The sequence below is a fragment of the Pseudophryne corroboree genome, chromosome 5 (assembly GCF_028390025.1).
Source record: "Pseudophryne corroboree isolate aPseCor3 chromosome 5, aPseCor3.hap2, whole genome shotgun sequence".
NCBI lineage: Eukaryota > Metazoa > Chordata > Amphibia > Anura > Myobatrachidae > Pseudophryne > Pseudophryne corroboree.
This window is the reverse complement of record NC_086448.1, coordinates 686,363,109-686,507,287: the sequence shown is the minus strand read 5'-3', so window position 1 is coordinate 686,507,287 and position 144,179 is coordinate 686,363,109. Positions and strand designations below refer to the sequence as shown.

General features: G+C 45.4%; 1 protein-coding gene across 1 annotated transcript; it reads left to right on the top strand.

The window, feature by feature from the left end:
• Positions 1–44,239: 44,239 nt before the first annotated feature.
• Positions 44,240–100,910, top strand: GGH (gamma-glutamyl hydrolase). The gene is made up of 9 exons (XM_063923782.1): positions 44,240–44,577; positions 53,587–53,701; positions 69,707–69,757; positions 93,101–93,185; positions 95,129–95,267; positions 96,133–96,239; positions 97,521–97,611; positions 99,075–99,212; positions 100,433–100,910. The coding sequence occupies exons 1-9, from the start codon at positions 44,283–44,285 to the stop codon at positions 100,549–100,551; spliced, it is 1,140 nt and encodes a 379-aa protein (XP_063779852.1). The 5' UTR covers positions 44,240–44,282; the 3' UTR covers positions 100,552–100,910.
• The last annotated feature ends 43,269 nt before the right edge of the window (positions 100,911–144,179 follow it).

Genomic DNA, 144,179 nt, shown 5'->3' with positions numbered 1-144,179 from the left:
GGCCGTGTTTTGGATTCGGACGCGTTTTGGCAAAACCTCCCTGAAAATTTTTTGTCGGATTCGGGTGTGTTTTGGATTCGGGTGTTTTTCACAAAAAACCCTCAAAAACAGCTTAAATCATAGAATTTGGGGGTCATTTTGATCCCATAGTATTATTAACCTCAATAACCATAATTTCCACTCATTTCCAGTCTATTCTGAACACCTCACACCTCACAATATTATTTTTAGTCCTAAAATTTGCACCGAGGTCGTTGGATGACTAAGCTAAGCGACCCAAGTGGCCGACACAAACACCTGGCCCATCTAGGAACGGGACCGCAGTGTCAGACAGGATGGTCGATTTAAAAAATAGTCCCCAAACAGCACATGATGCAAAGAAAAAAAAGAGGTGCACTGTGGTCGCTGGATGGCTAAGCTAAGCGACACAAGTGGCCGACACAAACACCTGGCCCATCTAGGAGTGGCACTGCTGTGTCAGGCAGGATGGCACTTCAAAAAAATAGTCCCCAAACAGCACATGATGCAAATAAAAATGAAAGAAAAAAGAGGTGCAAGATGGAATTGTCCTTGGGCCCTCCCACCCACCCTTATGTTGTATAAATAGGACATGCACACTTTAACAAACCTATCATTTCAGCGACAGGGTCTGCCACACAACTGTGACTGAATGACTGGTTGGTTTGGGCCCCCACCAAAAAAGAAGCAATCAATCTCTCCTTGCACAAATTGGCTCTACAGAGGCAAGATGTCCACCTCCTCCTCATCGTCCGATTCCTCACCCCTTTCACTGTGTACATCCCCCTCCTCACAGATTATTAATTCGTCCCCACTGGAATCCACCATCTCAGGTCCCTGTGTACTTTCTGGAGGCAATTGCTGGTGAATGTCTCCACGGAGGAATTGATTATAATTCATTTTGATGAACATCATCTTCTCCACATTTTCTGTAAGTAACCTTGTACGCCGATTGCTGACAAGGTGAGTGGCTGCACTAAACACTCTTTCGGAGTACACACTGGAGGGGGGGCAACTTAGGTAAAATAAAGCCAGTTTCTGCAAGGGCCTCCAAATTGCCTCTTTTTCCTGCCAGTATACGTACGGACTGTCTGACGTGCCTACTTGGATGCGGTCACTCATATAATCCTCCACCATTCTTTCAATGGTGAGAGAATCATATGCAGTGACAGTAGACATGTCAGTAATCGTTGGCAGGTCCTTCAGTCCGGACCAGATGTCAGCACTCGCTCCAGACTGCCCTGCATCACCGCCAGCGGGTGGGCTCGGAATTCTTAGCCTTTTCCTCGCACCCCCAGTTGCGGGAGAATGTGAAGGAGCAGCTGTTGACGGGTCACGTTCCACTTGACTTGACAATTTTCTCACCAGCAGGTCTTTGAACCTCTGCAGACTTGTGTCTGCCGGAAAGAGAGATACAACGTAGGTTTTAAATCTAGGATCGAGCACGGTGGCCAAAATGTAGTGCTCTGATTTCAACAGATTGACCACCCGTGAATCCTGGTTAAGCGAATTAAGGGCTCCATCCACAAGTCCCACATGCCTAGCGGAATCGCTCTGCTTTAGCTCCTCCTTCAATGTCTCCAGCTTCTTCTGCAAAAGCCTGATGAGGGGAATGACCTGACTCAGGCTGGCAGTGTCTGAACTGACTTCACGTGTGGCAAGTTCAAAGGGTTGCAGAACCTTGCACAACGTTGAAATCATTCTCCACTGCACTTGAGTCAGGTGCATTCCCCGTCCTTTGCCTATATCGTAGGCAGATGTATAGGCTTGAATGGCCTTTTGCTGCTCCTCCATCCTCTGAAGCATATAGAGGGTTGAATTCCACCTCGTTACCACCTCTTGCTTCAGATGATGACAGGGCAGGTTCAGGACTGTTTGCTGGTGCTCCAGTCTTCGGCACGCGGTGGCTGAATGCCGAAAGTGGCCCGCAATTCTTCGGGCCACCGACAGCATCTCTTGCACGCCCCTGTCATTTTTTAAATAATTCTGCACCACCAAATTCAATGTATGTGCAAAACATGGGACGTGCTGGAATTTGCCCAGATGTAATGCACGCACAATATTGCTGGCGTTGTCCGATGTCACAAATCCCCAGGAGAGTCCATTTGGGGTAAGCCATTCTGCGATGATGTTCCTCAGTTTCCGTAAGAGGTTGTCAGCTGTGTGCCTCTTCTGGGAAGCGGTGATACAAAGCGTAGCCTGCCTAGGAACGAGTTGGCATTTGCGAGATGCTGCTACTGGTGCCGCCGCTGCTGTTCTTGCTGCGGGAGGCAATACATCTACCAGTGGGCTGTCACAGTCATATAGTCCTGAGTCTGCCCTGCTCCACTTGTCCACATGTCCGTGGTGAAGTGGACATTGGGTACAACTGCATTTTTTAGGACACTGGTGACTCTTTTTCTGAGGTCTGTGTACATTTTCTGTATCGCCTGCCTAGAGAAATGGAACCTAGATGGTATTTGGTACCGGGGACACAGTACCTCAATCAAGTCTGTAGTTGCCTGTGAATTAACGGTGGATAACGGAAACACGTTTCTCACCGCCCAGGCTGCCAAGGCCTGAGTTATCCGCTTTACAGCAGGATGACTGCTGTGATATTTCATCTTCCTCGCAAAGGACTGTTGGACAGTCAATTGCTTACTGGAAGTAGTACAAGTGGTCTTCCGACTTCCCCTCTGGGATGACGATCGACTCCCAGCAGCAACAACAGCAGCGCCAGCAGCAGTAGGCGTTACACTCAAGGATGCATCGGAGGAATCCCAGGCAGGAGAGGACTCGTCAGACTTGTCAGTGAGATGGCCTGCAGGACTATTGGCTTTCCTGTGTAAGGAGGAAATTGACACTGAGGGAGTTAGTGGTGTGGTTTGCAGGACCTTGGTTACAAAAGGAAGGGATTTAGTGGTCAGTGGACTGCTTCCGCTGTCATCCAAAGTTTTTGAACTTGTCACTGACTTATGATGAATGCCCTGCAGGTGACGTATAAGGGAGGATGTTCCGAGGTGGTTAACGTCCTTACCCCTACTTATTACAGCTTGACAAAGGCAACACACGGCTTGACACCTGTTGTCCGCATTTGTGTTAAAATAAGTCCACATTGATTTTTTTTGTAATTTGACCAGGCATGTCAATGGCCATATTCGTCCCACGGACAACAGGTGTCTCCCCGGGTGCCTGACTTAAACAAACCACCTCACCATCAGAATCCTCCTTGTCAATTTCCTCCTCAGCGCCAGCAACACCCATATCCTCATCCCGGTGTACTTCAACAGTGACATCTTCTATTTGACTATCAGGAACTGGACTGCGGGTGCTCCTTCCAGCACTTGCAGGGGGCGTGCAAATGGTGGAAGGCGCAACCTCTTCCCGTCCAGTGTTGGGAAGGTCAGGCATCGCAGCCGACACAATTGGACTCTCCTTGGGGATTTGTGATTTAGACGAACGCACAGTTCTTTGCTGTGCTTTTGCCAGCTTAAGTCTTTTCATTTTTCTAGCGAGAGGATGAGTGCTTCCATCCTCATGTGAAGCTGAACCACTAGCCATGAACATAGGCCAGGGCCTCAGCCGTTCCTTGCCACTCCGTGTCGTAAATGGCATATTGGCAAGTTTACGCTTCTCCTCAGACGCTTTTAATTTTGATTTTTGGGTCATTTTACTGAACTTTTGTTTTTTGGATTTTACATGCTCTCTACTATGACATTGGGCATCGGCCTTGGCAGATGACGTTGATGGCATTTCATCGTCTCGGCCATGACTAGTGGCAGCAGCTTCATCACGAGGTGGAAGTGGATCTTGATCGTTCCCTATTTTACCCTCCACATTTTTGTTCTCCATTTTTAATGTGTGGAATTATATGCCAGTATCAATAGCAATGGCCTACTACTATATATACTGCGCACAACTGAAATGCACCACAGGTATGGATGGATAGTATACTTGACGACACAGAGGTAGGTAGAGCAGTGGCCTACTGTACCGTACTGCTATATATTATATACTGGTGGTCAGCAAACTGTGCAAAACTGAAATGCACCACAGGTATGGATGGATAGTCTACTTGACGACACAGAGGTAGGTAGAGCAGTGGCCTACTGTCCCGTACTGCTATATATTATATACTGGTGGTCAGCAAACTGTGCAAAACTGAAATGCACCACAGGTATGGGTGGATAGTATACTTGACGACACAGAGGTAGGTAGAGCAGTGGCCTACTGTACCGTACTGCTATATATTATATACTGGTGGTCAGCAAACTGTGCAAAACTGAAATGCACCACAGGTATGGATGGATAGTATACTTGACGACACAGAGGTAGGTAGAGCAGTGGCCTACTGTCCTGTACTGCTATATATTATATACTGGTGGTCAGCTAACTGTGCAAAACTGAAATGCACCACAGGTATGGATGGATAGTATACTTGACGACACAGAGGTAGGTAGAGCAGTGGCCTACTGTACCGTACTGCTATATATTATATACTGGTGGTCAGCAAACTGTGCAAAACTGAAATGCACCACAGGTATGGATGAATAGTATACTTGACGACACAGAGGTAGGTAGAGCAGTGGCCTACTGTACCGTACTGCTATATATTATATACTGGTGGTCAGCAAAATTATGCACTGTACTCCTACTATATACTACAATGCAGCACAGATATGGAGCGTTTTTCAGGCAGAGAACATATAATACTGGTGGTCACTGGTCAGCAAAACTCTGCACTGTACTCCTCCTATATAATACTGCTGGTCCCCAGTCCCCACAATAAAGCAGTGTGAGCACAGATATATGCAGCACACTGAGCACAGATATGGAGTGTTTTTCAGGCAGAGAACGTATAATACTGGTGGTCACTGGTCAGCAAAACTCTGCACTGTACTCCTCCTATATATAATACTGCTGGTTCCCAGTCCCCACAATAAAGCAGTGTGAGCACAGATATATGCAGCACACTGAGCACAGATATGGAGCATTTTTCAGGCAGAGAACGTATAATACTGGTGGTCACTGGTCAGCAAAACTCAGCACTGTACTCCTCCTATATAATACTGCTGGTCCCCAGTCCCCACAATAAAGCAGTGTGAGCACAGATATGTGCAGCACACTGAGCACAGATATGGAGCGTTTTTCAGGCAGAGAACGTATAATACTGGTGGTTACTGGTCAGCAAAACTCTGCACTGTACTCCTCCTATAATACTGCTGGTCCCCAGAATAAAGATATTTGCAGCCCCCTGAAACAAAGTGAGAAGACGCCAGCCACGTCCTCTCACTATCATTTCCAATGCACGAGTGAAAAATGGCAGCGACGGGCGGCTCCTTATATAGAATCCGAATCTCGCGAGAATCCGAAAGCGGGATGATGACGTTCGGGCGCGCTCGGGTTAACCGAGCCATACGGGAGAATCCGAGTCTGCCTCGGACTCGTGTAAAATGGGTAAAGTTCGGGGGGGTTCGGATTCCGAGGAACCGAACCCGCTCATCACTAATGAATATCAGTATATAGGGCAGGCGGCAGCGGCGAAAGGAATGAATTCCACATATAAAGTCCTGGAATGGAATATTTTGCACAAACAATGGTTCTCCACCAACACAAGTGTATTGTCTATACGAGTAAATAAGGTACTGTACCTACCTATGGGCCTAATTCCAAGTTGATCGCAGCAGGATTTTTGTTAGCAGTTGGGCAAAACATGTGCAGAGAGAGTTAGATTTGGGTGTGGTGTGTTCAATCTGCAATCTAATTTGCAGTGTAAAAATAAAGCAGCCAGTATTTACCCTGCACAGAAATAAAATAACCCACCCAAATCTAACTCTTTCTGCACATGTTATATCTGCCTCCCCTGCAGTGCACATGGTTTTGCCCAACTGTAAAAAAAAATTTCCTGCTGCGATCAACTTGGAATTACCCCCTATGTGTGGTAAGGAATATTTATATAGGCCACCAAGTTAGTTGTGAAAAAAGGATATTGCAACAAATTGGGATTTTCTGAATACCTATTGGTTCCACATAAACACAGGTGTACTATCTGAGGGGTGAAGAAGGTATCATACTTAGCTATCCAGAAATGTGGTATGAAATATTCATATAATCCACCAGAAAAATTATGAGAGAGAGATATAGTGACAGATTGAACCTGCTGTCAATGTTAGACCAGAGTTTCCCTATATCTCCGCCTACTAAACCGAGTATTCCCGGGTGGTCTCCCACAAGGTACTGACACGGCCCTATGCTGTATAGCTTCCAAGATCAGACGAGGTTGGGCACATGCAGTATGGTATGATAGTAGGTAAAGGGAGTCCTGTTTGCCTCCTCTCCAGAATCATTTATGAGAGTTCGTGAAAAGATGGAGTAAAGGAGAATAGGGGCGGGATCAGCTGTTGGTGTTAGGCAGTATAATAGGCCTACCAGTTGAAAAACTGCCGTAGGTAGTAATGAATCACCAATGAGAGTCCCTGAAAAGGAGATGAAGGTTTGCCTGTTTAGAAGTTACCAGACGCACAGTAGCGGATCTTGCCACGGGCAAGCAGGACTTTTGCCCGGGGCGCCGCCTTCCGGAGGGCGCAGGGCGCCATCCGGAGGGCGCCGCACCAGGGCAAGATCCGCTGCTGCTGTGTGCTGCCCGCTGCCTCCCTGCTGCCGCTGGCCGCTGGGAAGGGAAACTAGACGCGTACGCTTCGTGGAGAGGTCCTTTTCTGTGCGGTGCGCGATGACGTCATCGCACACCGCACAGCAAAGGTCCTCTCCACGAAGGGAACTAGACGCTACGCGTCTAGTTTCCCTTCGTGGAGAGGACCTTTGCTGTGCGGTGCGTGATGACGTCATCGCGCACCGCACATCATTTTAGTCTGTACAGTGGGCGTAAATGACCACGCCCCCTGTACAAAGCCACGCCCCCTAATGCCGCTCGGGGCGCCAGAAGCCCCGGAACCGGCCCTGCATACGCATCCTGTCTGCTGGTTGGCACTGATACCAGTTGAGCAGGATCCTAAACCGGATAAGTACACCTATGATTAGTGAATCATAGATAAACAGATGATACTGGTGCAAAAATAATCCTGGTGAGATACTTGGGATGAGCACTGGATATGTGATCACAGGGGAATAAAATCCCAATGGGACAAGCCTGGACATGTGTTGATTTATATCACAGGTAAATAATTCAACATGTACCCAATGCCAAAATCATACAGGAGAGAAATGTCTTGGCGAAGATCTGTGAATTACACGGAAGACAATAACTGGGGTGCCCACTGAGTCAAACGGCACTCCATTTAGAGCAAACAGTAATGGCTGAAAACCGCCACGGAATAAATTGATACCAAGTACAATTACAGTGTATACGTAATATGTTACACCTTGTTGAAAAAAACACTGAAAATAGTGCCTTACCAGAATATACGGAAGAGCGCACAAGAACCTTGTTTACACAGAATTATGTGCTAGGAGCAGGTTTCCTTATTTGAATCTAGTTGCTATATATTGTTCTGTACCTGCCAATGCCCAGTTAGCCAAGAGGATTACTTTGCAAGCACATAAGTACTGTTCTAAAAGGGATATTTTCATTTCTGTGCATATTCTGCCTTGATATCATTCTAGTGTGTTGGTGAAATAGGGACAGGGACGGATTGGGAACAAAAAGTGGCCCTGGAAAAATTTGTACTAGTGGCCCCACTTGGGCAGTACCAGAGGTGTAAGGTCTAGCCATGGGCCATGGCAGCAGCACCCTCCCCCCAAGACTTTCCAGATAGTGGGCTTGTTTAGCATCAAGCGGGAAGTTAAAAAGAAATAAAATTAAATACTATGAGCACATTATATGATACATCTTCAGAATTTAGGAAACTATATAATTCTTTAGAAAGATATATTTTCTTGCTTATTACACCAACCGTATCCCAATCACTATTCACTCAATCTTATATGTCAGCCAAGCAGGCAGACAGAGAAGACACTAGATCATCTGCAATCACAGGCTAAGTGGCAAAGTCATTTTCATATATGCAAATTATCTTGCATCTTATTCATTATGTCTATAAAAAGGACCACATGTCCTCAAACAAAACAGGCCCCACTGGTGCGTCGGCCCACCGGGAATCTTCCCTGTGAACCCTATGGCCAATCCGCCTCTGAATAGGGACAATATTTTGTTCATATATTGACAGCACATTTGTTTATAATTTATTTAACACGCAAACACTGTTCAAATAAGGACACCTTTTATGTCCACATGCATATTCTGCCTAAACATTATGTCAGCATAGCTTTGCAATAGGGAATACACTTAGGGGTATATTTACTAAAATTCGTATTAGTCCCGATTTTGAGGGAGATTCATCACGAATGACATCAAATGTGTGTATTTGCAACTTTTTGAAATTTTTACGCCTCATTTACTAAGCTGTCGTATTTGTATTTTTCGTGTTTTACGATGTCGATGGCATTCGTGGTTTTGTAAGGTAGAATGCGGCCAATTTAGTGGTTTTGCGGCCGTGTTATGAGGTTTTTTTACGACTGAGTCACATTTTGGTCACGGCAGTGTTTGTCCGTTCACGGACGCGTTTTTTTCCCCAAGTTTCGTTTTTGTCACTCGTCCGTGATTGGTTTGATTCGTGATGGAGGAGTGTCTGTGCACATTACTATAAAAACGCCCCAAACCGTCCGAACCTCGTGGGTTTAGCTAGTGGAGAGGTGAGAGGAAGGTGTGTTAGGAGTTGGTGAGTTGTTTGGAGTTTTTGGCGGTTTTGAGGAGGTTCTTTGTGATTGTTGAGTGCTGTACTGTGTGTGTAAGTAGTCTTGTCATACTTGTTGTGTAGTTATTTAAAAGTCTGTCTAGTTTTTTGTCATTGTTTTTTATTTCACGTCTATTGTCATTGTTTGTGAGTGTGTGTGTGTGTGTGTGTGTGTGTGTGTGTGTTTGGTGTGTAGTGGTAGTGGAGGAGTGTGTTTACTGTTTTTTTTTCTCAGTGTTATTTGTTGTTTGTCCTGATTATGTCCCAGTCAGAGGTGAGTGTGGTGGAGGAGGTGAGTGTGGTGGAGGAGGTGAGTGAGAGGGAGGAGGTGAGTGAGGTGGAGGAGGTGAGTGAGGAGGAGGAGGTGAGTGAGAGGGAGGAGGTTAGTGAGGTGGAGGAGGTTAGTGAGGAGGAGGGGGAGGTTGTTGCTGCGGCCTCCAGTGATAGTGATGGTGTTGTGGCTCTGCAGCCACGCACCACTACAAAGACTGGCCGCAATGTAAAATTCAGCTACGCTGAAAATATGGCTTTGGTGCGGGAGCTGATGAGGCATCATCGGCAGTTGTTTGGCCATGATGCTGCAAAGGTGTCGTCACGCAGGAAGAGTGTTCTGTGGGGGAAGGTAGTTGCGGCTGTGAATAGTGAGGGTGTGGTGAGGCGGACCGAGGACACGTGTCGTAAGCGTTTCTACAGCATAAAGCGCCGTGTCAAGGCGAAGATGGCCAAGGAGGCTAAATCAGCCCGCCAAACCGGGGGTGGACACCCCTTCCGTGCATCTTACCGTGATTGGGAGGAGCCTGTGCGTGCACTCATTCCGCCAGAAGTGGTTGGTGCCACTTATGTCCGGGATTCGGATCGGCCAAGGCAGGATGGTGAGTTTTTTTTGTTGTTGTTGTTTTTTTAAATAAACATCTGTGCTTTGTCCTTAGTTATCTGAAATGTCTTCTAGCTAATTGTGGTTGTCAGTTTGTTCATTGGCCCTCATTCCGAGTTGTTCGCAGAGATTCATCGCATCGCAAACGGCAAGAAATCAACTAACTGCGCATGCGCAAAAGCGTAAATACGCATGCGCGAGCACAACGATACGACACTTGTGCAGAAATACTAAAAAGAAAACCTCACGTTACTCAGAAACGAAAACGGGGAGTGGCGGAGGCGTGGCAGAGGCGTGGCAGAGGCGAGACTTCGCAATGGTCCGACATGGGCGTGAAAGTGGGCGTACAGTGTGGGAGTATGCAACTAGCAATAGGCGTGTTTTTCGAAAAAAAACATTGTCGCTGTTAAACCTAACATAGGAATCCGTTGCAATCTTCACGCAGCAGCCGAGTAGGTCTGCAGTTACTCTGCATTTGCGAAGTAGTGTTACAAGTGTGTATGCACTAATTAGCAGTTAATTGGAGAGCACATTCACCTGTTGGCCAATTACTTGTTAAATACTGCTCAGATGAAAGTCAGCAAACAGCAATTGTCTGAACCCACATTACATGTTTGGCCCTCATTCCGAGTTGATCGCTCGCAAGGCGATTTTAGCAGAGTTACACACGCTAAGCCGCCGCCTACTGGGAGTGAATCTTAGCTTCTTAAAATTGCGACCGATGTATTCGCAATATTGCGATTACAAACTACTTAGCAGTTTCAGAGTAGCTTCAGACTTACTCGGCATCTGCGATCAGTTCAGTGCTTGTCGTTCCTGGTTTGACGTCATAAACACACCCAGCGTTCGCCCAGACACTCCTCCGTTTCTCCGGCCACTCCTGCGTTTTTTCCGGAAACGGTAGCGTTTTTAACCACACGCCCCTGAAACGCCGTGTTTCCGCCCAGTAACACCCATTTCCTGTCAATCACATTACGATCGCCGGAGCGAAGAAAAAGCCGTGAGTAAAAATACTATCTTCATTGTTAAATTACTTGGCGCAGTCGCAGTGCGAATATTGCGCATGCGTACTAAGCGGAATTTCACTGCGATGCGATGAAATATACCGAGCGAACGACTCGGAATGAGGGCCTTTATTCTAATCACATATAAATCTGTCACACTGCCAAATAAGGTTGTTATTTGTGTTCAAGTTTGTGTGTAAACTTTTTTGTAAAGGGCAGGTTTTAATGTGTGTAAGACTACCAAATGCAAACAAGTGAAATTAACCAAAATGTAATTAAAAAGCTGCAACATTTAACCTAAATAAACTGTGCCGTTTGTATATTCTAAATTTCCAGACCAACACAATGCAGCATACACTTAATTTTGTGCATAAATGATACTTTAATCTTTGTTTTTAATATCTGTCAATGTTTTAAATGATGTCCTGTTGCCCATAGAAAATAAAAAAAAGAGTTGTGTCATTTTAATTAATATGGACATTAAAGTGTGGTGCAAGGCATACCTGTAGGATTTTTAAAGATGCAATTGTTTTTAAAATTTGCAGATTGTTCCCTTGTTCCCCAAGTTTCTATATGCTTACCTAATCTTTCTGGAACTAAGATTTACCTAATGCATTACCTTGAATAAAGTACACCAATGTTTTTTGGTATTATTTTTTTATTACTGTAATAATATATTTTGTGATCAAAACAACATGGCTACAGGTGAGTATCACAGGCAGAGATGGACCAAGCAGCAAGCAGATGCCACTGACACAAATGATATAGCAGAACTCAGTACTGGGAAAAATCCAGCTTCTGACCAAATGATAATTTGATGTCCAAAAAATAATATTAAACACCCTGCCAGACAAATATATTGGGCCAACTGAGACAGAATTAGGATCCACCACACAAACACATCAATACATAGCACACTAGTAAGAGGAAGATGGCTCTGGTGTTTCAGAAAAAAAGCTCACAGGCTACAATACCTCCAAACATTATTAATACATTTCACTAAGAGGGAGTTAGCCATTCTGGCCACACAAGGCAACTCCAAAATAACATAGAGACAACATGAAAAACATGGGTGCTGCCCATCTGGAGAGACATCACTTTCTTTTTTTTCTCCCCGCCTGAGGCTGTTCTTCTTGGCTTGGTCTGCGGAGCGACCTTCATGGGCCCTGCCCAGTGGGCTGTTCTTCCTGGGCAGGGGCAGGGGAGGGAGCCGATGTGGGTGGCTCTCTGCCACTGTGGGCAAGGGAGACAGCGATGGCCTGGAGCCCTTGCAAGATGTTAGTTGCAAGGCTTTGGAATGAGGAGGCAAGTTGTTCTTGTCCCTGCCTGATCTCTGCCAGACCTTGGCAGAGTTGAGCAACACCTTGCTCAACACTGGTTCGGTGCTCAGTGAGCCGGACAGCTATCTGGCTTACCTCCCGGATGACCCCGTCTTGAAAAGCATTTAGGCTCTCACCATACCTAGCTATTTCAAGCAGGATCTCCGGGATAGCAGAGGGTTGGGTGGGGGGGCCAGTTGGAACCTGCAGAGGTGGGATTTGTCGGCCCACACTGCCAGACCCACTAGGTCCCTCCACCTCAGCCTCAACCACATAACCCTCCTGTGACTCAAACTGCTCACCCCCCTGTGCTGTGTTATGTGGCAAGCAAATAGAAGAATGTGTGGGAAAAGAGTACAATAAAGAATTATTTATTGTTTTTGTAATACAGTTTAAATACCAGACAAATAAGTGTGTAAACTTACCTGGCAAGTCATGTTCCGTCAGGATCTCAGGCAGGTCCGTGTCCATATGAGACACCCCTTGGCCCTCCTCATAACTCACACAGTCCATCGCCATCTCCTCCAAGTCTGTAAACTCCACAGCGACAGCTGGTCCTCCACCTGTAGCCCTTGAGGCATTCCACTCCGCAGACCTCTTGCCCTTCAGGCGGGATTTGAAGTCGGCCCAACTACATATGTTTGGTAAAATAGGGGCAAGGTAGAGTATTATTATTTAAGGTAATAAATATATAGGACACATGTTCTGCTTTTGTTTGCTATACACAACATCACATGTAACTACATTTTTAAGACTACTTAGCACAGAGAATGGACTGCCAAGATGCACTTACCGTCGTCTAACTTCCTGTGATGTTCTGACGATAGAGCCGACTTCATTCACAGAATGTGTGATGTCCCTCCAGATGCGATCTTTCGTAGCAGCACCCATGTTTTTCGGTCCTCTATGTATTTTGGACATGGCCTGCGTGACCAAAACACGCAACTCCCTCTTAGTGACTGCTGGCTGTCTTTTTTTTCGTCTGGAGGTAGCCTGTGAGCTTTGCTCCTGTTGCTCCTCACCATCTTCCTCGTCACTAGCAGCTTCTGTATGTTGTGCTTGTGTGGCTAATTATGATTCTCCCTCAGTTTGCCCAGTATGTGTGTCTGCCAGGGTATCCCCACTTAATTGTTGGGGCTCAGAAGCTGGAATTTCCTGAGTACTGGGTCCTGCCTCTTCCGAATCCGCAGAGGCGGATTCCAGCATTCGTCTCTGGCATTCTATGCGTTTTTTTGCCAATGCTATCTGCTGCTGCGTAATGCGGTCCATCTCTGCAGCGAAATCCTCACGAGTAGCCATGTTGGAGATGACGTCTGTACGCCCAGGTGTGTGGTTATTTATACCTACGTGCGCCGCATTAATTCACACAGGTGTACAGTATGCTAATAGAGTTACTGATTGTAATGCTTATTTAAGGGCCTGGTTTGCACGCTGTGAGTGTGTGTGTGATGAAAGGAGTTGCTGTGTTTGGTGTGAGAAGGTGGTCTTTTGTACTTTGCAGAGTGAGTAATTTTAGCATTGTCAAGCATACAGTTTTCCGTTTATTAGCTTATAGCATGTACAGCGTAGTGCGTTTGTTTAGCGAAGTTTCGTTTGTGAGTATTCCTGCATTCTTTTTTTTTTTAGGCAAGTATGTTTGTTGGTGCAATGCAGGTGTGTTTCAGTATTTGGTAGGATATCTGTTTCTAATTGATTTATTTTTATTATTTTGTATTGTTTTTTGGCTAACCTGTACTTTAGTGTTTATGTCATATTTGTTTGTTTTGTTATTGTTGCTCTTAGCCTCCTTGTGTGTCTATTGTAGGTATTTCTTTTTGGAGACTTGATCCGATTTTCTTTTGTTGGCAAATTAGCCTGATTTATTTGGCCCTGCCTAAGAAGAAATTCTCTTCTGTATTATTGAGCAGGTAAGTACCCTAGGCCTGTGTTTGTGTCTCTTTGTGGTAATTGTCTATATGTGCTCTTAGCCTCCTTGTGTGTCTCTTGTAGGTATTTCTTTTTGGAGACTTGATCCGATTTTCTTTTGTTGGCAAATTAGCCTGATTTATTTGGCCCTGCCTAAGAAGAAATTCTCTTCTGTATTATTGAGTAGGTAAGTACCCTAGGCCTGTGTTTGTGTCTCTTTGTGGTAATTGTCTATATGTGCTCTTAGCCTCCTTGTGTGTCTCTTGTAGGTATTTCTTTTTGGAGACTTGATCCGATTTTTTTTTGTTGGCAAATTAGCCTGATTTATTTGGCCCTGCCTAAGAAATAAATCACTGGTGCTTTCTTGAGCAGGTAAGTACCCTAGGCCTGTGTTTGTGTCTCTTTGTGGTAATTGTCTATATGTGCTCTTAGCCTCCTTGTGTGTCTCTTGTAGGTATTTCTTTTTGGAGACTTGATCCGATTTTCTTTTGGTGGCAAATTAGCCTGATTTATTTGGCCCTGCCTAAGAAATAAATCACTGGTGCTTTCTTGAGCAGGTAAGTACCCTAGGCCTGTATGTTGTGGAGTATGTGTGTGTTCAAAGTGATTTTATTATGTTTGTAATCACAATTTGATTTCTTTTTTTTCTTTTTTTTTGGCTCAAAGTAGGGCTGTTCTTGCCTGTAATAGCTACTAAAGGGATCCATTTTGTCTAGAATGTTGTTTACACTTTTAACATATTTTTCATTATTTATACTTAGTTGTTTGAATATATATTGTTGTTCTTATTATATGTGTATGTTTGGCTTGTTTACAAATTGTGAATTTGTTTGGTTAACCTATGTTTGAAACAAAAATCTAATTTGTGCTTTCACTTTTGTTTCAAAATGTATACTTGGTCCGTAATTGATTCCAGAAGAAATGTCGTATGCTCCTGCAGTAAGTTAACACCCAGACACTTTTACTTTGATTATGGATGTCAATGTGTGTTTTTAAATTGTCTTATTCTCAATATTCTTACCTTTATTTTAAGTTGGTGATGTCGGTATTTGTGGCTGCTGAAGCCCTCCCACCCCAACCCACGGAAGCACTCCCACCCCAACTGCCAGGCCGCCAACCGCAACCGGCTCCTCATCAACCAAGGCAACGGAGGCGTGCTAGGCCACCAATTTTCCGCACCCGTGTCCTCCTTTTTGGGATGCCAGATGATGTGGTTTTGCGAAGATACAGGCTGCCACCTCATCTAATCCTAGACACTCTCTCCATAATAGAGAGTGATCTGGAGTCTTCAATTCGGTATCCTACAGCAATACCACCATTGACACAATTCCTTGCTGTGTTACATTTTGTTGCCACTGGTTCATTCCAACATGTTGTGGGAGACCTGGTTGGCATGTCGCAGGGCCAGTTCAGTAAGGTCCTGCGGCGTGTCAGCCAGGCTTTCATAAAGCGTGTGAAGCAATTTATTGCTATGCCTTTGGATGATGGGGCCCTAGATGTGGTGAAGCGGCAATTTGAGGAAGGTGGTAGTCACTTCCCACATGTTATTGGGGTTGTGGATGGCACACATGTAGCTATTGTGCCACCAAGACATAATGAAGAAATTTATAGAAACAGGAAACTGTTTCATTCTCTGAATGTAATGGTTGTTTGTGGGCCATCCCTCCAGATCCTTTCCCTGAATGCCAAGTTTCCAGGAAACTCACATGATGCCTATGTCATTAGACAATCAGGGATATGGCAGAGATTAAGATCAAGTCAACAACAAGACATGTGGTTATTGGGTGAGTTTTTTAACATATTTTAATGCAATATTTTTAAAATTAAAGAATATTCTCATTCTAATTTGATCTTCTCATCAAACAGGAGACCGTGGATATCCTTGCACCCCCTGGCGCATGACTCCTTACCGTAAGCCCAGGCCAGGACCACAGACGGCATTTAACTCCGCGCTTACTGCCTCTAGACAGCTGGTGGAGCGCACAATTGGGGTCCTTAAAGGACGTTTTCGTGTGCTCCACCGCACTGGTGGCGACATCATGTATTCGCCGGAGATGGCAAGTAAAATAGTGGTCCTGTGCGCTATACTCCATAACATCGCGGTAAGGAGTCGCGTTGAGCTTCCTCACACAGAGGAATTGCCAGATGAGGAGCCAGGGGTTGGCCGGAGAATCAGTGGGGGGAGTGTTTCCCGGAGGGGAAGTGAAGTAAGGGCAAGCATTGTGCAAGAATATTTCAGGTATAGTGTATTTTGATCAACTTTTAGAAATTACTAAAAAACACTGTCTGCTTATGCTCATTTTGCTCTGATGTCATTTAGGTAGCTATTGTAAGGTCATTGTGTAATTTTTAGGGTGTATGTGAATATATTAATATGTGTTTTTGTAAAAAAACAAACATGTTAAGCTTACAATGTTATTTTTTTAAATGTAATCATGTGACGTTGCTAAATAGTGTCCTTTTTATTATTTTGTTTTCTAATCCTGTTTTATTTTTAATTAACCAACAACATATGTTACTAAATATTGGACACTTTGTGACTGTGCAGCTGATTTATCACACAAAATGTGGTGAGTACACAGATTTATGTGTTAATTTAATCCAAAGTGTGTGTGTGTGTGTGTGTGTGTGTGTGTGTGTGTGTGTGTGTGTGTGTGTGTGTGTGTGTTTGTTTGTTTGTTTGGGTGTTTGTGTTTGGGGTTTTGTGAGAATAGTTTCGATTTTTATCATGCTCTTCCGCGACTGCGTATTTCCGCTCTAGCGAACTAACCACTCTGCTCTTCACAGCATTGCAGACATCAATAAAGTTTATTGTAATGACAGCATAGATTTTAGACCAATCACATGCTAACACACACTATAAATATATGCCCAAATAAGGAAAACGCCATTGCCATGATGCGTGCAGCACCCTTCACCCGGCGGGAGCTCCACGTGCTGGTGGCTGTGATGGACCGACGCGTAGGCCGCGTAGGGCGATTTGTCCCAAATAGGGTAAAATGCGAGGCCTACGCGGAGGTCCGCCGCCTGCTAAGGAGCCGCATCCGCAGCCGCAGGACGATCATCCAATTGGAGAGGCGCTGGAGCGACCTGCGGAGGCGCACGCCAGACCTGTTGGCGGAGCTACGCCAACAGATCCGGACCCTACGTGTCCGCAGTAAGTTACATTTCGTGCCATGACGGGTTTTACGCATAACCTTTGCAAACTTTCATTAAGTGTGAGTGCAAAAATTTGCACACCTACAATTAGCATGAGTGTGTGTAGGTAGGTTAAGCAGTGATGCATACCTCCCAACATGACCTTTTGCAGGAGGAACAGAATACTCTGCTTAGGGATTTGTCACTTAATTTTTATTATCAAGTTTTCTCTGCACAAGTGATGGCAATCATACATTAAGAGTGAAGTGACGGAGCAGAACATTCTGTCCCTCCTGGAGAGACTCATGTTGGGAGGTATGGTACTGACTGTATGTTGTTGTGCATAATTACTACACAGGCAGAAAACTGAACAAAATAACCTGCTCAGTGGTTTTTTGTTAAAAAAAAAATGTGGGTGTTTTTTTGAACTGGGGATGTTGTTTAGAATTAAAAATGTGAATCTAGTTATTATTGGATAGAAGGTATTTAATAAAGTTTAGTTAGAATAGGATTGTTTGATAAGGACAACATCACCATAAAATATATTTTACTAACTTAGTAATGTTACCCCTGTCTCTTTAACATGGTACAGAACAGAGTAATAGGAATATGCTGTGCTTCAAAATGAATATGTTTTTAAATAAATTTAACATATGTCATTATAGGGCGAGCACAACGGCAAGGTGCTGGTGCTGGGAGGCAACCCCAGCAACATTCTCCATCCCCATCCCCTTCACGATCACCCTCCCCCTCTCCTGCCCAATCCCCCTCTCCGGCCCAATCCCCCTCTCCAGCCCACACCCCCTATCCTGCCCAATCCCCCTCTCCTGCCCAAGCCCACTCTCTTTCCCAGTCCCCCTCACCAGCCCACGCACACTCTCTTTCACAATCCCCCTCTCCACACCACACCCCCTCTCCTGCCCAAGCACCCTCTCCTGCCCAATCCCCCTCTCCAGCCCAATCCCCCTCTCCAGCCACCTCAGCCTCTCCTGCCCAATCCCCCTCTCCAGCCACCTCAGCCTCTCCTGCCCAATCCCCTGTCAAAGTCAGAAAAATATCACGATGCACACTGCCATATTTGCACCTCATATGTGTCCTTGCTGCGCGTGCGTGCGCTCTCCCGTGCGTGCGCATACTCGCTGTTGCGGGCACCCGCAGGCGCACGGTATGCGCATTTACGGTAGAGATTGTATGCGTCTAGCGGGCGACTCTTTCGTTACATATTTTCACCATATAATGTATTTTGTAGATTATGGTCCCTTTGATAGAATCTGAAAGTTTGGTTAATGTAGAATGTTCATGGACAGAGAAATCCCTCTTTGTTTGATACGAAGGGTCAGACAGGAGTAATACAGTGGTGTTTAGTATCCATCGGAAGAGTATTTAATTAGCAATATTCCGGTGTTGGTTTGAAGCGAATTAATCGCTCGTGCGAATAGTTATGGACATAAGAAGTTTATGTCCATTTAATATTATTTGCACTTACTTATCCATGCGGCGGGAAACCTAGTTTCCCACCCACCTGAGCAGTTGGAAATTGTCACAGCCCACCTGTATGAATCAACCTATGACCTTTTGTTATAATGCGAGGAGGAATTCCTGTGTCCAATGAACAATGAGATTGTAGGGACCATTGAATTGTATTGTGTGTGGGGCATAAATAGACAAGCCGATCACATCCAGCTCTCACTCTTCAACGGTTCTCATTGCTGAGAATCGGGAGCTGGATGTCCAGAGGCGCATGCGATCGTTCCCCTTTGTGCGTAAGTTTTTCTCCGCAATCATATTGTATTTCTTGTTATTGTGGGCCATTTCTCTCTCTCTCTCTTCTCCCCTTTCTCTCTTAATTTTCCTGCAAACGTAATTATATTATATTGTATTTCCTGTGTAGTTATCTGGTTAGTTAGTCTATGTTATATTGTAGTGTGTGACTTGTATTGTATTATTCTTTTTGCAAGTAATAACATTCATATAAGGCGTTAGACCCTAAGCACGGTATCTGTGTATTTCTTATAGTGTTAAGTATTCTCAGAGCGTCGGTGATGCTCGAACAGCTTTTAAGTTAATAAGGTTACACTGTGTTGCATCTACACCCTATCTCTACACTAAGGTTTTACTGCATATTACATTGTTTATGGTTTAGATATAAAGGTTTAACATTGTGAGCGTCTGCGCCGCTGGTGATCTCCTCGTGGTCCCGAGCGTCCGCTACGCTATAGCGAACCATTACGTTAGTCAGCAGACAATAGCGTGCCTGCCTGTGATCTCTTGGCCGTGAGCGAACGTGACGCTTGAGCGTCTCGACCACGGCTAAGCGATTGTTACGCAACGTGCGTACCCTTACGGTACTCCATACGTGAATAGCGTACAGTGTTCTTAGGCCTCATAAAGGGTGTTATATAAGATAAATATTTAGCTTTATCAATTGGCGGCTCGTCCTGTCCTTCACATATCTCTGCTAGGTAATTTCAGCAGACATTATCCATCAGCAAAGGGCGGGAGATCATATTCTTCGCAGTGCTGACGGGATAAGCGTCTGCTTCGCTTAGTAAAGGGTGCTGAGGGAATCCGGAACCGGAGGTAAGAACAACACGCTAGTGTCTTTTAAAACTGTTTATTTCTGTCTTGCGTACGCACGCACGCACGCACATATCTGCATCTCTTTTTCATTCGTGTATTTTCATATATCACTTTCCTGTTTGCCATTTTATAAATTGATAAAACGTGCTAAGAGAGATTTGTCGCTATTTCATAGTAAGTGTAAAAGTAATATATTAAGGGATAAAGTGTAAAGCACACACGCAGCTCTACCTAAAGGTACAAGGAGAGATTGGTGTGGGGTTCAGTAGAGGATCGAGGATCATCTACATTGATAAACGTGTACATTGTGTTACGGTGGACATTGGTTTTGTGTACACGTGTCTCTAACAAAGGGCTGAGACTCGCGTACGCAAAGGCCGACGCACGCAGCGTAAATTACGCAACGGAGCGTCTGGGTACGCCCACGTAACTCAAGTCACATGATAGTGTTGATTTTTAACAAGCGAAAAGGTGGCAACGCGATAAATAGCGCAACAGGCGATAAGTTGCGCAACAGGCGATAAATAGCGCAAGTTTATTTTAGTATTCAAAATTTAAATTAACAGATCCTTCTCCAAATTTACAACACATCTGGTCTAAAGAAAATTTCTGCGCAGAAATAGAAATAGAAACAAAAGTGTATATGTGGTGAGTGAGTGTTTGTTTTTACAATTTTGGGGATTGAACCACAGAAATCATCGAGTTCTCGTGAAGGTACATACATGTAAGTGACATGCACGATGGCTAGGGAGGCATCTCTGGTTAAACATAAAATTTGAGCATTAGAGTGTAGCGGACCAGGAGGTATAGCAGACCAGGAGGTCAGACCAGGAGGTCGTATAACAGACCAGGAGGTCTAGGTACAAAGAAGTCCGCTATAGAGACAAGGCACAACACCAAGAAGGGTTGGTGCAACACCCATATAGGCCAATAAAGCTCAGGCTGAAGGAATTCGCAGCTGCCGAATGTCGATTCCACTGGTCGCTCCGTACATAAGATTAGTTGCTTATGTACTGAACGATTGTACCGCACGTAATTGTGTGCATTAGTTAGTAACCTGACCAGTACCATTTGTGTACAAACCCGGTCATAAACGCTATTTGTACATTCTAACGTGATTTGTGTCATTTTTTATTTTTTCAAAAAGGGAAGTTCGCTGGTCACTCAGGAATTATCCGACAACCCCACCTTTACTGGAAAGGGTTAATGCTCTTCGGATCACACTCACATGTTCCAGTAAACTAAGGTTAATAGGGGCCCTGGGTCGAGTACGCCAGCACTATATCAGTGTGTGGGCATATTGGTCGGCGTGGGCGAGTGAGTGAGGTGCTCGGTAAACTTCACCGTCAACCTATCTTTGAATATTTTGGTTTTTTGTAAGGGTTCGCTGAACACCCTGATATAAAGGTCAGAGGTAGAGCAAGCAACACCTGCAAATTATGGGGGCCAGTTGTTCAGGAAGGGGGCGATCAACCTCGGTTCGGGTTGATTCTGTAAACCGACCAGTCGGGTCGGCAAGGTATGTAATGTGTGAAAAATACGGAAGACACACAGAAATTTTATGTGATGAATGGGAGAAAATGACTGTACATGACGGGGAGAAATTCCCAAGAATAGGTAGCTTTAGCCCAGAAGTGTTACTAAATCTAAGGAGAAGGATATGTCTCATTAAATCAGCAAAGAGACGAGTTAAACATTATGATTATTTGCAGTTATGGCAACAGGAAAGTGAATTGCAAAGAGAGTTAACTGACATATCTGACTCTTATCTTGGGAGGAGAGATATGGCAATGGAGAGGATTATGGTTGCGGAGAAAGGCACAATGTTGAACAATAAAAACGCACTTAGCAACTGTAGTATAGATGATAAGAATAAGTGTAATAAACATAACAATGATAATTGTAATGCTGTTAAATGTACAACTATTAACCTATGCAAGTTGCACCCCATGTCAAACTTCCCTCAGGAATACAAACAAGAAAGTGAGCCCAGAACGATGTCTGCACCTCTTCCAGAAGCCATCCTACAAGACATCCAGGTGGACGCGACCAAATCGGTAAAGGCAATAATCAAACCCCCTAACGGAAGGTCAGGTGAGGTCGTGTCCACAGGTACGTACAATGTTTTATATCACGCACAAACAAATGTACCCCATATTGTAAGACCAAAACAAGGTGATGTAATTGAGTTTAGTCCTGTCAGGGTGATCACAGTCCCCAATGGGAAGACTGACGATCAGGGAACCATTCCCGTCCAGGACAGTGCAATGCGCTGTCCCTGGTCCCGGACCGAATTGAGATCAATTATGTCTGAATTTCCTGATCCTAGGAAAAACCTAGTAGCATGTCAAAGGTTTGTTAAAGAACTAGGAAACTCCACAGAACCCACCAACAAAGAGTGGCGTACAGTGCTGAGGGCATGTTTGCCCTCCAGTGTTGACCCTGCGAAATTTATTACTGATTGCCAATTAGACACAGAAGTACCTCAAACGGAGGAACACAATCAGGAATGTATTAAGCAGATAAACCAACAGTTGGGAGTATATTTCCCTGCCGTTGTCAAGTGGAATGAAATCTTCTCCATAAGACAAAACGAAAGGGAAAGTATTTCCAATTATTTCAATCGAGCACTGCAAGTAATGGCTAGGAACACTGGGATCACAGACATCAAAACATGCGCACAGCATAGAGAAATAGCGGTTAAGGTATTAATGAATGGTTTAAAGGAAGTGTTGAGAACAAGGATACAGATCACCAATCCATACTGGAGAGATAAATCAGTAATTGCATTAAGGGACCCTGCTGTTGGGCATGAGCAAACCAGCATCAAGCAAAGGGAAACAAAGGAGCCTCAGATCCCTGTGGGTAAGTCCAAGGTGATAAGGTGTTATAATTGCCAGAAGGAAGGCCATTATGCAAGAGATTGTAGATAATTTACAGAAGGTATATAAACCCCCTAGACAACAACATAACCATGATATCCAAGGAAGCAGGGAAGTACAGGGAAAACGGTTGATGGTGATGAGCATCCAAGCGTTTGAGGAGGCATCAAATCAACCAAGGCCCCATTTCACTGACACTTGGAGGAAGCCCAGGGTTTGTTATCGTTGTAAAAGAGAAGGGCATTATGCCAGTAACTGTAACATCCCACGTAAGGCCAGACTCCCTAGACAATGAAAATGACACACCAAATTACAATCAGGGATCATATAGGAAGAATTTTGAGCCACACCCATGATATGTAGTCAGGAAAGGTGATCATTAGGACTGATGGTAAGCCTGAGGTAACAGTTAATAAATTGGGAGGTCATTCCCTGAAGACACAGGAATGACCGGGTGAAACGTTGTAAATGTATCTGTGAAATGTTTCTTTTTCTCTCTCCCCATCTCTGACGATTATTGGTAGGATTCAAACATTGCATATATACTTGGTCTTTGCAGAAGTCTACCAAACCCCAGCATGACCTATCCGCATCAATGTATTCTGGCCAGATACAGACAGTGGAATATGGAGGTGCTGGTGGGAGGGACTGCGCAAGAAAACCATTGGACATGTAGATATGACAGCCTGATGATCTGACAATGTTTTAAAAATGTTTGAAAAATGTTTTTTCCCCTGTTGTTGTTCACTGTTGATTTATGTGATATATACATATATGAATTGTTCTCTCTCTCTTTTGTTTTTTTTGTTTTCTCTCTTCTTTCTATGTTTTAAAGATGGTATGTCACACCTCAGTTAGACAAATGGTAATGCAAGATTTTTGCTCCTTACAGAAAGATCGCTGGTTTGGAAGGAATATTGCATCATCGGAATGTTCGTTTGGAAGACTGAGAGACAGCACCTTTGAGATGACAACAGAACAGGAAGAACGACAAAGACTAGAGAACTTAATTATCGTAACAAGTTTCTCTCCCCCTCAAACTGATTTTCTGTACCCCCATTACAAATTTCTTCTTTTCTCCTCCTGTAAGATGGACTTGCCCAAAGAGACTGTGATATGGATTTTCCTGTTGACCATGATGTTGACCAGAGCAGTCTGTTCCGGCGAGAGTACCATGGAGGTCGAGAAAGGATCCAGAAAGGTTTCTGATGACAAAGATGGAGGCGTAGTTTTCCAAGAGCAACCTAATCAACAAGTAAAGGCGAGTATCAGAAAATGATCCGATAACATTGACAATAGAAGGAATTGTGAAGGATTGTTAGCTGAAGAAAACTGTATCTATAGGCTCTGTGACAATGTAGTTGAGGATGGGTGCATTAAGAAATGCCAATCCAGTTTTAATATCCACATGGACCGGCACCCCTTGAGTGACTATCACTCCTTAGTGGGTAGTGTGTTAAATCAGACAGATTGGCCCTCATTCCGAGTTGATCGCTCGGTATTTTTCATCGCATCGCAGTGAAATTCCGCTTAGTACGCATGCGCAATATTCGCACTGCGACTGCGCCAAGTAATTTTACAATGGAGATAGTATTTTTACTCACGGCTTTTTCATCGCTCCGGCGATCGTAATGTGATTGACAGGAAATGGGTGTTACTGGGCGGAAACAGGCCGTTTTATGGGCGTGCGGGAAAAAACGCTACCGTTTCCGGAAAAAACGCAGGAGTGGCCGGGGAAACGGGGGAGTGTCTGGGCGAACGCTGGGTGTGTTTGTGACGTCAAAACAGGAACGACAAGCACTGAACTGATCGCACAGGCAGAGTAAGTCTGAAGCTACTCTGAAACTGCTAAGTAGTTAGTAATCGCAATATTGCGAATACATCGGTCGCAATTTTAAGAAGCTAAGATTCACTCCCAGTAGGCGGCGGCTTAGCGTGTGTAACTCTGCTAAAATCGCCTTGCGAGCGATCAACTCGGAATGAGGGCCATTGTTGGGTATGCTCTCAAGTACCTCAAGGTCATAGCAAATCAGGACTAGTACCATTTCCTTTAACGATAGGGGAGGTACTTGAGCTAAAGGGTGGGAGACCGGTGGACAGGAGGTTTAATATCTCCAGTCCTCCTAGTTTGAAGCTCCACCAATATCATGTGGATAGATCCCTAATATGTTTTAACATTACCAATCCCCGAAAGCCGGGAAGTTGGGAAGTGTCATGGAGCAACCAAACCATGACCTTTTCATATAGAGCAGATAGAATGCCTACAGATACAGAGCTTATACGCCACATAGCCAGTAGAGAAAAATCTTTCCGGTATAGGTATACCCTAGGAAGTAGGATTACGAGAGTTGGAGAGGTATCACCAGGATACTGCGCACATATCGTACAAACTGATACGTGTACTAAACAGATGGGAGCATTAGGGTTAGGAGATTTCACATGGAAGATGTGTAATATGGTTATGTCCTACTCCGTCCCATATGTTCTCCCCGATGATGCATATTTCATATGCGGGAGGAAGGCGTATAAGTGGCTTGCCCCAAACTCTGAAGGATTGTGTTATATTGGAAAAGTACTGCCTGAGGTAATGACTGTATCACATGCCAAAATGAAAGATATTCACCGTGTTGCCCAAGCTCCTTATACTCACACCCACTACGAGCACGTAGTTAAACGGCACCTGATAGAAAGAACAGAGCATCCGGCCTCTGACATGATCCATGAATCCACCGGGATTCAGTTTCTAATCGCGTTAGACATCACTCGCACCGCCAGAGGAGTGTTGAATTATAAATACATATCTGCGCTTGCAAATTTGTTAGACAATATCACAGAAATGTATGATGACACGTTTAGGTATACTGGAAGAGAACTTCAAGCTTTTAAAACAGAACTGGTCCAGCATAGAATGGTTCTTAATTATCTCACAGCAGTGACAGGCGGATATTGCGTCACACTGGCAACGCAGTACGGCGTGAAATGCTGCACATATATAACGAATAGTACCGAGGACCCGGTCGAGGTCATAGACCAAAAGATGGACGATATTCTCCAATTGAAGTGGGAATTTCGCAGGAGACACAATCTCACTCTTGCTGCTGTAGGTAATAAGCTGACTGGTTGGGTGTCATGGTTGAACCCGCGAAATTGGTTCTCTGGTTTAGGAGAATGGGCTCAAGGAGTCATAATGGATGTTGGGAAGTTTCTTCTATGTATCTTAGGTGTTGTCATATCCATTGGCTTGATATTTAGATGCGGTCAGGCTTTAATGAAGTGCAAACGTCGTACCAGGGTAATGAGTTTAAGGAGTGAGGAAATTGTAATTCCAATGGATTTGATTTATGACCCAAATGTAGAAACAATGATGTGATGAAAATGCGATTTCTACGGTCCGTTTCTTTCACCTGTTTTTTCTGTTTTTTCCAAGGTAAAAAGACCTACGTTTGACGAGGAATTTGATGATCCGGTATACAGACAACTGATGGATTAAAGAAGAAGTTTTGACAACCTTATACACAGATATTTGATGAACTATGCCATAGACCCCCAGTTTCCCTAGAAATTTTAAAATTACGCTAGCCCAACACTTTTGTAAGCCTATGGACATTGACCAAGCTTTTTGCCCACACGCCTTTTGGCAAAAGCACAAAGAAGACTGCATTCAACAGACACCGAACAAGACTTCAACCGACAAATGTTCATTAACCTGACATAGAATACCACTGCATTTACCGTAATTATGTCTTTTCTTCATCTCTACAACCTTCAGGTAATTACACACATAGTCGATAGGGAATACAGGCACAGATATCAGCAATCACATATTCCCCCATTCATGTATCATCAACTAAAATGTGCTCCCCATTTTGTTGCAACCAAAATCCGAAAAGAGCTCGGTAAAGTTTGACAGCCCATCCACAGACCCGTACCACGGGATAAGAAGGAATTCAAATGTATACTTCGCAATACCTCGAAGCTTGATTTAAAACACGTACGGCACGATGATACCTGACCCCCAAACACGGATTCATACACACATGCTTCTGCTATCTCACTAGGTCATTCCCTCTTCACACCTTCTCCTCTCTCCTCCCTTACCCAACCATGGAAATGTATTAACCCCTGACATATATTTTTCTCGTTTTGAAATGTTTTAGGAAGTGGCAGTTATTGTTGACTGCCAAAGGGTGGACTGTCAAAGTCAGAAAAATATCACGATGCACACTGCCATATTTGCACCTCATATGTGTCCCTGCTGCGCATGCGTGCGCTCTCCCGTGCGTGCGCATACTCGCTGTTGCGGGCACCCGCAGGCGCACGGTATGCGCATTTACGGTAGAGATTGTATGCGTCTAGCGGGCGACTCTTTCGTTACATATTTTCACCATATAATGTATTTTGTAGATTATGGTCCCTTTGATAGAATCTGAAAGTTTGGTTAATGTAGAATGTTCATGGACAGAGAAATCCCTCTTTGTTTGATACGAAGGGTCAGACAGGAGTAATACAGTGGTGTTTAGTATCCATTGGAAGAGTATTTAATTAGCAATATTCCGGTGTTGGTTTGAAGCGAATTAATCGCTCGTGCGAATAGTTATGGACATAAGAAGTTTATGTCCATTTACTATTATTTGCACTTACTTATCCATGCGGCGGGAAACCTAGTTTCCCACCCACCTGAGCAGTTGGAAATTGTCACAGCCCACCTGTATGAATCAACCTATGACCTTTTGTTATAATGCGAGGAGGAATTCCTGTGTCCAATGAACAATGAGATTGTAGGGACCATTGAATTGTATTGTGTGTGGGGCATAAATAGACAAGCCGATCACATCCAGCTCTCACTCTTCAACGGTTCTCATTGCTGAGAATCGGGAGCTGGATGTCCAGAGGCGCATGCGATCGTTCCCCTTTGTGCGTAAGTTTTTCTCCGCAATCATATTGTATTTCTTGTTATTGTGGGCCATTTCTCTCTCTCTCTCTCTTCTCCCCTTTCTCTCTTAATTTTCCTGCAAACGTAATTATATTATATTGTATTTCCTGTGTAGTTATCTGGTTAGTTAAAACTTGTATCTTACACCAGAACAAAAAAAGACTTTCACAGCGCTGTTCTTAAAACCAGTCTCTGAAGGATACCAGGATTTCGAAATCAATATAAATTATTCATATATCTGATCCAAAAAAAGGGCAATTATACTCTGGTATATTTGAATGGTATTATTTCTCCAGTGTATACCAGGTTGTTCAAATAATAATCTGTTATATGTCCACTTAAAAGTGAATGATTTTCCAATATGATGTCAGGGAAAGTTAAAAAGACACGCTTTATTTTTTAAAAAATCCACCATTAAAAATCCACCATTAAAAATCAATCCGTACTTTCATTATCCAGTACATGAATATATATCTTCTTTCTCGTACACAGCAGCAATCAGAAACATTGGGTTTGGCAGTTAAGTTCTGGGATGGATGGATATTCCCAGGTGGGAGCTCACCAAATCCGCTGGACGCAGATGTCTAATGCGGGGGCTTTCTATTCGGGAATTGCGTTACCCGTGAATCGTAACCGTTCCCTCCGCTGGCTGTCCTCCGGCTAGGCGGCAGCAGGCGGACGTGGTCACTATCCGGGAGACAGCAGAAAGCATTCCGTAACGGGAGGAGAGCAGAGCGGTCGAAGGCGCGTGCAGCGCCGGGAGGTTCACAGCCGGAGGACAGCCAGTGGAGGGAACGGTTACGATTCACGGGTAACGCAATTCCCGAATAGAAAGCCCCCGCATTAGACATCGGCGTCCAGCGGATTTGGTGAGCTCCCACCTGGGAATATCCATCCATCCCAGAACTTAACTGCCAAACCCAATGTTTCTGATTGCTGCTGTGTACGAGAAAGAAGATATATATTCATGTACTGGATAATGAAAGTACGGATTGATTTTTAATGGTGGATTTTTAATGGTGGATTTTTTTAAAAATAAAGCGTGTCTTTTTAACTTTCCCTGACATCATATTGGAAAATCATTCACTTTTAAGTGGACATATAACAGATTATTATTTGAACAACCTGGTATACACTGGAGAAATAATACCATTCAAATATACCAGAGTATAATTGCCCTTTTTTTGGATCAGATATATGAATAATTTATATTGATTTCGAAATCCTGGTATCCTTCAGAGACTGGTTTTAAGAACAGCGCTGTGAAAGTCTTTTTTTGTTCTGGTGTAAGATACAAGTTTTTGCTTAAGCAGTTCTGAGGCTGATCTGCTACAAAAAAAGAAACACAGCTGCAAGTTAAAGGGAGCGCTTTGAAAGGGGACTGACACACATTTGTGTTTTGAATCTGGTTAGTTAGTCTATGTTATATTGTAGTGTGTGACTTGTATTGTATTATTCTTTTTGCAAGTAATAACATTCATATAAGGCGTTAGACCCTAAGCACGGTATCTGTGTATTTCTTATAGTGTTAAGTATTCTCAGAGCGTCGGTGACGCTCGAACAGCTTTTAAGTTAATAAGGTTACACTGTGTTGCATCTACACCCTATCTCTACACTAAGGTTTTACTGCATATTACATTGTTTATGGTTTAGATATAAAGGTTTAACATTGTGAGCGTCTGCGCCGCTGGTGATCTCCTCGTGGTCCCGAGCGTCCGCTACGCTATAGCGAACCATTACGTCAGCAGACAATAGCGTGCCTGCCTGTGATCTCTTGGCCGTGAGCGAACGTGACGCTTGAGCGTCTCGACCACGGCTAAGCGATTGTTACGCAACGTGCGTACCCTTACGGTACTCCATACGTGAATAGCGTACAGTGTTCTTAGGCCTCATAAAGGGTGTTATATAAGATAAATATTTAGCTTTATCACCCCCTCTCCAGCCACCTCAGCCTCTCCTGCCCAATCCCCCTCTCCAGCCCAATCCCACTCTTTGGCTAAATTCCCCTCTCTGCCCCTCTCACCCTCTGTGTCTCAACAAAACACACCCCCACCCTCACCCTATCATTCCCAAACCCACTCTGAAACTACCTCCCCCTTCCATCCTGTCACACAATTTGACCCTCCTTCCCCCATCCTGCCTCCTTCCCCCATCCAGCACCCATCCCCCATCCGGCCAACCTCACCCCTCCAGCCTCCATCCCCCAGCCAGCACCTATCCCCCATCCAGCCTCCATCACCCAGCCAGCCAACATCTGATACTGAATGGGCAGCAGAGGCACCAGAGGCACTAGAGGGAGGTGGACAAGTGGCAGAGGAAAGTAAGTTCGGACACATTCCTTCTTTTAAATTAAGAAATGACAACAAACAATCATAAAAAAAAATTGCTGTGCAGTGGCCAATCTTTTGTCTAGGTTAAATGCTTATCTTCTTCATCATGGTATGGATGATGCATTCACATTTGTGTGTGGGACATTATATGTACAGTGTCTACATCTGGTTGATAATCACTATGTCGACAGGTTTGCATGCACAACACGGTTTGGATATGAAACATTATATGCAACACATTTAGACCAGAGTGTTAATTTTTGTGTGTTTTAACTTTAACAATTGAGCTTGGGTGTTGCAATATTTTCAGTCTAAAGTCGCAGGAGTCACTTTGTTATCCAGCATAACGACACAATGATTTGTGTTGTGAAAGTTACAATCACAAAATGCAAATTGGAAATTTAAAAACCAGTTTGACCTTATTTATTTTGTAAGGCAGCCTTTCAGGGAGTGTGGGCATGCTAGGATATGTTGTCCTTCTGAAGATGTTGATATGCATTGTGATGATGCAGGTCAAAACTGCACAAAAAACAAGTCTGCTTCACTACAGATGTGAATGAAGACCAGTATGGGGTTACATGTACTAATTTGGGGGTGTGATTCAAGATTGGATGTTTACCATAGCAACCAAAACAAAACAAAGTTACAGTTATTTCCCACCTTCTAGAAGAGAAGTCGAATGTGATTGGTTGCTATGGACAACATCACAACCGAAATATAACTCCCATCTTAGTAAATGTACATCATGGTGTGGTAGACTTTTACACATTTTAATTTTGCTATGACAAACATTGCTGAGTATGCTTGTGTGTTGGTATGCTACTGTTTTGTCTTTTATACATCCATGATGTATATCATTTTATATGAAAGTGTGCTTTGTGGAATTGTGAAGTAATAGGTAATGTGTGTTATGTTTTAAATTGCATTTTTACTCTGCATTTCAGATGTTGCCGTTGGAGATCCCACAAGACTGGCAGTCATCGTTGACCGCATGAAGGCACATTTGGAGGCCATGTTGTGCGAAGTAGAAGTTTTGAAAAAATTAATTTAACAAAAATGTGATTAAAAAGATAATTTTACTTTTGACAAAAAAAAAACAATATGTTTAAAAAATAAAAATTTAATTTACTCCATTATGCGCTTGTGATGTTTTTAATGTTAAAAAATTAAATCATATTGCGATGCAAAAATTGGTTACCTAACAACAACAACAAAAAATTTCTAAAAAAATTAGTCTTATTTATTACATACAAATTAGGTTAGTTAGTAGGTTATATTTTTTATACAAAATGTAAACACATACATTCACACACTAAACAACCACACAAAATTATGCTATTTACATTTATGTCAGGCACAGTTTACACATCTCTTGCACTTGTTTAAAAAAAAACATGGTAATGTCCAATTAGGCCTACAAAGTGTTCTTGAGGTATTCTTTGCAGACTTAATTGGTCATGCACACAATCAATCAGTACACTAATTGGTTTTTAAATTGAGGGACGCTTGTTGAGTTTGAATTGCAAGGTGTCATCTTAATTAGTGGAAAAAAACCATTGCTGTGCGTTTGTTTGCTAAAGCCTTAGCACATTTAAGAGGAATGTGTAAATCTAAGATGACATCGTATTTTTGCGAAGAAGTTTGTGCGTATACGTTGGATTCGCATTACTGCGTTGTAATTTGGCATACGCCTACCTTGTGTAGTACTGCGTACGAAATAGCAAATTTACGTTGGGGGCGGATGTTCGCAATTTTACAACATTATCGCAACTTTGCAAATATGTTGTGCGAACGAAAAACATAGCGAACAACTCGGAATGACCCCCATTATTCTAATGTGTTGGTGATGTAGTGCAGGCCTGGCCAACCTGTGGCTCTCCAGCTGTTGTAAAACTACAAGTCCCATCATGCCTTGCCACAGTTTTGCTATTAGGGAATGCTAAAACTGTGGCAGGGCATGCTGGGATCTGTAGTTTCACTACATCTGGAGGGCCACAGGTTGGCCAGGCCTGATGTACTGTTATTCTCAATTATGTATTTTTTAAACCTTTGTATAGTTGTTTTTTTGTGTGGTTGCCTTGTCCTTTTTCTGGTGTTTTATGCCAAAAGTAAATGTTTGTAGATGTATTTTTAAGAAGTGTGATGTTTTTTTATTTTTTTATTTTTTTATTTTTTTTTAATACATTTCATAGCATTTATGTTTATTGTGTGTTGTTCTGGGTTGTCCTTTGTGTGCTTCATGTGTTTTTTTCATGCATATTTGGTTGTGATGTTTCCAAGTTTTCGCAGATATTTGTGGCTAGTGTTTTATTGTTAGCATCAAAAATTGGGAGCTTAGCGTGCAATATTGTGGTTGTGTCAAGCTACGACGTTTTGGTTTTAAGTAGTAATTTTTGTAAAATTATTTGCGTTAGTGTATGGATTATTTTGCAAATTTTTATCAAATTTAAATGATACACACCCAATGAAGTCAGGCAGAAAAGCATAAGCATTGTTTAGTTTACTTCTCATCAGGTACCACATATGTTTACATCACAATAAGGAATTTGCATAAACATATCAACAAAATAGTATGTTCATAAGTACATTCTTCATATTTCTACAGTACGCAAGAGAAGCAGCACAGCCAGGCCTCATCCCACACTGCCAAGAGATGCAGATGGTGCCAATGCAGGTAAGATTTTACTGTAAACACATATTCTGCAAATACATAGAAACACAAAATGTTAATGTTTATTTTATCCAGAGGCGTAACTAGGGTTTTCGGAGCCCAGGGCAAGATGGAAAATAGCGCCCCCCGCCCCCCCACACACAAAAAAACGACACAAAAATAAGCACGTGCGCGCGCCGAAGCCGCGCGCGGCGGGAAAATGGGCGTGGCCACACACCAGAAGGGGTGTGGCTACGCTCCAGAAGGGGTGTGGCCACTGAAAATGGCCCACAGTGCCAGTTACATTGCCCCACAGTGCCGGAGACATGCCCCACAGTGCCAGTTACATTGCCCCACAGTGCCGGATACATGCCCCACGGTGCCGGATACATTGCTCCACAGTGCCGGATACATTGCCCCACAGTGCCAGATACATGCCCCACAGTGCCAGATACATGCCCCACTTAGTGCCAGTTACATTGCCCCACAGTGCCAGTTACATTGCCCCACAGTGCCAGTTACATTGCCCCACAGTGCCGGATACATGCCCCACAGTGCCAGATACATTGCCCCACAGTGCCAGATACATTGCCCTACAGTGCCAATTACATTGCCCCACAGTGCCAGATACATTGCCCCACAGTGCCAGTTACATTGCCCCACAGTGCCAGATACATGCCCGACAGTGCCAGATACATTGCCCCACAGTGCCAGATACATTGCCCCACAGTGCCAGATACATGCCCCACTCAGTGCCAGTTACATTGCCCCACAGTGCCAGATACAATGCCCCACAGTGCCAGTTACATTGCCCCACAGTGCCAGATACATTGCCCCACAGTGTCAGTTACATTGCCCCACAGTGCCAGATACATTGCCCCACAGTGCCAGTTACATTGCCCCACAGTGCCAGATACATTGCCCCACAGTGCCAGTTACATTGCCCCACAGTGCCAGATACATGCCCCACAGTGCCAGGCCCCACTTGGTGCCAGATACTTGCCCCACTGTGCCGCCGGACCCCCCGTGCCGCCATCTCCGCAGTGTCGGCCATGCCACCACTAGCTCTATTGGCCAGCCCACAAAGTGAGGATCCACAATCCCCTCAGTTGTCTGGTGAGTAAACATAACAATTACGTGTAGATAAGTTAAAAATCAGTGGGGTAGATTTATTAACCTGGAGAAGGCATAAGGAAGTGAAAAAAACACTGATATGTGCAAGGTGATAAAGGCCGCAGTACAAAATAAACACAAATGTTAATTTACATATTGGAGCTGTTTGCCTTGTGCCTTTATCACTTTGCACATATCACTGGTTTTTCACTTCCTTATGCCTTCTCCAGGTTTATACATCTGCACCACTGTTAGTGCAGAGCAAAAAATATTACACAAATGACCAGTCATCCTTGCAATAATCAACAACAACAACAACCACATGGTGTTAAGGTATTTTTAGATGGTTAATTGTCAGATGTGATGTTGGCCATATCAACACATTTGTTTGACATAAATTTTTGCGAAAAAAAAACCTACATAAATGTTAAGTCTCATCCAATTGTTTGGCATGGCCAACATCACCAGTTCTAAACATAGGGCACCTTAATACTTTTTCACCCATTGTTAATGTGTACATTTTAGACCACTATATTTGTTAACATTTTGGGCAGACCACTGACTGGCTTGAACAATGTATGAGTGTATTGGTCAACACATTTATTGTATTGTGTGTGTTGTTCCAAAGGAAGCTTCATACCCAATATGTAAATGTAGTAATTTGTATTTGTTAGAGTTCTTCGTGTTTAAACATTAATTATTGCTCAGAATCCAACTATTCCCACAAACTTTAAACAAATGAGTAGTGAACGTTAGAAGCCACATATTTTAAAAAAAAAGGTGAACAACATAGTTAAGTTGAGGCCACAATCTATTTAGCAATTACAACATTAATATTCCTACCTCTGTCTGTCTGTCTGTCTGTCTTTGCCCAGTTTTGTTCTATAATTGTTGTTCTAATTGTAAAGCGCAACGGAATATGCTGCGCTATATAAGAAACTGCTAATAAATAAAATAAATAAATAAATTAAGAAGTAATGCATGTTGACGTAAAGCTATAGTAAGACCAATGCTACATATTTACTAAATAGTGGCTGTCTTCAACCCCATACAGACCCACCCATCATCACCGAGGATGCCCAGCAGGAACGTGACCAGGAGACCTTCACACTCCACCTGTAGCCCATCGATCCGACCCAGCCAACCACGCCGCAGGACATACCCCAACCACCCCAAACATCACACAGCCCCCAATTGACCACAACACAAGTGGACACACAAATGGGCCCAGAGTTTTGGACCCGTTGGTCCACACAACAGGCGCAATACTGCGCAAGCCTCAACACCCACAGCCAATACCTGTCAAGTCTGCCCCATCATCTGCCTAGACTGAGTCGCAACTCAGGCAGACTTATAGTGCAGGTGGGCAGAATCGCTAACTCCATGGAGCAGATGAGGGCAGACAACAGCCAAATGCAATCAAACCTCCAACGCATCTTGGATGAGCAACAGCGGCAGCAACAATCACTCATCCAGATCATCCAACATAACCAAATGATAAATGAGAACCTATCACGAATTATAGCAAACAACACTGCCGCTAATACGCAGCTCACAGCAAGCTTGAACAATCTAAGTCAAAGCCTAAGTGTGTTGGCATCACACCATGTGACATCGAGCTCGGGGACAACTACACCAAGCCACACCCCAGTTCAATCCCCAGTTCGACGCTGAAGTCGAACCCGCACCAACGAGCCAGCACAATCCTCGGCACCCAGCACACTAAAAAAACCCAAATAATAATGCGTGCACAGAATATGGTGACCATTAAAATGTTTTTTGTTTTTTTTTTCATAAATTCGTGTGTTAAAATAAATAAATTGTTAACACGGAATATGTGTATTGTTTAATTCGCTCCACAAACCACCTCCACATTAGTGTCTTGGGCTAGATGTGTATTGGTATAAATATATTGGCTGCCCCTAGGTGTCCTCAGCTCAACGTGTGTCTAATCTATGGCACCCAGCACATTGGCCATGGCCGCAAGATCAGATAAAGCTACCCTGACTGCATGCCACTGCGACTCCAGGGTAGGGAAGCAGAGAGAGGCATCTATGTGGCCATCCAAGACATCCAAAACCTGAGTGGACATTCCAAAATTAAAGGTGAGTGTCATGAACTGTAATCAATACAATACTGTGTTCTATTACATTACAGAAGCACCACTTAGACATAGACGTGTATGTATGTTTTAACTCACCTGAATTACATATTTCTAAAAGGTGGCCTGTGAGATACTAATGACATCGCTAGTCACAGGCTGGAAGCTGCCAGTAGCCATAAAGTGCAACACAGGCAGGAGTTTGTGCAGGCCTGAGACAGAGCGAGAGCGTGCTGCCTCAGGGTCTAGGTTCAGTTTGACAAGGTCATACAGAGGGAAAATTTTATTTACATTTAGTCGGAGCATCTGTATAACATGTTCATCAGCAAATTTGTTATGGTTTAAACGCCCACTAAAACAACAAGCCATGGCCAGCCTACGCGGAACATGTACAACCTGCTGACCATGTTGATTTTCCTGGCCTGGGTTTATTGTAGCCTCATGGAGCAGTGTCAGGTATCCCCAGCAAACAAGACAGCAGTACTACACACAGTAGCAGCCATTTCAGATTGAGAGTGGTGAAAAATGTGTTGGGGCCCCTTTTAAAGGTCCAAAAAGTGAGGTGTGACTAATGTAGAATTGACAACACATGTACACACGCTTCTCAAAAGCAGGTCTACTTTTTTTTAGGCTTTTTGTACGATTAGTATTTTTACACGGCCGCACATGCATTTTCTCGCAAGAGATTTCAAATACGAATGGTTAGTAAATGACCGCGTTCAATACCTAAACAGCCGCGTTTGACCGATGGTGTATTCATTCGTATTTTTACTACACAGCCGTAATAAAAATACGAATGCCCTCATCACTGCCGTAATTTTAGTTTAGTAAATTCCCGAGATGACACTTTGAAGAAAAAACACCATCTCGGTCAAAATCGGGACCTTAGTAAATATACCCCTTAGTGTATATAATGAAATTACACCTGTTGATGAAGTGTCTAGTGGTAGTGACCTTAACATTACTCTGTATCTGTCAATGCTTATCCAGGATAAAAGGATTTAATCTGCATACCTACTAGGGACTATACTTCATGCCATCTCAATTAGTTCACTGTTTCAGGGACTACAAGATACTTCATATCTGCCCATAAGAACCATTTAACTGTTTAATAAACAGATATAATTTGGGATTATACCGTACTACTTGTGTTACATCCATTCTACTCCTAGCACATAATTGCTGTGTAAACAAGGTTCTTGTGTGCTCTTCCGTATATTCTGGTAAGGCACTATTTTCAGAGTGTTTTTTTCAACAAGGTGTAACATATTATGTATACACTGTAATTGTACCTGGTATCAATTTATTCTGTGGCGGTTTTCACCCATTACTGTTTGCTCTAAATGGAGTGCCGTTAGACTCAGTGGGCACCCCAGTTATTGTCTTCCATATAATTCACAGATCTTCGCCAAGACATTTCTCTCCTGTATGGTTTTGGCATTGGGTATATGTTGAATTATCTACCTGTGATATAAATCAAAGAACACTGAACAAATACCCTCTTGCGCTATAAATGATATGGTATGGCTCAAAGTTCAATAAAAACAGACTAGTAATTCCATAAATTCTATATATTTTAATACATAAAAAAGATATATATATATATATATATATATATATATATATATTTTACAGATGAACTAATCGACCGGTCAATAAAATCACTAACAATATATATTCATATATAATACTATAAACTTCCTGAGGAGGTGGATCTAAGTAAACTCTGTGCACAGAGAAGTATAATTTTTAAAATTAAAACTCAGTCCATATATTGGATTCAAAAAATCAAATACCAGCTGTGATTTGAGCCCATGTAACAAATAGTATCTTTGCAAGTTGCTTTGTAATGGAATTCCTCAATGTGTTGCCACTCAGCAAAGAAAGATGATATTGTGCAGAATAATCGCTCCACACTGGAGCCTTACGTGTGGCTTGCACCTGTTGTTATAGCACGGGAGAGTCCAAATGGCAGACGAGGCGGTCTGGGCTGCGGGAACGGCACCTGCGCTGGCGCCTGCTGCACTGATTGTTACCCGACTTCCAAGCTCTATGAGTCCACACCTCCAAGTGCCGTCTGCAGACACCACAGTCGCGGCTTCTCTCCTCCCAATCTCCACCTGTCCGGGGACAGCAACGCCGGATGGTAGAGTAGTTAAGGGTACAAAGAAAGCTGGTATAGGGGTCCAATATTCTGCTTCTGACGCGTTTCGCTCCTCTTACGGGGGCTCTATCAAAGATCGTCAGAAGCAGAATATTGGACCCCTATACCAGCTTTCTTTGTACCCTTAACTACTCTACCATCCGGCGTTGCTGTCCCCGGACAGGTGGAGATTGGGAGGAGAGAAGCCGCGACTGTGGTGTCTGCAGACGGCACTTGGAGGTGTGGACTCATAGAGCTTGGAAGTCGGGTAACAATCAGTGCAGCAGGCGCCAGCGCAGGTGCCGTTCCCGCAGCCCAGACCGCCTCGTCTGCCATTTGGACTCTCCCGTGCTATAACAACAGGTGCAAGCCACACGTAAGGCTCCAGTGTGGAGCGGTTATTCTGCACAATATCATCTTTCTTTGCTGAGTGGCAACACATTGAGGAATTCCATTACAAAGCAACTTGCAAAGATACTATTTGTTACATGGGCTCAAATCACAGCTGGTATTTGATTTTTTGAATCCAATATATGGACTGAGTTTTAATTTTAAAAATTATACTTCTCTGTGCACAGAGTTTACTTAGATCCACCTCCTCAGGAAGTTTATAGTATTATATATGAATATATATTGTTAGTGATTTTATTGACCGGTCGATTAGTTCATCTGTAAAATATATATATATACAGGTTGAGTATCCCATATCCAAATATTCCGAAATACGGAATATTCCGAAATACGGAATTTTTTGAGTAGGACTGAGATAGTGAAACCTTTGTTTTATGATGGCTCATTGTACACAATCTTTGTTTAATACACAAAGTTATTAAAAATATTGTATTTAATGACCTTCAGGCTGTGTGTTTAAGGTGTATTTGAAACATAAATGAATTGTGTGAATGTAGACACACTTTGTTTAATGCACAAAGTTATTAAAAATATTGGCTAAAATGACCTTCAGGCTGTGTGTATAAGGTGTATACGAAACATAAATGAATTGTGTGGTTAGACTTAGGCCCCTCGCCATGATATCTCATTGTGGTATGCAATTATTCCAAAATACGGAAAAATCCCATATCCAAAATACTTCTGGTCCCAAGCATTTTGGATAAGGGATACTCAACCTGTATATATCTTTTTTATGTATTAAAATATATAGAATTTATGGAATTACTAGTCTGTTTTTATTGAACTTTGAGCCATACCATATCATTTATAGCGCAAGAGGGGATTTGTTCAGTGTTCTTTGTTTATTGGTACTGGGGATTTCCAGGTGCCGGTTCTTTTTGACTTGTTCTACCCCAAGTCAAGCTCTCTCCTGCAGCTTAAGTATATATTAATCTATAGTTGTTTTTGTATTTAATTTTTAACATTAGTATTCGATCACCAGGACATGGTGATGATTTATTAGCGCCTGGTTATATTTCTTTGTGATATAAATCAACACATGTATAGGCTTGTCCCATTGGGATTTTATGCCCCTGTGATCTCATATCCAGTGCTCATCCCAATTCTCTGACCAGGATTATTTTTGCACCAGTATCATCTGTTTATCTAGGATTCACTACTCATAGGTGTACTACTCATTAGGGCCGTGTCAGTACCTGGTGGGAGACCACCCGGGAATACTCGGTTTAGTAGGCTGGAGATACAGGGAAACTCTGGTCTAACATTGACAGCAGATTCAATCTGTCACTATATCTCTCTCTCATAATTTTTCTGGTGGATTATCTGAATATTTCATACCACATTGCTGGATAGCTGGTATGATACCTTATTCACCCCTCAGATAGTACACCTGTGTTTATGTGGAACCAAGAGGTATGCAGAAAATCCCAATTTGTTGCAATATCCTTTTTTCACAACTAACTTGGTGGCCTATGTAAATATTCCTTACAACACATTGGTGGTCATTCTGAGTTGTTCGCTCGCTGCCGATTTTCGCAGTGCAGCGATCAAGTGAAAAAACGACAAAAATGCGCATGCGCTAAGTACTTTCACACAAAACTTTGTAGATTTACACAAGCTCGAGCAACTTTTTTTCATTGCTCGAGTGATCGTAGTGTGATTAACAGGAAGTGGGTGTTTCTGGGCGGAAACTGGCCGTTTTCAGGGAGTGTGCTAAAAAACGCAGGCGTGCCAGGTAAAAACGCTGGAGTGGCTGGAGAAACGGGGGAGTGGCTGACCGAACGCAGGGCGTGTTTGTGACGTCAAACCAGGAACTTAACGGACTGAGGTGATCGCAATCTAGGAGTAGGTCTGGAGCTACTCAGAAACTGCAAGGAATTATTTAGTAGCAGTTCTGCTAACCTTTCGTTCGCTATTCTGCTAAGCTAAGATACACTCCCAGAGGGCGGCGGCCTAGCGTTTGCAATGCTGCTAAAAGCAGCTAGCGAGCGAACAACTCGGAATGAGTGCCATGGTTAGGTAGGTACAGTACCTTATTTACTCGTATAGACAAAACACTTGTGTTTGTGGGGAACCATTGTTTGTGCAAAATATTCCATTCCAGGACTTTATATGTGGAATTCATTCCTGTCGCCGCTGCCACCTGCCCTATATACGGATATTCATCAGGAAATTTAATAACCAATTTGTTTTTTTTTCTTCTTTTTGAGGGACTATGGGCCAGATGTGTGAAAGTGCGCTGTGGTTCTCGCTGACCACAGCGCACCTTAAGGCAGCATTTAGCGCTGCATCCATATGTATGACCGGCGCGTTAGCGCCGTATGCCCTGGCCGCCGTGCGCCCCCGCCACTTACCACTTCTCCGCAGTACTGGACGGGAGACGAAGAGCAGAGGCAATGTATGATTGCCTCTGCTGTCACTTTTCGTCTCTTGTGGACGCCGGGCGTAACGCCTCCCCCAGGCAGGCGATGAGTGCCAAATGTGCACTCGCTGAGTTTTTTTTTCTTTTTTTCAACAAACTTTACTGTTCGTGGCCAGTAATCTGCTGGTCCACAAACATCACCACGCATGCGCCGGGGGCCTCCTGCGGCGCAGACAGGAAGCAGGAGAGAAGTGCGCATGCGCACAGACTGCGGCGCTGAACCCGGCAGAGCCGATGTGGGAGGTGCGCTACCGCGGGACAGGTAGGATAACGCCCTCCCACATCGGTGGGGGCCTTAATCATACATTGTGGCGGCGGCTGCGGGCATATCACCATGATAATGTGGTGATACGCCCCTGGACACATAAGGACGTTTTTTCATACATCACCCCCTATATTCTAAATTCTATTAATAAAAGATATATTTGATCTCTCTTCATATATATATATCGACATATGTCTTTTTCTTAAGAGTGCACCAACCAAGAGTCTTCTTTCTTTTTCCCTTGTGTTGTACCTTCAAACCACACTGACTTTTGGTGCACCACCAGCAACTTGAATTTATTAGCAATCAGGCATAAAATTTGTGAATGCTGGTTTAATTTTATCACTTGTATTTAACCCTGACTGGTGCGGAGTCATTCCCCTTTCTCCAAATACCACATATGGTATGATGGCATTCACCAACTCTGGTTTTGCTTATTACATGGACTATAAATAATTTGAAATGGTCCTGGTCCACCAACCTGAGGCACCACTCCGTGTGCCCCAGGCCGTGGCACCCAGGGCCGCCATCCGGAGAGTTCTGGGGCACAACTCTCCCGGGCTCGGCCGCTCTGACAGAGAGTGGAGGGCCCTGGCTGCATGCGGCCCGCTGACGCCCACTACTGATTGGGCCCCGGCTCTAAGTATTGAAAATGTCCCCCCAAAGTGGCCACCTCCTCATAAGAGACAGTTATTTTAAATGCTAAAGGAGTGCGGCAGTCATTTTGGCAATGACATTTTCAAAAGGTTGAAAGGAAGGGGCAGCCGTTAAAAGACCCTCGCCAGGACAGGAGACCCATGGCGGTAGCCAGGGGGGGGGGGGGTCCCCTGACAACGATCAAAATCCCTGACAAAGAGCAGAACCCCTGAGAGCATAAAATGGTAACAGGGGCATAACTGTGGGGGCATAGTATGGTGACAGGGGGATTCAATCAATTTTCCGGCTGTCGGAATCCCGACGGTCAGGATACCGACTGCGGAATCCCAATAGCCAACAATGTCAACAGCTGGAATCCCGGCGCACAGGGGCTATTCCTACTCGTGGGTGTCCACGACACCCATAGAGTGAGAATAGAACCTGTGGCAAGCGCAGTAAGCCACCGAGAATGCAACGTTGCGAGCGCAGCGTAGCGAGCCCGCAAAGGGACTCTTAAGGCTCGGCCCGCTGCCATCATTCTAGCGGATGGGATACCGCTGTCGGGATCTTGACAGGTGGCAACCCGGCTGCTGGTAAATTTTATGTATCCCTGACAGGCATAAATGTGGAGCATAATATGGTGACGGGCATAAATGTGGGGGCGTTATATGGTGTCAGCATCATTACTGTGGGGACATAGGGGTCTATTTACTAAGCCTTAGATGGAGATAAAGTCGCTGGAGATAAAGTACCAGCCAATCGGCTCCTGTCATTTTTCAAACACAGCCTGTGGCATGGCAGTTAGGTTTTATCTCCATCCAAGGCTTAGTAAATAGACCCCTTAATATGGTGTCAGGGGAATTACTGTGGGGGCTTAGGGGGTCATTCCGACCCGATCGCTCGCTGCAGTTTGTCGCAGCGCGGCGATCGGGTCAGAACTGTGCATGCGCCGGCACCGCTGTGCGCCGGCGCATGGCAACTGTCGTTGCCTAGCGATCGCCTCTGAGACAGTGGCGGTCGCTTGGCAGGAGGGGGCTGGACGGTGTCATTAAGCCGCCGTTTAGGGGGCGCTGTCCGGCCAACGCAGGCGTGGCTGGACCGTCGGGGGGGCCAGTGGCAGCGACAATCTACTCCCGGCCAGCAGCAGGAGCTGCGCTGGCCGGGAATTACTCCACAAATACAAAAGCATCGCCGCTGTGCGATGCTTTTGTATTTGTGCAGGGGTGGGGGGAAAGACTGCCATGTGGGGCGGACTAGCCCTGTGCTAGGTGTCCCCCCGCATGTCAAGGAAGATGATCGTAGCTGTGCTAAATTTAGCACAGCTACGATCAACTCGGAATGACCCCCTTAGTATGGTACAAGGGACATAATATAGTGGGGCATAATATTGTGGGGCATAATATAGTGTTGCTCAGAGCACCCAGTTTGGGAGCCACTGCAGTTCTCTCATTTCCAAAATTAACGCAGCAGAAATGTTTACACTGAAAGCAACTATGTGAATTCCTGGGAAACATTTTCTTGCTATATCAAACACTCAGAACACCACAAGGCACGCCCTCTCGTCACTAAGATGCCACAACCAGCAGCCTCACAGCCTTATATTAAAGCAAATCACTGAGCTCATTTTTTTTATAATGACTAGGGATCGGCTGGTTACCCTGCCCCCAAATGAATGAAAAATGGCATGCATAGATATGATCAGTGGCATGTGTACTGTAGCACATCATATATATATTGGGCACCCCCAGAGCTGGCACGTATGATATGACTAGGCTCATGGGGAAAATGTTGAAGAGAAATTTCTAGATGCTACTATAGGATCATCTTCTCTAGAAAAGCTGTGATTATACTGTAGCTAGAATGAGCATTGAGACATTGGGAGTGCTCATGTTAGGAAAAGGATGAGCATAGCTGACAGAGAGTAGGCACATGAAAGAGAAGGTGGGCACAGAGCTAGTAGGGGGCACATGAAGCAGAGAGTGGGCACAGAGCTACTAGGTTAGACACATGAAGGATAGAGTGGTCACAGAGCTAGTAGTGGGGACAGATGAAGGAGAGAGGGTGGGCACATGAAGCAGAGGGTGGGCACAGAGCTAGTAGGGTGGGCACATGAAGGAGAGAGGGCGGGCACAGAAAGGGCTAGTAGGGTGGGCACACAAAGCAGGGAGGGTGGGCACATGGAGCAGGTACAGAAAGAGCTAGTAGGGTGGGCACATGAGCAAGGGGGGTCGACACATGAAGCAAAGGGTGGGAACAAAAAGAGCTAGTAGGGTGGACAGATGAAGGAAAGGTGGGCACAAGCAGAGGATGGGCACTGACAGAGCTAGTAGGGTGGACATATGAAGGGAAGAGGGTGGGCACTTGAAGCAGAGGGTGGGCGCATGAAGCAGAGGGTGGACACAGAGCTAGTAAGGTGGGCACATGAAGGAGAGGGCGGGTACAGAAAGAGTTAGTAGGGTGGACAGATGAAGGGAAGAGGGTGGGCACATGAAGCAGAGAGGGTGGACACAGAGCTAGTAAGGTGGGCACATGAAGGAGAGGGTGGGTACAGAAAGAGTTAGCAGGGTGGACAGATGAAGGGAAGAGGGTGGGCACATGAAGCAGAGGGTGGGCATGGAGCTAGCAGGGTGGATAGTGGAAAGAGAGAAGGTGGGCACAAACAAAGCTAGTAGGGTGGACATATGAAGGGAAGAGGGTGGGCAGTTGTAGCAGGGGGTGGGCACATGAAGAAGAGGGTGGGCACAAAGCTAGCAGGGTGGGCATATATGCGGAAGTATAGACGTCAGCTGCCTCCATTTCTCTCTCTCACTGGCGGGGGACGGCGTGCTGATGCAATGCGGGCCTCTCTGCTGTGACTGGGGAAGGAGGCGGAGGAGGGGATGCTGCTCCTGCAGCCGCCTCGCTGCTGTCACTGTTACTCAGCCCTTCTGCTCCCTCCTCCTCCCCTGGAGGCAGTGCCGGCCGGTGGTGCTGGTGATTAGGAAGCAGCGTCTCCTCCGATGCTCTGCCATCATGGGCTCTGCCGCTCTGCTCCTGCTGCTGGTGGCTGTGCTGCTCCTCGGCGGGTCCTGGGGGTCCTACCTGCACAGCACGAAGCCTCCGCTCAACGATAGACCAGTCATTGGTGAGAGCCCCTCTACATGGGGGCATTGCGGGGGGCTGGATCACTGTCCTCTGCCTGATTCTGGATCACTGTCCTCTGCCTGATTCCTGTCACACACCTTTATTGCATTGTAAATATTTGGAACCTAGAACACTGACAGGCAGAGGCGTGTGGGCATGCTGCGACTTCTCGTTCTACAGCAGCAGTCTAGTCTATCACGTAGTCCGATCCTCCTAATGCTTCATATGCTGTGCGGGGAGTGTGCCATCCGGGGTGAGGTGTACCCGGTGCAGTGTGGCAGGCTGGTCTCCATACTGTGCGGCTATGTGGTCACACATGAGGGAGAGCAGGGGCTGGGATTGGGGGGAGGAGGGTGCAGTGAGTGTAAACACTGGGACTGTATCGCCCTGCTGCCAGGCGGTGCTGTATAGCCTGTCCTGCCTACTGCCCATACACTGCTGTGTACCAGCCACCAGAGCCAGTGCATTGTGAGTATTACTGTATTCTCATGACACCTGGAATAGATATGCAGTGGAAGTACTGGGAATGGGAGCCTGTGGACTGTACTGTGATCGCTGTGTCAGTGTGTGGGCTGTGGGGACGGATAACCAGAGGCGCTGTCTGGAACCATTCACCGGGTATATGCATCTAGGGATCTGTCTGTAGAGAATGGCATTACCTGGGCTTGACCTGTATTAACAAGATGTCAGTCTATTAATGCAGTAGGAATCAGCGATTATACTGAACACATTGTGACTAATATTCATGAGGCCTGACAGGATATACTGGTTTTACTAATTTGGTAGACTTCATTCTTATTATGCAAAATGCCTCCACTGTGCGCTTGTGACCGGGGGCACTAATGCCTCCACTGTGTGCTTGTGACCAGGAGCACTAATGCCTCCACTGTGTGCTTGTGACCAGGGGCACTAATGCCTCCACTGTGTGCTTGTGACCAGGGGCACTAATGCCTCCACTGTGTGCTTGTGACCAGGGGCACTAATGCCTCCACTGTGTGCTTGTGACCAGGGAAACTGATGCCTCCACTGTGTGCTTGTGACCAGAGAAACTGATGCCTCCACTGTGTGCTTGTGACCAGGGGCACTAATGCTTCCACTGTGTGCGTGTGACCCGGGGCACTAATGCTTCCACTCTGCGTCTTCAGGGGTGCTTCCACTGTGTGTGACCAGATGTACTAATTCCTCCACTTGGTCCGTGTGATCGGTGCACTAATGATCCCACTGTGTGCGTGTGACCAGATGCACTAATGCCTCCACTGTGTGCATGTGATCAGGGCACTAATGCTTCCACTGTATGCATGTGATCAGGGGCACAAATGCTTCCACTCTGTGTCTTCGGGGGCACTAATGTTTCCACTGTGTGCGTGTAACTGGTGACACTAATGCTTCCACTGTGTGCGTGTAACTGGTGACACTAATGCTTCCACTGTGTGCGTGTAACTGGTGACACTAATGCTTCCACTGTGTGCGTGTAACTGGTGACACTAATGCTTCCACTGTGTGCGTGTAACTGGTGACACTAATGCTTCCACTGTGTGCGTGTAACCGGGGGCACTAATGCTTCCACTGTGTGTCACTGGGGGCTCTATTGCTTCCACTGTGTGTGTGTGTCTGTCACTGGGAGCACAAAATGCCTCCATCGTTTGTCACCGGTGGTACAACATGCCTCCACTGTGTGTGTGTCACCAGGGGCACAGAAAGTCCCCACTGTGTCACTGGGTTCACAAAATGGCTCCACAGTGTGTCACCTGGGACACAAAATGACTTCACTGTGTGTCGCCAGTGCACAAAATGCCTCTAGTGTGTGTGTGTGTGTGATAGGGGCACAAAATGCCTCCACTGTGTATCACTGGGAGAACAGAATGCCTCCACTGTGTGTCACCAGGGCACAAGATACCTCCACTGTGTATCACTGGGAGAACAGAATGCCTCCACTGTGTGTCACCAGGGCACAAGATACCTCCACTGTGTATCACTGGGAGAACAGAATTCCTCCACTGTGTGTCACCAGGGGAACATCGCTCGATGTCCGGCCATACGCATTGGCTGAGTTTGAGCTCAAAACGCCAAAAGTGAGATACTTCGAGCTCAGAATCGTCTAGTGTGTATGGGCCTTTAGTGTGAATTGTGCATCAACTAATCCTAAAATTGAAAAAAAACACTTGAACTCTTTTAAATTCTTACTATGAAAGTACCATGGGAGGTCATTAAAGTACTATAGAATTTATAGGCAGTTTGGACATATCAACCATGTGCCTATTTTCATAACGATTACTTTGAATCTTCTATTTTTCGTATAATACTGTATAGTGTAAAGAGTTTTACAGCAGCATAAACGCATAGAAGGACATTTAGGAACTGGAGATACAGACAATTATCTGCAGTAGTTAATGCAACGGACAAAGGGGGTAATTCAGATCTGATGGCAGCAGCAAATTTGTTAGCTAACCATGGCCCTCATTCCGAGTTGATCGCTCGCTAGCTGCTTTTAGCAGCAGTGCACACACTAGGCCGCCGCCCTCTGGGAGTGTATCTTAGCTTAGCAGAAGTGCGACCGAAAAGTTAGCAGTTCTGCTACTAAAAAATTTCATGCAGTTTCAGAGTGGCTGAAGACTTACTCCTAGCTTGCGATGAGTGCAGTCTGTTTAGTTCCTGGTTTGACGTCACATACGCCCTGCGTTCCGCCAGCCACTCCTGTGTTTTTACCTGGCACGCCTGCGTTTTTTAGCACACTCCCTGAAAACGCTGAGTTGCCGCCCAGAAACACAGACTTCCTGTCAATCAAACAACGAACACTCGAGCGACTGAAAAGCGTTGCTTGGGCTTGTGTAAAACTACAAAGTTTTGTGTGAAAGTACTTAGCGTATGCGCGCTGCGTACCATGCGCATAAATGCAGTTTTTTCACCTGATCGCTGCGCTGCGAAAAACGTCAGCGAGCGATCAACTCGGAATGAGGGCCCATGTGCACTGCAGGGGGGGCAGATGTAACCTGTGCAGAGAGTTAGATTTGGGTGGGTTATATTGTTTCTGTGCAGGGTAAATACTGGCTGCTTCCTTTTTACACTGCAATTTAGATTAGAAGGGCAGATTTATTAAGCCTGATGAAGTGATAAAGTGGAAGGTGACAACGCACCAGCCAGTCAGCTCCTAACTGTAATTTTTCAAACCCAGCCTGTAATATGGCAGATAGGAGCTGATTGGCTAGTGCGTTATCACCTTCCACTTCATCAAGCGTATTAAATCTGCCCCTCAGTTTTAACACACCCCACCCAAATCTAAAGGCCCGTAATCACGGTCAGATGTGGGGAGAGATGTGTCCTGTGCGATATGTCTTGAGCGTACGGGGGGGGGGGGGGGGGGGGGGGGAACGGTGCTTTTAGTCCTGTATGTAAATCAGCATTTACAGGGGCCACTCATTTCACCCAGCAGGTGAAATGAGCGACCTGCTAGATTTAGATTGAGCCTGCGGGCCAATCTAGCGCCAGCGATAGCGATGCTCAGGGCTGTGCATCGCTAACGCTGTGGGGGGTACACACGGAGAGATCATGCTTAAAATCTAAGCACTCTAGTCAGATTGCTTAGATTTTAGGCTGGGATCGCTCCGTGAGTACCCCCCTTAACTCTCCCTGCACATGTTATATCTGCCCCCCCCCCCCCCCCCGCAGTGTACATGGTTTTGCCCAGTAGCTAACACATTTGCTGCTGCAATCAGATCTGAATTAGGCCCAAAATCTTCAATTGGCCTTGCCTTTACCTGGCTTTCTCATCAAAGTGCAGTAGTATATGCATTAAAGAAAATGTAAGTGCTAAAGAGAGTTTTGAACAGTAATTCAGTAATTTTAATATGTATAGCTGTGAGATTTTTATTTATCCATTTAAAGGACTATAACCCCCCCCCCCCCATTTTTTTAATTTTGCGTGACAAATACCCCTTTCACACCTAAACCACAGTCCGTAATCATGGTTTCATGCCGTGTCTCAGCTGCTGAACACATTTTCTTACCGCACGTTTTAACCGCGTTATCTCCTAGTTATCGCTTTCACTCTGCACCTTCGTGTGTGCTGTGTCATGTCAATCCCATGAAATGGGACTGGAGAAACACAGCCAATCACCAGCTTTGAATGGTAATATAGGTCAAAAAGGAAATGCGCAACAAAACAAAAAACACAGTTTAACTGGTGTTTCTGAATAGAAATGCACTACATTTTGCTATGATAGCTCCGGTTTTATAAAGGATTAGTTTATTATGTTTTATTTATTTTAAAAGAAGAAAAATGTTTTCATGCCCTATACTTTGATTTCTAATCTTCACTTTCCTTGATCAAATAAAAGAGTTCTGTTCCAATAATACCGGCTCTATAATAATTTCTTAAAAGAAGAAAATATTACTGTAGCTGTTAAGGTGTGTCCACACGGTGAGATCCTTGCCGTGCCCGATTTTGACTATGCGGTTTCCCTTTCCCCGGAGCCCAGATAGCACAGATACATACTAGTTGCACTTTCTATTTTGTCTATGTACGATTTTGACTAAGTGGCAGTTTTGACTAGCCTTGCGATACCGACACCACGGGAACGCACATCGGGATCGAATCTATATCGCAAGCTGCCTAACACCTTGAGATATGCACTATCTTTCCTTAAGATTTTGACTATATAGTCAAAATCTTACAGATTTATCACTCCGTGTGTACACGCCTTTAAGGGCCCCATACACTTATGCGACCACATGTCGCAGGCGTTCACCACGGCAACCTCCCGGGGGGCAGGATCGCCCAATATACATTGTATGCTGTCCTTTTGCATACGATGTATCTTGGGCGATCCCAGCCATGCCCCCAGGTCGGACCTGATTGAATGTGCAGCACATTCAATCTGGAGGATCCAATGCTCACGGGAACACGCATCTGATCGGAAACACTCGATTTCATCCGATATATCGGGCCGAATGCCCGAAATCAGATGAAATCGGGCATTATCTCTCTAGTGCATGGGGCCCTTTATTAGACTTAACTATACATATAGGCGTCAGCTCTGTAAAATTCTGTTTACTTACATATGTAGCTCTTTGAAAGAGCATTTGTAGTGTACAGTTACACTACAGCATGTGGGAATCTGTCCCATAACAGGCTTCAGGTGAAAACAAGTTTGGCAAGTTTATAATCTGTTATGGAATGATTTCAGATTGTCTGAGGTCTGCGTCTGAGTTTTTCCACTGCTACCTTGTACAACAAGATTCGTTATTGGAGCATAAATAAACAGCAGGCCGACAATCACATGCTCCTGCCATTGTCATTATGTGTTTTCCCCATTTTTACAGCAAACAGTCTTCAACCATATTTGCTATACAGCACAACCACATGACAATAGGAAGACTGCTGAGTAGAGTATTGAAAATAGAAAAAGTTCAGCTGTAGATGGAACACCGATTCTTCCATTTAGTAGCTATTCACAGCATTATCCTACCTTGTATCTAGGGAGACCAATCCCGGGATCGAGATCAGCGGGATCCCAAGATTTAGGCCAAAAAATGGCCAGGATTCAATCCCGGGATTGGAAGCTCCAATCTCGGGGATTGCGGGATTTACCTGCCCATTGTTTTCTTTAATGCCGGGCAGCGTTAAACGTTCTCAGGCTCCCTTTCAACCCAATCCCAGGTATCCCGAGAATCCAGTGATTTACCTTTTTTTTTCAATCCCAATACCCGGGATTGAAAAACAGGCTCGGGATTGGCCTCCCTACTTGTATCCCAAGACGTGTTTGCAAGAAAAACTAGAAGACTTGCTAAACATAAAAAAGATGACTGTGTGGGGTGATTGAGGCTACAGACATATACAGTAGTGTTTGTTACACTGACAATATGTGTAGTGAGTTGTTGGCTTTTTTCCCTCCTTTGAATGCAAAAAATATACAAATTGGAAGTATTATTAGTAGCACAAATATAACAGAAGTTCTACTATACAAACTCCTAAGGTTGCAAAAATGATTTAGGGGCAGATGTCCTGTAAAGTGAAAAGAGATAAAGTACCAACTAATCGGCTCCTGTCATTTATCAAACACAACCTGTAACATGACAGTTAAAGCTTATTGGCAGGTACTTTGGGGGTCATTCCAAGTTGATCGTAGCTGTGCTAAATTTAGCACAGCTACGATCATCTTTCCTGACATGCGGGGGACGCCCAGCACAGGGCTAGTCCGCCCCGCATGTCAGTCCGCCCCCCCCCCCCCCCACGCACAAGTACAAAAGCATCACATGGCGGCGTTGCTTTTGTACTTGAAGAGTAACTCCCAGCCAGCACAGCTCCTGTGACTGGCCGGGAGTTACTCGTCACTGCCCAGGGTCGCAGCAGCTGTGTGTGACGTCATGCAGCCACTGCGGCCCGCACGGTCTGGCCACACCGCTGAAAACGGCGGCCAAACGCTGCCGAGCCGCCCAGCAACCGCCTTTGCCTGTCTGTCAGGCAGAGGTGATCGCTAGGTAATGACGGCCTTCACCGCCTAGCATGCGCAGTTTCGACCCGATCGCTGCACTGTGAACAGCTGCATAGTGCGATCGGGTCGTTGATACATCTACCACAAAGGGTGGATCAGTCAGTGAATGAACATTATTATGATTAATGCATTAGAACAAACTTTAAACTTCTCAGACAATCGGTACAAATACCTTTTTATTGTGGAGTTAGGGTCACATTGCTCATTCCCTGTACTTCTGTGGCCATTTGCTGTCTGTGTATCCAGTCACTGGTAATTTCTGCACTTCATGTTGGCTTTAAGTTTTGCATTTGGTTTGACCATTTAAATCAAGGCTCCTGTATATTTAAATTGGCAGTAAATTTCTAAATTGTATTCACATTCTAAAGTTGTGAACCTTATAAAATGGGCTTTATTTCTATGCCCGTTTTCTTTCATGTCCAGTTGCGGATTTTACCTGTGACCTGCAGGACTGCAGCCCCCCCAGATAAAATCTGCCAACCATCTTAGTGTCGGTGAAGCCAGATGCAGTCCATGACTGCACTGGCTTCACTATGACTGGCAGTGACTTCCTTTTGAAAGTCCATGGTGTCAGTCACAGACACTACAGGCGGGTGTACTACGAATGGCCGGCTGTCGGGATCCCGGTGCCGGTATGCTGAGCGCCAGGATCCCGACAGACGGTATATCGAGTGCCACTCCTACAGGCAGTTCCATTGGGAGAGGTTTCCTTCCACTGGGACTGCCAGACCAGGCTGCAATAAGTGGAGACCTGACTTCCTGTAGAAAGCCACTCCTGCCTTCGATGCAGCCCAATCTGGCTTCTATGGGCTGCAGCTGATGCAGTCCATGGAAGACGGGGGCTTGCACAGCCGCAGTGTCTGCGCCAGTGCCGACACCTTCCAGATCCATTGCGCAGGTTCCAGGACCCAGCTAACCGGGCTCAGCTCTCCTCTTCTGGCAGCGGCAGCCCCCCTACTAAATGTAAGTAGGAGGTGCTGTTTTACTCTTCAGCGTATCTGTTTTATTTATATGGTATTATTTTACGATCAACCATAACCCACTACCCCCTCAAACAAAAACAGAAATATGTAGGGGAGAAAGATGTAAAGAAAGGGAAATGGCAGTGACTAGGGGAGATTCAAGCTGGAGGGGAGGGGGGATAGGATTACGACTTATTTTGCTACTGAGAATAGTCTGAGCCACACACCTGGATTTCTATATATACTATGAAAGAAACAACTTCTTAAGTATTTGGCATGGTACATTGATATCTGAAAATGTCCTATGTGCGCTTTATAAGGAAGCATTCCTGTACAGCTCTCTCCACTAAGTAGGTTCTTAATTAATTAATTTTCCATAAATCAGAGGCTGTTATTGTGTTAAATCACCAAGGACATGTTTATTTTTCCATGAATTACAATCACTGGCAAAACTAGTTCCAGGTAAACTGTTGGATTTGTTACAGTCATCATTATTCATTTGTGTAAACAGCTCACCCATGCACGACGTACAGGCCCCATTTAGCATTTCCTCCTTTACAGATACGCCAGGTTGTGATCTCAGACATGCATAGATGATTTGTATTATTCATAGACCCGTTTATTAGCTAGTCATTGGAAGTGATGTTCATTAAAGGTAAACTACTGTATTGCCTATTCAGAGTTTATTTTCACATTTGCTCTTTCAAATTTACATGAAGTTCTGTTAAATCTTATTTTGTTGAATAGTCTTACTACTTGTATAGCTTAAGTAATGTTAAGATTTTTTATTTATTAAGTTTCTTATATAGCGCAGCATATTCTGTTGCGCTTTACATTGGAAAAACAGTAATCGAACAAAACTGGGTAATAACAGACAGTTATACCCCTTTTCCACTAGCTCAAAAAACACGGGTAAATGCACGGGGGCGCGCATTTACCGGTGTTTTTTGCTAGTGGAAAAGGGTCCCCCCGCAAAAACCCAGATTAAGTGACCCGTAACTCCTACCCGGGTAACTACCTGGGTAGGACACGGGAATGATCCGGGTAGGGTTGTAGTGTAAACAGAAGCCGTGTCGATGCGACACGGCTCCCGTTTACACTGTATGGAAGGGCGGCGCTGAGAGATCATGTGATCTCACAGCGCCGCCCCTGCTGCGTTTCTAGCAGCGTCGCCAACCCGGCAATATGCCGGGTTGGTGAGCGCAGTGGGAAAGGGGGCTGAGCATGGGCCGCAGCCGGGTAGCACCCATGTCAGGCTCCCGGCTGCGACCCGTGCTTAGTAGGTGGAAAAGGGGTATAATAGAGGTAGGAGGGCACTGCTCACAAGCTTACAATCTATAGGAAAATAGGCATTGATACACATGGAAAGATGCTACCTATTGCATAATGGTCCACCAGGTTGCATAGGTTCTCAATCGGCCATCGCTGATACTTTTAGTGGGATTTCTTGTGCTGTGCTGTACGTAGGAAAATGACTCCCTCAGCAATCCCAACTTTATCTCGGATGCTTTCCTTTTTGCAATCTCATTTTCTCATAGCTCTCTATTTTCCATGCAGGAGTATTGGCACAAGAGACACACTTTCACAACCTGCTGCCACTTGGCCGTTCGTACATTGCTGCATCTTATGTTAAGACTCTTGAATCAGCTGGAGCAAGAGTTTACCCTATAAGGTAACTGTTCTTTATCATGCCATTTTATCAATGTCAAGTTTGTCTGCAACAGGGATATTCCCCTGACTGGCAGAATTATTGTGGTCCCACCCTCACCTTAGTTATAGAGAAGCAGTGTGCTTGCTATTGTAGTCATGGTTATTGGATTTTAGAGACCCACGGACATAAAAGAAGACTTGAAGCTCATTTTATAACTGAGCTATAACAGCGCAGTACTTTGAAGTGATGGATTTTAGCCTTGCCAACATGCAAATTTGCAGCCCAATCCATAAACCCACATATGGGTTTATGGATCTTGTAGTCCACAAACTAGAATTTGGCTGCACTTATTATGTATGAGGCAGACAGTTAAATTGCACAACTGGGCCAGACATTTTTTATTTTTATTTTAAATCACATTTATTTATAGAAAGATTTTTTTGTACAAATGTCAAAACAAGCAAAACGTGTTAAACAAAATTTAGGATAGACATGAGCATGGAGTCACATGTCATAGCACGACAGATCAGTCCCAACCAAAATACATTAAAGGGAGGTGGCCTGACGGCAATTGGGTGCAGAACAGCATATTAAACCAATCCAGGCAGTACAAGTAAGAGCAGTAACAAATAAGAAATCTGGTCCAGTCATATTGTACACGATACAAGTATTTTAAAGTAAAGCAACACTAATATACATACAGTAGCTGTCATGTTGAGTAGATATAATGACAACCAGAGCCCAGGTAGCACAGCCGGGGATGAAGGCGCCCACGGCAGTCCCGCCGGCGCCGGATCCAGCCGGTCGGGCCGGATGACAGGACGGCAGGAATTCAATGGGAACACATACATTTCAATGTATGTGTTCACAGCCGCACTGTGTTCCATTGAAATACCATGTGTCACTGGCCGGATCCTGTTCTGCAGGATCCGGCAGAACAGGATCCATGTGCACACAAAACCCCCCTCCCAGCCAAGCGGGTCCCGCTGAAGGCCGCTGTGTGTGGCCCTACCCTTAAGAAAATAAACAAATATAGAAAAAGACCCATATTATAAATTTTGTACGCAACTTGTATACTGTACCCCAACTGCAGTACAGCTGTATCTCTAACAACCAGCTACATCTACCTATATGCCCTAACTACTGTACTATCCACCCATTATACCAACCCCCCCCCCCCCTTAGAACCTGAGACCTTAAACAATGAACATGGGTGCAGCAATAAAATATTTTGGAGAGAGTAAAGTTAAACACTAAATAATCAAAAGTGTAATGGGAGGTTACTGTTTTATTCTCTGTGCAGTCACCAGGGTCTTATTAAGGGTTCTGGGTGCCCTAGGTAATACACTATAGCATCCACTGTCCTGCTACTAAATTCAGATCACGGTTCTTGTGCATGCTCAGGAAATCACCATTTATACAGCACATGTGCATGTAATGAAGGCTATTCAACTGACATGTTTGATCTTGGCATCCTGTGATCTAATGATGTTTGCAGAGTGTCAAGGTGACTTTTTAGCTTCTGGAGAATGCGAGGAAGACTAATGATGTATGCAGCTCTTCAGGCTGGTACCCAGATGGCGCAGTAGCACAATTTACATAAAGGTTTTAGGAGTTCGTTTTATGGTCACATGGCCTCAGTCATCTGGTAGTCACTTAAAGAATCTCCCTCAACATCGCCTCAGGATGGCTGGATAAGTAACAATCTTATTTAATTGAGTTATGCAGCCACAGTCATCTGGTAGTCACTTTAAGAATCTCGTCTCAGCTAAATGGTACTTTAAGAATCTCCCTCAACACTCCTCAGGATGGCTGGAAAACTGGATCCGGTCAAGATCCCAGCGGTCGGGATCCCGGCAGTCAAAATACTGGCGCCGGGATCCTGACCCTAATCGGAATGCGTCATCGGCATCCTGAATAGGGTAATGAGGCCGGTGCTGGAAACCCAACCATGCCCTGGCTGTCAGGAGAGGTAAGCCGGGGGTAAAGGAGGGAGTGTTTAGGTTAGGCTGCGGGTAGGGAGAGTTAGAAGGGCATTGGGCGAAGGTAATTATGCTGTATACTTCCCCTGTCTGGATTCAGCATTACCTCCCCCTATCGGGATGTCACGGTCCGTATTCTGACCACCGGCATCCCAACCGCTGGCGTATTCTACCCAACCCTGGATAACTAACAGTTTTCTTTAATTTTCACCCTCAATATGGAATAATTTAGATCTTCATGTTCATACCCGAGTGCTAGCTGTATGGTGCCCTAGGCTACAGCCTAATGGTTGATCGGCACAGGCAGTCACAGATAAAGTCCTTTCTCTGATAGTACTCATGGATGCTCTACCAATTATCTCTACTTGTTCTACTGTAGTCTCTTCCCACTAAATAGTGCTACCTCCTCCTCAAAGTTCACTTATCGTATCCCCCTTTTCATACTCCTCTGGATATCACCCATATTTCTCTGACGTCCTAGTGGATGCTGGGACTTCCGTAAGGACCATGGGGAATAGCGGCTCCGCAGGAGACTGGGCACAAAAAGTAAAAGCTTTAGACTAGCTGGTGTGCACTGGCTCCTCCCCCTATGACCCTCCTCCAAGCCTCAGTTAGATTTTTGTGCCCGAACGAGAAGGGTGCATGCTAGGTGGTTCTCCTGAGCTGCTTAGAAGTAAAAGTTTAAATAGGTTTTTTATTTTCAGTGAGTCCTGCTGGCAACAGGCTCACTGCATCGTGGGACTAAGGGGAGAAGAAGCGAACTCACCTGCGTGCAGAGTGGATTGGGCTTCTTGGCTACTGGACATTAGCTCCAGAGGGACGATCACAGGTTCAGCCTGGATGGGTCCCGGAGCCGCGCCGCCGGCCCCCTTACAGAGCCAGAAGAGCGAAGAGGTCCGGAGAAATCGGCGGCAGAAGACGTTCCTGTCTTCAGATAAGGTAGCGCACAGCACTGCAGCTGTGCGCCATTGCTCTCAGCACACTTCACACTCCGGTCACTGAGGGTGCAGGGCGCTGGGGGGGAGCGCCCTGAGACGCAATAAAACATGTTTAAACCTTATATGGCTAAAGAAATACATCACATATAGCTCCTGGGCTATATGGATGCATTTCACCCCTGCCAGTTTTCCTAAAAAAAGCGGGAGAAAAGGCCGCCGTGAAGGGGGCGGAGCCTATCTCCTCAGCACACAAGCGCCATTTTCCCTCACAGTTCCGCTGGAAGGAAGGCTCCCAGACTCTCCCCTGCAGTCCTGCTACAGAATCAGGGTAAAACAAGAGAGGGGGGGCACTATTGGCAGCTAATATAAAACAGCAGCTATAAAGGGAGTAACACTTACATAAGGTTATCCCTGTATATATATAGCGCTCTGGTGTGTGCTGGCAAACTCTCCCTCTGTCTCCCCAAAGGGCTCGTGGGGTCCTGTCCTCTTTCAGAGCATTCCCTGTGTGTGTGCTGGGTGTCGGTACGATTGTGTCGACATGTATGAGGAGGAAAATGATGTGGAAGCAGAGCAATTGCCTGTGTTAGTGATGTCACCCCCTAGGGAGTCGACACCTGACTGGATGGTCGTATTTAAAGAATTACGTGACAGTGTCAGCACTTTGCAAAAAACTGTTGACGACATGAGACAGCCGGCAAATCAATTAGTGCCTGTTCAGGTGTCTCAGACACCGTCGGGGGCGCTAAAACGCCCGTTACCTCAGATGGTCGACACAGACCCAGACACGGATACTGAATCCAGTGTCGACGGTGAGGAGACAAACGTAATGTCCAGTAGGGCCACACGTTACATGATCACGGCAATGAAGGAGGCATTGAATATTTCTGACACTACAAGTACCACAAAAAAGGGTATTATGTGGGGTGTGAAAAAACTACCAGTAGTTTTTCCTGAATCAGATGAATTAAATGAGGTGTGTGATAAAGCGTGGTTTCCCCCCGATAAAAAACTGCTGATTTCTAATAAATTATTGGCACTATACCCTTTCCCGCCAGAGGTTAGGGCGCGTTGGGAAACACCCCCTAGGGTAGATAAGGCGCTCACACGCTTATCAAAACAAGTGGCGTTACCGTCTCCCGATACGGCCGCCCTTAAGGAACCAGCTGATAGAAGGCTGGAAAATATCCTAAAAGGTATATACACACATACTGGTGTTATACTGCGACCAGCAATCGCCTCAGCGTGGATGTGCAGTGCTGGAGTGGCTTGGTCGGATTCCCTGACTGAAAATATTGATACCCTGGATAGGGACAGTATATTATTAACTATAGAGCATTAAAGGATGCATTACTATATATGCGAGATGCACAGAGGGATATTTGCACCCTGGCATCTAGAGTGAGTGCGATGTCCATTTCTGCCAGAAGAGCGTTATGGACGCGACAGTGGTCAGGTGATGCGGATTCCAAACGACATATGGAAGTATTGCCGTATAAAGGGGAGGAGTTAGTTGGGGTCGGTCTATCGGACCTGGTGGCCACAGCAACGGCTGGAAAATCCACCTTTTTACCCCAGGTCACCTCTCAGCAGAAAAAGACACCGTCTTTTCAAACTCAGTCCTTTCGTTCCCATAAGGGCAAGCGGGCAAAAGGCCACTCATTTCTGCCCCGGGGCAGAGGAAGGGGAAAAAGACTGCACCAGGCAGCCTCTTCCCAGGAGCAGAAGCCCTCCCCCGCTTCTGCCAAGTCTTCAGCATGACGCTGGGGCCTTACAAGCGGACTCAGGCACGGTGGGGGGCTGTCTCAAGAATTTCAGCGCGCAGTGGACTCACTCGCAAGTGGACCCCTGGTTCCTGCAGGTAGTATCACAGGGGTACAAATTGGAATTCGAGACGTCTCCCCCTCGCCGGTTCCTGAAGTCTGCTCTACCAACGTCTCCCTCCGACAGGGAGGCGGTAGTGGAAGCTATTCACAAGCTGTATTCCCAGCAGGTGATAATCAAGGTACCCCTCCTACAACAGGGAAAGGGGTATTATTCCACGCTGTTTGTGGTACCGAAGCCGGACGGCTCGGTGAGACCAATTTTAAATCTAAAATCCTTGAACACTTACATAAAAAGGTTCAAATTCAAGATGGAGTCACTCAGAGCAGTGATAGCGAACCTGGAAGAAGGGGACTATATGGTGTCTCTGGACATCAAAGATGCTTATCTCCATGTCCCAATCTACCCTTCTCACCAAGGGTACCTCAGGTTTGTGGTACAAAACTGTCATTATCAGTTTCAGACGCTGCCGTTTGGATTGTCCACGGCAACACGGGTCTTTACCAAGGTAATGGCCGAAATGATGATTCTTCTTCGAAGAAAAGGCGTCTTAATTATCCCTTACTTGGACGATCTCCTGATAAGGGCAAGGTCCAGGGAACAGTTAGAGGTCGGAGTAGCACTATCTCAGGTAGTGCTACGTCAGCACGGGTGGATCCTAAATATCCCAAAATCACAGCTGATTCCAACAACACGTCTACTGTTCCTGGGGATGATTCTGGACACAGTCCAGAAAAAGGTGTTTCTCCCGGAGGAGAAGGCCAGGGAGTTATCCGAGCTAGTCAGGAAACTCCTAAAACCAGGCCACGAGAGTCCTGGGAAAAATGGTGGCTTCTTACGAAGCGATTCCATTCGGAAGATTCCATGCAAGAACTTTTCAGTGGGATCTGCTGGACAAATGGTCCGGATCGCATCTTCAGATGCATCAGCGGATAACCCTATCTCCAAGGACAAGGGTGTCTCTCCTGTGGTGGTTACAGAGTGCTCATCTTCTAGAGGGCCGCAGATTCGGCATTCAGGATTGGATGCTGGTGACCACCGATGCCAGCCTGAGAGGCTGGGGAGCAGTCACACAGGGAAGAAATTTCCAGGGCTTGTGGTCAAGCATGGAAACGTCTCTTCACATAAATATCCTGGAACTAAGGGCCATTTACAATGCCCTAAGTCAAGCAAGGCCTCTGCTTCAGGGTCAGTCGGTATTGATCCAATCGGACAACATCACGGCAGTCGCCCACGTCAACAGACAGGGCGGCACAAGAAGCAGGAGGGCAATGGCAGAAGCTGCAAGGATTCTTCGCTGGGCGGAAAATCATGTGGTGGCACTGTCAGCAGTGTTCATTCCGGGAGTGGACAACTGGGAAGCAGACTTCCTCAGCAGACACGACCTCCACCCGGGGGAGTGGGGACTTCACCCAGAAGTCTTTCAAGTGATTGTAAACCGTTGGGAAAAACCAAAGGTGGACATGATGGCGTCCCGTCTCAACAAAAAACTGGACAGATATTGCGCCAGGTCAAGGGACCCTCAGGCAATAGCGGTGGACGCTCTGGTAACACCGTGGGTGTACCAGTCAGTGTATGTGTTCCCTCCTCTGCCTCTCATACCCAAAGTACTGAGAATCATAAGAAGGAGAGGAGTAAGAACTATACTCGTGGCTCCGGATTGGCCAAGAAGGACTTGGTACCCGGAACTTCAAGAGATGCTCACGGAGGACCCGTGGCCTCTACCTCTCAGAAAGGACCTGCTCCAGCAGGGACCTTGTCTGTTCCAAGACTTACCGCGGCTGCGTTTGACGGCATGGCGGTTGAACGCCGGATCCTGATGGAAAAAGGCATTCCAGATGAAGTCATCCCTACCCTGATCAAAGCCAGGAAGGATGTAACTGCGAAACATTATCACCGCATTTGGCGAAAATATGTTTCCTGGTGTGAGGCTAAGAAGGCCCCCACAGAGGAATTTCAACTGGGTCGTTTCCTGCATTTCCTGCAAGCAGGACTGTCTATGGGCCTAAAATTAGGATCCATTAAGGTTCAAATTTCGGCCCTGTCGATCTTCTTCCAGAAAGAACTGGCTTCATTGCCTGAAGTTCAGACGTTTGTCAAGGGGGTACTGCATATACAACCTCCTTTTGTGCCACCAGTGGCACCTTGGGATCTCAATGTAGTTTTAGGGTTCCTAAAATCACATTGGTTTGAACCACTCACCACTGTGGAATTAAAATTTCTCACATGGAAGGTGGTCATGCTGTTAGCTCTGGCGTCAGCCAGGCGTGTCTCAGAAATGGCGGCTTTGTCATATAAAAGCCCTTACCTAATTTTTCATTCAGACAGGGCAGAATTGAGGACTCGTCCTCAATTTCTCCCTAAGGTGGTTTCAGCGTTTCACATAAACCAACCTATTGTGGTGCCTGCGGCTACTAGGGACTTGGAGGACTCCAAGTTGTTGGACGTAGTCAGGGCCCTGAAAATATGTTTCCAGGACGGCTGGAGTCAGAAAATCTGACTCGCTGTTTATCCTGTATGCACCCAACAAGCTGGGTGCTCCTGCTTCTAAGCAGACGATTGCTCGTTGGATTTGTAGTACAATTCAGCTTGCACATTCTGTGGCAGGACTGCCACAGCCAAAATCTGTTAAAGCCCATTCCACAAGAAAAGTGGGCTCATCTTGGGCGGCTGCCCGAGGGGTCTCGGCTTTACAACTTTGCCGAGCAGCTACTTGGTCAGGGGCAAACACGTTTGCAAAATTTTACAAATTCGATACCCTGGCTGAGGAGGACCTGGAGTTCTCTCATTCGGTGCTGCAGAGTCATCCGCACTCTCCCGCCCGTTTGGGAGCTTTGGTATAATCCCCATGGTCCTTACGGAAGTCCCAGCATCCACTAGGACGTCAGAGAAAATAAGAATTTACTTACCGATAATTATATTTCTCATAGTCCGTAGTGGATGCTGGGCGCCCATCCCAAGTGCGGATTGTCTACAATACTTGTATATAGTTATTGTTACAAAAAAATCGGGTTGTTTATTGTTGTGAGCCATCTTTTCAGAGGCTCCTACGTTTATCATACTGTTAACTGGGTTCAGATCACAGGTTGTACAGTGTGATTGGTGTGGCTGGTATGAGTCTTACCCGGGATTCAAAATCCTTCCTTATTATGTACGCTCGTCCGGGCACAGTATCCTAACTGAGGCTTGGAGGAGGGTCATAGGGGGAGGAGCCAGTGCACACCAGCTAGTCTAAAGCTTTTACTTTTTGTGCCCAGTCTCCTGCGGAGCCGCTATTCCCCATGGTCCTTACGGAAGTCCCAGCATCCACTACGGACTATGAGAAATAGAATTATCGGTAAGTAAATTCTTATTTTTCTGACTAAAATTCCTATCTCTGGAATGTTTTTCTATATTGATAGTCTTTCAGCCTGCAATCAGGGCCCTGGGGTTCCCAAACAGGCCTGCATTTATCCACTGTAATAATACTACAGTGCCTTATTTCAATTGCATTGGAGCAGAAGGCAGTATTGGTAAAAGTAGTTTTTTGAATATGGCCCTCATTCCGAGTTCGCTCGCTAGCTGCTTTTAGCAGCATTGCACACGCTAGGCCGCCGCCCTCTGGGAGTGTATCTTAGCTTAGCAGAATAGCGAACGAAACATTAGCAGAACTGCTACTAAATAATTCCCTGCAGTTTCTGAGTAGCTCCAGACCTACTCCTAGATTGCGATCACCTCAGTCCGTTTAGTTCCTGGTTTGACGTCACAAACACGCCCTGCATTCGGCCAGCCACTCCCCCGTTTCTCCAGCCACTCCTGCGTTTTTATCTGGCACGCCTGCGTTTTTTACCACACTCCCTGAAAACGTCCAGTTTCCGCCCAGAAATACCCACTTCCTGTCAATCACACTACGAACACTCGAGCGATGAAAAAACGTCGCTCGAGCTTGTGTGAAAGTACAAAGTTTTTTGTGAAAGTACTTGGTACCATGCACATTTTTGCCGTTTTTTCATCTGATTGCTGCGCTGCGAAAATCGTCAGCGAGCGATCAACTTGGAATGACCACCATTATTCATACATAGAGATGCAGCTGATGGGTCATAGCTGATCAGCATAAGTGTCCTGGTTACTTAGTAGCTGGGGCGGCTTTTCCAGAAGAGAGGAGGCCAAGGAGTTGAAGCCTAGCCGGCGCCTTAGATCACCATGTACGACTGATGGGCAATATGTTTCTAACATTGGGTAAGCTAGGTGAGAGGATACAAAACCTTGCCCCCCTCAAATAACGCTAAACCCTCCCACTTTTGAATGTAATTATAACATGTTTTTATTTGTATTTTTGTGAAAACATCTAAACAAAAAACAAAGTATAATAAACACAGAATTCCCCTGAATAAGAACATTGTATACATTGTATCTATAAAATAATGGGTGTACATTTATGCTTCTGGTGCCCCTTTTCCAGTTGTGCCAGATACAGGTAGCTTGATATCAAGTGTATAAATGCATCCGGAATACAAGTTATAGCAGACATCTCATCAACTCAAACTCCCTCCAGAATTATGGGAGCCACAAAATTACACTTTCCAATGAGTCTGCGTCAAAATCAGATGTATCACTAATGCCCCTTTCAGACCGCCTGAGGCAGGTCGCACGCGAGAGCCATACATGGGTGCAGCCCGCCTCAGGCCCTCACCACCGCTGTCCCTAACCCTGCATATTGCCAGGTTGGTGACGTCAGCGGTGACGCGGGTGGGGGCTGTGCTTGGAGATCACATGATCGGGTTGCATCGACCCGGCTTCCCGATCTCACAGCACAGCGAGCCAGGTTGAACACACATTCAACCCTGCTCGCTACCCGAGTTGCAATACCGGGTCCCTCGACCCAGATTATTCCAACTGGGCCCTTTCCGACCGCACAGCAATACTGGTTATGCGCGCTCATGTGCATTAACCTGAGTTGAAAGCTGGCGGTCTGAAAGGGGTATAAGGGACATGCTTGATTTGATTCTCCAAACCCTACTGTACTGAACTCGCACAATAACACCCTCAGCCAGATGCTCCAACCGGCAAGTCCAATCTACTGTATCATTTAGCTGTGCATATATACACCTCTCCTATAATGAGGCCTAAAATGTAAATGCCCGTACACACTAGCCGATATATCAGCCGTTTTATTGAACGGCCGCTATATCGCGGGTCCGTCGGCCAGTGTGTATGGGCGATATGTCTGTAAACTCCATCGTTTACAGACATATTGCGTCGGCCCTGCAGCGCAGCTGACAGCCAATATCTACCGATATATTGGCGCCCCGCTGTGTGTGTATGGGCGGTCGGCCGACCGCCCGTACACATGCTGCGGCAAACGGCAGTGATTGGCACCTGAACTGGGCGGGTGTGGGTACACGCCCGCCCAGTTCATGACGTCAGTCCCCGACTGATCAGTCTGTGTGTATGCACAGCACACTGCCCAATCCATCCATAGATATATCTGCCAATCAATTGATCGGCAGATATATCTATCAGTGTGTACCCACCTTTGGACCTCAAGGAGGAACCTTTATTTCTCTAACGTCCTAGTGGATGCTGGGAACTCCGTAAGAACCATGGGGAATAGCGGGCTCCGAAGGAGGCTGGGCACTCTAGAAAGATCTTAGACTACCTGGTGTGCACTGGCTCCTCCCACCATGACCCCCCTCCAAGCCTCAGTTAGATTTCGTGCCCGGCCGAGGTTGGATGCACACTAGGGGCTCTCCTGAGCTCTTAGAAAGTTATAGTCTTAGAATTTGTTATTTTCAGTGAGACCTGCTGGCAACAGGCTCACTGCAGCGAGGGACTAAGGGGAGAAGAAGCGAACTCGCCTGCTTGCAGCCGGATTGGGCTTCTTAGGCTACTGGACACCATTAGCTCCAGAGGGATCGACCGCAGGCCCAGCCTTGATGTTCGGTCCCGGAGCCGCGCCGCCGTCCCCCTTACAGAGCCAGAAGCAAGAAGATGGTCCGGAAAATCGGCGGCATGAAGACTCTGTCTTCACCAAGGTAGCGCACAGCACTGCAGCTGTGCGCCATTGCTCCTCTCACACACTTCACACTCCGGTCACTGAGGGTGCAGGGCGCTGGGGGGGGCGCCCTGAGGCAGCAATAAAAACACCTTGGCTGGCTAAAATACCTCAATATATGGCCCCAGGGGCTATATATGAGGTAAATACCCCTGCCAGAATTCCATAAAAAACGGGAGAATAGGCCGCGAAAAAGGGGCGGAGCCTATCTCCTCAGCACACTGGCGCCATTTTTCCCTCACAGCTCGGCTGGAGGGAAGCTCCCTGGCTCTTCCCTGCAATTCTACAGTACAGTAAGAGGGAAAAGAGAGGGGGGGCATTAAAATTGGCACTGTATACAGTATATTATATAAAAGCTATTAGGGACATAACTCAGTTAGTCCCTGTATATATATAGCGCTCTGGTGTGTGCTGGCATACTCTTACTCTGTCCCCCCAAAGGGCTATTGTGGGTCCTGTCCTCGTTTAGAGCATTCCCTGTGTGTCTGCGGTGTGTCGGTACGGCTGTGTCGACATGTTGAATGAGGAGGCTTATATGGTGACAGAACAGAGGCCTATATATGTGATGTCGCCCCCTGTGGGGTCGACACCAGAGTGGATGGATAGGTGAAAGGTATTAACCGACAGTGTCAACTCCTTACATAAAAGGGTGGATGACGTAACAGCTGTGGGACAGCCGGCTTCGCAGCCCGCGCCTGCCCAGGCGTCTCAAAGGCCATCAGGGGCTCAAAAACGCCCGCTCTCTCAGATGGCAGACACAGATGTCGACACGGAGTCTGACTCCAGTGTCGACAAGGTGGAGACATATACACAATCCACTAGGAACATCCGTGACGTGATCCCGGCAATAAAAAATGTGTTATACATTTCTGACTTTAACCCAAGCACCTCTAAAAATGGGTTTTAGGTTTGGGGAGAAAAAACAGGTAGTGTTTTGTTCCCCCATCAGATGAATAAATGAAGTGTGTGAAAGCGTGGGTTCCCCCGTTAAGAAACTGGTAATTTATAAAAAGTTACTGATGGCGTACCCTTTCCCGCCAGGTGGATAAGTTACGCTGGGAGATATCCCCTAGGGTGGATAAGGCGCTCACACATTTGTCAAAAAAGGTGGCACTGCCGTCTTAGGATACGGCCACTTTAATAGGTACCTGTTGATAAAAAACAGGAGGCTATCCTGAAGTCTGTATTTACACACTCAGGTACTAGACTGAGACCTGCAGATAGTGCTGCTGCAGCGTGGTCGGTGACCCTGTCAAACAGGGATACTAGTTGGCAAACATAAAAACATATTAAAGACGTCGTCTTATATATGGGGGATGCACAGAGGGATATTTTGCCGACTGGCATCCAAAATAAATGTAATGTCCATTCTGTCAGGAGGATATTAGAGACCTGTCACTGGACAGGTGATGCTGACTTAAAAAGCGCATAGAGAGCCTTATAAGGGTGAGGAATTATTTGGGGATGGTCTCTGGGACCTCGTATCCACAGCAACTGCTGGGAAGAAATAATTTTACCTCAAGTTTCCTCACAGACAAAGGTACAGTCCTTTCGGCTTCAGAAAAGCAAGCGGGTCAAATGGCGCTTCCTTTCTGTACAGAGACAAGGGTAGAGGGAAAAAAGCTGCACCAGTCAGCCTGTTCCCAGAATCAAGATTCTTCCCCCGCCTCCTGTGAGGCCACACCATGACGCGGGTGCTCCACAGGTGTAGCCAGGTACGGTGGGGGGCCGTCTCAAAAATTTCAGCAATTAGTGGGCTCGCTCACAGGTGGATCCCTGTTTCTTTCAAGTAGTATTTCAGGGGTACAAGCTGGAATTCGAGATGTCTCCCCCCAGCCGTTTCCTAAAATATGCCTTGCTGACAACTCCCTCAGGCAGGGAGGCTGTGCTAGAGGCAATTAATAAGCGGTATTCCCAGCAGGTAATACTCAAGGTGCCCCTACTTCAACAAGGACGGGGTTAGTATTCCACACGGGTTGGGGTACCGAAACCGCATGGTTCGGTGTGACCCATTTTATATTTAAAATCCTTGAACACAAAAATTCAAGTTCAAGATGGAATCGCTCAGGGCGGTTATTCCAAGCCTGGACGAGGGGGATTACATGGTATCCTGGGACATCAAGGATGCTTACCTGCATGTCCCCATTTACCATCCTCGCCAGGAGTACCTCAGATTGTGGTACAGGATTACCATTACCAAGTCCAGACACTGCCGTTTGGACTGTATATGGCACCGAGGGTGTTTTATCAAGGTAATGGCCGAAATGTTGATACTCCTTCAAAAAAAGGGAGTTGTAATTATCCCGTACTTGGACAATCTCGTTATAAGGGCGAGGTCCAAGGAGCAGTTGGTAGTCGGGGTAGCACTATTTTGGAAAGTGCTACAACAGCATGGTTGGATTCTAAACAGTCCAAAGTCACAGCTGGTTCCTATGACATGTCTACTGTTCCTGGGGATGGTTCTGGACATAAACCAGAAATAGTGTTTCTCCCGGAGGAGAAAGCCAAGGAGTTGTCATCTCTAGTCAGAGACCTCCTGAAGCCAAAATAGGTAGCGGTGCATCATTGCACGCGAGTCCTGGGAAAAATGGTAGCTTCCTACGAAGCAATCCCATTAGGCAGGTTCCATACAAGAACTTTTCAGAGGGACCTGTTGGACAAGTGGTCCGGATCGCATCTTCCGATGCATAGGCTGATAACCCTGTCTCCAAGGACCAGGGTATCTCTACTGTGGTGGCTGCAGAGTGCCCATCTTCAAGAGGGCCGCAGGTTCGGCATACAGGACTAGGTCCTAGTGACCATGGATTCCAGCCTTTGAGGCTGGGAGGCAGTCACACAGGGAAGAAATTTCCAGGGACTTTGGTCAAGTCAGGTTATTTCCCTACACATAAATATTCTGGACCTGAGGGCCATTTACAATGCCCTGAGGCCGGCAAGGCCTCTGCTTCAAAACCAGCCGGTACTGATCCAATCAGACAACATCACGGCAGTCGCCCATGTAAACCAACAGGGCGGCACAAGAAGCAGGATGGCGATGGCAGAAGCCACAAGGATTCTCCGATAGGCGGAAAATCATGTGTTAGCACTGTCAGCAGTGTTCATTCCCGGAGTGGACAACTGGGAAGCAGATCTTCTCAACAGACACGACCTCCACCCGGGAGAATGGGGACTTCCTCCAGAAGTCTTCCAATAGGATTGTACACCATTGGGAAAGGCCACAGGTGGACATGATGGCGTCCCGCCTCAACAAAAAGCTATAAAAGATATTGCACCGGGTCAAGGGACCCTCAGGCGATAGCTATGGACGCTCTGGTAACACCGTGGGTGTACCAGTCGGTTTATGTGTTCTCCCCTCTGCCTCTCATACCAAAGGTACTGAGAATAATAAGAAGGCGAGGAGTAAGAACGATACTCGTGGATGGCCAAGAAGAGCTTGGTACCCAGAACTTCAAGAATTTATATCAGAGGACCCATGGCCTCTGCCACTCAGACAGGACCTGCGGCAGCAGGGGCCCTGTCTGTTCCAAGACTTACCGCGGCTGCGTTTGTCGGCATGGCGGTTGAACGCCGGATCCTGAAGGAAAAGGGCATTCCGGAGGAAGTCATTCCTACGCTTACTAAAGCCAGGAAAGAGGTTACAGCAACTCATTATCACCGCATATGGCAAAAATATGTTGCATGGTGTGAGGCCGAAAGGGCCCCAACAGAGGAATTTCAACTAGGTCGATTTCTGCATTTCCTGCAAGCAGGAGTGACTATGGGCCTTAAATTGGGTTCCATTAAGGTACAGATCTCGGCTCTGTCGATTTTCTTTCAAAAAGAACTAGCTTCAGTACCTGAAGTTCAGACATTTATAAAAGGAGTGCTGCAGAGTCAGCCCCCGTTTGTGCCTCCTGTGGCACCTTGGGATCTCAACGTGGTGTTGAGTTTCTTAAAATCACATTGGTTTGAACCACTAAAAACTGTGGATCTGAAATATCTCACGTGGAAGGTGGTTATGTTATTGGCCTTGGCTTCTGCCAGGCGATTATCAAAGTTGGCGGCTTTGTCTTGTAAAAGCCCTTATTTGAATTTCCATATGGATAGGGCAGAATTGAGGACTCGTCCCCAGTTTCTCCCAAAGGTGGTGTCAGCGTTTCACCTGAACCAGCCTATTGTGGTGCCTAGGCTACTAGGGACTTGGAGGACTCCAAGTTGCTAGACGTTGTCAGGGCACTGAAAATATATGTTTCCAGAACGGCTAGAGTCAGAAAATCTGACTCGCTGTTTATCCTATATGCACCTAACAAGCTGGGTGCTCCTGCTTCTAAGCAGACTATTGCTCGTTGGATTTGTAGTACAATTCAGCTTGCACATACTGTGGCAGGCCTGCCACAGCCAAAATCTGTCAATGCCCATTCCACAAGGAAGGTGGGCTCGTCTTGGGCGGCTGCCCGAGAGGTCTCGGCTTTACAACTTTGCCGAGCAGCTACTTGGTCAGGGGCAAACACGTTTGCAAAATTCTACAAATTTGATACCCTGACTGAGGAGGACCTGGAGTTCTCTCATTCAGTGCTGCAGAGTCATCCGCACTCTCCCGCCCGTTTGGGAGCTTTGGTATAATCCCCATGGTCCTTACGGAGTTCCCAGCATCCACTAGGACGTTAGAGAAAATAAGAATTTACTCACCGGTAATTCTATTTCTCGTAGTCCGTAGTGGATGCTGGGCGCCCATCCCAAGTGCGGTTTATCTGCAATACTTGTACATAGTTATTGTTAACTAAATCGGGTTATTGTTGAGCCATCTGTTGAGAGGCTCTATTATTTCATACTGTTAACTGTGTTTCATATCACGAGTTGTACGGTGTGATTGGTGTGGCTGGTATGAGTCTTACCCGGGATTCAAAATCCTTCCTTATTGTGTACGCTCGTCCGGGCACAGTACCTAACTGAGGCTTGGAGGGGGGTCATGGTGGGAGGAGCCAGTGCACACCAGGTAGTCTAAGATCTTTCTAGAGTGCCCAGCCTCCTTCGGAGCCCGCTATTCCCCATGGTTCTTACGGAGTTCCCAGCATCCACTACGGACTACGAGAAATAGAATTACCGGTGAGTAAATTCTTATTTTAACAAACTGGTAAATTATTGTGCTGCATTAGGGAAGCTTATTTATTCTGCAGCAAAAGGGCAACAGATGTGATCTGACAGTCTCTGCTAAGAATCTTGAGCGTCTGCAGTTATTTAACTTGGTATCAATTCTTCGTCTTTTCAGGATCAATCTCTCTGAGTCAGAGTATGTGAAGATCTTCAATTCGATTAATGGGTATGTCTGTAACACATCCAGCCACTAACTATCCATCTGTAACATGGTCCCAAATAAAATGGAAAATTATAATTCACATATATATCAAGTTATCCCTAACATACCGACTCCCAAGAATCCCCCTTTTGAATTTTTATATGTGTATTCCACAGAAGATATATATATATATATATAGAAGATATAATATATATTAGTGTGTATGTATACTATACTGTCGAGTCACATTATTATGACCACCTCCTACATTTGACGTGGGTATATAAGGTGTGCGATATGCCGTCTGCACACATATCACCCGTTGCTGTAATGGGTAAAATACAGTCTTCCTGAAGCTCGAGCTTTGGAAAGTGGTGGCTTTCCTTTTCTCCCTCCCCAGCACAGGCGCTGCCAGGAAAAGGCTGCCATTGGTCCTGCAGCAACATTTTGAATGGGCCCCTGTCCCAATACTTCTAGAGAGACACTTCTCTGCGGCAGTTGTTAATTTTATGCCCTATAATAGTGCTCTAGTTCATAGGTTCTCAAACTCGGTCCTCAGAACCCCACACAGTGCATGTTTTGCAGGTAACCCAGCAGGTGCACAGGTGTATTAATTGCTCACTGACACATTTTAAAAGGTCCACAGGTAGAGCTAATTATTTCACTTGTGATTTTGTGAGGAGATCTGCAAAACATGCACTGTGTGGGGTCTTGAGGACCGAGTTTGAGAACCTGTGCTCTAGTTCATTTAGTAGTGCCTTATTTAATGTTATACCCCATAGTAGTGCCAGAGTTTCTTTTATGAATCGCAGTAGTGCTTAAGTTCACCCTATGTCACATTTCAGAGCGGCCAGTACACATTATGCTGCACAGTATCCCCAATTCACATTATGATATTTAGTGCTCCCTGTTCATATTTTGCCTCATTAGTGCCCCGGTTCATATTATATAATATAATATAATGCCTTCCAGTTCATTTCATACCATACTACAATGAGCCAATCCAGGGGCATACATATATATATTGTAGGCCCCAAGGAAAAAGTTTGAAAAGACCCCTACGTACTACCCAATGGCGAAAAAATAAGATTTTAAACCTACCGGTAAATCTTTTTCTCCTAGTCTGTAGAGGATGCTGGGGACTCCGTAAGGACCATGGGGTATAGACGGGCTCCACAGGAGACATGGGCACCTAAAAGAACTTTTAGTATGGGTGTGCACTGGCTCCTCCCTCTATGCCCCTCCTCCAGACCTCAGTTAGAGAACTGTGCCCAGAGGAGATGGACAATACGAGGAAAGGATTTTGTTAATCTAAGGGCAAGATTCATACCAGCCCACACCAATCATACCATATAACCTGGAATACACATAACCAGTGAACAGTATGAACTAACAACAGCATCGGTCCAAGACCGATTCTAACTGTAACATAACCCTTATGTAAGCAATAACTATATACAAGTCTCGCAGATTTTCCGCACTGGGACGGGCGCCCAGCATCCTCTACGGACTAGGAGAAAAAGATTTACCGGTAGGTTTAAAATCTTATTTTCTCTTACGTCCTAGAGGATACTGGGGACTCCGTAAGGACCATGGGGTTTATACCAAAGCTCCCAATCGGGCGGGAGAGTGCGGATGACTCTGCAGCACCGACTGAGCAAATGCAAGGTCCTCATCAGCCAGGGTATCAAACTTGTAGAATTTAGCAAAAGTGTTTGAACCCGACCAAGTCGCTGCTCGGCAAAGCTGTAATGCCGAGACGCCCCGGGCAGCCGCTCAAGAAGAGCCCACCTTCCTAGTGGAATGGGCCTTTACTGAATGCGGTAACGGCAATCCAGCCGTAACATAAGCCTGCTGAATCGTGTTACAGATCCAGCGAGCAATAGTCTACTTCGAAGTAGGCACGTCAATCTTGTTGGCAGCATACAGGACAAACAATGCTTCTGTTTTCCTAATTCTAGCCGTCCTGGCTACATAAATCTTTAAGGCCCTGACTACATCCAGGGACATGGAATCCTCCAAGTCATTCGTAGCCACAGGCACCACTATAGGTTGGTTCATATGAAATGAAGACACCACCTTAGGTAAAAGTTGAGGACGAGTCCTCAATTCCGCTCTATCCACATGAAAAATCAAGTAGGGGCTCTTGTGAGACAAGGCCGCCAATTCTGACACACGTGGCAGATGCCAAGGTTAACAACATGACCACCTTCCAGGTGAGAAATTTCAACTCAACCGTTTTAAGGGGTTCAAACCAGTGAGATTTAAGGAACTGCAACACCACGTTCAGGTCCCATGGTGCCACTGGGGGCACAAAAGGAGGCTGGATGTGCAGCACTCCTTTTACAAAAGTCTGGACTTCTGGAAGAGAAGCCAATTCCTTCTGAAAGAATATCGACAGGGCCGAAATCTGTACTTTATCAGAGCCTAACTTTAGGCCCATATCCACTCCTGTCTGTAGGAAGTGGAGAAAACGACCCAGATGGAAATCTTCCATAGGAGCATTCTTTGTTTCACACCAAGAGACATATTTCCGCCAGATACGGTGATAATGTTTTGCCTTCACCTCCTTCCTAGCTTTTATTAGAGTAGGTATGACCTCCTCCGAAATACCCTTCTCAGCTATGATCCGGTGTTCAACCGCCATGCCGTCAAACGTAACCGCGGTAAGTCTTGGAACATGCAGGGCCCCTGCTGTAACAGGTCCTCCCTTAGAGGAAGAGGCCAAGGATCTTCTGTGAGCATCTCCTGAAGATGATCTGAGTACCAGCCCTTCGAGGCCAGTCTGGAACAATGAGTATTGTCTGTACTCTTTTTCGTCTTATGATCCTCAACACTTTTGTGATGAGAGGAAGAGGAGGAAATACATAGACCGACTGGAATACCCATGGCGTTACCAGAGCGTCTACTGCTATTGCCTGAGGGTCCCGGGACCTGGCACATTACCTCCGAAGCTTCTTGTTGAGGCGTGATGCCATCATGTCTATTTGAGGAACTCCCCAGAGACCCGTTATCTCTGCAAAGACTTCTTGATGAAGTCCCCACTCTCCTGGATGGAGATCGCGTTTGCTGAGGAAGTCTGCTTCCCAGTTGTCCACTCCCGGAATGAAGACAGCTGACAGAGCACTTACGTGATTTTCCGCCCAGCGAAGAATCCTGGTGACCTCCGCCATTGCGACTCTGCTTCTTGTCCCGCCTTGGTGGTTCACATGAGCCACTGCTGTGACATTGTCTGATTGAATCAGAACCGGTAGGTTGCAAAGAAGACTCTCCGCTTGTCGAAGGCTGTTGTATATGGCCCTTAATTCCAACATGTTGATGTATAGACAGGACTCCTGGTCTGACCACAGTCCTTGAAAATTCCTTCCTTGTGTGACTGCTTCCTACCCTCGGAGGCTCGCGTCCGTGGTTACCAGGACCCAGTCCTGAATGCCGAACCTGCAATCGTCTAGAAGGTGAGCACTTTGCAGCCACCATAGAAGAGATACCCTGGCCCTGGGGGACAGTGTTATTTTTTGATGTAATAGTAGATGGGACCCGGACCATTTGTCCATAAGATCCCATTGAAACGTCCTTGCATGGAACCTGCCGAAGGGAATGGCCTCGTAAGTTGCCACCATTTTCCCCAGAACCCGAGTGCAGTGATGAACTGACACTCTTTTTGGCTTTAGCAGGTCTCTTACCATCTTCTGGAGGTCCTGGACTTTTTCCAACGGGAGGAACACTTTCTTTTGTTCCGTGTCCAGAATCATTCCTAGGAACGCTAGTCAAGTTGTCAGAACCAACTGTGACTTTGGCAGATTGAGAATCCACCCATGTTGCTGAAGCACTCTCCGAGAGAGTGACACGTTTTCCAGTAATTGCTCTCTTGATCTCGCTTTTATCAGGAGATCGTCCAAGTATGGGATAATTGTGACTCCTTGCTTGCGCAGGATCACCAATAGTTCCGCCATTATCTTGGTGAAAATCCTCGGGGCCGTGGAAAGCCCAAACGGCAACGTCTGAAACTGATAATGACAATCCTGTACCGCGAATCTCAGGTACTCCTAATGAGAAGGATATATGGGGACATGAAGGTAAGCATCCTTTATGTCCAGCGACACCATAAAATCCCCCCCTTCCAGGCAGGCTATCGCCGCTCGGAGCGATTCCATCTTGAATTTGAATCTTTTCAGGTACAGGTTTAGGGATTTTAGATTTAAAATAGGCCTGACCGAACCATCCGGCTTCGGGACCACAAATAGGGTTGAATAATACCCTTTTCCCTGTTGGCTCAGGGGAACCTTGATAATCACTCGCTGTTGACACAGCGTTTGAATTGCAGCTAGCACTACTTCCCGCTCCTCTGGGGTAGAAGCTGGTAAGGCCGACTTGAAAAATCGGCGTGGGGGCACCTCTTCGAATTCCAGCTTGAAGCCCTGGGAGACTATTTCCATCACCCAAGGGTCCACGTCTGACTGAACCCAGACTTGGCTGAATAGTCGAAGGCGTGCCCCCACCTGTGCGGACTCCCGCAGGGGAGCCCCAGCGTCATGCGGTAGACTTAGCGGAAGCCGGGGAGGACTTCTGCTCTTGGGAACCAGCCGCAGCAGGTGTCCTCTTGCCTCTACCCTTACCTCTGGCGAGGAAAGAGGAGCCCCGACCTCTTCTGGATCTATGCGACCGAAAGAACTGCATCTGATATTGTGGGGGTTTCTTTTGCTGTTGGGGAACAAAAGGTAAAAAGGTAGACTTACCCGCGGTAGCTGTAGAAACCAAGTCCGCGAGGCCGTCCCCAAACAATACATCACCTTTGTAAGGTAAAACCTCCATATGCCTTTTTGAGTCTGCATCCCCCGTCCATTGGCGGATCCATAAGGCTCTTCTTGCCGAAATAGCCATAGCATTGGCTCTTGAACCCAGTAATCCAATGTCTCTTTGAGCGTCCCTCATATATAAGACTGCGTCCTTAATATGAGCTAATGTTAACAAAATTGTATCCCTATCTAGGGTATCAAGGTCAGCTGACAGGGTATCTGTCCAAGCTGCTACTGCACTACATACCCATGCCAACGCAATTGCCGGTCTAAGCAAAGTACCAGTATGTGTGTAAATAGACTTTCTCTGACGTCCTAGTGGATGCTGGGAACTCCGTAAGGACCATGGGGAATAGACGGGCTCCGCAGGAGACTGGGCACTCGAAGAAAGAATTAGATCTACTGGTGTGCACTGGCTCCTCCCTCTATGCCCCTCCTCCAGACCTCAGTTAGAATCTGTGCCCGGCTCGAGCTGGTTGCACACTAGGGGCTCTCCTGAGCTCTTAGTAAAGAAAGTATTTGTTAGGTTTTTTATTTTCAGTGAGATCTGCTGGCAACAGACTCACTGCTACGAGGGACTTAGGGGAGAGAAGCGAACCTACCTGCTTGCAGCTAGCTTGGGCTTCTAGGCTATTGGACACCATTAGCTCCAGAGGGATCGAACACAGGCCCAGCCTCGGTCGTCCGGTCCCGGAGCCGCGCCGCCGTCCCCCTTGCAGAGCCAGAAGACGGAAGATTCCGAGGAGAAAATCGTCGGCTGAAGACTCCGGTCTTCATTAAGGTAGCGCACAGCACTGCAGCTGTGCGCCATTGCTCCCCATGCACACCACATACTCCGGTCACTGATGGGTGCAGGGCGCTGGGGGGGGGGGGGGGGCGCCCTGGGCTGCAATTAGATTACCTTAAAAAATGGCAAAACACACATAATATAGTCTAATACACTATATATGTGTGAAAATCCCCTGCCATAATATTAATAAAAGAGCGTGAGAAGTCCGCCGTAAAAAGGGGCGGGGCTATCTCCCTCAGCCCACTGGCGCCATTTTCTCTTCACAGTTCTGCTGGAAGACAGCTCCCCAGGCTCTCCCCTGCAGTTTCCAGGCTCAATAGGGTAAAAAAGAGAGGGGGGGCACTAAATTTAGGCGCAATACTGTGTATTATAGCTGCTATAGGGAAAATCACTTTGTATAGTGTAAATCCCTGTTATATAGCGCTGTGGTGTGTGCTGGCATACTCTCTCTGTCTCCCCAAAGGACTTGGTGGGGTCCTGTCCTCAGTCAGAGCATTCCCTGTGTGTGTGCGGTGTGTCGGTACGGCTGTGTCGACATGTTTGATGAGGAGGCTTATGTGGAGGCGGAGCAGGTGCCGATAAATGTGATATCACCCCCTGCGGGGTCGACACCAGAGTGGATGGATATGTGGAAGGTATTAACCGACAGTGTCAACTCCTTACATAAAAGGTTTGATGACATAACAGCTGTGGGACAGCCGGCTCAGCCAGTGCCTGCCCAGGCGTCTCAAAGGCCATCAGGGGCTCAAAAACGCCTGCTACCTTAGATGGCAGACACAGATGTCGACACGGAGTCTGACTCCAGTGTCGACGACGACGAGACTAATGTACATTCCACTAAGGCTATCCGTTGCATGATTACGGCAATGAAAAATGTGTTGCACATTTCTGACATTAACCCAGGTACCACTAAAAAGGGTATTATGTTTGGGGAGAAAAATCAACCAGTGGTTTTTCCCCCTTCACACGAGTTAAATGAAGTGTGTGAAGAAGCGTGGGCTTCCCCCGATAAAAAATTAGTGATTTCTAAAAAGTTACTAATGGCGTACCCTTTCCCGCCAGAGGACAGGGTACGTTGGGAGACATCCCCGAGGGTGGATAAAGCGCTCACACGCTTATCAAAAAAGGTGGCACTACCGTCTCAGGATACGGCCGCCTTAAAGGAGCCTGCGGATAGAAAGCAGGAGGCTATCCTGAAGTCTGTATATACACACTCAGGTACTATACGGAGACCTGCTATTGCTTCAGCATGGATGTGCAGTGCTGCAGCAGCGTGGTCTGATTCCCTGTCTGATAATATTGATTCCCTTGACAGGGACACTATATTGCTAACCATAGAGCATATTAAAGACGTAGTCTTATACATGAGAGATGCACAGAGGGATATTTGCCGGCTGGCATCTAGAATAAATGCAATGTCCATTTCTGCCAGGAGAGTATTATGGACTCGGCAGTGGACAGGTGATGCGGATTCTAAAAGGCACATGGAGGTTTTTCCTTACAAGAGTGAGGAATTGTTTGGGGATGGTCTCTCGGACCTAGTTTCCACAGCGACAGCTGGGAAGTCGACATTTTTACCCCAGGTTCCCTCACAGCCAAAGAAAGCACCGTATTATCAGGTACAGTCCTTTCGGCCCCAGAAAGGCAAGCGGGTTAGAGGCGCGTCCTTTCTGCCCAGAGGAAGGGGTAGAGGGAAAAAGCTGCACCATACAGCCAGTTCCCAAGAACAGAAATCCTCCCCTGCTTCCACTAAATCCACCGCATGACGCTGGGGCTCCACTGGTGGAGCCAGGTGCGGTGGGGGCCCGTCTCCGGAACTTCAGCGACCGGTGGGTTCGCTCACAGGTAGATCCCTGGGTTCTACAAGTGGTATCTCAGGGATACAAGCTAGAATTCGAGACGTCTCCCCCTCGCCGTTACCTCAAATCAGCCTTGCCAGCTACTCCCCCGGACAGGGAGGTGGTGCTGGCGGCAATTCACAAGCTGTTCCTCCAGCAGGTGATAATAAAAGTTCCCCTCCTTCAACAGGGACCAGACGGTTCGGTGAGACCCATTCTAAATTTAAAATCCTTGAACACTTATATAAGAAGGTTCAAGTTCAAAATGGAATCGCTCAGGGCGGTTATTGCAAGCCTGGAAGAAGGGGATTACATGGTATCACTGGACATCAAGGATGCGTACCTGCATGTCCCCATTTACCCACCTCACCAGGTGTACCTCCGGTTTGTGGTACAAGACTGCCATTACCAATTCCAGACGTTGCCGTTTGGTCTGTCCACGGCACCGAGGGTATTTACCAAGGTAATGGCCGAAATGATGATACTCCTTCGAAAGAAGGGAGTTCTCATTATCCCATACTTGGACGATCTCCTTATAAAGGCGAGGTCCAGGGAGCAGTTGTTGGTCGGAGTAGCACTATCTCAGGAAGTGCTACAACAGCACGGCTGGATTCTGAATATTCCAAAGTCGCAGCTGGTTCCTACGACGCGTCTGCTGTTCCTGGGTATGATTCTGGACACAGAACAGAAGAAGGTGTTTCTCCCGGAGGAGAAGGCCAAGGAGTTGTCATCTCTGGTCAGAGACCTCCTGAAACCAAAACAGGTGTCGGTGCATCAATGCACGCGAGTCCTGGGAAAGATGGTAGCTTCTTACGAGGCAATTCCATTCGGCAGGTTCCATGCAAGGATCTTTCAGTGGGATCTGTTAGACAAGTGGTCCGGATCGCATCTTCAGATGCATCGGCTGATCACCCTGTCCCCGAGGGCCAGGGTGTCTCTGCTGTGGTGGCTGCAGAGCGCTCATCTTCTAGAGGGCCGCAGATTCGGCATACAGGACTGGGTCCTGGTAACCACGGATGCAAGCCTCCGAGGTTGGGGGGCAGTCACGCAGGGAAGAAACTTCCAAGGACAATGGTCGAGTCAGGAGACTTCCCTACACATAAATATTCTGGAACTAAGGGCCATTTACAATGCCCTAAGTCAGGCAAGACCCCTGCTTCAAAACCAGCCGGTGCTGATTCAGGCATACAACATCACAGCGGTCGCCCATATAAACCGACAGGGCGGCACAAGAAGCAGGATGGCGATGGCAGAAGCCACAAAGATTCTCCGATGGGCGGAAAATCACGTGATAGCACTGTCAGCAGTGTTCATTCCGGGAGTGGACAACTGGGAAGCAGACTTCCTCAGCAGGCACAACCTCCACCCGGGAGAGTGGGGACTTCATCCAGAAGTCTTCCAACTGATTGTGAACCGTTGGGAACGGCCACAGGTGGACATGATGGCGTCCCGCCTAAACAAAAAGCTAAAAAGATATTGCGCCTGGTCAAGGGACCCTCAGGCGATAGCTGTGGACGCTCTAGTGACACCGTGGGTGTACCAGTCGGTTTATGTGTTCCCTCCTCTTCCTCTCATACCAAAGGTGCTGAGGATAATAAGAAAAAGAGGAGTAAGAACTATACTCATCGTTCTGGATTGGCCAAGAAGGACTTGGTACCTGGAACTACAAGAAATGATCTCAGAGGACCCTTGGCCTCTGCCTCTCAGACAGGACCTGCTACAGCAGGGGCCCTGTCTGTTCCAAGACTTACCGCGACTGCGTTTGACGGCATGGCGGTTGAACGCCGGATCCTGATGGAAAAGGGCATTCCGGTTGAAGTCATTCCTACGCTGATAAAGGCTAGGAAAGAGGTGACAGCAAAACATTATCACCGCATATGGCGAAAATATGTTGCTTGGTGTGAGGCTATGAAGGCCCCCACAGAAGAATTTCAGCTGGGTCGATTTGTGCACTTCCTACAGTCAGGAGTGACTATGGGCCTAAAATTGGGATCCATTAAAGTCCAGATTTCGGCCCTGTCTATTTTCTTTCAAAAAGAACTGGCTTCACTGCCTGAAGTTCAGACGTTTGTTAAGGGAGTGCTGCATATTCAGCCCCCTTTTGTGCCCCCAGTGGCACCTTGGAATCTCAACGTGGTGTTGGATTTCCTAAAATCACATTGGTTTGAGTCACTTCAGACCGTGGAATTAAAATATCTCACGTGGAAAGTGGTCATGCTCTTGGCCTTGGCTTCGGCTAGGCGGGTGTCAGAATTGGCGTCTTTGTCCTGTAAAAGCCCCTATCTGATCTTCCATATGGACAGAGCAGAATTGAGGACGCGTCCCCAATTCCTCCCTAAGGTGGTATCAGCATTTCACTTGAACCAACCTATTGTGGTGCCGGCGGCTACTCAGGACTTGGAGGCTTCCAAGTTGCTGGACGTAGTCCGGGCCCTGAAAATCTATGTTTCCAGGACAGCTAGAGTCAGAAAGACTGACTCGCTGTTTATCCTGCATGCACCCAACAAGTTGGGTGCTCCTGCTTCTAAGCAGACTATTGCTCGCTGGATCTGCTCCACGATTCAACTTGCACATTCTGCGGCTGGACTGCCGCATCCTAATTCTGTCAAAGCCCATTCCACGAGGAAGGTGGGCTCTTCTTGGGCGGCTGCCCGAGGGGTCTCGGCTTTACAACTTTGCCGAGCTGCTACCTGGTCGGGATCAAACACGTTTGCAAAATTCTACAAGTTTGATACCCTGGCTGAGGAGGACCTTGAGTTTGCTCATTCGGTGCTTCAGAGTCATCCGCACTTTCCCGCCCGTTTGGGAGCTTTGGTATAATCCCCATGGTCCTTACGGAGTTCCCAGCATCCACTAGGACATCAGAGAAAATAAGATTTTACTCACCGGTAAATCTATTTCTCGTAGTCCGTAGTGGATGCTGGGCGCCCATCCCAAGTGCGGATTGTCTGCAATACTTGTATATAGTTATTGCCTAACTAAAGGGTTATTGTTATGAGCCATCTGTTCGTGAGGCTCAGTTGTTATTCATACTGTTAACTGGGTATAGTATCACGAGTTGTACGGTGTGATTGGTGTGGCTGGTATGAGTCTTACCCGGGATTCCAAATCCTTTCCTTATTGTGTCAGCTCTTCCGGGCACAGTTTCCCTAACTGAGGTCTGGAGGAGGGGCATAGAGGGAGGAGCCAGTGCACACCAGTAGATCTAATTCTTTCTTAGAGTGCCCAGTCTCCTGCGGAGCCCGTCTATTCCCCATGGTCCTTACGGAGTTCCCAGCATCCACTACGGACTACGAAAAATAGATTTACCGGTGAGTAAAATCTTATTTTCTCTGACGTCCTAGTGGATGCTGGGAACTCCGTAAGGACCATGGGGAATAGCGGCTCCGCAGGAGACTGGGCACAAAAGTAAAAGCTTTTAGGTCACCTGGTGTGCACTGGCTCCTCCCCCTATGACCCTCCTCCAAGCCTCAGTTAGATTTTTGTGCCCGGCCGAGAAGGGTGCATGCTAGGTAGCTCTCCAGAGCTGCTTAGAGTAAAAGTTCTAAATAGGTTTTTTTTTTTTTTTTTTTTTCAGTGAGACCTGCTGGCAACAGGCTCACTGCATCGTGGGACTAAGGGGAGAAGAAGCGAACTCACCTGACTGCAGAGTGGATTGGGCTTCTTGGCTACTGGACATTAGCTCCAGAGGGACGATCACAGGTTCAGCCTGGATGGGTCCCGGAGCCGCGCCGCCGGCCCCCTTACAGAGCCAGAAGAGCGAAGAGGTCCGGAAAAATCGGCGGCAGAAGACGTTCCTGTCTTCAATAAGGTAGCGCACAGCACTGCAGCTGTGCGCCATTGCTCTCAGCACACTTCACACTCCGGTCACTGAGGGTGCAGGGCGCTGGGGGGGAGCGCCCTGAGACACAATAAAACATGTTTAAACCTTATATGGCTAAAGAAATACATCACATATAGCTCCTGGGCTATATGGATGCATTTCACCCCTGCCAGTTTTCCTAAAAAAAGCGGGAGAAAAGGCCGCCGTGAAGGGGGCGGAGCCTATCTCCTCAGCACACAAGCGCCATTTTCCCTCACAGTTCCGCTGGAAGGAAGGCTCCCAGACTCTCCCCTGCAGTCCTGCTACAGAATCAGGGTAAAACAAGAGAGGGGGGGCACTAATTGGCAGAAAATACATATACAGCAGCTATAGAAGGGAGAAACACTTAAATAAGGTTATCCCTGCATATATATAGCGCTCTGGTGTGTGCTGGCAAACTCTCCCTCTGTCTCCCCAAAGGGCTCGTGGGGTCCTGTCCTCTATCAGAGCATTCCCTGTGTGTGTGCTGTGTATCGGTACGATTGTGTCGACATGTATGAGGAGGAAAATGATGTGGAGGCGGAGCAATTGCCTGTAATAGTGATGTCACCCCCTAGGGAGTCGACACCTGACTGGATGGTCGTATGGAAGGAATTACGTGACAGTGTCAGCACTTTGCAAAAAACTGTTGACGACATGAGACAGCCGACAAATCAGTTAGTGCCTGTCCAGGCGTCCCAAACACCGTCAGGGGCTCTAAAGCGCCCGTTACCTCAGATGGTCGACACAGACCCAGACACGGATACTGACTCCAGTGTCGACGGTGACGAGACAAACATAATGTCCAGTAGGGCCACACGTTACATGATCACGGCAATGAAGGAGGCTTTGAACATTTCTGATACCACAAAAAAGGGTATTATGTGGGGTGTGAAAAAACTACCCATAGTTTTTCCTGAATCAGATGAATTAAATGAGGTGTGTGACAAAGCGTGGGTTTCCCCCGATAAAAAACTGCTGATTTCTAATAAATTATTGGCATTATACCCTTTCCCGCCAGAGGTTAGGGCACGTTGGGAAACACCCCCTAGGGTAGATAAGGCGCTCACACGCTTATCAAAACAAGTGGCGTTACCGTCTCCTGATACGGCCGCCCTCAAGGAACCAGCTGATAGAAAGCTGGAAAATATCCTAAAAGGTGTATATACACACATACTGGTGTTATACTACGACCAGCAATCGCCTCAGCCTGGATGTGCAGCGCTGGAGTGGCTTGGTCGGATTCCCTGACTGAAAATATTGATACCCTGGATAGGGACAGTATATTATTGACTATAGAGCATTTAAAGGATGCATTACTATATATGCGAGATGCACAGAGGGATATTTGCACCCTGGCATCAAGAGTAAGTGCGTTGTCCATTTCTGCCAGAAGAAGTTTATGGACACGACAGTGGTCAGGTGATGCAGATTCAAAACGGCATATGGAAGTTTTGCCGTATAAAGGGGAGGAGTTATTTGGTGTCGGTCTATCAGACCTGGTGGCCACGGCGACGGCTGGGAAATCCACCTTTTTACCCCAGGTCACCTCTCAGCAGAAAAAGACACCGTCTTTTCAAACTCAGTCCTTTCGTCCCCATAAGGGCAAGCGGGCAAAAGGCCACTCATTTCTGCCCCGGGGCAGAGGAAGGGGAAAAAGACTGCAGCAAGCAGCCTCTTCCCAGGATCAGAAGCCCTCCCCCGCTTCTGCCAAGTCTTCAGCATGACGCTGGGGCTTTACAGGCGGACTCGGGCACGGTGGGGGCCCGTCTCAAAAATTTCAACGCGCAGTGGGCTCACTCGCAAGTGGACCCCTGGATCCTGCAGGTAGTATCACAGGGGTACAAACTGGAATTCGAGACGTCTCCCCCTCGCCGGTTCCTGAAGTCTGCTCTACCAACGTCTCCCTCCGACAGGGAGGCAGTATTGGAAGCTATTCACAAGCTGTATTCCCAGCAGGTGATAATCAAGGTACCCCTCCTACAACAGGGAAAGGGGTATTATTCCACGCTGTTTGTGGTACCGAAGCCGGACGGCTCGGTGAGACCGATTTTAAATCTAAAATCATTGAACACTTACATAAAAAGGTTCAAATTCAAGATGGAATCACTCAGAGCAGTGATAGCAAACCTGGAAGAAGGGGACTATATGGTGTCTCTGGACATCAAAGATGCTTATCTCCATGTCCCAATCTACCCTTCTCACCAAGGGTACCTCAGGTTTGTGGTACAGAACTGTCATTATCAGTTTCAGACGCTGCCGTTTGGGTTGTCCACGGCACCACGGGTCTTTACCAAGGTAATGGCCGAAATGATGATTCTTCTTCGAAGAAAAGGCGTCTTAATTATCCCTTACTTGGACGATCTCCTGATAAGGGCAAGGTCCAGGGAACAGTTAGAGGTCGGAGTAGCACTATCTCAGGTGGTGCTACGTCAGCACGGGTGGATTCTAAATATTCCAAAATCGCAGCTGATTCCAACAACACGTCTACTGTTCCTAGGGATGATTCTGGACACAGTCCAGAAAAAGGTGTTTCTCCCGGAGGAGAAGGCCAGGGAGTTATCCGAGCTAGTCAGGAACTTCCTGAAACCAGGACAAGTGTCAGTGCATCAATGCACAAGGGTCCTGGGAAAGATGGTGGCTTCTTACGAAGCGATTCCATTCGGAAGATTCCATGCAAGAACGTTTCAGTGGGATCTGCTGGACAAATGGTCCGGATCGCATCTTCAGATGCATCAGCGGATAACCCTATCTCCAAGGACAAGGGTGTCTCTCCTGTGGTGGTTGCAGAGTGCTCATCTTCTAGAGGGCCGCAGATTCGGCATTCAGGACTGGATTCTGGTGACCACGGATGCCAGCCTGAGAGGCTGGGGAGCAGTCACACAGGGAAGAAACTTCCAGGGCTTGTGGTCAAGCATGGAAACGTCTCTTCACATAAATATCCTGGAACTAAGGGCAATTTACAATGCCCTAAGTCAAGCAAGGCCTCTGCTTCAGGGTCAGTCGGTTTTGATCCAATCGGACAACATCACGGCAGTCGCCCACGTAAACAGCGGAAAATCATGTGACAGCACTGTCAGCGGTGTTCATTCCGGGAGTGGACAACTGGGAAGCAGACTTCCTCAGCAGACACGACCTCCACCCGGGGGAGTGGGGACTTCACCCAGAAGTCTTCCACGTGATTGTAAACCGTTGGGAAAAACCAAAGGTGGACATGATGGCGTCTCGTCTCAACAAGAAACTAGACAGATATTGCGCCAGGTCAAGGGACCCTCAGGCAATAGCGGTGGACGCTCTGGTAACACCGTGGGTGTACCAGTCAGTGTATGTGTTCCCTCCTCTGCCTCTCATACCCAAAGTACTGAGAATCATAAGAAGGAGAGGAGTAAGAACTATACTCGTGGCTCCGGATTGGCCAAGAAGGACTTGGTACCCGGAACTTCAAGAGATGCTCACGGAGGACCCGTGGCCTCTACCTCTCAGAAAGGACCTGCTCCAGCAGGGACCTTGTCTGTTTCAAGACTTACCGCGGCTGCGTTTGACGGCATGGAGGTTGAACGCCGGATCCTGAAGGAAAAAGGCATTCCAGATGAAGTCATCCCTACCCTGGTCAAGGCCAGAAAGGATGTAACCGCAAAACATTATCACCGCATTTGGCGGAAATATGTTGCGTGGTGTGAGGCCAAGAAGGCCCCTACAGAGGAATTTCAACTGGGTCGTTTCCTGCATTTCCTGCAAACAGGACTATCTATGGGCCTAAAATAGTGTTGTCTCCTAAAATCACATTGGTTTGAACCACTCACCACTGTGGAATTGAAATATCTCAAATGGAAAGTGGTCATGCTGTTAGCCCTGGCTTCAGCCAGGCGTGTCTCTGAATTGGCGGCTTTATCATATAAAAGCCCTTACCTAATTTTTCATTCAGACAGGGCAGAACTGAGGACTCGCCCTCAATTTCTCCCTAAGGTGGTTTCAGCGTTTCACATGAACCAGCCTATTGTGGTACCTGCGGCGACTAGGGACTTGGAGGACTCCAAGTTGCTGGACGTAGTCAGGGCCCTGAAAATATATGTTTCCAGGACGGCTGGAGTCAGAAAATCTGAACTCATCTGTTCCACCTCCTCTTTGGATAAGCCTTCCGCTTCAGACATGCCGACACACGTACCGACACCCCCCACACACAGGGATATAGCTATGAGGGGACAATTCCCTAAAGCAGGCCCTTTGGAGAGACAGAGAGAGAGTATGCCAGCACACACCAGCGCCAAACTGACCCAGGGAAATACCCAGACAGCGCTTTTATATATAGATATAGATTTCCCCCACTCACTGCGCCAATTATGTGCCCCCCTCTCTCTTTTTTTCCAGCCCTCTGATGCTCAGCAAGGAAGAGTCCGGGGAGCCAGCGTTCTCTGCAGCCTCTGTGGAGAAAATGGCGCTGGTTAATGCTGAGGGACCAAGCTCCGTCCCCTCGCGCGGCGGGCTTCGGTCCCGCTCGTCTATTTAATAAAAATAGCGGGGATCTGTAGTTTACTGCCTCCGCAGCCTAACTACTTGCTTTCATGCCCAAACGAGGTTTATTGCTGCCCAGGGCACCCCCGCTGCGCCCTCACCCTGCACCCATCAGTGCCATGTGTGGGAGCAATGGCGCGCAGCTTCCTGCTGCGCGCTTACCTCAGGAAGATCTGAAGTCTTCTGCCGCCTGACGTCTTCTTACTTCTTACATACTCACCCGGCTTCTTTTTTCCGGCATCTGTGAGGAGGATGGCGGTGCGGCTCCGGGACGAACCCCAGGGTGAGACCTGTGTTCCGACTCCCTCTGGAGCTAACGGTGTCCAGTAGCCTAACAAACAGAGCCCTTAAACTCTTAAGAAGTGGGTCTGCTTCTCTCCCCTCAGTCCCACGATGCAGGGAGTCTGTTGTCAGCAGAGCTCTTTGAAAATAAAAAACCTAACAAAATAATTTTTACAGAAAACTCAGGAGAGCTCCCTGTAATGCACCCAGTCTCCTCTGGGCACAAGATCTAACTAAGGTCTGGAGGAGGGGCATAGAGGGAGGAGCCAGTGCACACCCATACTAAAAGTTCTTTTAGGTGCCCATGTCTCCTGCGGAGCCCGTCTATACCCCATGGTCCTTACGGAGTCCCCAGCATCCTCTAGGACGTAAGAGAAATGTATATAACACATGTAACTGTGACAGGGAATGTGGGCCATACTTGCCTACCTGACCCTCTCCATGAGGGAGAAAATGCTCTGTTCCTGGACTTTCCTGGTAATGTATGATTGCCATCACCTGTGGTGAAACACCTTTCTTATCAATTTACTAGCTCACCACAAGTGATGGCAATCATACATTACCAGGAAAGTCCAGGAACAGAGCATTTTCTCCCTCATGGAGAGGGTCAGGTAGGCAAGTATGATGTGGGCCCCTCTCAGCTCTAGGCCCCATAGCAGCTGCACTGCCTGTACCTATGGTAACTACACCCTTGATTACAGCAGCTGAGCTTCCCCTGCTCTTTCCCCCTCCCACCCAGCTGTGACTCATGGGCTCCCCCTGCTGATGGCTGAAGTCTAAGGAGAGTTATATTTTATATAGTTGCACCATAATGTTTTTGTGTGTATATATTATGTATGTATTTACCAGTGAACTGTTTTTAACTGTATAAAACTATTTTTATCAAAAATGTACCCTTTTTTTTTTTTTTTTTTAAATGATCAAATATTGTAACAAAGAACTATTTAACCCATATTTAGTATACTTTTACAAATCTGCATATTTGTTAAAACAATTAAACGGAGTCAGGTTTGAATTGCTCTTATTTACATAATTTGATCAGAAAAAAAATAATGATTTTGGGGCCATTTTTGGAAAAATATATTAGCCAGTTAAGTGGTTAAAATGTATTGCATATCTGTCAGTCTTGGGACCCCCAAAAACGAATTTTGAGTCACCACTTGTGTTCCTGTTGTCAAGTAGTTGTATTGGTAACCCATAGCAGAAGAAAAACACATAGTAGATATTACATTTATTTTTGTTGCTTTAAATTCTGTCACTTATTTTGAATTATCGTTAAAGTAGAAATTGGCTAGATCAATGTGCAGTGAGGTCATCCGGGTCATTCTCCTCCTCCTACTACTTTGACATTATGCACACTAACTAGCATAGAGTACCTCCTAAGCTTAAGGATAGGGATCATGGTCCCTACTACGGGATCAGTACTAAATCCCGCTGGACGGGATCCCGGCAGTCGAAATACCGATGCCAAAATCCCGACAGGGGTGGCAAGCGGAACGCCGCCCCTTGCGGGCTCGCTTCGCTTGCCACGATGCGGGCACGGTGCCTCGCTACGCTCGGCACACTATTATATTCTCCCTCTATGGGTGTCGTGGACACCCACGGAGGGAGAATATGTTGGAATTGTGCTGGTCGGGATTCCGGCGTCGGTATTTCGCCTGCCGGGATTCCGTCCGGCGGCATCTTGACCGCCTCCCCCTACTACAGCCAAATGAAGTGTTCATAGAAATAATGAGTATGGAAAAGGAGAAAAACATGATATGTATATGTCTAATCAAGCTCTATTCTATTTCTAAAACTTGTAAATATTGCATATATTATTTAAACCGGTAAAAACAAGAAAAATTTGCCCACACACAATTTCACATTGGGCAATGACGTATACTAGTATATTTTTAGAATAGGAATTAACTAGTAATATTGGACTATTATGTATACGTAAACCCAAATAAGATTGTCCTGAATAATTTCAATATGCATCGCTTAAGTTTCTGGTGCTTATTTATTAAAGAAAATGAAAACCTATGTGATGCTATGAATTGCTTTGATGAAATAAACTACCATAGATGCTGCGCAGAAGAAAAAAAATAATAATAATAATTATATATATTAACACACAGCGGGGTGGGGGATATAGCAACCAACGGTGTCTTAGAGAGATTCAATAAAAGTAAGTAGATCTAAAGAAAAAAAAAGAAAAATAAATAAATATATATATATATATATATATATATATATATATATATATATATATATATATATATATATATGGAAGATGCTGGCGGCACTCATAGGACTTATACATGCAGTAATAATCAAAGGCTAGCACGCCTATGTAGATCAACGTTTCAGTTTTATTATAAAAACTTTCATCAGGATACATAACAAAGGGAGAACACATACCTTTATAGAAAGAGACCTCACAGTGTTAACTCGTGGTTCCAGAGCCGCGGTCGGCGGCTGTTGACGTCACATGCAATGCGACGGGTGCCTGGTCTGCACCACCTGACCGCCAGCCGTTGCTTGGAGACTGGTATAAACAAAAGTGTGTAAAGAAAAAACCCCAAACATGCAAACAATAATCAAAAGAAAGTATTTGTTAATCAAACTATAACAAAGTTAAATAGCAAAGAATCCAGGACATGCCACATATGAACACTTATACCAATGAACTAATTAGTAAGCTTAGGTATAAAGATACGTGGAAAGCATCAAAAAATGGGATCCTAAAGCGCTATGCAGGTATACGGACTGTACTACAAGCAAATGGACAATTTACTTATTCATGTCACATAATGAAAAAAACAGCAATATGAGATCAAATCCAGTACACATGTATTATAGGTAAATGGACGCTGCAAAGGCGTCACAGGTATAGGTAGCGCCATTTCATGTCACAGTCTAGTGCAACCTGTCCGTGAATAAACACCATCAGAACGCTGGGATGAAAGGGTGGCAAAATTATCTGATGGGTGTAAAGGACATCACAAATAACAGTTCCAAGAGTTATATTCATTAAGTCCCGCTGGAGACACCGTGTTAAGTTTGTGTATCCAGCGTGTTTCCAAGCGTAGCAGTTGTTTGGCTCTGTCTCCCCCCCTGATGCTGATCGGAACATGGTCAATGATCTTGTATTTGAGTGTGGATAAGTTGTGCTGGAAGGTCTTAAAATGTCTAGCGACTGGCTGATCTTGGTTGCCTCCTTCGAGGGCTTGTCTGATGGCCATTCTGTGTGTGGCCATTCTCTCCTTAAACATGCAGGTGGTCTTACCTACATAGAGCAGACCACAAGGGCATCTGATATAGTAGATAACAAATCTGGTGCTACAGGTCAAGACATGTTTGATGGAAATGCGTCTGCCAGTATGTGGATGACAAAAGTCCCTTCCAGTTTCCATATAGCTGCAAGTTATGCAGCCAGTGCATTTGTAACAACCCAGCTTGCGGGTAAGGAAATGTGTCGGTCCAGCATTGGAAGCACCAGTTATATCATTTCTTACCAATAAATCGTCCAGCATTGGAAGCACCAGTTATATCATTTCTTACCAATAAATCTTTAAGATTTTTGTTTCTGGTGAAGCTGGGGAGAATTTTAGTCTTTCTAGCAAATTTCAGGTCAGGATCTAGGGCTACAACTGGCCAGAGCTCTTTGGCTGTTTTGTTAATAATGCGACTGAATGGATGGTATTCCTGCACAAATACTTGTTTATTGAGAAGTGCGGACTTGGGGACTGTTGGTGCTAGTAGCTGTGTTCTGGGAATGGCTAATGCTTTAGTCTTAGCCTTAAGTAGTTCTTCATAATTGTAGCCTCGTTGTAAGAATTGTACAATCAAGGAATCAATGTCAGTGATGGTATTTTCGTATGTGTCAGAAATTCTGCAAACACGGAGAAACTGTGAATAGGGCAGACCTCTGATACACGCCGGAGGATGCTGACTTTGTGCGTGTAGATAGGTGTTTCTGTCTGTTGCCTTTTTGTAAAGGCTGGTATGTAGTACACCATTAGTTAGGGAGATATTGACATCGAGGTAATGTACCTGTGTGTCACTGATGTCCCATGTGAACTTGATGGTGGGGTCAAGGGTATTGATCCTTTGTAATTGTAACTCTAGCTGTTGCTCGGAGCCAGTCCAGATCAGCAACAGATCGTCTATATATCTGGTAATCCAAAGTAAGTCCCCAGATATACAGCTATTGGAAAGTAATAATTCCTGTTCTACTTTGAACATGTATATATTTGCGAACGACGGAGCTATGCAAGAACCCATTGCGCATCCCCGTCGCTGGCGGTACCATTTACCATTGAAAAGAAAGTAATTGCGTGTCAAGGTAAGAGTCAGAAGTTCTAAAAAGAAGTCAAGATCTGGCCCCTCATAAGCAGCATTATTGGTCAAAAACATTTTAACGGCATGAATGCCAGCATCATGTGGAATGTTGGTGTATAGAGATATGACATCTAAAGTACACAGTTTGCTATTGTCTGGGACTGGTGTGATAGATATCAGTTTATTGATTAAGGTGGTGGTATCTTTTAGAAACATGTGGTGTTTTTGTATCAATGGCTGTAAATAGAAATCCAGGTATTGTGAGATTTTGTAGTATATAGAATCTCTTGCCGCAATGATGGGGCGACCTGGAGGGCGTGTGGGATTTTTATGAAGTTTGGGTATGGTGTAGAGTATGGGTGACACAGGACTTTCTTGAGTCAGGTTGTGACTTACTTGTTCCGAGATGATGCCGTTGGAAACTGCTTGCGTCAAGATGGTAGTTAGTTCACTTTTATAACTCTGAGTGGGGTCATCAGGCAATTCCTCATATACTTGCACATCCTGTAGTTGAGAATAAATCTCTTGTTTGTAATCCGACAGATTTTGCAGCACAATGCCACCTCCTTTGTCTGCAGTCCGTATAATTAAGTCTTTATCAGCTCTCAGATCATGCAGTGCCTGTCGTTCTGCAGATGTTAAATTGTTGGAAATGGAGCGTGTTTTTTGCGTCTGAGAGACTACTGCTCTATCCAGAGTTTTAGAAAAGCTCTTGATGGACGCATTGTTAGAGATGGGGTCAAAACTGGATTTAGTTTTAATACACACTGGAACAGGGGCACTGTTGGATGGCACAGGGGGGGGAGATTTTTCAAAATATTCTTTGATCCTTAGGGAACGTGCGAATTTGTAAGAATCAATTTTCCATTGAACGTCATTAAATGATGTAGAAGGAACAAAGGAAAGACCTTTGCTCAAAACCGACATTTCGGCTGTACTTAAAGTCCTATTGGACAAATTGAAGACAGCTGTCACTTGCGACTCTTTGGCGTTTTTGACTTGGTCCCTCTGCCTCTGCCCGCCGCGCCTCGTGCGGATCCTCCGGTGTCCTCTCGTTGTGCTCATGTACGAACCCCTAAAGGGGGTTTACCTGATGCGGTGGATCTATTCCCTTCTACTTCGCTTTGGGAGCTGTATTCCGCACTTGATGAGTCCGTGTCTCTGGAACGGAACCTTCTTTGTGGTGGCCGGAATCGTGTTCTGGAACTGACACCTGGATTTTGTGCCCACGTGTATACGTTATTTTCTTGGTAATCGCGTTGTACCTTAGTCAGTTTATCTCTCTTGTATTTAACAAGATTCCGTTTATACGAATCAACTTGCTCACTCAGTTTGGTAAGCCAAACAGTCTCAGAGTCCTGTGTAAAGGAATCCTTATGCAAGGATTCAAATGATTTGATTTTAATTTTAATAGAATTCAATTCCCTGGCGGATTCTTCAATAACCAATAAAATCAGGTCGTAGCTGCACTTGTTAAGCACAGCTACCCATCTCCTACAAAATTCAGGATTATGTTTACCTATCGTGGGGATGTTTTTGACCCGGAATCCTCTGGGTATTTGCTTGGTCCGGTGATAGTCCGTTAAAGTTATACCATGCAAGAGGTAATCTACCTCTTTTTTCTTTAGGCGCAATAATTCATGGTACAGCTGTTCAGTAGAAATATCCCCTCCTGTGGTTTGGAAATTCTCTTTGAAGTAGATGGAGTTGGCTTCTGCGTCCGAGAAGCTGAGAGTTTCTCCTGGCGGTAAAAATATGTTTCTGAAGCCACTCACTTGTGGATTAATACTTTCTTCTGACATTACACCCGAAGTGCAGAATAAAAAAGTGTCAGATTCTTCAGACAAAAAATTGTCAGAGGAACAAAGTCTTGACTGTGGTAGTATAGAGATGAAGGGTGCCTTGCCGTGTAGCTGGAATCTGAACTGGTCCACACCAATCCGGATACAGGAACAAATATATATATATATATATATATATATATATATATATATATATATATATATAGAGCAGCAGAACCGGTCAGGAGGTCTAACGAGGTATGCCGAGGTATTTAAATGTGGTAAGATGTGGTAATTATTGTTATGCTATCCTGACGACGGGTGCTTACCCGAAACGTTGATGTCCCAATAAAAAGTTTTTTTCAGCTCTATACGTGAGTAAGAAGACTCTGAGTGCCGCCATTCTGCTGCTCTGTATCCTTGGATCATTTCCTTATGGAGGGCACCGGAGCAAGTATTAATCACTAGTGCCGGATGATCTTGTCTGCATATATATATATATATATATTCTAATATGATAAAAGAATAATCAAAATGAGTAGATCTAATAAATTTATTAACACATTAACAAATAAAAAATGGATTGACAACTATGATAAAATTTGAGCAGCAAATCTCTTTAAAAAATGGGATAAAAACAGTATACACAATACAATATAATACCAGTTAAAATATGTAAAAAGATTTTAGCTTAACTTGGTATGAGGTCACTGCCAGGTTGACCAACGAGTTTCGTCATTCAGACTTCATCAAGGGGTAAAACTTGTTTATTTTTTATTTGTTAATAAATTTATTAGATCTACTCATTTTAATTATTCTTTTATCATATTATATATTTTTAGATCTACTTACTTTGATTGAATCTCTCTCTAAGACACCATTGGTCGCTATATCCCCCACCCCCCTGTGTGTTATTAATCTCTTGCTACAGGGAACCACCATCCCTGTTTTTGGGGGACAGCTGACGCCCTGTATTAGCCTTTAGGGAGTGTCATTTATTTTTATTTTGGATATATTTATACCTTTTGGTTCTTAAATTGCGGTTGTTGTACACAAGTGGCGCAATAATCTTTTTTTTATTTTTTTATATATATATATATATATATATATATATATATATAATAGAGATATATACATATGTACACACACACACTGTATATATTACAATTTACCTATTCTATCTTAATATTTTACCGTCTAGGATTCTCCTTCCAGGGGGTGACGTCGATCTTCTATTTTCTGAATATGCAAGAGTGTCCAAGATATTCTATAACCTGGCCATAGCGGTAATTTTATTTCTAAATTATATTACTTACAATATAATTTTGGTCAAAACTAGTTTTTTTTAATTTATTTATTTTTTAATCTCCCCCTTAACCTGAAATATCAGAAATGTAATTCTTGTATATTATTTTAATGTAACATTCATAATATGTATTTTTTTTTATGAAGTCACGTTTTTGAAACCGTGAAGAAACCAGTTTGCAAATGAGCTGTTTTAATCATTATGTAGGTTCACTTTTCTAATATACAGTTTCAAGCTTTGATTGATCAAATTCACTACAGAATAATGGAAAATATTCAAAATCTAACACCCTGTTATCTCTCTACATTACAAAGCCTTCTGATCCCTTTTACCATTAGTGTGTCAGAAACATCAGAATAAGATGTTGTTAAAAGTTAGTGAAACAATAACACAGGAATTACTGTATGTTCACATCCATTGTTTATGCTTTTACATTACATCACTGAGTCTTCCTGCACCGTGCATAGAGGGTAATTCAGAGTTGATCGCAGCAGCAAATTTTTTAGCAGTTGGGCAAAACCATGGCCCTCATTCCGAGTTGTACGCTCTGTAATTTTCTTCGCATCGCAGCGATTTTCCGCTAATTGCGCATGCGCAATGTTCGCACTGTGACTGCGCCAAGTAAATTTGCTAAGAAGTTTGGTATTTTACTCACGGCATTACGAGGTTTTTTCTTCGTTCTGGTGATCGTAGTGTGATTGACAGGAAGTGGGTGTTTCTGGGCGGTAACTTGCCGTTTTATGGGAGTGTGTGAAAAAACGCTGCAGTTTCTGGGAAAAACGGGGGAGTGGCTGAAGAAACGGGGGAGTGTCTGGGCGAACGCTGGGTGTGTTTGTGACGTCAAACCAGGAACGACAAGCACTGAACTGATCGCACTGGAAGAGTAAGTCTCGAGCTACTCAGAAACTGCACAGAAAAATCTTTTCGCAATATTGGGAATACTTCATTCGCAATTCTGCTAAGCTAAGATTCACTCCCAGAGGGCGGCGGCTTAGCGTGTGTACTGCTGCGAAAAGCGGCTAGCGAGCGAACAACTCGGAATGAGGGCCCATGTGCACTGCAGGGGGGGCAGATATAACGTACAGAGAGAGTTAGATTTGGGTGGGTTATATTGTTTCTGTGCAGGGTAAATATGGGCTGCTTTATTTTTACACTGCAATTTAGATTTCAGTTTAAACACACCCCACCCAAATCTAACTCTCTCTACACATGTTATATCTGCCCCCCCCTGCAGTGCACATGGTTTTGCCCAACTGCTAACAAATTTGCTGCTGCGATCAACTCTGAATTAGGCCCATAGGGTAAAACATCCAAGTGCATAAGTACAAAATGGTACAGACAAGAACACAACCTTACATATATTCTTAATTACATAATATCAGTATTGATCCCTTGGTTAGCAATAGCCCAAACAAAATAGCAAAACATTTGCAAACAATTAAGCGTGGTATTTTTCTAGTCCCAAGTGTTTGCTGTGTGGCATTTCTTCCATGCTTATTCAGTAGACATTTACTTCCTCTATAGTGTGCATTGCTCTATACTGATGCTTTTGTCCACTAGATGGTTTCTGCACAAGATATTATATTAGGAATAATCTGCGCACTAATGGTACTTGGCATATGTATTTATTAAAGGACACCTCCAGGTTAATATTCACAGAGAGAACCATGGCCTTCATGGCATACGTGACCATGCTGATATTTCGCTCTCCCCAATGTCTCAATGAATCTAGAATTTAAGATGATCCGCAGTTTGGATGACGTAAGCTGTTTGCAGCAGCCGCCTGTGAATTTATTAGTGGAGGAAAGTTGTTTTTTGTTTTGTTTTTTTTGTTACATTAACAAAGTGATGTATGTGAACTTTATATGCTTTATTCTGATGTTTTGTGTGTTTTTAATAATGTACATTTTTATTTTCTCTCAGGCTTATGGCCATGGGGACTACTTTCCTATATGGGGAACATGTTTGGGGTTTGAACAACTGACCGTTCTCACAAGCGGAGAACTCCTACTAACACTGACTGATACAGATGACATATCATTGCCACTAAACTTTACTGCAGGTAAGTACTGTAGCTTTATAACAAGCTGTAACATACAGTATTTCTAAGTTTCACCACCTCCATACACAGTAATGTCCAGTGCCAGCAGATGTTGATTTCATCGGGCAACCAATCTCCTATAGTCTCTATACAAAATTAAAAGTTTTTTTATGAGCACTGTCCGGCAATCAAACGATCCGAATCAGGCAAATGGCAGCAAAGAGCCCTTACATGTTTCTCCTGCAAGCCCTGAGCTGCTATTTATGATTTTATATATATATATAGCCTGTCCTGGTAGGGTTTTTTTTTTGGGACGTGGTTATCACAACTGCATCCCGAACACTGACTATCCCGCCAGTCGGCATGCCAACCAACAGGGACTATTCCAACTCGCCCGGGGGCTTGACAGATGGGATCCCGGCATTGGTATGGTGACCAGTGGTCTCCTAACTGCCGGTCACCCGATACCAACCTGTTTTCTTGTCTTTCCCCTCCTTCACATCGGTCCCCCCCACCCACATTCCTTTCTCTCTCATCTCTGTTCCCCACCCTCCATCTTTCTCTCATCTGTCTCCTACGTCCCACCAGCAGGAGAGAGCCCCTCACTCGCATGCATTGAGAACAGAGCAGTAAAAGCAAAATGCATGGCCTGGACCCTCCTGACGGCAACAGGATTGGGTGCTGGTCCTGGCACTGACAGACCTTCATTCAGCTTTCACTGCTCCCATTGCTCTGTCCCCAGTGCATGTGAGTTGGGGGGGTTCTCTCCTGTCCCCAGCAGCCACTGAAAGCCCTATTGTACAGCTACTACTCTGACATTTAAGAAGATTATAGTATATATTTTCTCAGAAATTAATTTATATTGAATTGTTTGTTTCTTTTGTAGATGCATTTAGCAGCAAATTATTCCGAAATATTCCACGACCATTATATAAGGCTCTCTCCAATATGCCTATAACTGCAAACTTCCACTTCTGGAGTCTCTCTATGCAGGTACATACAAGTACTTCAACTACAACGGGGGCAGACTAGATGGGCCAAGTGGTTCTTATCTGCCTTTGGCTGCATATGTTCATTCATAACTTCATGTTTTACCTCCATAATATTATTGCTTCAAATTCTGAATGAACATATGCAGCGTGTTCACTACCAATCTGGACATAACCTATAACAATTGCTTTGCACCTTGCTAAAGACTTTTTAACCTTTAATTCACCACAAAGGATGGTTTAAGGCAGTTTTAATTAAAGTGCAATATAACAGGTCATCCAGACACATTTGTGTGTTATAATATTGTATGTTATATGTGTCAATTTTTATATTATGTTGTGTTGATTTTACTGGTTATATCCTTATATGTGTAACTAATTATTCATTTAACTATTATTAGCGCTCCTTTGATTATTTTCAATATCTTATTTTTGTTAAAATTTTTGGCACTACAGTGGTGCCATTGGGAGCTGCTTAATAAATTGGAGGATTTTAATTAACCGAGCAGAATAGGTGATTATATTAAGCGCCAGGGATTTGTGTTTGTTTTTTATTTATATAGCACATACATAGTAGTGTTCACTCCAGGAAGCGGGCAGGGCAGGGCGCCGTGGTGCAAGGGCAGAAATGCGCGTGGCTTCGCGGGGGAGAAGCATGGCCCCACAGACCCCACTATTCAGGGCGGGCTGGCCCACCTCATCGTCACTAATGGGGGCATGTCACAGCAACTGCGTCACTGATGGGGCATGCCCAGCACCTTCAGTGGGGCTGTACTTCCCCAGGCTCTCCCTTTACCGCGTATATATGCTGCGCGCGTGCGCAAGACGGCGGGCAGAGGATGTTTTAGCAGGGCGCTGCTAAAGGGGCAGGGCACATTTTGCTCTTTAAAAAACGTGTAGGGCGCAGCGCCCTGCTAAAACAGCCTAGCATGAAATAGTTCTCAGCGCTTCAAATATAGAAACATAGAATTTGATGGCAGATAGCAACCATAGTCTGTCCTAAAAAACACATGGACATTCAAACACAGCTAACCTACCGGTATATGTTTGGATTGTGGGAGGAAACCGGAGTACCCATAGGAAAGCCACGCAAGCACAGGGAGAATATCCAAACTCCACACAGTTATGGCCGTGGCAGGAATTCCATTCACAACCTCAGTGCTGTGATGCAGTAATGCTAACCATTACACCATCCGTACTGCATATACTGTGCGGCTGTGCTTGTCTGTTTCTTTGTCTAGAGTGCTCATTTACATGCGTTACCTCTGTCTGTTTTATTTAACAGAATTTTACAGAAAATGATAAACTGAGAAATTTCTATCATGTTTTATCTACAAACTCTGATGGTACATTGGAATTTATATCTACGTTTGAAGGTAATGACTGGATTTTGTTACAGTTTAATGTGTTTGAGCCATTATAAATATGCAGACTGAATCTTATGCTGTCTCTCATGGCACAAGGGAATCATTTTGACAATGTGTTCGCATGGCTCAAAATACATGAAAGGGGCATAAGGGGCACCTTTGGTGAAAACAGTGCAAAGGCTGCACTATGGTGTACTATTAGTATTAGGCTGGTATACAATTAGCCGCGGTTAATTACCGTGGCTGTCTATTTGTCTCGCTGGGAGCTACTGTATCCTATTACCCCTGATAAACTGGCGTGACCCGCGGCTTACCTGGGATTTTGTTTCACCTGCCTCAGGCAGGTGGAACAAATCCCCAGAACATCTGTTTACATCCAAACACGGGGCTGTTACTACCGAAAACACACAGGTTTCACTGAACCTACATATTTTTTTTACAGGTGACCTAATTGAATAGCCTGCAAAAAATATGGGTGAAACATCGGGAAAGATCGTGAAAACATTATTCTCCCCCCCCCCCCCCCCTTCCCCCCAGTGTTTCTTCTCATGTAATTGGATACCTCCCTAAGGGGTCTATTTACTAAGCCTTGGATGGAGATAAAGTGGAAGGAGATAAGGTACCAGTCAATCAGCTCCTAACTGCCATGTTACAGGCTGGGTTTGAAAAATGACAGTTAGGAGCCGATTGGCCGGTACTTTATCTCCATCTGAGGCTTAGTAAATAGACCCCTTAGTCTTAATACCCTGTATTTGTGCTGTTTTCACATTTTTACATAGTATATTATCCATAGATGCTTACATGATCAAATTCGGGAGCACGCAGAGATCCACCGGATCTAGGCTGTCTGCAAGCTAATTGAATATGTTCTGTAACATATATTGTATCGTCAAACCAAGTCCACCTCTGTGAACACTGATGGCCAAGGCATATAAAACAATTGGCCTCATTATAAACTTTACGCTACCCATTTGATGGTGCAGATGATACAATCAAGACAAGCCCATGTTGACTTTTCATACCTTATTCCTTATATGGCAATCAGTCATGTATAATATCACCTGTAACATGTGTTGCTATGGGGTACCATACACATGGGGGGAATTCAAATGTTTGAAAAGTCTGTTGGTTGTCTGTTTTTTCCTGTCAATTAGATAGGAAAAAACAGACACCCAACTGACTTTTCAAACATTTGAATTCCCCCCCATAGAGTTGTCATTCTTGTCAGTATGGCCTGCTCTCTCTCATCTCTTCCCCCCCCCCCCTTTCCCTCTCTTTATGTCTCTAGCTAGCATGTCTCTGACTCTCTGATACCTGCTGTCTCTCTTGTTTTCAAAGTCTGTCTCTTGTTCCACTGCCTTTTTTTTTTCTTCTTCTACCCTCTACTTCCTCTTTCATTCTCTCTCTTTCTCTCTCCCTCTCTCTCAGCACTCGAAGGTGAATGTTTTGCAATAACAAATTATATTTTGCAGCCCGTAATTATCCAATTTATGGAGTCCAGTGGCACCCTGAAAAAAATCCATTTGAATGGAAGAAAACCGCAGATATATCACATACAGCTGAGGCTGTGTATGCAGCTTATTATATGGCTGAATTCTTTGTTAAAGAAGGTAAGAACATTACCATGTTCTGTGCATGTGCTAATGTAGGCTGCGCATGGGTGCGCTAATGGAGGCTGTGTGCGCAAATTGAGGCTATGTGCGCTATTGGAGGCTACACACGCGTGCGCTATTGAAGGCTACACGTGCATGTGCTAATGCAGGCTGCCTCTGTTTTTCTTTTTGTCAAGTTTACAGTATCTGTCCCATGTAATTCATTGACCACATCACATGAAGAAGACATGTAGTTGCATTTAGTCAGCTGGCATCTGAGAACTGCGGTAGTGCAAAAAAGAAACAACATGTGAATGTGATGACATTTGAAATACTATGTACTGTTACTACGGCATATTCATAAACTTTCTCTGCTAAGGGCAGCTGTAACTGGTCTTCAGCAACAGTGTATCTACTATAGTGTTTATATACTGTAGGTCCCTTCCTTTATATACTGTAGTGTTTTTCTTGTAAGCGTACCAGCGGGGCCCTCTTAACTCTTTATCTATTACCCAGTGTTGTTTTGTATCTGTTCACGTATTGGTTTTTTTACAAGTGTTAAGTGTAGTGGAATATGCTGGTGCTATATAAAGTAGATATTAGTAATTCAAATATAGGCCCCTTTTTGTCATACTTTAATGTTGTTATATAGGACCCTGTTCTTCCTACTGTAATGTTATATAGGTCCCGTCCTTCATACTGTAATGTTGTTATATAGGACCCTGTTCTTCCTACTGTAATGTTATATAGGTCCCGTCCTTCATACTGTAATGCTGTTATATAAGACCCTGTTCTTCATACTGTAATGTTATATAGTACCCCTATCTTCATACTGTAATGTTATATAGGTCCCGTCCTTCATACTGTAATGCTGTTATATAGGCCCTATCTTCGTACTGTAATGTCTATATGGCTATGTAGGTTGAACATTGCCAAATAGATTAGGATTTATTTTACCCAGGCTTAAGATCTTTTTTTGCTTTTTTTTAATAATCTTTATTGTTAAAGCATCTATAACATTGTACAGTATAGTGCAGTAAATGATCTAATTATAAAATGACACCTGAAACTAATGGAGTAGATTAGACTCCAGTGTTTGTGCATATGGCAATCCAGGATTAGTTTATGTTGACTGTAGCAAGAACTTTGCTGGGCTGAGCCATATTTGCTAGATAAAGTACTTGTATATACTATAAATATATTTGATCTACTAATTTACAACGTTTTTATGTTTACAGCCAAGAAAAGTCAGCATCAGTTCTCTGAGGAAGAAGAAAAAGAACATCCATTAATTTATAATTACTGCCCATTGTACACTGGAAACATATCTGTCTTTGAGCAAATGTATTTCTTTTAAAGCTTTGACAGTGTGCATATAATGTGGTGCAGCCTGTTGTGAGGACGTATTATTGCTCAGCACTTGGTGTTATTTGCAGCTAATGCAAAAGCCTACAAAGCGCACAATTCACTTTTCCTACTAATTCGGTTCTATTTACTATATAGTCACCATTGACATTCTTATTTTAACAGAGTGAAATGATGATTTGAAAGGTCAAGCTATATGTGTTACAGATATGGACCAGTAATGGGAACACTGAATGTAAAAATGTATTTAACATACGCATTGTAGGGGAGTGTTCTATCTCCTACTGAATGTATTTCCTGTGTCACTCCTACAAGGGTCTTGTTGCCATTAAATGTTGACTTGTCACTTCAGTCTCTTGTACTGTTTTTAATTACTGTATTTTCACACGTTGATCGTGGCCCCATTGTGTATATGGTATATGATCGTGACCCCAGTATGATATGGGAATAATAATCTCAGAATCACAACCTATACTATATAATGCAACACCTAAAATAAACGTGAGCCTGGATCCTTTTGCACTGCTCTGCAACTTTGTGTCCATAACTCTTCCAAAACGCCAACTCAAGTACTTGTAGTCTGGTCTCTGTAATATTATAAACATTCTTTTATAAAGGAACAAAACCAGTGTTGGACCGGGGCAGGGACATCGGGGGTTATTCCGAATTGATCGCTTGCTAGCTATTTTGTGCAGCACTGCGATCAGATAGTCGCCGCCTATGGGGGAGTGTATTTTTCGCTTTGCAAGTGTGCGAACGCTTGTGCAGCCGAGCAGTACAAAACATTTTGTGCAGTTTCGGAGTAGGTCTGAACTTACTCAGCCGCTGCGATCACTTCAGCCTGTCTGGTCCTGGAATTGACGTCAGACACCCGCCCTGCAAACGCTTGGACACGCCTGCGTTTTTCCAACCACTCCCTGAAAACACTCAGTTGACACCCATAAACGCATTCTTCCTGTCAATCTTCTTGCGATCAGCTTTGTGAATGGATTCTTCATTAAATCCATCGCCCAGCACTGATCCGCTTTGTACCCGGTGCATACGCATGCGCAGTTTTGCAGAGTTTTGATCTGATCGCAGCGCTGCAAAAAAAAGCTAGCGTGCGATCAGGTCGGAATGACCCCCTTAACTAGAACTTTGTGGGCCCCATAGCATAATCTTGAAAGGGCCCTCCCCCAATCCCCCTTCTTGCCGTTGTCACTACAATAGCTAGATAGAAAAAAAAATCACTGTGCTCAGAGAAGGGCAATTAAAAAAAATATATAAATATCAAATTGTGTTGTCTCCAATGAATTAAATACTCTGTGAAGCTCAATTATCTAAAAATTAGTTTATATATGAATAGATAGATTCACAAACAACAATATCACACATATAAAATAGTAAACAAGCTTTAAGTTTGCAAACTTTAGGTACATTAGTATCTCGTATAGGCAACTGCTATTGGGTAAATTGCTGCAGCACATACAGGGGCAAATGTATTAAGCCTGGAAAAGTGATAGAGTGGAAGGTGATAACGCACCAACCAATCAGCTGCTGACTGCCAAGTTACAGGCTGGTTTTGAAAAATGACAGTTAGGAGCTGACTGGCTGGAGCATTATCACCTTCCACTTTATCACTTCTCCAGGCTTAATACATCTGCCCATCAGTATGTTATCAGTGCTTATTAGTATAAATTGCTAGACCTCAAAATAAGCCTCTCCCAAGACAATTGATTACTCTCTCACTGGCGTCCCAGTGAGGTTAGTACAATGTCATCTGTCATTGGTTAAGCTCTCAAAAGTACATGCATTTGGTGGTTAGTGGGTTAAAAGCGGCTTGCAGTCACAGAAATGCATAGATATTTACCACTGTGCTGGTTCCTGTGTTGTAGCAATCCAGGGTCCTTTGTAAAACGCACTTGTGGTGATATCCTATTGGAAAAAGGTATGCTGTGCCGTTTTTAAAAGCTGAATGCTGGCTGCACTCTCTGTGTGTTTGCACTTTCCGTGATTTATCCGGGTAGAGTGCAGAGCTGGATATAACAGGTAATGCCGTCCACCGCCGTATAGCCAGTGTATGCTGCTCCACACAGAGGCAGGAGATCAGTCAGGGGAAGTCCATGCGTATGCAGCGTTAATAAAGCTGGAGAGCAGAGAGCGGCGAATGCGACAGCGGGAGAAGCGGATGGATGTCTTGAGAATGTCTCCAGGTTGCTGGGAGACTAAAACGGTTGACGCTTACTCCTTTTGTCCGCTACGCCGCTCTCTGCTCTACAGATTTATCAACGCCGCATACGCATGGACTTCCCCTGAGGGATCTCCTGCCTCTGTGTGGAGCAGCGTACACTGACTATACGGCGGTGGACGGCATTACCTGTTATATCCAGCTCTGCACTCTACCCGGATAAATCACGGAAAGTGCAAACACAGAGAGTGCAGCCAGCATTCAGCTTTTAAAAACGGCACAGCATACCTTTTCCAATAGGATATCACCACAAGTGCGTTTTACAAAGGACCCTGGATTGCTACAACACAGGAACCAGCACAGTGGTAAATATCTATGCATTTCTGTGACTGCAAGCCGCTTTTAACCCACTAACCACCAACTGCATGTACTTTTGAGAGCTTAACCAATAGCAGATTTCATTATACTAACCTCACTGGGACGCCAGTGAGAGAGTAATCAATTGTCTTGGGAGAGGCTTATTTTAATGTCTATCAATTTAGGGCAGTGATTTTTTTTATATGTATCTCTTGTTCCTATACAGTGTAGCCCTGCTTATTTAATTATTAATATTGTGTGTATTTATAGTGTATTAATAATAATAACTGCATGTATGATAATAGGCATAATGTGTGTATTTATGGTGTGTATTATTTATCAACATAGCAGTTTATGTATAATATTTCTAAACGCTAAAGTGGCTGTCACTGGGGGGTAAGAAGGAGAAGCTTCTGGAGCACCGCGAGGGGATAGGACCGCGCGCCAAGCAGAGAAACTTCGGGAGCACGGCGCGGGGGAGAGGAACCACGTGCCAAGCCGAGGAGAAGGGACCAGTAAGCAGGGGAGCCGGAGCGCGAGCGGGAGAGAGAGGATAAAAGGGGGCCGGTGGCGGGAAGGAGGAGAATTGACCCCCCCGTGAGAGGAGAGGACGGAGAGCCCTGACTGACGGAGGAGAGGACGTGCAGCATCGGGACACGGAGCGTTTGAAGCTGAGCCGCTAAGAGTCGCTGAGTCGGGACGATGAAGGGACGGACTGATCACAGGTCTGTGTGCGGCTCATATAAATTCAATGCCTGAGGGGAGAGGCACGCATTACAGAAAGAGAGATTAGAAACTTACCCTCAGGAGATCATCATCTTTGAAGTAAAGTTGAGCGGCCCCCACTTTGGCGACATCAAGGAGATGCAGGTCAGATAAAGGATCCTCCCGTAGTGTGAGCCTCTGCTGAGTGACAGGCACAGACACATTGAGGGGCGGAGAGGCAGTATGAAGAGGTGGAGTACAATATTAAAATGATGATGCCACCAGTCTTAACGCCTTAGCCCTTCCTCTCCTCCATAAACTGACAATAACTCCCACACTCCAATAAGTAATAGGCTAGAGAGCTGGGGGAAAATACTGGGGGAGTGTTCAACTATAACATTAATAAGCAGAAGAAGTGGATTGGGAGTGTGAGGATTACTTGTGTTATATATTACTCAGCAATATTAAACGCTACAGGGCAGATTACAATTGATTGATTAATGTCGCCCCAACAGTAATATTAATAACAGAATTGAATAAGACTGTATGGAAGGTGGGAACTCTAATTGTAAACTCTGACCATTAAGATCCAGAGATCAGACTTTTGGGTATATAAATATATAGCTCCGCCAGTTACCCAATGTATATAATATCTAAAAGAAGGAACTGAACGATAAAGCACAGACAACAAAGGAAAGGAAGATTCATCGTGAGGAGTTTAAGTCTGCTGGGGTTCATTAACTATGTTACCTTAACGCTATATTATTACAAGTACATTGTATATTGTGCTTCAAGTAGAAACATTGGAATTTATGGCACATGAGTTATAATAAACTATTAACAGGAGAGAAACAAGTACGGTGGAATAGAATAGTTATAATAAACTATTAACAGGAGGGATTCAAGTACAGTGGAATAGAACAGAGGAGAAACAAGTACAGTGGAATAGAACAGAGGAGAAACAAGTACAGTGGAATAGAACAGAGGAGAAACTTTAATATATATATACACACTTATAAGTCTAAAGGGGTGAGCAGAGAGATCCAGATTGTTAATAATAATAATCGGAATAATCTCAAGAGAGCGACAAGGGCATAATTCCTACTGGATGAAAAATATATTCGTCAGTCTGCTGCAGTTTCACCTTACCTTCAATTTACTGAGTGAAAGACTAAAATATATATATATATATATATATATATATATATATTAATTGTCATTTAGTTGCTATTGCTACTAGTGTATGTTCGGTAAATACTTGAGCACCACCCTTTCCCAACAACGGACTAAAGGAACTAAAGGAACAAGCTCGAATTGTCAGCCACATTTTAGATCCACTAATTGGGAAAAGACAGAACTAAGTAACATTCTCTTGGTTTTTTGTGTTTAGTAAGGGTATAATTATTACAACTAAAAGTGCACTAATTTACTGAGAGTACCCGGGTCACTCTGGCGCTCAAATGCGTCAAAATTGGGAAATTACTTTTTTTGTGTATTGCATGCATTGATATTTGTTTAAGGCTATGTTTATACAAAGTGTTGTAATTGATGCATTCGATATACTGTATTAAAGCATTAATGTATTATACTTACCACCATTGCTCAATCGTTTGATCCATCCTGGGAACGATCGAACAGAAAGAACGTGAAAAAGATAAAGAAGACAGGGAGAAAGGTACATAGGTATATAATAATATATATAAGAGTATTTAATATCAAATAGAAACGACAGAAAGATACAGGTAGGGCTTACTCAAGCAGGCCCTACCCTGATTAATACTGTAAATAGCTTGAGTGGAGGCACAGCTGTGAAGAACCCATCCCTTAGTACAATAATTGTCTGAAACTCACCCAACTTTCATCCTCTAGTACTAAGGGAAAGTGGTTACATTTGGAGGCACTGCTGAGATCTCGAGAGATCTCACTACTCGGGAAATAACAATGGAGAAATTTACTGGAGAGGATATAAGCGCTTGGTTCTCTAAGAAATGGGAAAGATCCAAAGAAATGCTTGAGTGTAGGAGGAGATTTTACCGAATTTTCTGATGACGAAATAATAGAAAAATTGGCAAGATTGTATGGTATAATTAAGCCCCGGATAGTAGACAAGTGGGTAGGAGGACTAGGGAAGATAGTAGCAGTATTAATAGAGACAGACAGAGAATTGGATGTCGAGGTGATACCTTTAGTGGTAATGGCAAATGAAGAGATTGGAAGGAGGTGGAGTATTATGTGGCCCAACACACAGAGTAAAGAAGTGACTAGTGCACCTATAACAGTCTCTACTCCCAGAAACCCCAATATGGGCGAAGAGAGTGGTGAAGGAGGGGATATGGATACTCACAACATCAATGCCGATGCAAGCAACAATCAGTTCGAAGCTGTCATGGACAGGGTGGTTACCCAATTGGAGAGGTGGCATTACGAGGGGAGTTACCGACGGTTGCGGATATTCTCCGGAATTGTTCCTGTGCCATTGGGAGAAGAAACATATGAAGCTTGGAAGGAAGCCGCGGTGCAACAGACCGAAGAATGGCAGTGTCCAGACCGTATTAAAAGACAAAGGGTAGTGGAAAGCCTGAGAGGGCCCGCTATGGGGATCATTCAAGCCGCCAGGCGCAGTAATCCTAATGCCACGTTGGAAACCTACTTTGAATCATTAGACTACGCTTATGGAACGCTTGAAGATGTAGGAGAACTTACTTCTAGACTGCATCATACGCTGCAAGAACCAGGGGAAAAGTTGAGTACATTTCTAATTAGATTGGATAAGTTACTATATAAAATAGTAGATAAGGGAGGTATAGCTAAAGAAGACGTTGATAAAAACCGGATGAGACAGCTGCTGCGAGGTGCTTCCACTATGGATCCGGTTGCCCAGAAATTGAGATGTTCAGGTACAAAGGAGCCTCCTCCCACCTTTAATGAATTACTAATGGAAATAAAACAAGATGAAGTATTGATAGATATGAGAGAGAAAGTCGTGAAAAAGGTCAAAGTGGTTCAACCGGTAGCTGAAAGTAGCACCTTTGAAGATAAGATACTGAAGATGATGGATGACCAGAATAAAAAAATAGAACAATTTATCGCCACACAAAATGCTAGTGCTGATGCTTCCTCACCAAGGTCTAATGATAACACTCTAGTGAGGGGATTAGGTCGAGGGAACAGTAACTGGAACAACAACTATGGACGAGGGTGCTTTAGATGTGGAAGGATCGGACATCGGGCTTTCGAATGTAATGCGGCAAGGAACACGAGCCGAAATAACCCTCGGACTCCAATTAATAGTCAAGACAGAGAAGGTCCGGAGCCGGGAAACGGTCGAGGGCGGTCTGTGGACCCCGCACAGGCCCCCTAGAAGTGAGTTATTGTGCCATGGGGAATTCCTGGTGGAATGGGAGACTACCTGAAGGATTGATAGGACCTGCCCCGTTATTAACAGCAAAAATAAATGGGTGTCACTGCCAAATATTAGTAGACAGCGGTTCCCAAGTATCTATTATATTCGAGAATTGGTATAATAAAAACATCTCTAATGTACCCATCCAACCGTTGAGCGGCTTAGTGATATGGGGTTTAAGCGTGGATAAATACCCATACTTAGGGTATGTACAAGTTACTCTGGAGGTTGATAAACATGCCCATGACGGAGCAAGAATGCAAGTGCCTCTCCTTGCTTTAGTGTGTCCCGAGATCCCAGAAGGAAGAGATGAGCCCCCAGTGATAATTGGGACGAACACCAGAATTTATCACATCCTCACTGAATGGCACAAGGAAGAGGACGAGTGTGCAGTTGCTACAACTTACCAAGTATCATCTGAGGAAGCAGAAAGAGCAGAAAGGAGCAGTTCAATTGGACCGAAAAACAACTTTGATTTATGTTTCCAAGAAAGTGATATCACCCGAGAAGAGAGGATTGCTCTCATAGCCGAGTTGGAAACTAGGAGCCAGGCTTTCTCTTGTAGCGAATGGGTCCTCGGAATGGCAAAGGGGGTAGAACATAGCATCAGATTGATCGATGAGTCGCCTTTCCGTGAGCGATCTCGGAGAATTGCTCCAGCTGACTTCGAGGACGTGAGACAGCACCTTAAGGGTCTGCTGGAAAATCAAGTAATTATAGAATCTAGGAGCCCTTATGCCTCACCTATAGTTATTGCTCGAAAAAAAAATGGAAATATAAGAATGTGTGTAGACTATCGGACGTTAAACCAGAGGACTGTGTCAGATCAGTACACGGTGCCAAAGGTGGATGAAGCACTGGATTGCTTACAGGGGAGCTCGTGGTTCTCGGTGCTGGATCTAAGGAGCGGCTTTTATCAGATACCTATGACACCAGAGGATAGAGAAAAAACTGCATTTATATGTCCTCTTGGATTTTTTGAATTTATACAGATGCCGCAGGGAGTAAAAGGAGCTCCTGCTACTTTCCAGAGAGCAATGGAAAAAACTGTAGGAGACATGAATTATCGTGAGGTCATAGTGTACTTAGATGACATCATCGTTTTTGGGGCCACTTTACAAGAACACAATGATCGACTCCTCAAAGTCCTGGAGAGATTGATTGAAGCTGGATTAAAATTGTCCCTTGAGAAGTGTCATCTGTGCCAGTCTACTGTGAAGTACCTTGGTCATATAGTTAGTAGGGAAGGCGTGGCAACTGACCCTGACAAAGTGGAGGCTGTTAAGAACTGGCCCCGTCCGGTTAAACTCAAGGATTTGAGATCTTTCTTGGGGTTTTGCGGATACTACCGCCGATTTGTGCCGGGTTATTCTAGTATTGCCAAGCCATTGACAGATCTAACGAAAGGATATCCCCCTGCTAATAAGAAGAAAAATACGGAACGGAGACTGGAAGGGCAAAATTATAAACCTGGTGAACCCTTTGGGGAGCGATGGACCCCTGAGTGTGAGACCGCTTTTGTGACACTGAAACTGACTACTGCCCCTGTTTTAGCTTATATAAATCCAGAATTACCTTACGTCCTGCACATTGATGCTTCACTAGACGGGCTGGGTGGAGTTTTATACCAGATGCATCAGAGGGAGTTGAAACCAGTATCATTTATTAGCCGAGGACTCACCAGTAGCGAGAGGCGATACCCGACTCATAAATTGGAATTTCTCGCTCTGAAATGGAGTGTAGTTGATAAATTTCATGACTACCTATATGGAACAACTTTCGAAGTGCATACGGATAACAATCTGCTAACGTATATACAAACAACAGCCAAGCTAGACGCAACGGGTCATCGCTGGCTAGCCGCCTTAGCATTGTATGATTTTTCCTTAAAATACAGACCCTGGGGTATATTTACTAAGCTCCCGATTTTGACCGAGATGCCGTTTTTTCTTCAAAGTGTCATCTCGGTTAATCTCGGTCATTTACTAAACACTAATCACGGCAGTGATGAGGGCATTCGTAATTTTTTGCTAGTTCAGGTAAAAAATTACGAATGAATACACCATCGGTCAAATTACGCCTGTTTAGATATGAATCTCGGTCATTTACTAAGAAGTGCAAAGCAAAAAAACACAAAACACTGCCGTGAAAAATTACAACTCGTAAAAAAGTCCTAAAAAAAAAAACAGACCTGCTTTTTTTTTCCGTGATTTGAGATGCATGCAGGGATCCATGAGATCCGTGCATGTATATCAGTGGGAAGGGGTGGGAAAGTGCTTATTTTTGCCAAAAAAATTGCGTGGGGTCCCCCCTCCTAAGCATAACCAGCCTCGGGCTCTTTGAGCCGATCCTGGTTGCAGAAATATGGGGAAAAAAAATGACAGGGGTTCCCCCATATTTAAGCAACCAGCATCGGGCTCTGCGCCTGGTCCTGGTCCCAAAAATACGGGGGACAAAAAGAGTAGGGGTCCCCCGTATTTTTAAAACCAGCACCGGGCTCCACTAGCTGGACAGATAATGCCACAGCCGGGGGTCACTTTTATACAGCGCCCTGCGGCCGTGGCATCAAAAATCCAACTAGTCACCCCTGGCCGGGGTACCCTGGGGGAGTGGGAACCCCTTCAATCAAGGGGTCCCCCCCCCCAGCCACCCAAGGGCCAGGGGTGAAGCCCGAGGCTGTCCCCCCCCCATCCAATGGGCTGCGGATGGGAGGGCTGATAGCCTTTGTTGTAAAATAAAAGATATTGTTTTTAGTAGCAGTACTACAAGTCCCAGCAAGCCTCCCCCGCATGCTGGTACTTGGAGAACCACAAGTACCAGCATGCGGGGGAGGCCCGCTGGTACCTGTAGTACTACCACTAAAAAAATACCCAAAAAAACACAAGACACACACACCGTGAAAGTATAATTTTATTACATACATACACACATACATACATACTTACCTTATGTTCTCACGCAGGTCGGTCCTCTTCTCCAGTAGAATCCAAGGGCTACCTGTTGAAGAAATTCTACTCACCAGATCCATGGGTCCAGGCTCCTCGGCAAATCCAGGGTTAATCTACGTACTTGAATAAAAAAAAAAAACGGTGTCCCGACCACGAACTGAAAGGGGACCCATGTTTGCACATGGGTCACCTTCCCACGAATGCCAGAAACCCTTTGACTTCTGTCTAAGTGGGTTTCTTCAGCCAATCAGGGAGTGCCACGTTGTAGCACTCTCCTGATCAGCTGTGTGCTGCTGTCCTCACTGACAGGCGGCACACGGCAGTGTTACAATGTAGCGCCTATGCGCTCCATTGTAACCAATGCTGGGAACTTTCTGCTCAGCGGTGACGTCACTTTAGGTCAACCGCAGGGCAGAAAGTTCCCATCATTGGTTACAATGTAGCGCATAGGCGCTACATTGTAACACTGCCGCGTGCTGCCTGTCAGTGAGGACAGCAGCACACAGCTGATCAGGAGAGTGCTACAACGTGGCACTCCCTGATTGGCTGAAGAAACCCACTTAGACAGAAGTCAAAGTGGGTTTCTGGCATTCGTGGGAAGGTGACCCATGTGCAAACATGGGACCCCTTTCAGTTCGTGGTCGGGACACCGTTTTTTTTTATTTATTCAAGTACGTGGATTAACCCTGGATTTGCCGAGGAGCCTGGACCCATGGATCTGGTGAGTAGAATTTCTTCAACAGGTAGCCCTTGGATTCTACTGGAGAAGAGGACCGACCTGCGTGAGAACATAAGGTAAGTATGTATGTATGTGTGTATGTATGTAATAAAATTATACTTTCACGGTGTGTGTGTCTTGTGTTTTTTTGGGTATTTTTTTAGTGGTAGTACTACAGGTACCAGCGGGCCCGTTTTTCCGCCGCATGCTGGTACTTGTGGTTCTCCAAGTACCAGCATGCGGGGGAGGCTTGCTGGGACTTGTAGTACTGCTACTAAAAACAATATCTTTTCATTATCACAAATGGCTATCAGCCTCCCCATCCGCAGCCCATTGGATGGGGGGGGACAGCCTCGGGCTTCACCCCTGGCCCTTGGGTGGCTGGGGGGGGGGGACCCCTTGATTGAAGGGGTCCCCACTCCCCCAGGGTACCCCGGCCAGGGGTGACTAGTTGGATTTTTGATGCCACGGCCGCAGGGCGCTGTATAAAAGTGACCCCCGGCTGTGGCATTATCTGTCCAGCTAGTGGAGCCCGGTGCTGGTTTTAAAAATACGGGGGACCCCTACTCTTTTTGTCCCCCGTATTTTTGGAACCAGGACCAGGCGCAGAGCCCGATGCTGGTTGCTTAAATATGGGGGAACCCCTGTCAATTTTTTCCCCATATTTCTGCAACCAGGATCGGCTCAAAGAGCCCGAGGCTGGTTATGCTTAGGAGGGGGGACCCCACGCATTTTTTTTGGGGATTTTACATTGTTTAATTAAAAAAAAAAAAAATAAGAACCCCAGCACGGATCACACAGATCCGGCCGAGATTGATTGTAAAAAAAAACGGCAGTGTTTTGCTAATCACTGCCTTAAAAATAGGTTAAAAAAAACGAATGACATCGACATCGGAAGCAAAGAAAAATACGAATACGACAGCTTAGTAAATCCATCGTAATCAATTCAAAAAGTTGCAGTTTTACACTGTCGATGTCATTCGTGATTGAACTTTGACCTATTTTCGGAAATTACGAATCTTAGTAAATATACCCCCAGGTGTTAACAACATAGACGCTGACTCGCTCTCCAGGATCCCAGGTCAACAACAATTAATAGGAGATGAAGATGCATGGGTCGAAGTTCCGGCTGGTGATGTTAAGAGTATATGTCACAACGTATTTGTGGATGTCATTACTGGAAGTAAACAAATAGGTGCATTGGGGATGACCCCCACGGCCTTACCTTTGTCCTACTGTTGGATCAGCCATGTGGAATTAGAGGGTCTTCCCAAGATAAAACGGAGAGAACTTTTGCAAGAGCAACAACATGACCCTGGGATAAAGTGTTTGTTTCAGGGAGACTGGAAGCAGAACATTTTGCCTGAGTTACAGGAGGAAGTTACACTATTAAAAAGACAGGAGAGAAATTTGACCTTCAAGAAGGGAGTCTTGTATCGCTGTACAAAGTTAAGGGATGGACAACAACGATACCAATTAGTGCTGCCAAGGAAATATCGCTCTCCTGTAATGCATGCGTTACACGATGAACATGGTCATCTGGGATTTGAAAAGACTCTGAATTTGATAATTGACAGATTCTACTGGCCTAATATGAGGAGGGAGATATTGAAATATTGCCAAACATGTGGAAATTGCGTTGTGCGAAAAACATTACCCACTAGAGCAGCCCCGCTAGTGACATTTAAAAGTAGCGGACCCATGGATTTAGTATGTATGGATTATCTCATGTTGGAAGTGGAGCCAGGAAGAAAATGTAATATATTGATTGTAACTGACCACTTCACAAGGTACGCACAAGCAAACGTCACCCCGAACCAAAAGTCATCCACGGTTGCGAACACCCTGTGGGATAAGTTTTTTATCCACTATGGACTACCTAACAGGATACATACAGATCAAGGGAGGGACTTCGAAAGTCGGTTGATAAAAGAGCTATGCAGGAGTTGCGGAATTACAAAATCCAGGACTACCCCCTATCACCCGCAGGGTGACCCACAACCTGAAAGGTTTAACCGGACTTTGCTGGATATGTTGGGGACACTGAGTCCATTGAACAAGCAACATTGGAAGAAACACATCAATCGCCTAGTACACGCTTACAATTGTACCCGCAACGAATCAACGGGGTTTTCACCGTACTATTTGATGTTCGGGAGGGAGGCCAAACTCCCGATAGATGTATTTATGGGAACCTCTTCAGGTGGACATCCCTTTAGTTCACATATAAAATATGTGGAGAGATTAAGGAAGGAACTGGAAGAAGCTTACCTTCTAGCAGAACAGGCTGCCAATAAGTCAGGAGTGAAGAACAAAGTTTACTATGACCGGAAAGTACGCGATCAAGTGCTATCCCCTGGAGATAGAGTGCTATTAAAACAACTAGGAATGCCAAAAAAATTCAAGATTGCTACTCGTTGGAGAGAGGAACCGTATGTGGTAATTGAGAAATTTACCGATTTACCAGTATATAGAATACAATTAGAAAACGGACAGGGTGCCGTCCTGACGCATCATAGACAGAATCTACTCCCAATAGGGAGAGAAGTACGTTTGGAAACTCAGAGTCCTCATCTAGAAGAGGAAGAAGTCAGGTTAGTTAAGAAGGAGCCGATTGGTAGTCCAAATAAACAGCTAGTGTCTGATGATACAGAAAGATGGATGGAGGGAGATGTGGAGGAGGACCAAAGTTGTTGGGGATATTATTATACAGACCCGGATACAGAACTAAGAGAATCCAATAGGAGTAAGAACTTTGGAGAAAGGCCTTCAGAAGTTCAACAAGAATTCGACCAAGGAATTACTTATACCTCTGAAAGCAATAGTAGTGAGTTAGATAACGAGGGCAGTAGCTTGCAGGAGGGTTCAGATATACATTTTCATTGTAGTGAAGATAGTGTGGGAAGTGAGCCTATGGTTAGACCACAGAGGCTGAGACAGCCCCCTTTAATACTTACCTATGACCATATGGGGTCACCTCAACTGATCCCAAGGACTGTGCACCCAAATACTATATTTACCTGGCCCTATTTTGAAGGTTATCATCAGGGGGTCAATGACACAATAGAAGGAGGTTATATTTATTCGTGGTGATCAAGCTCGAATTAATTTGCGCTGATCACCAGGGGGAGAGTGTAGCCCTGCTTATTTAATTATTAATATTGTGTGTATTTATAGTGTATTAATTAATAATAACTGCATGTATGATAATAGGCATAATGTGTGTATTTATGGTGTGTATTATTTATCAACATAGCAGTTTATGTATAATATTTCTAAACGCTAAAGTGGCTGTCACTGGGGGGTAAGAAGGAGGAGCTTCTGGAGCACCGCGAGGGGATAGGACCGCGCGCCAAGCAGAGAAACTTCGGGAGCACGGCGCGGGGGAGAGGAACCGCGTGCCAAGCCGAGGAGAAGGGACCAGTAAGCAGGGGAGCCGGAGCGCGAGCGGGAGAGAGAGGATAAAAGGGGCCGGTGGCGGGAAGGAGGAGAATTGACCCCCCGTGAGAGGAGAGGACGGAGAGCCCTGACTGACGGAGGAGAGGACGTGCAGCATCGGGACACGGAGCGTTTGAAGCTGAGCCGCTAAGAGTCGCTGAGTCGGGACGATGAAGGGACGGACTGATCACAGGTCTGTGTGCGGCTCATATAAATTCAATGCCTGAGGGGAGAGGCACGCATTACAGAAAGAGAGATTAGAAACTTACCCTCAGGAGATCATCATCTTTGAAGTAAAGTTGAGCGGCCCCCACTTTGGCGACATCAAGGAGATGCAGGTCAGATAAAGGATCCTCCCGTAGTGTGAGCCTCTGCTGAGTGACAGGCACAGACACATTGAGGGGCGGAGAGGCAGTATGAAGAGGTGGAGTACAATATTAAAATGATGATGCCACCAGTCTTAACGCCTTAGCCCTTCCTCTCCTCCATAAACTGACAATAACTCCCACACTCCAATAAGTAATAGGCTAGAGAGCTGGGGGAGTATACTGGGGGAGTGTTCAACTATAACATTAATAAGCAGAAGAAGTGGATTGGGAGTGTGAGGATTACTTGTGTTATATATTACTCAGCAATATTAAACGCTACAGGGCAGATTACAATTGATTGATTAATGTCGCCCCAACAGTAATATTAATAACAGAATTGAATAAGACTGTATGGAAGGTGGGAACTCTAATTGTAAACTCTGACCATTAAGATCCAGAGATCAGACTTTTGGGTATATAAATATATAGCTCCGCCAGTTACCCAATATATATAATATCTAAAAGAAGGAACTGAACGATAAAGCACAGACAACAAAGGAAAGGAAGATTCATCGTGAGGAGTTTAAGTCTGCTGGGGTTCATTAACTATGTTACCTTAACGCTATATTATTACAAGTACATTGTATATTGTGCTTCAAGGAGAAACATTGGAATTTATGGCACATGAGTTATAATAAACTATTAACAGGAGGGATTCAAGTACAGTGGAATAGAACAGAGGAGAAACAAATACAGTGGAATAGAACAGAGGAGAAACAAGTACAGTGGAATAGAACAGAGGAGAAACTTTAATATATATATATATATACACACTTATAAGTCTAAAGGGGTGAGCAGAGAGATCCAGATTGTTAATAATAATAATAATCGGAATAATCTCAAGAGAGCGACAAGGGCATAATTCCTACTGGATGAAAAATATATTCGTCAGTCTGCTGCAGTTTCACCTTACCTTCAATTTACTGAGTGAAAGACTAAAAAATATATATATATATATATAGCAGTCTTAAACGGCGGCACTCAGAACAAATGAGACGAGACACTGCAAGTTGTTGCCAAAATATATATATTAATTGTCATTTAGTTGCTATTGCTACTAGTGTATGTTCGGTAAATACTTGAGCACCACCCTTTCCCAACAACGGACTAAAGGAACTAAAGGAACAAGCTCGAATTGTCAGCCACATTTTAGATCCACTAATTGGGAAAAGACAGAACTAAGTAACATTCTCCTGGTTTTTTGTGTTTAGTAAGGGTATAATTATTACAACTAAAAGTGCACTAATTTACTGAGAGTACCCGTGTCACTCTGGCGCTCAAATGCGTCAAAATTGGGAAATTACTTTTTTTGTGTATTGCATGCATTGATATTTGTTTAAGGCTATGTTTATACAAAGTGTTGTAATTGATGCATTCGATATACTGTATTAAAGCATTAATGTATTATACTTACCACCATTGCTCAATCGTTTGATCCATCCTGGGAACGATCGAACAGAAAGAACGTGAAAAAGATAAAGAAGACAGGGAGAAAGGTACATAGGTATATAATAATATATATAAGAGTATTTAATATCAAATAGAAACGACAGAAAGATACAGGTAGGGCTTACTCAAGCAGGCCCTACCCTGATTAATACTGTAAATAGCTTGAGTGGAGGCACAGCTGTGAAGAACCCATCCCTTAGTACAATAATTGTCTGATACTCACCCAACTTTCATCCTCTAGTACTAAGGGAAAGTGGTTACATTTGGAGGCACTGCTGAGATCTCGAGAGATCTCACTACTCGGGAAATAACAATGGAGAAATTTACTGGAGAGGATATAAGCGCTTGGTGCTGTAAGAAAGGGAAAGATCCAAAGAAATGCTTGAGTGTAGGAGGAGATTTTACCGAATTTTCTGATGACGAAATAATAGAAAAATTGGCAAGATTGTATGGTATAATTAAGCCCCGGATAGTAGACAAGTGGGTAGGAGGACTAGGGAAGATAGTAGCAGTATTAATAGAGACAGACAGAGAATTGGATGTCGAGGTGATACCTTTAGTGGTAATGGCAAATGAAGAGATTGGAAGGAGGTGGAGTATTATGTGGCCCAACACACAGAGTAAAGAAGTGACTAGTGCACCTATAACAGTCTCTACTCCCAGAAACCCCAATATGGGCGAAGAGAGTGGTGAAGGAGGGGATATGGATACTCACAACATCAATGCTGATGCAAGCAACAATCAGTTCGAAGCTGTCATGGACAGGGTGGTTACCCAATTGTAGAGGTGGCATTACGAGGGGAGTTACCGACGGTTGCGGATATTCTCCGGAATTGTTCCTGTGCCATTGGGAGAAGAAACATATGAAGCTTGGAAGGAAGCCGCGGTGCAACAGACCGAAGAATGGCAGTGTCCAGACCGTATTAAAAGACAAAGGGTAGTGGAAAGCCTGAGAGGGCCCGCTATGGGGATCATTCAAGCCGCCAGGCGCAGTAATCCTAATGCCACGTTGGAAACCTACTTTGAATCATTAGACTACGCTTATGGAACGCTTGAAGATGTAGGAGAACTTACTTCTAGACTGCATCATACGCTGCAAGAACCAGGGGAAAAGTTGAGTACATTTCTAATTAGATTGGATAAGTTACTATATAAAATAGTAGATAAGGGAGGTATATCTAAAGAAGACGTTGATAAAAACCAGATGACACAGCTGCTGCGAGGTGCTTCCACTATGGATCCGGTTGCCCAGAAATTGAGATGTTCAGGTACAAAGGAGCCTCCTCCCACCTTTAATGAATTACTAAAGGAAATAAAACAAGATGAAGTATTGATAGATATGAGAGAGAAAGTCGTGAAAAAGGTCAAAGTGGTTCAACCGGTAGCTGAAAGTAGCACCTTTGAAGATAAGATACTGAAGATGATGGATGACCAGAATAAAAAAATAGAACAATTTATCGCCACACAAAATGCTAGTGCTGATGCTTCCTCACCAAGGTCTAATGATAACACTCTAGTGAGGGGATTAGGTCGAGGGAACAGTAACTGGAACAACAACTATGGACAAGGGTGCTTTAGATGTGGAAGGATCGGACATCGGGCTTTTGAATGTAATGCGGCAAGGAACACGAGCCGAAATAACCCTCGGACTCCAATTAATAGTTAAGACAGAGAAGGTCCGGAGCCGGGAAACGGTCGAGGGCGGTCTGTGGACCCCGCACAGGCCCCCTAGAAGTGAGTTATTGTGCCATGGGGAATTCCTGGTGGAAAGGGAGACTACCTGAAGGATTGATAGGACCTGCCCCGTTATTAACAGCAAAAATAAATGGGTGTCACTGCCAAATATTAGTAGACAGCGGTTCCCAAGTATCTATTATATTCGAGAATTGGTATAATAAAAACATCTCTAATGTACCCATCCAACCGTTGAGCGGCTTAGTGATATGGGGTTTAAGCGTGGATAAATACCCATACTTAGGGTATGTACAAGTTACTCTGGAGGTTGATAAACATGCCCATGACGGAGCAAGAATGCAAGTGCCTCTCCTTGCTTTAGTGTGTCCCGAGATCCCAGAAGGAAGAGATGAGCCCCCAGTGATAATTGGGACGAACACCAGAATTTATCACATCCTCACTGAATGGCACAAGGAAGAGGACGAGTGTGCAGTTGCTACAACTTACCAAGTATCATCTGAGGAAGCAGAAAGCAGAAAGGAGCAGTTCAATTGGACCGAAAAACAACTTTGATTTATGTTTCCAAGAAAGTGATATCACCCGAGAAGAGAGGATTGCTCTCATAGCCGAGTTGGAAACTAGGAGCCAGGCTTTCTCTTGTAGCGAATGGGTCCTCGGAATGGCAAAGGGGGTAGAACATAGCATCAGATTGATCGATGAGTCGCCTTTCCGTGAACGATCTCGGAGAATTGCTCCAGCTGACTTCGAGGACGTGAGACAGCACCTTAAGGGTCTGCTGGAAAATCAAGTAATTATAGAATCTAGGAGCCCTTATGCCTCACCTATAGTTATTGCTCGAAAAAAAAATGGAAATATAAGAATGTGTGTAGACTATCGGACGTTAAACCAGAGGACTGTGTCAGATCAGTACACGGTGCCAAAGGTGGATGAAGCGCTGGATTGCTTACAGGGGAGCTCGTGGTTCTCGGTGCTGGATCTAAGGAGCGGCTTTTATCAGATACCTATGACACCAGAGGATAGAGAAAAAACTGCATTTATATGTCCTCTTGGATTTTTTGAATTTATACAGATGCCGCAGGGAGTAAAAGGAGCTCCTGCTACTTTCCAGAGAGCAATGGAAAAAAATAAGAATTTACTCACCGGTAATTCTGTTTCTCGTAGTCCGTAGTGGATGCTGGGAACTCCGTAAGGACCATGGGGAATAGCGGGCTCCGAAGGAGGCTGGGCACTCTAGAAAGATCTTAGACTACCTGGTGTGCACTGGCTCCTCCCACTATGACCCTCCTCCAAGCCTCAGTTAGGCACTGTGCCCGGACGAGCGTACACAATAAGGAAGGATTTTGAATCCCGGGTAAGACTCATACCAGCCACACCAATCACACCGTACAACTCGTGATATGAAACACAGTTAACAGTATGAAACAATAGAGCCTCTCAACAGATGGCTCAACAATAACCCGATTTAGTTAACAATAACTATGTACAAGTAATGCAGATAAACCGCACTTGGGATGGGCGCCCAGCATCCACTACGGACTACGAGAAACAGAATTACCGGTGAGTAAATTCTTATTTTCTCTAACGTCCTAGTGGATGCTGGGAACTCCGTAAGGACCATGGGGATTATACCAAAGCTCCCAAACGGGCGGGAGAGTGCGGATGACTCTGCAGCACCGAATGAGAGAACTCCAGGTCCTCCTCAGCCAGGGTATCAAATTTGTAGAATTTTGCAAACGTGTTTGCCCCTGACCAAGTAGCTGCTCGGCAAAGTTGTAAAGCCGAGACCCCTCGGGCAGCCGCCCAAGATGAGCCCACCTTCCTTGTGGAATGGGCATTGACAGATTTTGGCTGTGGCAGGCCTGCCACAGTATGTGCAAGCTGAATTGTACTACAAATCCAACGAGCAATAGTCTGCTTAGAAGCAGGAGCACCCAGCTTGTTGGGTGCATATAGGATAAACAGCGAGTCAGATTTTCTGACTCCAGCCGTCCTGGAAACATATATTTTCAGGGCCCTGACAACGTCTAGCAACTTGGAGTCCTCCAAATCCTTAGTAGCCGCAGGCACCACAATAGGCTGGTTCAGGTGAAACGCTGACACCACCTTAGGGAGAAACTGGGGACGAGTCCTCAATTCTGCCCTATCCATATGGAAAATCAAATAAGGGCTTTTACAAGACAAAGCCGCCAATTCTGATACTCGCCTGGCAGAAGCCAAGGCCAATAACATAACCACCTTCCATGTGAGATATTTCAGATCCACGGTTTTTAGTGGTTCAAACCAAAGTGATTTTAAGAAAACTCAACACCACGTTGAGATCCCAAGGTGCCACAGGAGGCACAAACGGGGGCTGACTATGCAGCACTCCTTTTATAAATGTCTGAACTTCAGGTACTGAAGCTAGTTCTTTTTTGAAAGAAAATCGACAGAGCCGAGATCTGTATCTTAATGGAACCCAATTTAAGGCCCATAGTCACTCCTGCTTGCAGGAAATGCAGAAATCGACCTAGTTGAAATTCCTCTGTTGGGGCCCTTTCGGCCTCACACCATGCAACATATTTTCGCCATATGCGGTGATAATGAGTTGCTGTAACCTCTTTCCTGGCTTTAGTAAGCGTAGGAATTACTTCCTCCGGAATACCCTTTTCCTTCAGGATCCGGCGTTCAACCGCCATGCCGTCAAACGCAGCCGCGGTAAGTCTTGGAACAGACAGGGCCCCTGCTGCCGCAGGTCCTGACTGAGTGGCAGAGGCCATTGGTCCTCTGATATAAATTCTTGAAGTTCTGGGTACCAAGCTCTTCTTGGCCATCCACGAGTATCGTTCTTACTCCTCGCCTTCTTATTATTCTCAGTACCTTTGGTATGAGAGGCAGAGGGGAGAACACCTAAACCGACTGGTACACCCACGGTGTTACCAGAGCGTCCATAGCTATCGCCTGAGGGTCCCTTGACCTGGAGCAATATCTTTTATAGCTTTTTGTTAAGGCGGGACGCCATCATGTCCACCTGTGGCCTTTTCCAATGGTGTACAATCCTATTGGAAGACTTCTGGAGGAAGTCCCCATTCTCCCGGGTGGAGGTCGTGTCTGTTGAGAAGATCTGCTTCCCAGTTGTCCACTCCGGGAATGAACACTGCTGACAGTGCTAACACATGATTTTCCGCCTATCGGAGAATCCTTGTGGCTTCTGCCATCGCCATCCTGCTTTTTGTGCCGCCCTGTTGATTACATGGGCGACTGCCGTGATGTTGTCTGATTGGATCAGTACCGGCTAGTTTTGAAGCAGAGGCCTTGCTGGCCTCAGGGCATTGTAAATGGCCCTCAGATCCAGAATATTTATGTGTAGGGAAATAACCTGACTTGACCAAAGTCCCTGGAAGTTTCTTCCCTATGCGACTGCCCCCCAGCCTCAAAGGCTGGAATCCATGGTCACTAGGACCTAGTCCTGTATGCCGAACCTGCGGCCCTCTTGAAGATGGGCACTCTGCAGCCACCACAGTAGAGATACCCTGGTCCTTGGAGACAGGGTTATCAGCCTATGCATCGGAAGATGCGATCCGGACCACTTGTCCAACAGGTCCCTCTGAAAAGTTCTTGTATGGAACCTGCCTAATGGGATTGCTTCGTAAGAAGCTACCATTTTTCCCAGGACTCGCGTGCAATGATGCACCGCTACCTATTTTGGTTTCAGGAGGTCTCTGACTAGAGATGACAACTCCTTGGCTTTCTCCTCCGGGAGAAACACTATTTCTGGTTTATGTCCAGAACCATCCCCAGGAACAGTAGACGTGTCATAGGAACCAGCTGTGACTTTGGACTGTTTAGAATCCACCTATGCTGTTGTAGCACTTTCCAAAATAGTGCTACCCCGACTACCAACTGCTCCTTGGACCTCGCCCTTATAACGAGATTGTCCAATTACGGGATAATTACAACTCCCTTTTTTTTTGAAGGAGTATCATCATTTCGGCCATTACCTTGATAAAACACCCTCGGTGCCATGTACAGTCCAAACGGCAGTGTCTGGACTTGGTAATGGTAATCCTGTACCACAAATCTGAGGTACTCCTGGCGAGGATGGTAAATGGGGACATGCAGGTAAGCATCCTTGATGTCCCGGGATACCATGTAATCCCCCTCGTCCAGGCTTGCAATAACCGCCCTGAGCGATTCCATCTTGAACTTGAATTTTTTTATGTTCAAGGATTTTAAATATAAAATGGGTCACACCGAACCATGCGGTTTCGGTACCCCAACCCGTGTGGAATAGTAACCCCGTCCTTGTTGAAGTAGGGGCACCTTGAGTATTACCTGCTGGGAATACCGCTTATTAATTGCCTCTAGCACAGCCTCCCTGCCTGAGAGAGTTGTCAGCAAGGCATATTTTAGGAAATGGCTGGGGGGAGACATCTCTAATTCCAGCTTGTACCCCTGAAATACTACTTGGAAGAAACAGGGATCCACCTGTGAGCGAGCCCACTAATTGCTGAAATTTTTGAGGCGGCCCCCCACCGTACCTGGCTACACCTGTGGAGCACCCGCGTCATGGTGTGTACTCACAGGAGGCGGGGGAAGAATCTTGATTCTGGGAACAGGCTGACTGGTGCAGCTTTTTCCCTCTACCCTTGTCTCTGTACAGAAAGGAAGCGCCATTTGACCCGTTTGCTTTTCTGAAGCCGAAAGGACTGTACCTTTTTCTGTGAGGAAACCTGAGGTAAAATTATTTCTTCCCAGCAGTTGCTGTGGATACGAGGTCCCAGAGACCATCCCCAAATAATTCCTCACCCTTATAAGGCTCTCTATGCGCTTTTTAAGTCAGCATCACCTGTCCAGTGACAGGTCTCTAATACCCTCCTGACAGAATGGACATTACATTTATTTTGGATGCCAGCCGGCAAAATATCCCTCTGTGCATCCCCCATATATAAGACAACGTCTTTAATATGTTTTTATGTTTGCCAACTATTATCCCTGTTTGACAGGGTCACCAACCACGCTGCAGCAGCACTATCTGCAGGTCTCAGTCTAGTACCTGAGTGTGTAAATACAGACTTCAGGATAGCCTCCTGTTTTTTATCAACAGGTACCTATTAAAGTGGCCGTATCCTAAGACGGCAGTGCCACCTTTTTTGACAAACGTGTGAGCGCCTTATCCACCCTAGGGGATATCTCCCAGCGTAACTTATCCTCCTGGCGGGAAAGGGTACGCCATCAGTAACTTTTTTATAAATTACCAGTTTCTTAACGGGGGAACCCACGCTTTTCACACACTTAATTTATTCATCTGATGGGGGAACAAAACACTGCCTGTTTTTTCTCCCCAAACCTAAAACCCATTTATAGAGGTTAAAGTCAGAAATGTATAACACATTTTTTATTGCCGGGATCAAGTCCCGGATTGGATTGTGTATATGTCTCCACCTTGTCGACACTGGAGTCAGACTCCGTGTCGACATCTGTGTCTGCCATCTGAGAGAGCGGGCGTTTTTGAGCCCCTGATGGCCTTTGAGACGCCTGGGCAGGCGCGGGCTGCGAAGCCGGCTGTCCCACAACTGTTACGTCATCCACCCTTTTATGTAAGGAGTTGACACTGTCGGTTAATACCTTTTACCTCTCTATCCACTCTGGTGTCGGCCCCACAGGGGGCGACATCACATATATCGGCCTCTGTTCCGTCACCATATAAGCCTCCTCATTCAACATGTCGACACAGCCGTACCGACACACCGCAGACACACAGGGAATGCTCTAAACGAGGACAGGACCCACAAAAGCCCTTTGGGGGGACAGAGTGAGAGTATGCCAGCACACACCAGAGCGCTATATACTGCAGGGACTAACTGAGTTATGTCCCCTATAGCTTTATATCTATATATATAATGTATACTGCGCCTAAATTTAGTGCCCCCTCTCTCTTTTTTTAACCCTTGTAGACTGCAGGGGAGAGCCAGGGAGCTTCCCTCCAACGGAGCTGTGAGGGAAAATGGCGCCAGTGTGCTGAGGAGATAGGCTCCGCCCCTTTTTCGCGGCCTATTCTCCCGTTTTTTATGGACTTCTGGCAGGGGTATTTACCTCATATATAGCCCCTGGGGCTATATATTGAGGTATTTTTGCCAGCCAAGGTGTTTTTATTGCTGCCTCAGGGCGCCCCCCCCCAGCGCCCTGCACCCTCAGTGACCGGAGTATGAAGTGTGTGAGAGGAGCAATGGCGCACAGCTGCAGTGCTGTGCGCTACCTTGGTGAAGACTGAGTCTTCATGCCGCCGATTTTCCGGACCATCTTCTTGCTTCTGGCTCTGTAAGGGGGACGGCGGCGCGGCTCCGGGACCGAACATCAAGGCTGGGCCTGCGGTCGATCCCTCTGGAGCTAATGGTGTCCAGTAGCCTAAGAAGCCCAATCCGGCTGCAAGCAGGCGAGTTCGCTTCTTCTCCCCTTAGTCCCTCGCTGCAGTGAGCCTGTTGCCAGCAGGTCTCACTGAAAAGAACAAATTCTAAGACTATAACTTTCTAAGAGCTCAGGAGAGCCCCTAGTGTGCATCCAACCTCGGCCGGGCACGAAATCTAACTGAGGCTTGGAGGAGGGTCATAGTGGGAGGAGCCAGTGCACACCAGGTAGTCTAAGATCTTTCTAGAGTGCCCAGCCTCCTTCGGAGCCCGCTATTCCCCATGGTCCTTACGGAGTTCCCAGCATCCACTAGGACGTTAGAGAAACTGTAGGAGACATGAATTATCGTGAGGTCATAGTGTACTTAGATGACATCATCGTTTTTGGGGCCACTTTACAAGAACACAATGATCGACTCCTCAAAGTCCTGGAGAGATTGATTGAAGCTGGATTAAAATTGTCCCTTGAGAAGTGTCATCTGTGCCAGTCTACTGTGAAGTACCTTGGTCATATAGTTAGTAGGGAAGGCGTGGCAACTGACCCTGACAAAGTGGAGGCTGTTAAGAACTGGCCCCGTCCGGTTAAACTCAAGGATTTGAGATCTTTCTTGGGGTTTTGCGGATACTACCGCCGATTTGTGCCGGGTTATTCTAGTATTGCCAAGCCATTGACAGATCTAACGAAAGGATATCCCCCTGCTAATAAGAAGAAAAATACGGAACGGAGACTGGAAGGGCAAAAATATAAACCTGGTGAACCCTTTGGGGAGCGATGGACCCCTGAGTGTGAGACCGCTTTTGTGACACTGAAACAGAAACTGACTACTGCCCCTGTTTTAGCTTATATAAATCCAGAATTACCTTACGTCCTGCACATTGATGCTTCACTAGACGGGCTGGGTGGAGTTTTATACCAGATGCATCAGAGGGAGTTGAAACCAGTATCATTTATTAGCCGAGGACTCACCAGTAGCGAGAGGCGATACCCGACTCATAAATTGGAATTTCTCGCTCTGAAATGGAGTGTAGTTGATAAATTTCATGACTACCTATATGGAACAACTTTCGAAGTGCATACGGATAACAATCCGCTAACGTATATACAAACAACAGCCAAGCTAGACGCAACGGGTCATCGCTGGCTAGCCGCCTTAGCATTGTATGATTTTTCCTTAAAATACAGACCAGGTGTTAACAACATAGACGCTGACTCGCTCTCCAGGATCCCAGGTCAACAAAAATTAATAGGAGATGAAGATGCATGGGTCGAAGTTCCGGCTGGTGATGTTAAGAGTATATGTCACAACGTATTTGTGGATGTCATTACTGGAAGTAAACAAATAGGTGCATTGGGGATGACCCCCACGGCCTTACCTTTGTCCTACTGTTGGATCAGCCATGTGGAATTAGAGGGTCTTCCCAAGATAAAACGGAGAGATCTTTTGCAAGAGCAACAACATGACCCTGGGATAAAGTGTTTGTTTCAGGGAGACTGGAAGCAGAACATTTTGCCTGAGTTACAGGAGGAAGTTACACTATTAAAAAGACAGGAGAGAAATTTGACCTTCAAGAAGGGAGTCTTGTATCGCTGTACAAAGTTAAGGGATGGACAACAACGATACCAATTAGTGCTGCCAAGGAAATATCGCTCTCCTGTAATGCATGCGTTACACGATGAACATGGTCATCTGGGATTTGAAAAGACTCTGAATTTGATAATTGACAGATTCTACTGGCCTAATATGAGGAGGGAGATATTGAAATATTGCCAAACATGTGGAAATTGCGTTGTGCGAAAAACATTACCCACTAGAGCAGCCCCGCTAGTGACATTTAAAAGTAGCGGACCCATGGATTTAGTATGTATGGATTATCTCATGTTGGAAGTGGAGCCAGGAAGAAAATGTAATATATTGATTGTAACTGACCACTTCACAAGGTACGCACAAGCATACGTCACCCCGAACCAAAAGTCATCCACGGTTGCGAACACCCTGTGGGATAAGTTTTTTATCCACTATGGACTACCTAACAGGATACATACAGATCAAGGGAGGGACTTCGAAAGTCGGTTGATAAAAGAGCTATGCAGGAGTTGCGGAATTACAAAATCCAGGACTACCCCCTATCACCCGCAGGGTGACCCACAACCTGAAAGGTTTAACCGGACTTTGCTGGATATGTTGGGGACACTGAGTCCATTGAACAAGCAACATTGGAAGAAACACATCAATCGCCTAGTACACGCTTACAATTGTACCCGCAACGAATCAACGGTGTTTTCACCGTACTATTTGATGTTCGGGAGGGAGGCCAAACTCCCGATAGATGTATGTATGGGAACCTCTTCAGGTGGACATCCCTTTAGTTCACATATAAAATATGTGGAGAGATTAAGGAAGGAACTGGAAGAAGCTTACCTTCTAGCAGAACAGGCTGCCAATAAGTCAGGAGTGAAGAACAAAGTTTACTATGACCGGAAAGTACGCGATCAAGTGCTATCCCCTGGAGATAGAGTGCTATTAAAACAACTAGGAATGCCAAAAAAATTCAAGATTGCTACTCGTTGGAGAGAGGAACCGTATGTGGTAATTGAGAAATTTACCGATTTACCAGTATATAGAATACAATTAGAAAACGGACAGGGTGCCGTCCTGACGCATCATAGACAGAATCTACTCCCAATAGGGAGAGAAGTACGTTTGGAAACTCAGAGTCCTCATCTAGAAGAGGAAGAAGTCAGGTTAGTTAAGAAGGAGCCGATTGGTAGTCCAAATAAACAGCTAGTGTCTGATGATACAGAAAGATGGATGGAGGGAGATGTGGAGGAGGACCAAAGTTGTTGGGGATATTATTATACAGACCCGGATACAGAACTAAGAGAATCCAATAGGAGAAAGAACTTTGGAGAAAGGCCTTCAGAAGTTCAACAAGAATTCGACCAAGGAATTACTTATACCTCTGAAAGCAATAGTAGTGAGTTAGATAACGAGGGCAGTAGCTTGCAGGAGGGTTCAGATATACATTTTCATTGTAGTGAAGATAGTGTGGGAAGTGAGCCTATGGTTAGACCACAGAGGCTGAGACAGCCCCCTTTAATACTTACCTATGACCATATGGGGTCACCTCAACTGATCCCAAGGACTGTGCACCCAAATACTATATTTACCTGGCCCTATTTTGAAGGTTATCATCAGGGGGTCAATGACACAATAGAAGGAGGTTATATTTATTCGTGGTGATCAAGCTCGAATTAATTTGCGCTGATCACCAGGGGGAGAGTGTAGCCCTGCTTATTTAATTATTAATATTGTGTGTATTTATAGTGTATTAATTAATAATAATAACTGCATGTATGATAATAGGCATAATGTGAGTATTTATGGTGTGTATTATTTATCAACATAGCAGTTTATGTATAATATTTCTAAACGCTAAAGTGGCTGTCACTGGGGGGTAAGAAGGAGAAGCTTCTGGAGCACCGCGAGGGGATAGGACCGCGCGCCAAGCAGAGAAACTTCGGGAGCACGGCGCGGGGGAGAGGAACCGCGTGCCAAGCCGAGGAGAAGGGACCAGTAAGCAGGGGAGCCGGAGCGCGAGCGGGAGAGAGAGGATAAAAGGGGGCCGGTGGCGGGAAGGAGGAGAATTGACCCCCCGTGAGAGGAGAGGACGGAGAGCCCTGACTGACGGAGGAGAGGACGTGCAGCATCGGGACACGGAGCGTTTAAAGCTGAGCCGCTAAGAGTCGCTGAGTCGGGACGATGAAGGGACGGACTGATCACAGGTCTGTGTGCGGCTCATATAAATTCAATGCCTGAGGGGAGAGGCACGCATTACAGAAAGAGAGATTAGAAACTTACCCTCAGGAGATCATCATCTTTGAAGTAAAGTTGAGCGGCCCCCACTTTGGCGACATCAAGGAGATGCAGGTCAGATAAAGGATCCTCCCGTAGTGTGAGCCTCTGCTGAGTGACAGGCACAGACACATTGAGGGGCGGAGAGGCAGTATGAAGAGGTGGAGTACAATATTAAAATGATGATGCCACCAGTCTTAATGCCTTAGCCCTTCCTCTCCTCCATAAACTGACAATAACTCCCACACTCCAATAAGTAATAGGCTAGAGAGCTGGGGGAGTATACTGGGGGAGTGTTCCACTATAACATTAATAAGCAGAAGAAGTGGATTGGGAGTGTGATGATTACTTGTGTTATATATTACTCAGCAATATTAAACGCTACCGGGCAGATTACAATTGATTGATTAATGTCGCCCCAACAGTAATATTAATAACAGAATTGAATAAGACTGTATGGAAGGTGGGAACTCTAATTGTAAACTCTGACCATTAAGATCCAGAGATCAGACTTTTGGGTATATAAATATATAGCTCCGCCAGTTACCCAATGTATATAATATCTAAAAGAAGGAACTGAACGATAAAGCACAGACAACAAAGGAAAGGAAGATTCATCGTGAGGAGTTTAAGTCTGCTGGGGTTCATTAACTATGCTACCTTAACGCTATATTATTACAAGTACATTGTATATTGTGCTTCAAGGAGAAACATTGGAATTTATGGCACATGAGTTATAATAAACTATTAACAGGAGAGAAACAAGTACGGTGGAATAGAATAGTTATAATAAACTATTAACAGGAGTGATTCAAGTACAGTGGAATAGAACAGAGGAGAAACAAGTACAGTGGAATAGAACAGAGGAGAAACAAGTACAGTGGAATAGAACAGAGGAGAAACTTTAATATATATATACACACTTATAAGTCTAAAGGGGTGAGCAGAGAGATCCAGATTGTTAATAATAATAATCGGAATAATCTCAAGAGAGCGACAAGGGCATAATTCCTACTGGATGAAAAATATATTCGTCAGTCTGCTGCAGTTTCACCTTACCTTCAATTTACTGAGTGAAAGACTAAAAAATATATATATATATTAATTGTCATTTAGTTGCTATTGCTACTAGTGTATGTTCGGTAAATACTTGAGCACCACCCTTTCCCAACAACGGACTAAAGGAACAAGCTCGAATTGTCAGCCACATTTTAGATCCACTAATTGGGAAAAGACAGAACTAAGTAACATTCTCTTGGTTTTTTGTGTTTAGTAAGGGTATAATTATTACAACTAAAAGTGCACTAATTTACTGAGAGTACCCGGGTCACTCTGGCGCTCAAATGCGTCAAAATTGGGAAATTACTTTTTTTGTGTATTGCATGCATTGATATTTGTTTAAGGCTATGTTTATACAAAGTGTTGTAATTGATGCATTCGATATACTGTATTAAAGCATTAATGTATTATACTTACCACCATTGCTCAATCGTTTGATCCATCCTGGGAACAATCGAACAGAAAGAACCTGAAAAAGATAAAGAAGACAGGGAGAAAGGTACATAGGTATATAATAATATATATAAGAGTATTTAATATCAAATAGAAACGACAGAAAGATACAGGTAGGGCTTACTCAAGCAGGCCCTACCCTGATTAATACTGTAAATAGCTTGAGTGGAGGCACAGCTGTGAAGAACCCATCCCTTAGTACAATAATTGTCTGATACTCACCCAACTTTCATCCTCTAGTACTAAGGGAAAGTGGTTACAACAGCTTAGCAAACTGTGTTCATTTTGCAGCTAGAGAAGTATTTATTATTAAATTCAATTAAAGCACCAGGTCGTAAACAGCCAGTGACCATGGTCCCAGCCTGGTTACACATTTTTTCCATTTACTTGTTGTCACTACAATGCCCTTTAGTGGAGCAGGAGAGAGAGAGTGAAAGAAATTGTGGGGGGAGTGTGTCAAGGAGAGAGAGGGGTTCATAAAAAAAGGAATAAGAAGAGAGAGAGAGAGTGTCAGGGAGAAAGAGAGAGAAATGGAGGAGAGAGAGGGAGGAGGACAAGCGGGAGTGAGAGGGGGTGTAAGAGTGTCAGGAAAAGAGTCGTCGGAGGGCGAGAGAAAGAGGGGAGAGACAGTGTCGGGGATAGATGGATAGACTGGGCGGGGGGGAGCGCGCAAAGACAAGGGAGGGATGCTCAAATCAGAGGGACTGCACTGGTCACACATGTACCTACAGCCCCATCACCAGTGTAACAAGAGTCTCACTCCCTGGCTACCACCCTCTTTCTATACACAATGAGGGGGGGGGAGGGAGTGCGTGCTTCTGTTGATGTACCTCTTACTCAGTACATGCCAGGATGCCTGTCTCTTGTCATCCCAGGTTCTGTGTAATAGCAACCCATGCACATTTAAGTCTGGTGGAAGAGGACTCTTCACACCAGCTGCCACCTTTTTTGATCCATACAGAAGTGGCTCCACTGATGATGCCACTGCTACTCTGCAGAGCCCTGACTGCTCACTCCCCCCCCCCCCCTCCCCCTTCACGGCACCCACCTGAGGACAGCCAGCCCAGACCACACAGCAGCACCATCGAGGGAGGGGGCTCGCCGTCAGCGGGACTACTCACTCTCCTATTCGTTCACTGGACTCCATCTGCTGCGCCGACATGTTTCGTTCTGGTCCCAGACTTGCGATATGATAATATCATCATCTCGCAAGTCTTTCTCCCCAACGAGGAGGTTCGGGCACACATTGAGGACGGCTCTCCTCCCCTACCTCTTTTCCTCTTATTAGGAAGTGAATTACTGGGCCTCAAACTCTGCTGCAAGGTCACACTATTAAATATAAAACACAAAAGGAAGAAAAAAACAAGTCCAAAAGGTGCAGTGTGATTGCTTACAAGCGGCCTGACCCCATAGCAGCTGCATCCTCTACACCCTGTGTAGTTACGGCATGAAGTACCCACTGTGAGAAACAATGGTAGGAGCACACTGAAGGGGTGTGGCAAGCAAGTGGATGGGAGTGCCCATCCTATGGAGGGACATGGTCAACCCACAAAGGACACGGGATAACATCAAGCATTCTCAGATTCGCAGACACAGCACTACTACGTAAGAAGGTATCCGGTCATTAGGTCGACCACTGTTGGTCAACACTGGTTGACATGATCAGTAGGTCGACATGAGTTGTTTTTTTTAAATAAGAATTTTTTAAAACTTATTCTTACTTTACGATCCATGTGGACTACAAATGGGAATAGTAACCTGTGCCAAGCGCAGCAGCAGAGCGATGCATCTTGCCTGAAGCATGGCGAGTGAAGCAAGCCATGCGAGGGGACACTGTGCACTAATTGGGGTTCCCGGTCACTTTACGAAGAAAACGACACCAAAAACAATAAATAAAACTCATAGCGACCTTTTCCCACGTTGACTTTTTCCGTGTCGACCTCATGACCATGTCGACCTATTTCAGGTGTCAACCTACTCACAGTCGACCAATAGTGGTCAACATAACGACTGTCGACCTAGTTAGGGTCAACCCAATGAACCACACCCATGTAAGAAACATTGTTTTCTTTGTCCCACTGCATAGACACTGCACCATACACCCCATATACAAGCCAAGAAAAACACACAGTGCAAATAGTAGTTTAGATTTTCTTTTCTAAGTCAAGCTGGTGACAACATATTGCCACTGTGGCACTGATAAGAGGCTAATATTTTATCTGTGTGGAGTTTGTATGTCCTTTATATGTTTACGTAGGTCTCCTTTGGTTGCTCAGGTTTCCCCACAGTCCAAAAACAGACTTGGGAAGTTACGTGCTTCTGATTATAGTAATTGGATAGGAGTGGGGGTGTTTCCATGTGATAGGAAATATAGCTCTATTAGTGCAGGGACTGCATTGAATTATTATTGTCTTTAAAATTCCCTGTAATATTTAGGTGCTAAAATTAAAGAGTAATACATAATAAATATAAATATACAATTCAGATATTACACCAGATATCTTACAAGTAGGATAGCATAGGTTACAATATAGGTGTAATATTTCTTAATGTCATACCTATTAAATGATTCATAGATAAACAGATCGATAGGGTCATGGTAAAAAGCAGTTATAGGCAACCTGATTCACTATGGGTGCTGCATTGGGGGTATCCCTCTAAGCTTCACAAGTGCCGCACTCAGGGTTGGACTGGTCCACAGGGGAAACCACCGGTTGGCCCTACTGCCCGGGGGCCCACTCCCTCCTCAAGGGATCAGGTTCCAGCCTCTACTGTTACTAATCTAGTACATTATCATTCATGCACTACAGTATTTATTGTATATATTTTTCTAGGGGACCAACACTTGCAAAATGGTTAGGCAAACCAAAATGGCGGATGAGCACACCCCATCTAGAGACTTGCCACACACCTAAACATGGGCCCCTACCACTGTATTCCCCCCGGTGGGCCCTACATGCTCCAGTCCGACACTGGCCGCATTTTACTCACTTTACTCATAATCGCAGTAGTAAGTTAAAGGAATGCCATTTGTTCAATGAAAGAGACACCTACTGTACGTGGTAACATCAGCTGGTCTTTGATATACAGTAGCTATTATAAGCCATAACAAATATATACAGTATGGCAACAAGCAAGTAGGAGCTGAGGATGTCAGCGAGGGCTCGGAGGCCCATCACCTGTGCAAATTCCCATATTTAGTACATTAGTTCAGTTATCATAACATGGATTGACAGGTGATAAAAAGGGCAAAATATGAGAAATGTTTTTCACAAGGTTCAACTGACTTTTATTTTTGGTTAGATTCAAGCTATGTAACATGACTGCTTCAAGTCACCATAAAAGCTCATTAGTGTATTTCAAAAAGAGTAGCCGAGGAAAGTGTAAGATATATATGGAACATATAAGAGGGGTAAAACCTCATTTTGCTCTATCAGATGGGTTCCTGTCACAAAACAGTTAAATATTTCTCAAATGAACCCTAAATTCTCCATTATGCCATAAAACACAGTAGCTGCTGTCATTTTAGTGACATATTAGGTTAAAATAAGGATTATGGAAAGAGGGACAGCAGTGCATTTCAGTTTCATTAGCCTGCAGTCATATAGAATAGGGTGTGCCATGCAGACTGCTTTCCTGCGCTGTCAAGGGCTCTGTTTATTACTGCGTGGCAATAGAAGGAACGGTCAGTTCCCCGATCGGCAGCACTAAGAAGAGACCTTCCTCATTCATGACCAGTCCTGGTCCAATCAGCGCTGGCGGCAGTGGCGTGCGGTGAGGTCAGTGGCTGGTGAGGCATGCCCACTACCGCCACTGCCAGTGCCCGCTACTGTACTGTCACCGCCGCCAGCTGCCAATGCCTGCTAAAGTTGCCACCAGCTAGCACTCCCACTGCTAATTCCCAGTCTGATGCTGCCGCTAATGCCCGCGAAGTCTGGGGAGCAGCAGCAGCCAGCGTCTGGGCAGCAGAGATGCCCAGGGTTAAGAAGAGCAGCACAGTGGGTACATCTTGCTGGCAGATCCCATATGGCAGTTACGAAACAAATGGGCCCTACACACTGGCCAACATGACTGCACGATATGAACGATCTCGTTTATTAATCAACGAGATAACGTTCATATCTTTCAGTGTGGAGGCTCCAGCGATGAACGATGCGCGGCCCCGCGCTCGTTCATCGCTGGTCCCCCGCCGGCTGTACATGCAGGCCAATATTGACGATCTAGTCCATAGTTGCCTGCACTTCAATGCAGCCGGGTGACGGGGGGAGTGAAGAAACTTCACTCCCCCCGTCACTGCCCCCCCCCCCCCGCCGTCGGGCAGCTCGGCGGCGGATTGGCCAGTGTGTAGGGCCTAAAAGAGAGCAAGGTAGCCTGTGGTCAGTATACAGCAGCCCTCAGCATCAAGGCCAGTGCAAGGTTTCTGAACACCCTAGGCAAAGTTCAGCCGATCAAAACGTCCAGATAGAGCGATTAAGGCCAGAAGGTCATTATCGCAGTATCCAATTAGAGGCCGTTTTGATCTGCCGAAATTGGACCCACGATTGCGCAAACACATGGGAATTGGGGATAAATCCCCAATTCCCATGTGTCATCTCGGCTCCGACAGGCCACTTATTGCGGATTATGCTAAAACATAATTCCAGATAAGTGCCGACATAGGGGGGAGGAGCTAATTGGATAGCTCCCAATGATACAATTACTTGCAGTCATTGACCACGGATAATTGGATACCCCCCCCCCATACAGTATCACATAAATGACATCTTAAAGTGACCCCAGAAAAGGTATAGCTAGGTAATATATCTCTTTATTAATAAAACTATGGGTCTGCAAAGCCTGCAACTAGAGCTCTTCACAGGGCGCAGAAACTGAGAGCAATGTGTCTGCGATGGGGGGATGCACATATATACACACATACCGCATGCATATATAAAACCACATATCACACACACATACAGCATGCACATATATACACGCAGTTCACACACATATATACACACACAGATCACACAAACACACACACACAGCATGCACATATATACACACACAGGTCACACACACACACACACACACACACACACACACACACACACACACACACACACACACACACACGCACAGATCATACAGACAGAGCTACCGCACGGTCTTTCTCCCCTTACTGGCGAAGTGCACCGCGGCAGGCAGCGGCGCAGGGTTAACATGGAGAGCAGGGAGAGGTGAGCGGGGAGAAGTGACCTGATCTCCGTAATCACGCTGCTGCTGATCCCCACTGACTCCACTCTCTGCTGCCTCTGTTGCTCCCCGGTGTCTCCGTCCAGGGAGGCTGCGCGCCGGCATCCCCAAGCCCGTCCCTTCCACACACAGCAGTAACAGTGCCGCCGCCTATTCAGACAGCAGCTCGGGCTCCGAAGGGGTTGGTGTCCGGGGAAGCGGCCTGGAGGTTATAACACACGGGGCCGTGCGCGCCGGCAGTCACTGGAGACACTGACCGTGTCCAAGGCAGGTGGAGACTGAGTGGTCGCTGAATAGGCTGCGTTGTGATGCCCATTCCTTTAGTGTCACACCTTACCTGGAGTAATCGTAGGGCCAGCCCCGGCGGCAGTGATTGCAGCTACCCCCGGCTGAGTGAGAGGAGAGGAGGAGACAGGATGCAGGGAGCCAGGGACCTCTGTTGGGATGGAGTCTCCAGTCTCAGGCACAGTGAGTGAAGGTGGGCTGAATACCAAGGAATGCTCCAAATCCGATGGCCAATCATATCTGCCTCAGAGGCAGGGGCGTGCTTTCATACGGGCTGCAAGCACGCCCCTGTCATTGAGGCACTCATACTAGTGCCGCTTATACGGCTTTTTTAAATGGGCTTTTTACTGCCCATCACTTGGCCCCGCCCCCTGCTTCCGGACCTTTACAATTGGCCGCAGGAGGCACCGCTCTTGGTGCCTACGAAAATAATTTAAACCTATTTTTACAATGTACAAATGATCACAATAGTATAAAGCATATACTTATGACACATAATATGTGTCATAAGTATATTCTTTGTATTAATGTAATCATTCAAGTCAGGGGAGGCACTGCCTCCCCTGCCTCCCCTGACTGCACGTCCCTGGCTGGCGGTGCATCTAGGATGATGCATGGGTAAGATGTCCGAGGCGGCTGGCAATGGCTTTTAATGGCTTTTGCCAATGATACTAGATAATAGCTTTTACCAGCTTTAGCGCTAGATAAATAGGCATAGGTTCTTTTCCCTATAACAAATAGGCTAGATTTATTATGGGGAAGTCAGTCGGTTGTGTCCCTCTCCCCTCCAACCCTTGCAGGACTTTATTTTAGGTCTTCTCTGTCCGACTAGCATCTTTCCTGCACTGTACTGTATGTTATCATACCCTCCAGCTGTACCTTTTTGGTAGGTACAGTAACTTTTTTTTATGGTCTGTACCGATTTTTGGCTCTCCAAACTTCCATTGAAAGTATAGGAAAATGACCCGTGGCCACGCCCCCTTTTCGAATGTGTACCGATTTTTATGTGTAAAATGTTGCAGGGTATGTGTTATGATAAATTTATTCTGTGACACTTAAGGTGATTGGGAACTTCTCTATTTACAGTTGCAACTGGGAACAGGTTCTGTCAGAGTTGCAAGTGCTATGGCTGTGGGCCGGGTCCTTGTGGCAAGATTTCCCTGTACTGCATTGTGTCAGTCTGACGCTGCCTGTACTTTCAGTGGGATACCTTGTGTACAGTACTTTCCAAGTGCTGTTTATACAGGGTTTAGTGTTTCTATGCACAATCTTACCAATGGAGTAAATGAACTACTATACAATATTATTTATTTATTTATTAACAGTTTCTTATATAGCGCAGCAAATTCCGTTGCGCTTACAATTTCAAATAACAATAACAAACTGGGTGATAACAAACAGTCATATAGGTAGGAAGGCCCTGCTCGCAAGCTTACAATCTATAGTAAAGTAATACATGCAATGAAGGCAGACTTAATGTACCCACAGTCCCGTGAATCACACCGAAGATTTGAATAAAGCTAAATTAAGGTATTTTAGCAGAGTAACTTATAAGTCACATGCTTTAGAATTTGATTTATTGCTTCAATTATTGGTGTAATAATACCCTTCCACTAGCTCTATAGCATAGGTCTGCAAACTCGGTCCTCAGGACCCCACACAGTGCATGTTTTGCAGGTAACCCAGCAGGTGCACAGGTGTATTAATTACTCACAGACACATTTTAAAAGGTCCGCAGGTGGAGTTAATTATTTCACTTGTGATTCTGTGAGGAGACCTGCAAAACATGCACTGTGTGGGGTAATGAGGACCGAGTTTGCAGACCTATGCTCTATAGCAGTGGTTCTCAAACTCGGTCCTCATTACCCCACACAGTGCATGTTTTGCAGGTAACCCAGCAAGTGCACAGGTGTATTAATTTCTCACTGACACATTTTAAAAGGCCCACAGGTGGAGCTAATTATGTCACGTGTGATTTTGTGAAGAGATCTGCAAAACATGCACCGAGTGGGGTCCTGAGGACCGAGTTTGAGAACCTGTGCTCTATAGCACAAGTTCTCAAACTCGGTCCTCAGGACCCCACACAGTGCATGTTTTGCAGGTTACCCAGCAGGAGCACAGGTGTATCAATTACTCACTGACACATTTTAAAAGGTCCACAGGTGGAACTAATTATTTCACTTGTGATTCTGTGAGGAGACCTGCAAAACATGCACTGTGTGGGGTCCTGAGGACCGAGTTTGAGAACCTGTGCTCTATAGATATTTTGTTGCTATAGTAAGGAACACCAAACCTGATTTCTATTTAGTTGTTATGATAACCACATACAGTAACCATTTAAGATACCATGACTAAACACTATTAACTATCCCTGACCCTTTCAGTATACTGTCCTTAGGTCGACCTTAATTAGGTCGACAGTCAATAGGTCAACCACTATTGGTCGATATGCATTAGGTTGACACCTTGAAAAGGTCCACATAACCATTAGGTCGACCTGGCAAAGGTTTTTCACCTGTTTTTTCTTAATTTTTTGAACTTTTTCATACTTCTACATTGACTACGATTCGGAATAGTAACCTTTGCAGAGCGCAGCAGTAACGGAGCAAGGCACCTTGTCCGAAGCATGGCGAGTGAAGCGAGCCATGTGAGGGGACATGGTGCACTAATTGAGGTTCCCAATCACGTTACGAAGAAAACGACACAAAAAACTCATGTCAACCTTTTTCCAAGTCAACCTTTTCCATGTTGACCTGCCGACCATGTCGACATTTTCAAGGTGTCGACCACGAAAGACCGACCTAATGAGTGTCGACCTAGAGTCGACCTAACAAACCCATTCTGACTCTTTCACTCTCTCTCTCTCAAAAAACATTTCCAGACCATCTCACTCATTATGCTGTAAAAGTTTGCAAAGAGCATTTTCCCGGAGGCAGCTCAAAAAAACAGAATGCTCCCTGTTATGCAAGATGTTATAAATGTATTGCAAGTCTGCAAATTTACTTGTACTGAGAATTAAAGTGAAGATTTTTTTTGTTATTCCAACACATGGCCACAAGAGGGCGCACATGATACACATATTGCACGTCTGTAAACGAAAAACTTTAATAATTCATCAAGTCATTCAAATGTGATAATTTTGATTGTATTTTGCCAGTTACGCCACTTTTGAAAATTGATGCTTACTACATGGAAAAGGTAAATATTTTCTGCTTGGAATTACTTTTTTAGAATAGACAAATTAAATTAACATTTTTTTTAGCCTTTTTTTCCACTTAGACGTAGTGACTGACAAGGTTTTAATAAAGTACTGTTCCTCATTAAGTCCGGACTATTGATAGATTTCATCTTTGAAAGGAAACATTTTATTGACATTTTAGTGTAAGGATGGAATGTAATGGGTTGCTTATTTTCATTTACAGTTGGTCTCCAAATCACCAGATGTTATAAACCCAATCATCGCCGGCATTCCAGCGTGTTTAGTGAGTTTTTTTTCATAGCACGTCTGTTCCCATACCAATATGAGCACGCACATTTATTTCCTGACTGGTCCTATCACAGACAAGTTTGGGTTTTATGCCAAGCCAACGATACTACATGGACAGAAGAAGTCCATCCCGGAGTATCTGAGTGAATAGTAAACTGGAAAGTGACGTTAGTATGGGGATGTACTGTCATTTTTTTTACAGGTTCGGTGCAGGTGCTAGCGTCCCCAGGGTGCTTCCTGGTTGCATTTCCCACTTATGACTCATTTCACTTAGAAATGGGCAATGAAGAGGGGCATGGGCCCTCATTCCGAGTTGATCGCTCGCTAGCTGCTTTTAGCAGCAGTGCACACGCTAGGCCGCTGCCCTCTGGGAGTGTATCTTAGCTTAGCAGAGGTGCGACCGAAAGGTTAGCAGAACTGCGCGTAAACATTTTCATGCAGTTTCTGAGCAGCTCGAAACTTACTCCTACCTTGCGATCACCTCAGTCAGTTTAGTTCCTGCTTTGACGGCACAAACACGCCCTGCGTTCGGCCAGCCACTCCCCCATTCCCCAGGCACGCCTGCATTTTGACCTGACACGCCTGTGTTTTTTAGCACACTCCCGGGAAAACGGTCAGTTACCACCCAGAAACACCCACTTCCTGTCAATCACTCACCGATCAACACAGCGACAGAAGAGCGTCGCTCGACCTTGTGTAAAACTGCATAGTTTTGTGTGAAAATACATCGCGCGTGCGTACTGCGGCCCGTACGCATGCGCAGAAATGCCGCTTTTTCACCTAATCGTACAGCAAGGACGCGGTTTTATGGCTGGTGGCTCTATGAGATATCTGTGTGTTGTTGCTATATGTCTGTGGATTGTGGCCATATGAGTTAAGTCTGGGGCTCAGGGCCGGATTAAGCCTTGGGGGTGCCCGGGGCACTTAAGACAAGGGGGCCCCCGGTAGAAGGCGGGAACATTTATTTTTGATTGTTCATACCCCCAACACGACCCATTCCAGGAGGGACAAAATGCTCTATATCTGGACTTTCCTCTTAAAATATGATTGGTGTCACCTCTGTTGAACTATTTAGTAGATAAGAAAGGTATTTCAACACAGGTGATTGCAGTCATAACTTAAGACAACATGTTATTCCTACAAGACTGGGTCATGTTAGGATGTATGGATTGTGTATATTAAATGTAACCCAATGGGGTATATTAGATATAAACTAATAGTTTAATAATGCAAAGTTACTGTTTATAGCGCCACCTAATTGAATGACAAGTATTTTATAAAAATTTCATGTAGCGGAAAAAAGACAACTTAAACAACCTTACTGTCACATGCAAGAATAGCAGCAGCAGCCTCTGTAATACTTACACACTGGTACAGGACTCAGGAGGACTCTGTATGTGTGTGTCTCTCTCTAGACCCTCATTAGATAACAGATTACACAGGACTCAGACACCCAGGTAGGGAGGAGGAGAAGCTGGGATCCCTGTGTCACTTACAGCTCTCTTCACCCTCCTATCTCTCCTCTGGTCGGAAAGCTCAATCGGTAGCTCATAAAACCTGATACTCTGCTTGCAATGCATACTGCCCTGCTCGCATTCTGGCTGGCTGGTTCTGCTACTGCAAGAGAGGGAAAGCTAGCGATGTCAGTGTGCTCTGGCTGGGGGTACCCCTAACAAAGGGGGGCCCGGGGTACAGTATGCGATGTGACCCCCCCCCCTTAATCTGGCTATGCTATGGCTATATGAGAAGTTGGTTGGGCATGGGACTGTCCTGCACCCCAACAGGTGCTTCATCAGGGGAATCATTTTCCATGATGATGGGTGTTCTGAAATCTTTAGTCGGTGTGAAGGTAGTTGGATGTGGAGACCCAGACATCCCCAATAGATGGCACCTGTTATACAGGGCACTGTCTACTTCCACCACATAGATGTCGGGCTTGTAAAAAGATTCACACATAGTCACAATTTATCAAATCCACAGTGGTCTAGATGTGAACTGCCTGGAATACAGGCAGAAACAACCCACTAAATGTTAGAAGACATTAGCCTGACATATGGTGGCTTCATACCCAGGGTGTTCCTAGTGGTTCTGCTGGACCTGAGGGTCTTAAGAAATCACAAAATGTTGACCACACAGACGGATGCCATAAGAAGGATCAATTAATTGCCAATGGCAAAGAAAGACCTGAGGTCATGAGGCAATTCTCTGGACAAAGAAAGCCAACCATTGAGGACAACCTGAGATAATTTTTGCCTTAGGTAATCTCAGAGTGTGGCATCATGGAGCTCTTCCATACACCTGGAAGAATGCAAGTATTCTATGCTTTATATTATGTATGCAATAAGTATGGCTACATTAAAAGACTTAGTGTATATTAATGTATTTTTTCTGACATCCGTCTAGGTGGGGGTGTTAGGGGCAGAATTGTTGATGTGTGCGGTGTCCAGGTGTACGGGATTTTCCAGGTTTACGGGATTTGTATTGTTTAATTGTGCCTCCTTTCCACTTATATGTGCAAAGAGTAACTACATGTATGGGCTTAGGGGGTGATTCCGAGTTGTTCGCTCGTTGCCGATTTTCGCTATACTGCGATTATCCGCTAACTGCGCATGCGCAATGTTCGCAGAGCGCATGCGCTTAGTTATTTTACAAAAAAGTTAGGTATTTTACTCACGGCATAACGAAGCTTTTTCATCGCTGTGGTGATCGTAGTGTGATTGACAGGAAGTGGTTGTTTCTGGGCGGAAACTGGACGTTTTATGGGAGTGTGCGGAAAAACGCAGGCGTTCGAGTTTCAAAACGTGGGAGTGGCTGGATAAACGGGGGAGTGGCTGGGCGAACGCTGTGTGTGTTTGTGACGTCAAACCAGGAACGAAAAGGACTGAGCTGGTCGCAATGGCTGAGTAAGTCTGGAGCTACTCAGAAACTGCGGGGTAATCGTTACGAGAAAATTAGCGAAGCTTTCGTTCGCAATTCTGCTATGCTAAGATACACTCCCAGTAGGTGGCGGCTTAACGTGTGCAATGCTGCTAAAAGCAGCTAGCGAGCGAACAACTCGGAATCACCCCCTTATTACATGCTGGCTTTGTTTTTAGGGGGTCATTCCGAGTTGTTCGCTCGTTGCCGATTTTCACTATGCTGCGATTTGTTGCTAAATGCGCATGTGCATGGTACGCAGTGCGCATGCGCTTAGTTATTTAACTAAAAACTTAGTAGTTTTGCTGTTGTCTTTGCGGCGCTTTTCAGTCGCACTGCTTATCGGTGAGTGATTGACAGGAAAGGGGCGTTTCTGGGTGGTAACTGAGCGTTTTCCGGGAGTGTGCTAAAAAACACAGGCGTGTCAGGGAAAAACGCGGGAGTGTCTGGAGAAACGGGGGAGTGATTGGCCGAACGCAGGGCGTGTTTGTGACGTCAAACCAGGAACTAAACGGACCGAGCTGATCGCAATCTAGGAGTAGGTCTGGAGCTACTCAGAAACTGCAAGAAAATATTTAGTAGCAATTCTGCTACTCTTTCGTTTGCTATTCTGATAAGCTAAGATACACTCCCAGAGGGCGGCGGCCTAGCGTTTGCAATGCTGCTAAAAGCAGCTAGCGAGCAAACAACTCGTAATGACCACCTTAGTGAGTGTGCAATTTAGGTATTATTACAGTATATTGGTGGTCATTCCGAGTTGTTCGCTCGCTAGCTACTTTTAGCAGAAATGCAAACACAAAGCCGCCGCCCTCTGGGAGTGTATCTTAGCATAGCAGAATTGCTAACGAAAGATTAGCAATTCTGCTATTAAGTATTTCCTTGCAGTTTCTGAGTAGCTCCAGACCTACTCCTAGATTGCGATCACCTTAGTCTGTTTAGTTCCTGGTTTGACGTCACAAACACGCCCAGCGTCTGGCCAGCCACTCCACCGTTTCTCCAGCCACTCCTGCGTTTTCTGCTGGCACACCTGTGTTTTTTAGCACACTCCCGGAAAACGCTCAGTTACCTCCCAGAAACACCCACTTCCTGTCAATCATTCTCCAATCAACAGAGCAACTGAAAAGCTTTGTTCGCCCATGAGTAAAATAGCATAGTTTTGTGTGAAATTGCTTAGTGCCTGCGCCCTGCGGTGCATACGCATGCACAGAACTGCCGGATTTTAGCCCATTAGCAATTCTGCTAAAAATAGCAGCGAGCGAACAACTCGGAATGACCACCATTGAGTGATGCAGTATTGCTCTAGATATTTTGTACTTTTTCTCTTCAAGTTATAATTCTGCACATTAAAGTACGGGTGTAGTATGGCTGACTGGCGGTCAGGAGACCGCTGGTGAGCATACTGATGCCAGGATCCGGGCGGGGAGGGACGAGTGCAGCAAGCCCATGAGTGGAAATAGTCCCTGTTGGTTGGCATGCCGACCATCGGGATAGTGAGGTCATGTGACCGTCAGTCTCCCAACCGCCAGTCACATGAATTGAATACCCCCCTAAAGTTCAAGCCACGTGATGTTGTTTTTCAACACTTTTAACATTACAACCACTTATTGCTATAAGGGGAGATAGATCCACTATTTATTACTACACGCCCCATTTAGTAAGAACCTGCCCTAAAGAGGAATGCTGGTGGCTGGACTTACTATCGATAACTAAAGGGATTTTAACACAATTTTCCTAGTTCAATTTTATCACAAAGGATGAGGATTAATTGAGTAATAGTATTACTCCATGTATTTTCCTTTTTTTTCTTCGTATGAGTCAATTTATGTTGAACAAAAGAACGTCTCATCATTACGAAGCACCTTTGCAGATGTACTATTACCACTGTTTCTGCATTTCTTTAACAAGTGAGGTGATCTTTAAGTGCATTGTTTTACAGTATCCTGGGACAGTCTCACTGTTTCACTTTATTGGCTTCTACCAGGGACATGCGGTGAGCTAAGTGGCTCAGGAGGCACTGGCTAACCCCAGAGCCAGATTTACATGCAATATATGAGCCAAAGCGTACATCTGGGCAACATACACAGGTGCAGCAGTATAAAAGCCTAGAAATCTGGTGAGTTTTGATTAGGGATGTGTGGAAAGGATACACAGGTGAGGCACTGCCTCACCTGCCATAGACTTTCTACTCCAGAGTTTGGGCTATAAAAATTATTAGAATAATGCAAAGAAGATTTCTCTATCGTCCTAGTGGATGCTGGGGTTCCTGAAAGGACCATGGGGAATAGCGGCTCCGCAGGAGACAGTGCACAAAAAGTAAAGCTTTAGGATCAGGTGGTGTGCACTGGCTCCTCCCCCCATGACCCTCCTCCAAGCCTCAGTTAGATTTTTGTGCCCGGCCGAGAAGGGTGCAATCTTGGTGGCTCTCCTAAAGAGCTGCTTAGAAAAGTTTAGCTTAGGTTTTTTATTTTACAGTGAGTCCTGCTGGCAACAGGATCACTGCAACGAGGGACTTAGGGGAGAAGAAGTGAACTCACCTGCGTGCAGGATGGATTGGCTTCTTGGCTACTGGACATTAGCTCCAGAGGGACGATCACAGGTACAGCCTGGATGGTCACCGGAGCCTCGCCGCCGGCCCCCTTGCAGATGCTGAAACGAGAAGAGGTCCAGAATCGGCGGCAGAAGACTCCTCAGTCTTCTTAA

What these genes read in the sequence shown, in the direction of transcription:
- GGH (XM_063923782.1), top strand. Translation starts at nt 44,283, where the DNA reads ATGCAATGCGGGCCTCTCTGCTGTGACTGGGGAAGGAGGCGGAGGAGG. An exon ending in GCAAGAGTTTACCCTATAAG is followed by an intron (nt 53,702 to 69,706) that starts GTAACTGTTCTT and finishes TCGTCTTTTCAG; the next exon opens with GATCAATCTCTCTGAGTCAG. An exon ending in ATCTTCAATTCGATTAATGG is followed by an intron (nt 69,758 to 93,100) that starts GTATGTCTGTAA and finishes TTTACCGTCTAG; the next exon opens with GATTCTCCTTCCAGGGGGTG.